The following is a 144,179-nucleotide window of genomic DNA, read 5'->3' on the forward strand; positions in this document are numbered from 1 at the left end:
GAGCCATGATGCCCTACCTTAGAAAATATGTACAAACCTAAAATGAAGAATAAAAAATCAATGCTAATCGCACGTGGATGAAACCCTCAACAAACCATATAAATCATGTCACAAGCCACTACCCACAAAATTTAGAGGACCCAAAAATCCCAATCAAATTTCTCCATAAGAGGTTTTGGAGAGTATTCTTACATTCCTAAAATTAGAAGTGTGAAGAATGAAATCAACTTAAAATTGTAAAAGAACTTCTTTTAAAGATAATTCCCCAATAGAAAAATTTAATAAACATTAAATCACATAACTCTCTTGGCATGATGGTGATGTTTAAGGTGATTATATGTATCAAAATGAATGGGTCATCATTTTAGTTTTGTCATTTTTGGCAATCATATGTTTTAGAATTGATGGATCAACTATACTAGGAGAAAAATTCGCCAAAAAGAAAAAAAAAATTATGAAGTACTCAATGTATCAATGAATACATGGTTAAATGTAGTATTTTTTATGTACGGTAATGTGATTTATGATTTTAAGTGTGAGTTGATAGGGAAGATTCATTAGAGGTATATGTACCTAATTCTAGAGTTTCATATTGTGAAATGATGTACAAATGAAGATCTAATGAGTGTAAACAATCAAAGTGTCCAGAACAAAAAAACTGACAAAGATAGTTATGTTGAATAGGTAATCTAATAATGATAAGTCAAAGGATGGATTGGTTACCTAGTAAATTATGTTGGGCCGACATTATGACATAGAATTAAAGACAATAGCACTCGCTCATGAAATTTAGATTTCATGTTAAGTTGATTCATAGTAAACCATTTTAGGGTTTTCTCACTACCTTAAGATAAGTATAAAAGAAGATGAAAGATAAAAGTGCGGCAATTGTTGGTGTGATTGTTGATGTTGTGGTGATAGTTCAGAAGTGTATGTGTGTTTAGTGCAATTTAAAGAAGAGCATTGACCAAATATGGATTGGATTTGTCATACATTGAGTGCAGTTATCATAGTAGTGTTCACTTGTTGATTCTAACAAATTGGAAAGAAAAATCTCTTAACTAGGTCACTCTTAATAGGGTGAGAAGGATCTTAATAGGTCTGAAGCACAGTGTCTAACAAGGTGACCCTCAAAAGAAGTTTGAAATCCTTTAACAAGGTGAATCCTAATAGGTATTTGTAACAACTCTTAACTGAGCTAAAATACTCTAAATCAAGTATTCCCTTAATTGGGAAGATTGAATTGCTTAGTACGGAAAACTTATTACTGCAATAGTGAGACTTGTGCATCCTAACTCCCATCTTGTCTTTTCCCTCTAGTCAAGGGTTTCCAAGTGAAAAATATTGGTGTTAATTTGTCTCGTGTGGATGGGTGATTTATTTTACTTCTATACATTACTTTTCATTGCATACTTTTATATTGACCTAGATTGAATTTGTTCCAAATCGATCAAACAGACATTCTAAGCAATGTTAGGATATTCATATTATAGAATTGAAAAATCTTGTAGTGAAATGATACTACCACTTATCATAACAAAGAGAGGTGAGCAATAATGGAAACATGAAAAATACCACCTCACTGACCAAAATCCCTATGGTGTATTATCTAGAACTTCATAAAGGATTAAAATTCTAAAGATGCTTATTTTTCACACGCACGCACACAAGTACGCGTGCTTACAAACAATCACACACAATCATTTACAAGTAATATCTTCAATCTTAGGGATTAATAATTTTCTTCCATTTTTAGTATGATGTCAACTCTTATTGATACCAAAAAAATTTGATTCGACTACAATGGAAGAACATAAATAGACTCGAGATCTAGTTATTTCATAAAGTCTAAGATTATATGCAGTTAAAGAATCCCTTAAAGAGTCAATCTTTGTCAAGGTAAAGAGTTTACAAAAAAAGTAACTTTTTTATGCTTTAGCTTCATCATTAGAATGACAAGATATTATTATAGGCCTAACTCTCCTCCACGCCCCTATACATATACCTATAGTAAAGTCATGACTCTCCTATTAATCTGCTTTTTTAGGAAGACTACACAATACTAATCATCATACAAGACTCGTTACAAAAGGCTATTAAGTCTAGAAGAAAAGGAGGTTAGATAAACCCATATGAGTCGCCTCTAACAAAATTGCTTGCAAATAAATGTTAGGAATTTTGACTTTTCACTATGCGGAACAATAGTATCTTGTTATGAGGTCTATGAAAAAGACAAGTGTTGATAAGAATGGCAAGTTCCTAAGACAAGGAAAACAGACAAAAATTATAGCTAATTTTAAAAGAAAATGAGATAATATGCAAAAACACTACAAAACTGTCCTAAGAAAATGTACCCTCTAATTTGGTAGGCAACTCTACAAGTGTAATACTTAACCCTAAGATATGCAAACTATACTTGTTTGAATTTTTTTTAATACTTAAACCTAAGATATGTAAACTATACTTGTTTGAATTTTTGTGTAATACTTAACCCTAAGATATGCAAACTATACTTGCTTAAATTTTTTGATCTACAATGAGAACTATGGATTATGTAAATGACTAAGAAAGGTTCTAAAATCTAAATGTAGGAATGTTCCTAAAATGCAAGGTATGAGTTTCTAATATGCAAGAGTATGTTGATCAAAAAAGATCTAGATGAAAGAGACGTGGTATTTTACGACCCATGTTGTTCTGTTCTTTGTGTAAGACACTATTTAGAATAAGTTTGGTGATGTAAAAACACAACAATTACACGCTCTAAATATGGCTGCAATTATGGCTTAAAAGAAATGCTCCAAGTATATTTAGTAACTTTTTAAAGTTACAAGTTTTCACGAAATCTAACATAATGAAAAATATAAGCAGTCTAACCTAAGGTCAAAATGGCTTCAATGAAATATTTTAAGCCCATTGTTTAGTAGTTTATGGGCTCACAGAACCATGTCACACTATTAGAACATGAGATTTTTACTTGTAGGTGCCTAATTTTTTTTTGTCTTTGGAGAAATATTGTGTTGGAGAAATCAGACAATGATTCAAAGGTGAACTAGATTAACCTCTAATTTAATAAGATTCATACAATCTCCCTAATTGGTTTGTACGTGTGTGAGACACTAAAGCCTTAAGATTTTAATAAAGGACTAAAAAAATTATTCTCTAATTTAAAATTCAAGTTTTCCAAACTTTGATGGTAAAATCTTGATTATCAACTAATAAAATTTCAATTTCAAAAGATTGTGTTAATTCTGTAACTTTGATTTCATACTAATTTGATTGTACATATTGTATAGATCTAATTATGCATGAAATGCCTTACTTCATGCCTTACTATTAAAGGCCTATATATAATTGTTCCTTCTTTAGGTATGATCGGCATCTCCTTTGGAATGTTGTTTGAGAATAAACTTGTCTAAACTTAGTTAGTTTAAATCACTAACAAATTATATTCCTCCATTAGACGCCGATTAGAAGAATAAAATTTTGGGTAAACCTAGAGAGAGACATGTCCCTTCTAGGGACATGCCCCATGGTTGCCATATTTATGTAGGGTATGATTGTGGATGAAGGACACACAAAAATTATATGGTTTGCTCCTTTAGCAATATTGCCCTATCTGATTTATTGCAAAGATAAGAACATTTCTAGAATAGTTATTATACTATTGATATCACTTCATACAAGTCTAATATATAGAAGGTCATCTTCAACAAGTAGATTAAAGGCATTATAAGGTTTGATTTATCAAAATTTGTCGAAACTTTACATGGTATCAGAGAGCTAGTAGTCGAACCTTGGCTCTACAAATTAACAATCAGACTTTAAATATCTAGCAACATCATTCTACCTTCAATGGAAAGCGTAATCAAATCCGATAATAGGTTTGATGGAAAAGAACACTTTTTTTCTTGGAAATTCATAATCATAATGATTCTTAAAGACAATAATGTAAACAGTTTGTTGATAAAGAATTCAAGCAACCTGATGTTGATCCTCACAAAACTATCTGGAGTAAAGGAAACAAGAAAGCCATGCAAATCATATTAGATTAAGTGAAAATGAAATAGTACCTATGCTAATGAAACATCAAACAACATTTCATATGATGAATACATTATTAAATGCATATGAGGTTAACAATGTGACTAGAACCCTTGCACTAAAAAGGCAACTAAATCATATACAAATAAAGAAGGGGGAATCTATGAATTCATACTTCCTAATGGTGGCGAGTATAAGAGATAAACTTGCAAGTATGGGGACCATAATTAACGACAAAGAGCTAACACTTATGGCTATAGATGGGTTACTAGATTCATGGGAAGCATTCTCAGAAAGAGTAAGTGCCAAAGACAATCTTCCAGACTTCAATAGACTTAAAGGAGATTGCCTTCAAGAAGAATCTAGAAAACTTAAGAAAGCAGGAAAATAAAAAATTGAAGATGAAGAACTTCATGTTCTGAACACAAATTCCTATAAAGGTAAGAAGAAACATTTCAAGAAGAAGTGTAATCAAAGAAATGACAAACCTAAGAAAGATTTATCTGAAATAAAATGCTTCAAATGTGAAAAATTTGGACACTATAGATCTAATTGCCTTGAGAATACAAAGCAACAAGTAAATTGTACCAACATTACCAGGAAAGAAGAAAACTATGATCCTAAGAATCGTGTATTGTATTTTGCACTATCAAATGAAGTATCAAGCAAAGCATAAGTAATTGATAGTGGATCATCTCGACACATTACAAGATACAAAGAAATACTAGATTCAATATCAGAAGAAGTTGATGGAGAAGTTGCCATTGGTGGTAATTCCTCTCATTTGGTCAAAGGAATTGGGAATTGCACCTTGAAATTGAAGTAAGGTATTTCTCTAATCTCAAAAAAGTACTCTATGTACCAGGAATAAAGAGGAATTTAATCTATGTTATAGCACTTGAAGATTAGGGACATAATGTTGCATTCATGGATGGTAAAGTAATGACTTGGTCTAAGAACTCTTCATTTAAAAAATCAAAGTTGATTGGTCAAAGAAAGGGATTCTTGTATGAATTAAATACTAAACCTAGTCAAACTATTCAAGCCTTAATTCATGAAGTTGTTGCTATAAATGAAATATGGCACAAAAGGTTAAGACATCTAAATTTCAAAGCCTTATCGACTATGGAGAAGATGGTTACTGGTTTACCTAAGTTGAATAAAGATCATTCAAGCATATGCAAAGGAAGAACACCAAAAGTCAATTTCATCATAGCACTAGAAAAACTAATAATGCTTTGGAATTAGTCCACTCATATTTATGTGGACCTATGTTTGTTCCTTCTCTTGGAGGATTCTGGTACTATATACCTTTTATAGATGAATTCTCTAGGAAAACTTGGATTTACTTCTTAAAATTTAAAGAATCAGAAGAAATCCTTAAGAGATTTAAAGAATTCAAAACTTTAACTAAAAACTTATTAGGACACAAAACTAAAACTCTTATGACTAATAATAAAGGGGAATCTACTTCAGATTTGTTTAAAGAGTTATGTAAAGAAGTAGGAATTAAGATAGAGTATATTGTTTCGTATAACCCATAGAAAAATGAGGTAGCAGAAAGGAAGCATAGAACAATTATAGAAGCACCAAGACCTATGATATTTGATCAAAATTTAGAATATTATCTTTGGCCATAAGCCTCTTGTACTGTTGTCTATATTGAAAACATAAGTCTTCACTCCCACCTTAGAGGTAAGACTCCTAAAGAAGTCTTTACAAAGGTTAAACCTAATATAAGCCATCTTAGGATATTTGGGTGCCTAGTATATATACATTTTCCAAAAGAAAAGAGAACTAAATTAGAACCCTCCGGGAGGAAAGGTATTTTTGTCAGGTATAGTGAAACATCTAAAGCATACAAAATTTTCATACCTGGTCAAAAAAACATTAAGCTTAGTAGGGATGTAATATTTGAAGAAGATTTAGCATTTAAAAGAGCCCTAAGTTCTAAAGATCCCACACATTTACCTAGTTTTGAAGAAAATAATAAATCTGAGTTTCAAAGGGAGAACCTTGAAAGAATTGAAGATGAAATTCAAAATCTTAATCTTGAGGAAACTCGAATCCTAAGAAAATGCCACTTTGGGCTATTAAGAATGTAGAGGAAGCACAAGACTTCATTGCACCATCTAGAACCTTCAGAAAAAGAAAAAGAAAAACTCAAAAGATTTTCTAGGTATGCAGCAAACATGAGTGATTTATCTAAATCAAAACCAACCAATGTTTTAGATGCTATTAAACATACAACTTGGAAGGATGATATGATAGAAGAACACCAATCCCTTATTAAGAATGATGTTTGGGAAATTGTTCCAAGACCTGAAGGAAAATCTATTGTTAAATAATAATAATAATAATAATCTTAATCCTGGAGCTTTCCTATGAATCCTGGAGCTTTTGTTCAAATCCTGGTTCGAATCCTGTCGCACTCTTCGCATCGAGCTTCTCAAACCCCGGGCAGATCTGGAGCAAGCTGAACGCGTAGAGCTTTATGAGTTGTTGAGCGGCTACAAGAAAATTTTCCCTAGGGTTTTATCGGCTTGTTTTGGGGAGAATATTTCTCTTGGGCGAGCCAAGGGTTTCCTCTGGTTACTTTAGGATTCACAAGAACCATCTGCGATTGCTTTTGTGAAGTTGCGGGTCACTTCATAGCTCACGAGAGTTAGTCTTCATCAGTATTTGGGTGTCTGAACTTCACGTCAGGCAAGGAGGTTACGATAGGTAAGTCTCCATCCAGTGACAGGGTCTCACGACATGTGCAAGATTGGATACGTTTTGACATAAAGTAATCATCCCCCTACAATGAACGTGCAAGTTAAGTATGGAGAAGTCGTAATCAGTCCGTACCTACACCACAAGATAGATTATGACCCACAAGATAGTTCGTACATGATTTGTCTAACAGAATGTCCAGTACCATTTCTGCTTTTTTTTATTCAATTACGACTTAGTATTGTTTTTTCATATATTGTTTAGTATTGTTTTGAATCATGGACCCCCACCCAATCCTACAACATTACAGCAGATAGTTGACCGCTTGGCATTATTAGAGAAGGATAATGCAGCTCTGAAAGTCACAACTCTTTCTCTCTCAACAGTTTTCCATGGTCTCTTAGTGTAGCTCCAGAAGTTCGAATCAGTGAATCAAACTCTCCAGGATACTATTCACTCCCTATCTCAATCATTAAATGACTTGAACTAGCAGGTTGTAGCTAATTCTTCACGCATCCAGGACCTTTCTGAAACTTTTACCACACAAACGGTAGGCATTAAAAAAGATATCAGCTCCATTATTGAAGACTTCGGAGACATTGGAAACCTCAAGGATAAGCAGACCGAGCTTGTTAAAAAAAATCATCTCTTTTGACTGAAACAGAGCAGCAAATTAAAACTTGGGCCTCTACTTGCAAAAACTCCAGCACTACGCCTCTGCCAGTGGTTGAAAAAATTGTCCAAGAGAAGTTGGCAGAAGACTGAGTTAGGTTCTTCAGAGAACTCAACCTTCAGGTTAGAGGTCTTCCTTCGTCCTCCATTGATCCTCTCCCCATAGGCTACTCATTTCTCAACGAACAACTGGGTATTTCAGATATTACATTAGACAGAGCATGGTTTGGACACGATGGCACCCTTTTTCTTAGGTTTCTCTCACTGGCTGATCAACTACAAGCTCTCAGGCCAAAGAAGAAGCTCTTCCTTCTTCCCACAAAAATATTTCTTGATGAGGACCTCACAAAATCACAAGTAGTTGAACTAAAGCACTCTAGGAGTCTTGTGGTAGAAGCAAGGAGTAACGGGAAATGAGCAGTTATAAGGAATCTAAAGGCAATTATTCGTGACTCACCTCCCAAGGGTTGGGATGAGAGACATACCCAAGCCAAATGACAGTCTCAACACCAATAGTTTGGCAAGTCTAAACCCTCCATTGGCTCTTTGCTTGTCAACTGTTGGAATGGCAATGGTTCCCTGTGGCCTTTTCCAGGCTTACTTCATGATGCAGTTGACGATGTTGATTTGTTAGTTGTTACCAAGACTCATGAGAGTCTTGCTCGATCCCTTCCAGGTTACATAGGGTATTAGTGGCTTTCAGTTTGCAGAGAGGAGGTCCGAGCTTCGGGTGGTGTGCGTGGTTCCGGTGGAGTTGCTTGTTTGATTAGAGATGATTTGTTCAGTAATACCGCATTGGTTCTTTCTGACACTTATGCCAGATTTATGTCGATTCGAGTTGGAGGTACCAATCACCGTCAGAAAGATATCTTCATTGTTGTTTGTTACTTCCCACTGACTACCTCACCTTACGCCATTCATAGTCTTGAGGATGGGAACCCTTTTTCAGACCTATTCAAGAGCATCTCCAAGTTTGGGGCTATGGGCGACATCATCATCTTAGGAGATTTTAATGCACGGACTGAAGATCTCCAGACCCCCCAATATGACCGTGGGTCCGATTTGATTTGTACTACTGAGAGGGATCTTACTAGTATGGGGCTTCAGCGTTTATCCAAGGATCACAGTGGACCTCTAACTTGTTATGGTCGCCACCTTCTCCATCTCTCTGAGTCCTCCAACTTGGTGATTCTGAATGGCCTCTCTTGTTTCTCGGGTTTTGAGCTTTTTATGTGTTGGCCTCATAATGGGGGTGCGAGCGTGGTGGATTACATCCTCGTTGTTGCTTCCTTCCTCCCCTCCATCCAAAATTTTACTTTCTCATCTTCCCTTGGCTGATCATGCCCTTCTTAGCCTTTCGGTATGTGTTTCTTCCCACCCTTTATCACCCATCTCTATTCACCCTGCCTAGTTCCGCCCCCACACTCGTTTTTGTTTCGAGGATAGTGATCAAGACCTCTTCATTTTCCATTTGAGAAGATTCCTCTGCCCAACTAGCTTCACGAATCACAGTCAGGTGTCCACCATGTTTCACTCACTAGCTACCGCGATTTGGGAGTCGACTCTCCTCTCTATCCTTCACCACTCCATTTCCAGCACTCACAGATCGGCTCGACGAAAAACTTGTCCCATGAATCAGTGGTTTGATGATGACTGTAAAACTTTCCACCGCTCCTTGCACCTAGCTTTTGATACTCATTCCCCCACTTTCACCAATTTACGGCTCTCTTAGAAATGCTTTCTTCGCCATAAGAAGCGATTATTTATTGCTTCACAGGGCAGATCCCTTTGAGACACGCTTATTCAGTATCCCAAGTTATTTTGGCGCATCATGTTCCCCAAGCGTAGCCAACCCCAATCCACCCTCGACCTTCATCTCCTTGCTTCTCATATCTCCATGTTGTATGACATCCTGAGTCAGCTCGCCCCCTTTCCTAGCCCGCTCCCCCATTGTCACTTATTCTCCACCTCCAGCATTTACGATGCCATCAAACTTTTGAGATGCAGCAGGGCAGCTGATGAGGAGGGTTTTCAGGTGAAGCTCTTCAAACTCGGTACTACGATCTTGGGCCCTTCTCTCTCTACGCTCTTCAATAGAGTGGTTTGTTTTGGTTTTCTAGACTCTTGGTCGAGACACATTATTCACCTGATCCATAAGTCTGGGTTGACCTCTGATCCCGGAAACTATAGGACCATCATGATTGGGCATACATTTGCCAAACTTTATGCTATAGCTTTGAATACTATTTTATCCAGTGAGCTTGATAGGAGGAATTGCAGGGCTAAGGGTCAATCAGGATTCAGGACAGACTACCAGACCATAGATCATATCTTTACACTACGAGCTATTATCGAGGAGGCTCGACATCACTCGAAGAAAGTCTACTGTTGTTTTGTGGATTTTCATAAGGCTTTTGATTCCATCCCTAGAGCAACCCTTTTTCAGAGATTGAGAGATATTGGTATTTCTGAGATCTTATTGACGGCTATTATGAGGTTATATGAGACTGTGATTGGTAGACTCAGGACCACAGAGAGCCTCTCTGATCCTATCCAAAGCACCATTGGGGTGAAGCAGGGCTGCCCTCTCTTGCCCACCTTGTTTGGGATCTACATTGATGAACTCGAAGCTTTTCTTAGTGACTCCTCGCTTCCAGGTGATGGTTGTCATCTACACCAAGTATTGATCTCCATCCTTCTCTTTGCTGATGATGTGGTTCTTCTTGCTTCCTCTCCTAAGGGTCTTTAGAGGCTTTTAGATAGACTTGCATCTTTTTGTGATATGAGATAGCTGGTTGTGAACCTTGAGAAGACTCAGGTTATGGTCTTCAACGGTCTGAATACTTCACATCTCTATTTTCACTTCCAGGGTCGGGAAGTTGAGATTACATCATCTTACACATACCTTGGGGTTAAGTTTTCTGGATCTCGTTTCAGCTTGAGATCAGCTATTCAGCCTCGGATCAATAAAGGGTTGGGTTCCCTTGCCATGCTCGAGAGACAGTGCTTCAGACATCACTTTCAGGGTACATCGTCTAAGCTATCCCTCCTGGATTCCTTAGTAAGACCCACAGTGCTCTATGGTTCAGTGGTTTGGGGTCCTCTTTTAGACTCGGATTGGGCCATGATCGAGCGTACCCAGATTATGCTCCTCTGTCGAATCATCAGATGTCACGGTTCTACCCCCCACAGTATTATTTTGGCCGAGTTCGGTGCTTACCCATTCAGACTTGCAGCCATTTTTGACTTGATCTAGTTTCTCCACTGTCTTCGTGGCTTTGCTGACTCGGAGGAAGGCCAACACAGATACCCTTATTTAGCCTACTGCTCCTCAGTTGTTATTGCTGACGTCGATCCTGCCACTAGAGCCCGCAGTTGGTATGCTCAGGCTACTATCCTACTGAGTTCAGTGGGGATCGACATTGATCATCTTCCTCCCTACCAGTTCTCATTGGATGCCCCTACTCATCTACTCCCTTCTCGGCAGGAGTTGAACGGGCATGTCAGACTTGACATTTACAGGAAGTATATCACACAGACTTGGGTGGATCCTCCAGGGAGACTACGTCCAAGGATGGCTTTCTACGCTGAGCATTCTTAGTTATCCAAGATGGGATTATTGTACGCCCTGAGTACTTACATAGATATTGGACTCATGCCCTACGTATCTCCCTTGGATCCTTTAGGGTGGGCTCACACAAACTTCGGATTCAGGTCGATCACCATATTGCTAGAGAGGATCGAGTGTGTACACTTTGTACCTTAGCAGAGGCAGAATCTGAGATTCGTTTTCTTTTCAGATGCCCCATATACTACGAGATTAGAGGGAGATTTTACTGTCTGTTTAGAGATTGCAGATCCCTCTCAAATTTTTTCAGGTACACTGATCAGCGTTGCATTGCACTCTATCTCCGCGAGTCCTTACAGCTTCGTGACCATACTTTACAACTTTCATTTCCCAGGAGTCAGACCCAGGCACAGCTTATTACAACCTTCTTCTCGCCCTTAACTCCAGCTCAGGGTGTGAAGCGACCGTACAGTTTCCCTAACACGGGTTGTTCCAAATCGGTGAGACCCCGTAGGAGACCTTTTTGCCAGCAACACTCCTCTCGTGGCACTCAACTTCATCACAGGGCTTCTGGTAGCCACACAGATCGGTCACTGTTGGACTTTTCCCTGTGAAGACGGATACCTAATATTTTTCATGATGTTTCCTGCTTTCTTCTTCTTTTGTTGTGCTTCTTCTTTTTTGGACACCGTTTGGTGCTCCGTTTGTCTACTTTTTCCTTGTTGTAAGCTTCCAGTCCCATAGACCCACGTTGTGGTCTTTTGTTGGACATTAATAAATTTATCTTATCTTATCTAAATGGATATTTAAAATCAAGCATGTTGCCGATGGTAGCATTGAAAAATATAAAGTCAGATTTGTAGCTAGGGGATTCTCTCAAAAAGAGGGAATTAATTATAAAGAAACTTTTGCTCATGTTGCCATATACAGATACACCTCTGTAAGGGCAATCCTAGCTATTGCAACATCAAAAGGGGGGAAAGTACATCAAATGGATATGAAAACATTTTTGAATGGAAAGATTATAGAAGAGGTATATTTGGAACAATTTGAAGGATTTGAAACTCATAACCATGAAGTCTTTGTTTACAGACTCAAGAAAGCTCTCTATGGGTTTAAACAGGCTCCAAGGGCATGATATGAAAGAATTGATAAGTATATCTCCAATTTAGGATTCTCCAAGAATAAAGTTGATCCAAATCTCTATTATAAAAAGGATAAAGATGATATGATAATTTTGACACTATATGTCAATAATTTACTAATAATAGGTGATGATCATCTTATAGATCAATGCAAGAAATATCTAATCAGAGAATTTGAAATGAAATATTTAGGACTCCTTCATTACTTCCTAGGACTGAAGCATGGCAAAATTCTAACAACATCATACTTAATCAAGGAAAGTATACATTAGACATCTTGAAGAGATTTGGAATGTGGAACTGCAGACCTATGTCTCTAATCTACACAAATTTAAGGAAGCAACAAGAGAATCACCTTCCATAAATTCTACTCTTTATAGACAGATGATCAGGTATCTTATGTACTTGGTAAATACGAGACCTAATATTTGTTATGTTGTTAATGCCTTAAGTCAATTTATGTGTGAGTCAAAGGAGATTCACCTAGTTGCAGTCAAACACATTATGAGATACTTACAGGGTACTTTTAACCTTGGGCTCAAGTATGAGAAAGTTGACTTGGACTTACATGGGTACACAGACTTGGATTGGGCTAGAAGTGTTACTAATAGGAAAAGCAATTTAGGATGTTTCCATTTAGGCTCAGCGATGATATCTTCGATATGCAGAAAACAAACATCTGTACCACAAAGTTCCACAGAAGCTTAATACATTGTTGCAGCAATGGCATCTCGTGAAGCGAATTGACTTAGAAAGTTACTTGTAGGATTATTTGGTCAACCCATGAATCTTACTATTATTCATTGTGATAATCAGAGTTCCATCAAGCTTTCTATTAATCCAATTTTTTCATGACAGGTCCAAGCATATTGAAATACCTTAAGATTATGTAAGAGATATGATAGACAAGAATACTGTAAAATTATAATACATTTGTATTGCAAATTAGACAGCAGCTATTCTTTTACCAAACCTCTCTCACGAGTGAAGATAGATCACTTCAAAAATTGGTATGGTTGAATTATAATACATTTGTATTTTTTTAATTATTAATAAAATAATTTTTATTGTCAGACTATTCACTGTTATGAACTTCACCATTTGTATTCATTATTTAAGAGTTGACAATCTCTGAGATAATGAACACTTTTATAAAAGACATTATGAGAAATGAAAATCTCCTAGATAATATACTGAACAGTATAAAACAACTGCCAAATCTGAATGAGTTCAAGAGCACATTGTAATATAGACATTTCTATGCCTACGAGTCACAACTTGGATAAAGGAAGAATTTAATCATTTTCCTCAGTTTATTTTGCGAACTGGTAGCTCTTAACTCAAGATCATATTGTGATATAAGCATGTGAGTACCTATGAGTCACAGCTTGGATAAAGGAAAAATTTAATCATTCTCCAAATTTTATCCTATATATTGCATTCCATGCAATGTTGTTATTACAAGTGAAAAGTCATATCACAGGTTAGTAATATGACATAATATCATTTGTTCAATAATACCACATGCTTAGAAGATTCAAATAGATATAGAGTATCAATCTATGGTTACTCATCTTAATTGATGATGCTAGATATGTTATTTCTTAGTATGATTATCATGTTAAGGAGTGTTAATTTTGTAACTTCGATCTTGTACTAATTTGATTGTGCAGATCTAATTGCACATGAAATGTCTTACTATTAAAGGCCTATATATAATTGTCCCTTGTTTAGGTATGATGGTGTCTCCTCTAGAATGTTGTTTGAGAATAATCTTGTCTAAACTTAGTTTATATCACTGACAAATTCTATTCCTCCATTAGACATAGATTAGAAGAATACAATTATGGGCCGACCTAGAGAGGGACATGCCCCTTGGTTGCCATATTTATGTCATGTACAATTGTGGATAAAGGACACAAAACAATTATATGGTCCTCCTTTAGCAATACTACCCTATTCAATTTATTGCAGGGACGAGAACATTTCCAGAATAGTTATTATACTATTGGTATCACTTCATACAAGTCTGATATATAGAAGATCATCTTCAGCAAGTAGACTAAATGCATTGTAAAGTTTGATTGGTCAGAATTTGCAGAAACTTTGCAGATTGCACACTTAAACTCGGAATGCATATATTTCATACTTCGAAAATATGATTTAAAAAATATATTACTTTAAAAAAAGTTATTTAGATCATGAGATTAAACCCTCTTGTTCTAATTTACTATGTTTCTTCGTTTTGCCTTTTCCTCATCCCCAACATGATACCAAATATTTTAGGTTCCGGGATAGACTATTCAAATCAACCTGCTAATCAACTTCACAAAAATGTACTCAACACTCAACAATCAATTCAAAGAGACATCAGACTAGCTCAACAATCAATTCAAAGTGACATCAGACTAACTAAATTGTAATGCCTAACCTGGTTTAAGTAGATGATATACATTTCAGTGCACAAGTCTAAGCAATCCTTAGAGTATATTGCAGAAACATCCACAATTATTCCAGCAACAGAAGTTTAAAATCCAACAATCTCAAGATCCAGGAAGCTCTTCTCTACCCTCATTTTTATGCCTCAACTCCATTAACGATGTTTTATCAGAGTACATGTAGATACTCTGATCCAAGGGCAAAAGGTATCCATACTGCCAATATATCAACAGAACCCATAGACATATAGACACTTATCATTAATGTTATCAGTTTGAAGGGTGCAACATTCAGGATTCTTCACAATGCTTTGTGTGGTGAGCTATGCAATGTCACAACCACAAACCGTTCATCAATTATCATCAGATTGTAAAGAATTTAGTGCCAAAGAGCTAAACTAACCCCTGAAGTGAGTGCAGAGGTAATTCCTGGGCAGCAAATTTAGCTATATATTTCATAGAAAACTACCAAATGTGAATGAAGGCATAGCGAAGTAGTAAAAGGCATCCTGAAAATTATTTCAAGAAAGTGTCATCCAGAATAGAGCACATTACTGGCAACTAATTCTCAACCATTAGAAAATGAGCTTGTACTTCTTTACAGTGCCGGCGCCTGTGGCATGAGCCATAATACTTTCACCATTGAGGGAACCCATATTTTCAAAAAGGTCATTCTCATACAATCATAAGTAATCCCTTTACAACTATTTACCTTATTTATTAATTTAGACAAGCAAAACATTTGCACAATTAAAGCATTGTACCAATTTTATGATAACTGATAAATAATTTCAAAAGAAGAATACAAGGGTGGTCTAAGGAATTTTTAATCACTGCATGTTTTCTACCAATTTTATAATGATTGATAAAAGGCATAAGTTATTGACAGGACAAAAAAAAATCTATATGGAACTTAAGTCAGGATAACAAATACAGGGGGACAATAAGTAAATGCTTATATGTTCACAATGGCCTGCCACTCTTGCAGAATGATAACTCTTTTTTGAAATTTTATTAATGGAACTGAAAGAATCATATAGTTTAGCAGTGCGTCAGCTTTAGATAGTGAAACAAAATGAACCAATCCACAGAAAATAAGGTAATCTATCATCCATTCTTAATTGAAACAAGTTTTTTTTTTTTTCTCTGAGCGACCTGAACTATATTAGCCAGAGTCCCCCCCACCCCCTCAAAGCATGGCAATGACATTAATCACCATATAGACTGGAGAAGCATGGTCTGAAGCAAAATCTTATCCGACTATAGAGATTTGCAGTTTCCTATCATTGGAAAGGTGGAAAGTTTTTTTCCTGCAAATTGAAATTTCAATGACAAAAGTCTCAGATCAGTAAGAATAGAATTAGCTTTCAAATTATTTATTACAAGAGCAAAATACATATCGGCACACTTACATGAACATGTTGCTTGGATCAACTTCCTTGAAGAAATTAATATAAAACCTAAGGCCATCAGGACCATCATCTCGGCACAAGAAACCTGTTAGTAAACAAATGCAATTATGTAAACATGCAAACCAGCTCAAAACATAAACCTAAAATACTAAAATAGCACAATATGGAAAACTACTTGGGAATATCAAAACAATAGACTATAAATCGAACAGCAAAACAATAGTTCAGAAACCAACTCAGGAATGCACCTTTACTCTCAGCCATTAGAAGATATTCCTTTGCAAGTGCCGGCGCAACACCCAAGGTTCTTGCTGCCTCACTTGCACCAACTCCTGTTTGAAAAGCTTCAGGCTTTACAACAAGGTCTGTTATTCTTGCAAAAACCTGAAGCAAAACAACCCATCATTAATACCATTTAATACAATGCCAGATTTTGATCAAGCATCAAAAAAAATTAGCTTCCAATGTTTTAAGGAAGAATTGGATTACAATCTATATATAATTATATTTTTCATTCCATTTCTTGTAAGAACTAACAGCACAAAAGAATTCCAGAAGAACAATTTGACAAATAAAAGTATCTGAATTTGACCAACCTCGGCATCACTCTGGGCTTTAGATTGTATAACCATTACCCCACTTTCAAACCGTCTAAGAATTACTGATCTGTCAAGAAAAAGTAAGTTACTTTGAGAAATGAGTCATACATTCCATCATCAGAAGTTTCTTCCAGTTGCTTATATACATTCACAGGAGTAAAAAGAATGGAAGAAGTTTTGATTATAATGTTTTTAGTATCAAATAGGAGTGCAGAGTGCCAATGTCCTGGTAAACATACACATTTAGCCTCTCCCAAATTGCACAAGCTCGCAGCAAATCTTCTGGTGAAATGAGCTCTGCCAAAACCAAAATATAAGGGTTAGCCTCCAAAATCATTTTGGAGAACAGTGCCTATCAATCTCCAGCATGTACTCCTGTGTTATAATTGAATTATTAGTGTCTAGTATTCCTATGAATGCACCTGTCCCTCGAGCACGATTGAACATACAATATACATCAACCAGGGCAATCATGCCTCCGGCTCTTTCCAGTGGTATCTTTACAAAATCTGCCAACTATTTCAAACGAGAAATCCTGATTAGTTACCTAAACAGCAGAAAGGCAAACAACTTCTCTTTTGATATTGCAGAGCAGTCTGCTTTCCAACAATAAATGGTAAAACAGCCAATGAGCTATGAGCAATGCATATGCAGAACATATATGTGGATTTATTAGGAGTAAAAGCATTTGAGGCATGAATTTTCGCATGAGAGTATAATAGGCCTGCATTCACTTCAGATGGTGAAAACATCTCTGATTTATGCTCAAAGCTTGATAATAACAAGTGAAATTCATACAAAACAGTTTCAAAAATGCTGAAGATTTAATCCTGTGGTCAAGGAAACAAATATGCAACTTTTCATATTATGAAACCAAGATGCTCTAATAAACAAAATAATTTTAGTTTCAATTAATCTTTAAAAAAGTGTATGCCTAAATACACCAAAGCATTTACAGTTCTTAAAGGATAAACAAACCAAAAAATTTAATCAAGAATAATCAGGATTGATTTTCTTCCACTGAAGCAAACTACATAAGCCATAATATAAACCATATTGATGATAAGAGAAATGAATCACAGAAACGTATTCCAAATATCAAGTCATTTTAAAGTTTTATGGCAAAGAAATGCTTTAATTCTACGAAGAAGGACAAAGCATTCGATTACTTAGAGAAATGGCATAGACAATTCAACAACAATTAATACAATCAGAAAACAGAAGTGTAGCCAAACTGAAGTCTAGACACTAATAATCTCCAAAAATTCTTCGATTACATGACATTTGCTTTAAAAGGCTGCTTGAAATAACTGATGTAGGAGAGAGAACCAGAACCTGGCCATGTTCTAATTGGTGTGATAGCAATTGTTAATTTAATACTCACACTTGTTGATTATTCAATATTTTTTACAACATTGTACAAAAAGTTGTGACTTTGAAGCTGGTTTTGCTAATGGTGAATACCCATAACTGAATGAAAATTTGCCCCTTATTCTAAAAAGCAAACAATTGTGTGATGCCACATCAGCTGAACAAGTATGGGTGTTCCTTGTGCACTACAATTGATCTCACTTTTGTGGGGGGTGTTTCGGACACCTTGGCAAAAACCATGCTGATGTGGCATCATATTTGATGTTCTGGTCCTGAAACCTTAGTTATAAGTAGGGAAGTTGCCAAGTAGTAAAAAATGAAAGTGAATTGAGATTTCCATGTAGGACTTGAGAAGCATAAAGTTAGGGCAGGGCGCCCAACTACTGGATCCTCTCCCCTAGCTTCAACTTTTAAATTGATTGTGTATCCCTTACCAAAATGTATTATCTAGGACCCTTTACTGAATCAGAACCCTGGGAAATAAGTAGGCAGAGACCATTTTTCAGGGCATCCTCTGATGCAGACATTATGGAAACATCTATACAGGCCTTATTGTAAGGGCCAACATGGAAATCTTCCAGGTTCTTTTCAAGGCAGAAGCACAATGAAAACTTGTCTGTTTATGTAAATCATGCCAAAAATTCAGTAAGCAAGTAAATTCAGACCGAACAGATGTGCATATTCATAGTGATCACTCCCAAATGAACGGACCACCAAAAATTAACATTTATAGTGCTAGCTAAATCTAACCGCTTTTCAGATGAATAAAATAAGTCAAACATAAGAGAAGTGATGAGCACACTTAGGGAGAGGAGGGGCTGGGAGGGAAGATGGTCAGTGTGAATCCATATAAGTCAATCTTTAACTTGAAAAATTCAACAACTACATTAGTGCAATCAAGTAAAATCTACATATTAAGAAATGGAAGACTTCCATGGAAACCATTTTGGGGAAAATCCACAAAAAGAACTGCTTTGATCTGCCATATAAATCCAGCTAAAATAAAAAATTCTTTACAAAACTTCAGAGGCACGAATCCTTTGAAGACACCAATCCCAGTAAGCACCAACTTAGCAAGGGACACCAATCTCCTCTATTGAGAGGCACAAACCTCCAAATGAACAAACATTTGTCATCTTAAATCTTCAATAGATGATGATCATTTGAACTTCATAAAATTTTCTCACAACCTCATAAAATTTCTATTAATTTCCCTCTTATTTGTAAATTTTTTATGGATAATATCAGAAGTCATTTAAATCTGCTGCTCCAACAAGTATCTGTCATGAATCATAAAGATTTTTATTTTATTGCTTACTTCCGTGCCCCTAACTAATCTTCAAGTTATACCATATTATGCATCTTGAGGAAGGGAGCCATGTTAGGCCCAAAGATGTAAATCAGTTGTATCAATTATTAGCACAAAAACTCTCAAACATAAGCAGATCTGAACAACAAACAACAAATGCAAGATCTTCAACACAACCATATTATGCTTCTTCATGAAGGAAGCCATGTTAAGGCCAAAGATGTGAATCAGCTGTATCAATTATTAGCACAAAAACTCTCAAACATAAGCAGATCTGAACAACAAACAATAAATGCAAGATCTTCAACACATAATGCAGGAACACCAGATTTGTTCAAGAAAACCTGTTAGGTAAAATCCCAGTGGGAATCTAACCTACAAGATGATGTACTTTGTTAAAAGTACTACCCAGTTAAGAGCATGAAAAATAGAGAACAAAAGGTACACATACACCCAATGACTTACAGCCAAATCAGCAAGGTGCACTGCTCAAATCAGCCCTCAGTCGGGTTCACCAATCTCATTACAATTAGATCAAGATGGACAATCAATCCATTACAACCGAATTGACAAATGGCATCTTCAATCCCTATACAATTCCAATGAAGTACAATATCTCTCTGCTCATATCATCCTCGCATACTCACGCATTCCATATCTCATACACATTCACAATTACAAAATGATCTCTTACTTATACCGATAACAAAGAATAAACATCCACTAAGTGTAATAGTCGACCTACCATAATAAAAAAAATATTGCAAATATGCCCAATCACCAATGTGATCCAAAATAAGTCAATTAGATATTAGATAGGACCAAAATCTTCAATCAAAGAACATGCCATACCAATGCCAATGCGGCACAAAGAATCGCAACACATTACTTCATCAAATCAGTCAAGACCTAAAATGAAGAAATGCCCACACGCTACGAAAATAGCAATGCAGACACCTGTACAATCATCACATGATCCAAGAACACAAACAAACAACATGAATAACATCCAGAAACTTCACAATATCTCTAGCACGAAATCCAAACTAATCTCTAGCACCAAACATCAAGAACACTAAACTGCCAAACTCAATCAAATCAAAAGATAACTTGTACTCAGAATCATGAACAATTGCAATTGCCGACACAAATATAAGGCACAATCATAATACCGACATTGCAACCTCTGAATCATCAAATCAAGTTCATACCGAACCAAACACTCAACCTCTCTGTAATCTGATAATATCAATAACCAAAACTCGTTCATACAACCATGCAAACCTCTGTAACTTGACAATCATCAACTACAGACATCCCAGAGTCACCAACAAGAACAGCATATGTAGATCTTCACTATAATAGTTGAATCATCCAAAATACCAAACCAATGCACTGTCTGCAACAGCAAATAATATGTTGACATCAATGACTATGCATTAATGTCAGCATACTTCATCAATATTTAACCAACTCCTCAGCATATAGCAGCAAGTTGCAACATCTAACAATATCCCCCTTTGGCAATGATGACAACATATGAAGTGAAAAATCAATCAATGCACAAAGTCAAAAATATATCCACCCGATCACCCTAAATAACTAGCTTAACTATCTCTCTCCCATACTCAACAATATCTCTCTCATAGCATCATGTTTTTCATACATATCTCTTCCCCTTTGACATCAATGGCGAAAGAGGCCAAGGATATCAAAAAGAAACTCTGATCTGACCTCAAAAGGATGACTCATAATCTGCATTACCAAACCACATGGGACCTTTCCCCCTATGGAGGTCCCCAACACACCAATCCAGATACAGTGTTTTGTTAATGCATTAGATTAATATCATCCCATGCATTTTATCTATGACTAGGAGGGGCTATGATCCCAAGTTTACCTCAGAGATACTCAAATGTACCTTCAGTAAGGGCTTTGTGAAAATATTTGTAATCAACTGTTTCCTAGGTACATAATCCAATCTGACTTCCTTCTCATTCACTTTGTCCCTCAAGAAATGATACTTAATAATTGACAAATGCTTTGTCCTTGAATGTTGTTGTAATATTCCTCCTTGAAAACTGAAGAAAAGAGTTAAATTTCTAACCAAGGAATTTTACCAAACAGTTGGCATGCATGAGACTGCTGCTAGTTTAAATGGCTCAATGTAACTGAGTTTAACAATCATAAACCATCACTGTCCAGCAAATTTGATTTAATGGTTACAAGGATCGTAATATTGATATGTTAGGTACATTAAAATCACAGGATAAGTCCCATTAAGGTAATGAAGCAACAAACTTTATAATGACTAAAAGACAGTCAGCTCTCTACACGCATGGAATATCATAGGAACCATCCGAACATTCAGAAGTTTATGGAAAATATAACATTCAGTCTGGTTTTACAATGAGATGCTGCTCCTTTTTGGAAAATAAATGCGCAGTATTCAAGAGCGGAAGGAATAAGGAATGAACAGACCCGTGAATGTTAATGAGAATTGATATGGAAATCTGGTAAATGCAGTGCGAACACGTCCAGTCTCCAACTCCCAACACTTAGTCAGCTTGCCATCTACCCCTGTGAGGAATGCAATATCTCAACTATTGTCCACTTCCCATTCAAAAGTCACTTGACTTCACGCAGTTGCAAACCCAACTAGTCACCCGCGGCCTAGGAATGATGAAATCAGTTTCTTCAATACATGGTGCATCTTGTGAGCCACTGCCTATATCAGACCCGCCTGAATATCACGTTACCACTGTGGTTCGTATTCCCCCGATTATCTCTGTCCTGTCCGTCTGATGATGAAGTTCCTCAGCTACTGCCCCTTTACTCCAATATGCAGATATTAACCAATCTGTGACTGTCACTCATGCCCAGTATCCAAAGTATGTACTCAGAATATGCTCAATCCCTCTGCAGAATTCACTATCAAAACCTGTTACTTGCTATATGTTCCAAAATGTATCCACTCACTGTTATCTCAGAACCTGTACGTGAATACTAGGTTTGTGTCTAGTATCACAGCTTTCTTAAGGGATTTCGTCCTTAAGAATAATCCAGTCACACTTTAAGCGACCATTAGGATTTGAAAAATTATCATATATTCATTTGTTGTGCCTTTCCCAAGATGGAGTCTCTTATTTATAACCTCAAAGTGAGGAAAAAGTGTTGGAATAAGAGACGTGGGATAAAACACCAATTTCGTCTTCTAGTCACTTAAGTCACTTTATAAAGTGAATGCCTTATTAAAACATAAAGTAACTTTATTAAAGTACTTTAATACATTAAATGACAACCTTAAGACAAATCTTCCCTTGTGACTAGCAGGCATCCTTACTGGTAATGTCGTTAATCTATCCGGATGTGGAGATAGATTAATTGGGTGCCAAAAGAACTAGTGCGAAAGAGGGGACATGACAATTGTACCAGATTATTTGAAATATCAATTCAACTTGAATTATCACAATATATCATTATAGGTTCATCAATGCATACCTTCAAATCTCTCAACATCTACTTCATCCAAATGACTTGTGTACAACCATATGCAGCAGCAACATATTCAGCTTGAGTGGTAGATTGTGAGACAATCTTGCTTCTTACAAGTCCAAGAGATTAATCTTTTTCCCAAGAAGAATGCATCTCCACTAATGCTATTTCTATCATCCACATTTCCACCCAATCGGCACCGGTATATGCACAAAGTCTAAAATCTCTCTCTCTCTCTCTCTCTCTCTCTCTCTCATACACACACACACACACCCACCATAATCCATAATCAACCATTCCTTTCAAATATCTGAAGATTCTCTTTATAGCAGAGCAACATGTGATTCTTTCAATTCAGTTTGATATCTTGCAACAATACCAACAGCATTTGCAATATCAGGTCTAGCCTGCGTCAGGTAAAGTAATCCTTCAATCATAGACATGTATCTAGTCTGATTTGTACAAGGGGCTTCATCATTTTTACTTAATTTGTAACTAGTCATAGGAGTACCAACTAGTGCATAGTCTTCCATTTCAAACTTCAACAACTCTTTGGCATATTTAAACAGTGTAAGAAAGATTCCTTTATCCAATTGAGTAATTTGCAATCCAAGAAAGAATTTAATCTCACCTATCATAGACATCCCAAACTCTTTTTGTAGTTCATTAGCAAAATCTTAACTCATCATCACCTCCAAATATAATGTCCTCAACAAATACTTCAGAGATCAAAATGATGTCATCAGTTATTATCAAATATAAATTATTCTCTATAGTATCTTTAGTAAAACCAATTCTCAGCAAATACTTGTCCAATCTAGCATATCAAGCTCTCAAAGCTTACTTCATTCCATACAAAACTTTTTGAAAATGACAAACCATATCTCCTTTATCAGTTAGAGTAAATCTATTAGATCGTTAAATCTAAACATGTTCCTCTAACTCACCATTAAAAAAAGTTAGACTTAAACATCCATTGTTACATCCCAAATTTGACCTAGTCTTAAAATTGCTCATAGCCATTAAATTTAACGGGTTTTTCTTTCATAATCATGTAAAGTAGATAGTTATTTATATCCATTGTATTAACTGTTAATGAAGATGGTCGTTAACCATTATGAGTTATGTGATGTTTAGCAGTTGCTTGATTTTAATATTATGGTTAATAATTAAAATTCTTTAAATGTTTATATGAAAATTATTATGGAACATGTTATTATGATGGAAGTGTTTCACGGGCGATTGCAGGAGAAGATGAAAGGGGGAAGCATTACTAAACGGGATCAACGGAATGGGATACTAGCTTAGTTCAGTCAATAGGAATGAGAGGTATGACCTTAAACTTCTTGGCAAGGACCTAGTGACTTGAACTTCAAGATACATCTGTAGGACCCACATGAGCTATTAAATAAATAATTTAAGAAACATAAAATAATTTAATTAAAATATAATATGTAACTCAGGATTTTAAATGATCTTTCACCATATTATTATAATATATATCTATGTATGTACACATAGATATAAAAATGAAGTGACACCATCATATTATTTTCTTATAATAAAATGATGTCACCTCACCAATATATTTGCATGTACGTATATAAATATAAATCATAATAATTTTTGAATTATAACCTTCCAACTCTTTTTCCATCTTTTATTCTTTTCCTTGTTTGAAACTGATTGAACACTTGGCGTATTTAATTGACAAATATTCTTGAAGTTACGAAAGCCAAAGAATCTTTTTAAAACCTTTTTATATCATGAGTCGGGAGAGACAAAAGACACAAGAGCAAACATTTTCGTTTTCCTTTTATTATTGCATTTTTCTTTGCTTATTCCGGCCTCCTCCACAACCGATACTCTGCTATAAATCCATTGTGTAAGAATTTGGTATAGCTCTGATACCATGTAAGAATTTGCCTAAGGCAAGAATGAAATGCCAAGATCTAGAAGCTCAAAAGATAGCACAAGAGAGACAAGATATGATCAAATGAGAATATTGGATAACAGATATCAAATGATTGGATGAATACATCATAGAAGTGCCTTGTATATAAAGACAATCAAGATGACTAGTAGTCATGCAAAGAGATAAACATCACAACTAAGCACATGTCCACCAAGAGTGGATTATCCTCCATTGAGCACAAAAGTTTGTGCGATGATGAGAGGATACGTTTACATAGGTGTATCTCATAAAGAGATGTTGTAAACACCATGTGCTCAAATAAGTTGCTAACTCCTATGTTGTCAACAAGACAACTCATATGTCTATGCATATTCCTAAATAAACTTAAGTGTAATAATAATTAATTATTTACACTAACACCCCCACTTAAGTGCAACTTAAGGGAATGCACTTAGCTCACAAAGCGAAATGCAAGATGCAATGTGGGTCTCGGCTACTAGGCCATGTTAGGTACCCATGTACAAATGCAATGCTCTACATACAATGCTATGCAATGCAATGCAATCTCTCTGAAAATGGAGAAAGAGGGAAAACCTCATGGGAAAACCTCCTCCAAAAAGAGAGATGAAGAAATATAAGATGCATGAAGGATGGAGTAATCAAGACCCCCCTAGTATGACATACATCATGCATGTACAAGCATATATCCCCCATAAGAAAAAATATATGGTGGTATCCCCCCATATTGAATAATCTCCTGTAAGGATGTCATGAAGACAAAAAAGTATCCAATGCCTACAAAAGACATTTCTCCCTTTAGGAAGAAGATACACCAAGTATAGGTGCAAGTATACTTCTCATTGTGGATAGGAAGATGGCTAAGGAATCCATATGTAGTATGCTATAGATGTTGCCTCTGAAGTCTGCTCATATGTTGACAAGTCCTTGATGAATGTAGATGCTGCAAGCCAATCTGGTGGATGCCCAAAAGGTGGCAAACAAGGTAACATGTCCATGTATAAAAGTGAATCAAACTCCAAAGACAAGGAATCATCCTTATAGGAAGATATGGGAAGAGAAGCAATGTAGCCTTCCCTCAATGATGAATGCACACCCATGAAAGAAGCTCCTTGATGACTGAAGAAGCTACACCATGAAAACTGAATGATGTTCCTCCTTGTAGGAAGACGTGGTGCCATAGGTGTAGTAGAGAATGCTCCCCAACTAGTAGGAAGAATCCTCAAAAGATATGATGTCTGAGGAAACTGGAATACGATCTCCAAAGACTGATATGTCTCCTTTGAAGTAAAAGAGTCCTCCTCCAACTGCTGAAAAGAAGTGTTCACAATCATGTCAGTCTCAAAAGAAAGATCAAGTGGTTGAGGGTTAGAGTGTTTCCTCGCTACAAGTGAAGAATTCTCCTCAACAAAGAGAAGATGGATGTCATCAATAATGTCTCCCACATCTTCAATGTAAGACTTCACAAACAACACTGCAATGTCTTGAAGGAAGTCATCCCATGAAGTTGACATAGGAAGACGTGTTGTTTCCTGTTGCACTAAATCAGGAGCATTTGTGGCTGGAACTGAATCAGTAGAAGCAACAGGAGCATCAGGAGGTATGATCTCAACTAGAGTTGTAGGTACCACAACTGGAGTGACTGGAGGTAGAATGTCCTCTGGTAATGGAGGATCTCGTGGATCTCCATATGCTTCCCAAAGACACATCCAAACATCATGGGAACTACTTGCTTTACAAAGAGGAGCAAAAGATTCCTCACTCATACTATTATACATAAAGCGAAAAAGAAGAGAAAGATGTCCCCAATTAATATTAGGTGGAAATATCTTCAAATATAGATAAGGAAACACTTCCTTATGTTCTCTTAAATGATCAATCATCAAAGCACTCCATTTCGTATAGTTCATTTTTGTCAACTTGAATCTTTAATCAAAGTGACACTTTTGACATGACTCCATGAGATCAAATAATGTATGCACCCCCAAAATGCAAAAAAAATCAAAGAAACCCCCCCAATGCATGATTTGGCACTTTATATTTAGTGCGATTACAATGGCCACTTGCCAATTTAGGGTCTAAGTGGACTTTTGATTTTGATGGTTACAACAACAAATATGAAGCTATATCAGACTCAACAAGATAAGACACAAGACCTCTCAAGGATCTAATTAATTACAAGTGCCAATAGGCCAAAATGAAACCAAAATTTGAAAGTACTATGTCTACCCAAAATTACTCCAAACTGATACCAAATCTAGAAAGTAGACCAAAAAAATGCACTCTCAAAAAAAATAGCATCTGAATATGCGTCCAGATGAGCCCGAACTAAGCCTTTGAAGTTGCAATAATCGGGATTGCGACTTGCAGAAAAATTCAGGAACAGAGATCTCAAGCATCCTGCACCAATGTGTAGATTACGAAATTCTACCCCAAAATAAAAAAAAATTGCTTGAAAAAAAGAGTCCGTGTGAGGGAGATATCACTGTTTGAAAATCACCCCTTTAATTATTTTTCCTGAATTGCCGCCGTTGCACCTCCAAAAATCAAATGACTCTAGATTTCACCTCAAATGTCCAATTTTGATGAAACAAAAGTCGACTTGGGAGTTTTTTGACCTTATGAATGTGATACCAATATTTGATTTACACCAGCAAGCTCCAATCTTGACTTGCAAAAAAAAAAAATCTCTCCAATCGCTATGCAATGAAGCTCCCTTAGCTCTGATACCATGTAAGAATTTACCTAAGGCAAGAATGAAATGCCAAAATCTAGAAGCTCAAGAGCTAGCACAAGAGAGACAAGATATGATCAAATGAGAATACTAGATATATATCAGGTGATTGGATGAATACATCATAAAAGTGTCGTGTATATAAAAGCAATCAAGATGACTAGGAGTCATGCAAAGAGATAAACATCACAACTAAGCACATGTCCACCAAGAGTGGGTTATCTTCAATTGAGCACAGGAGTTTGTGCGATGATGAGAGGATAAGTTTACATAGGTGTATCTCATAAAGAGATGTTGTAGACACCATGTGCTCAAATAAGTTGCTAACTCCTATGTTGTCAACAAGACAACTCATATGTCCATGCATATTCCTAAGTAAACTTAAGTGTAATAATAATTAATTATTTACACTAACACATTGAATTTCTGCAAGACCATTTGAACACCTTTTTCATTTCATGGCAGTGTCATTCTATTACAATCTGTCGTATATGTTCTTTTCTTTATAAGGATTTAAGTAATTATTTATACACTGTCGTTACGTCTACAAGCAACCAAAGAAGAGCTGATTACCAATCGTTTAGCAAAACTCCAAACAGTTCCAGATCTATATCAGGTCATGTGATAATCATTTCCAATTAATATTATTCCAATGTTTTTACAATTCGATTTCCATAGCTGCAAGCTGTAGATTATACTCTTTCATAACTAAATAACTCTAGGGAGTTGCTTACCAATAAGCATAGTAAAGTGTCTATAAAATGGAATCATAAGTTATTTTTGCCAATAGTCATTGGAATCGGATGATAGCTACAATTATTCTTTTAAAGAATATAATCATGTAAATCACAGATTGTGAAATGTTGGAAGTATATAATCTTCATGAATCAATAAGAGTCGTTTGCTCTGAAATTCCGAACACCTAGGACTCACCAGTTGTTTAGCCATGGAAAAGGTGAAGAGGTGAGATGGAATCTGCAAGTATAAAGAAAGTGAAATCGGACTTGATACATTAAATCTAATTAAATAATTTTACTTAATAGCTCATGCTCGTCCCTAATAATGTTTCATATTGTCAAATCGAGCAGTGGTGATCGGGTCGTTGAACCCATCAAGAAACCTTGGCTAAGGTAGTTTAAAGACGTGTTTGTCATCTATTCATCACTTGATGTTAGTGGTGCCAGTTATGCAGACATGTCCATCCATAACTGTGTGGACATTCTAAACACCAGAATGCTCAAGTGGCTGCACTAAGAATATCCCAAGCTCGATCCCGAGGTAGGGAGGACCTTTCTAATTCAATAGATTGTGTGGGGATAAGTATGGTCCGAATTTGGGAGGTTAAGCTTAAGTCAATGCTTCTCCTCTTATCGAAAGTCAAGGCTTGCACAACTAACTAAAAACCCACCAGATGATACTTGTATGTTTCTTTCTTCTTTCCATGATAAGCATTTACTTGTATATAGAAAAGATAATCGTTAATCTAGTTATTTCAGTTGATCAGTGATATAGTTATTTTCAATTAATCGTCAATCTAGTTATTTCAGTTGATCATAGATATAGTTATTTTTAGTTAATCGTTAATCTAGTTATTTCAATTGATCATAGATACAGTTATTTTCAGTTAATCGTTAATCTAGAAATGATCATGGATACTGTTATTCTCAATTAATCGTTAAACTAGTTATTTCAGTTGATCATTGATATGGTTATCTCAGTTAAACATGGTATTTCAATTAATAGTTGATAGCTAAAACAGTTAATGTCATATGAAAACGAATTCAATTACCTATTCAATGAATATTGGAAAAATCTCTTTATAAATTGTCTTTGTTTTTGTTATGAAAAACCGTTTGTTACATCCATCTACTTTTTGAAAATGACAAACCATATCTCCTTTATCAATTAGAGTAAATCTATCAGGTTGTTCTTCCCCTAACACACCATTAAAAAAGTTGACTTAACATCCATCTGATAAACTTTGAAGTTTTCGTAAGAAGCATATATAAACAATAATCTATACATTAATTCTTGCAAATAGAGCAAAACTTCCATTGAAATCAATGCCTTCCATTTGTGAATAACCTTTACATACCAGTCTTGCTTTATTCAGAACCATTTTACCAAATCCATTTAGATTGTTTCTAAATACCCATTTTGTTTTGATCACATTCTCGTTCAAGGATCTAGTAACAAGAATCCTCATATTGTTCTTTTGGATTTCATCCAATTCTTCTTTCATAGCTCTTACCCAACTTTCATCATACATGCTTCATTACTTCTTTAGGCTCAATCTCAAGTATCAAACATGTTTCATTCTTAGCAATCTTTCTTCTAGTCTAACACCTCTATTTATGTCCAATAATAGCATTCTCTGAATGATTAATACTTACATACTATGGCATCTTTGGATCAGATCTAGTAGCACTTTTCTCAGTATCAGCATTTTCCATGTTATCCTCTGTCAGCTCTACTAGACCATTTAGCAACTCAATTTGATTCTGCTTTTCCTCATCCTGATCGTCTTTTTCATGTATATCATATATGTAATCACTTCCAAATCTTTTCACTCCCATCAACTTTGACACGAGCACTTTCAACAATTTCCTTCAATCCAAAGTACTAACATTTACAAGCTTTGCTCTTTGTAGAATAACCAAGAAATATTCCTTCCTCGCTCCTAAGATCAAACTTTCCAACATCTTCATCTCTCTTAATATAGCATTTACTTCCAAAAATTTTACAATCTGAGCATTACCATACCAAAATTATAAGAAATATTACACGTTCCCAGCTTAATCTGTACTTTGTTCAATGCATACACTGTCGTGCATATTGCTTCTCTCCGGTGGATCTGCAGTACTTTTCCTTCAATCATCATGATTCTAGTTGTATCTAGAATTGATTTGTTCCTTTGCTCAGCAATACCATTCTGTTGTGGGTTTCACAAAGCAGAAGTCTATCTCTTAATCCCATGTTCTTCACAAAGAGCATAGAATTCACCAAATGTGAATTCACCTCCTCTCCCTGATCTAAAGCACAAAAATTTTCTTTTGAATTCAGTCTCAACAATCATCTTAAAGATTTAAAATTTCTGAAAAAGCTTATGGTTTTACTTTCAAAAATGTCACCCACATCATCATTCTAAAATAGGCATTAAAATATCTATCTTCATAGTAACTTCTTGTTCTTGTAGGATCACATAAATCTGTATGCACCAAAGCTAGCAAACCATTTGATGTATACATCTTATTTCTAAAAGTAGATATAGTCATCTTTCCCAATTGCCATTCTTTACACATATTATTAGGCTTCATCAATTTCGGCAAATCTCTCACAACATTACTCATAAGAACGTTTACCATATTATCAAAGTTTACATGACAAAAGCTTTTGTGCCACAACCAGCTATCATCAATCTTAGAAACCAAGTATGTATTCTCAATTTTTTGAAGTGAAATACATTACCTTTAGCTTGTTTACTGGATGCAATCAGTTCACTGCTTCCAAAAAAATCACATACCATCCATGAATTCCAGTTTGCAAACTTTTGCTGTTGAAAATCAATGATCAGATTTATTTTAATTTAAAATTGAATTCTTAAGTCCTTGAATTATATTTATATGTCAATATATAAACGGTCTCAAAATATATTGTCAATCAATATGTATATTAAATATAATTTATGTTCAAGACTTATAACACTTGTGTAATTCCACCTTACACTTTTAAATCTTTATTATATAATAATGGTAACATGTATCCTTTCTTCTAAGTCACTGATAATAATCTGTTTTTGTATATACTCCAAAGGGGAGATCTTACGTGATCTATACATGACACCTAAGAAAGGGGCGTGACCCCACAAACATCCATACTCAAATGTCCATATCAAACAATAAGATTAGCAGAAATAATCATTGATGATTTAATACTAAATCATCCTTAGTTGATGTTGGTATAACAACAATCATTCCTGGATTTGCCGTGGCATAATATGCAATTAATGTTCACCCAAATCCTAATGCGAGTAAAGACCTGACCTTTGGTAAGTTTAATATACCCTAATGATAATGTACAACGAGTGTACATCACCTCAATTTACCTTTAACTATGCATGTGATCTTGGACTCCACGTGTCTTGACTAGACATAATATTTGACGTTCAGAGATGGATCTTCCCACGTATGTAGAACCTTCACTTATCTCGCAGTGTTTGCACTTTTATTCCATGTTTATTTCTATGTGCGGGGGTCCCGGCTAAACCATGTCATCTTCGCATATATGGTATTACAATCACGTGAACATGCTTGATCACTTGGGATTTATTGAAATTCAATGAATATAAAAACTTTGATTCATAATATTTAATATAGGATAAATACAAATATCAACTATTATGAGATCATACATACATACATACATACATATATATAATCGAGTTAACTTTTATGTTTATACCTTATGTTTCATCCGAGTGAAGCTATAAAACATTAACATTAGCCAATAGCTATCCAACACTGAACAAGTTATGTTTCAATCCTTCAACATATATAACATCTTCAATATTATTCTTACCATCAGGAGAGATATATCATTTTCCTCTTATATCCAAGAAGGAGAATCATTACTAAACCTAACAACTCCATCATAATCTTTAAATTTCACAAATCTATCCTTATCACCAGTCATATGATGTGAACATTGGCTATTAAAAACCCATTTTTTTCTCTTCTCAACATGTGAGACCAAAGCTCCTTCATTAGTATCTTCCTCTTTAATAGCAATGAAAATAATCTCTTCCTCACTAGCATCAGATTCATTGCCAGTCACACCTTCATTAGCAACATCATAACTTATGTTCCTTACGTTTGTATTTCACTTTATACTTTTGATCTCCAGCAACTTTATCAAGACATCTAGATACAATACGACCAACCTTACTACAATGAAAGCATTTCAAAGGTAGTTTTCCTTCATACTTACCGGATCCTTTAGGTAGTCTTCTTGCAAATAGGACTTCTAGAACATCCAACTTCCTCTCTTCTTCTTCAATCCCTTCCCAATCTTTAGCATATCTTCCAAATCTAGCAGAACTTGGAACTTGCAAAATTTTCATACTCAACCATTCTTCTGTCATTATTTTCAGTAGAAGGGTTCTCGTACTCAATAATTCTTCTATCTTTACTAACTGTGGCTTTGAATGCAGTCTCAACTTTACGAAGTTCCTAGTCAAAGGTAGTCATCTCATATGCACAAAATCTTCCAACCAATGCTTCTCTCGAAATATTTCTAATTGTTGTCAGTTCTACAATAGTAGCAACTTTCCCACTACAACACTTTGGCAAAGATCTCAAAATCTTATCTATAACTTCATCTTCTGTCAAAGGTCCACCAACACATCTAATTGAACAAACCAAATCATTTATCCTCTGCATAAATGATATAACATTCTCATTTTCACTCATCCTCATGTCTTCATTTTTTCCTTTTAATCCCTGCAATTTAGTTTGCTCGATATATTCATCACCATCATAAGTAGTTTCCAATTTAGTCCATACCTCATAAATTGTTTTACATCCATACATATGTGAATATTTAGTATCAAATAAGACATTGATAATTGCTTCAACATTTCAGTAGCTTGGGATAAATAATTCAGTACAAAGTAACTCTTGTCAACTGTAATCTGTCAATATTTATCTCCCATGCTCATCAGGTAATTAGTCATATGATTCCATATCAGATAATTTGCACCATCAAACTTCGAACTCTTTTTCCTTGACCTTGCCATACCTGATCACCTTCAAGCTATTAAGCTCCTCCAAAGGACTTAGCTTTGATACCAATTGTTAGGCCCAATGAAGGCAAGCACAACTAAGAAGAGGGGTGGATTAGTTGTATCGATTCTAAGCACAAAACCTTTCAACCATAAACAGAGATGATTGATAAACAATAAATGCAAGATCTTCCACACATAAGAGCACTAAAGCAAAGGTATTGGCCTTTGATCTTCATCTCTTCAACTTCTTCAAAGAGTCGCACAATCTGTTTGTATTTGCCCTTAACTAGGTCCTCTTAACCCTTCAACTACAGACTTCCTTACTACATCCTTCCAACCTTCCTAATACTTCAACACGTCCAAAACTTCAGGCATTTCACTATTTTGCAGGTGTACACTTAGGATGGTTTCAAAACTGTGAAATTTCCCTATTTCACAGGTACTAAAACTTGCAAGTTGTGAAATGGCAAAATCCTGCTACTAGCCTTGCCAAACCCATTTCTCAACTTAGATTCAGAATTATTCAACAGCTCTCCAAACTATTTAGGGTTCTAGATACCCTTTAAATAGTTATACAACATACATCAAATTTGACCAAATTTTATTTGGATCACCTTGACTGTATGGGACAATCTACAATTGTCCTAGGCCTAGTTAGGCCACTTTTACAAAGCAACTGTCTTACACCTTGGACCAAAACCCCAAACCTTCTACAATATCTTGTTTTGATGCCAAACCAAGGATTTTGTGCCCTTTTGTCCAGACTCGCTATTCTTATGAGCTTCCTACCAAACTCTCCTATTTATGTTCCCAAAACCAAGGGATCCACAATCTCCCACTTCCAAACACAAACAAAGTTGATTCACCTTTCTTAGGACATGCCCTAACAACTTCCAACATAACAATTACCCTTCGTAAGACTTCTTCATTGTTATACCTATACCTTCATTTTCATGTATTTTCCTGAGCAAATCAATCAACTTATTTAGTGGCCACCCTAAAAAATCCTTGCATTATAACTTGTTAGTAGATGGTAAAATACATCGGAGAGCAGCCATTCTATAAGTTATAGCAGTTAGACATAGAGTAGAATGGTCCTATTTCATGGAAAGACTCTCAAAACCCATCCTTTCCCAACATTGCCTTCAGTACAATTAGTACAAATAGATTGGAATGAATAGGTTAAAACCTCAAAATGATTTAAGCTTGGATAAAACACTGATAGGAATTAACTTAGGACATTACTCACTTGAACCATAACAAACTATAATCTATAAGCATGAAAAGCTTGGAAAAAATGAGAAGAAATCTGGTTCGTCTTTATTGAGATCTTATTCAAACCTTACACACACATCGCATGCCTTCCTTTTCGTGTATTTAACAATCTCAAGCTATCCATGGGCTCTAAAAGCCCGTACAACTTCCTTAACCTCTTAAACTTCCATTACCCGCCAAGAAGAACTAACCATTATGATTTAAAACTCAAATTTTTAAAACTTAACAAATGACCTTTCAACTCCTAAGAACCGACACCAATGTCTTATTTTGGCCCCCATTACATTATTTATGACCCTTCATATTCCCATTGACACTCTTGACATTTTACAAATGTTGGTCCTAAGGTCCTTACCAAGATTGTTAGGACATTTACCCATTTTATTCATTTCATTAGACCCTATGGTCATTACAAGCCTTAATATATCACAATTGAGTATTGTAAACCTGTGCACATCCTTTTCATTCTTTGGTGTCTTCAAGATCTTCGTTGCCTTGTTAGATGCCCCTACATCACACTCCCCCTTAGAAAAATTCTCGCCCTAAGAGAACAGAGTGTAGTCTCCAGTGTCTCCATCTTCTAAAATGGTTCTATGTTATTCATTTCCTTAGCATGCATCTGTTTGTAATAGCAACTCATTAAGAGTGGGTCTTCCTCATGGTATTCTCCCTGCATTCACTTCACACAAAACATCAATACAAAAAGAAACCTATTTTGAATCACCTTGACAATATCTGACAATCTATTGCCTAGGCCTAATTAGGTCACCTTTACAAAGCAACTATGTCTTAAACATTACCAAAACACCAAACCCTCTATAGTATCTTGTTTTTATGTCAAACCAAGGATTTCAATGCCCTTTTTCCTAGATTCACTATTCTTATGAGCTTTCTACCAAACCCTCCTATGTATGTTCCCAAAACCAAGGCTTCCACAATCTCCCACTTCCAAACACTTCTAGAACCCAAACAGAAGTTGATTCACCTTTCTTAGGACATGCCCTAACAATTTCAAACATAAAAACTTACCCTTCTTAAGACAACTTCTTTGCTGCTATACCTATACCTTCATTATCATGTCTTTCCCAAAAGCAACTTAGTCAACTTCTCTAGTGGCCACCTTGAGACTTATCATCCCTACAAAACTTGTTAGTAGATAATAAAAATACATCAAAGAGGACCCATTCTACAAGTTACCCTAGTTAGACATAAAGTAGAATGGTCCTATTTCATGGAAAGACTCTCAAAACCCAGCTTTTCCCAACACTGCCTTGAGTACAATCACTATAAATAGATTGGAATGAACAGGTTAAAACCTCAAAATGATGTAAGCATGTATAAATTTCTGATAGGAATTAACTAAGGACATTAATCATTGCCACAAGAATGAACTCTAATCTATAAGCATCAAAAGCTTGGAAAAAATGACAAGAAATTTGGTTCCTCTTTATTGAAATCTTGTTCAAACCTTCCTTACACACACATCTCATGCCTTCCTTGGTGTATATCAGTCTGAAGCCATCCATGGGCTCTGAAAGCCCGTACAACTTCCTTAACCCTTAAACTTCCACTACCACCAAAAAGAACTAATTGTTATGATTTAAAACTGAAATTTGTTAAACTTAACAAATGACCTTTCAACTCCTAAGAACCGACAACAATGCCTTATTTTGGCCTCCCATTACATTATTTATGACCCTTCATATTCCCAAAAACCCTTTTGGCATCGTTTGTGCCATTTTACAAATGTTGGTCTTATGGTCCTTACTAGGACCATTAGGACATCTACCCATTTTATTCATTTCCTTACATCAAATGGCCATCATAGGCCTTAGTAAATCATAGTTGAGTCTTGGAGACATATGCATAGCCTTTTCATTGTGTCTTCAAAATTTCAATTCCCTTGTTAGATGCCCCTGCATCAAGCACTAGATTTGTTCTCAAAACCTATCAAGGAAAACCTCAACAAGAATCTAACCACAAGATGATGTACTTTGTTAAAAGTACTACCCAGGTAAGAGCATTAAATAAAGAACAAAAGATGTGCATATACCTAAAGGCTTACAATAGAATTAACAAGGCAGACTGCTCATATTACAATCTTAGATCTGACCCTCAGTCGAGTTCACCGATCTCATTACAATTACATCACGATGGACAAGCAATCCATTACAACCGAACTGACAAATATCATCTTTAATGCCTATATAGTTCCAATGAAGTACAATATATCTCTGCTCATATCATCCTCTCATACTCGCACATTCCATAACTCACAAACATATTCACACTTACAAAAATGATCTCCCATTTATACCAATTATAAAGAATGAACATCCACTAGGTGTAACAGCCGACCTAGTACAATAAAAGATATAATGAAAATGCTCAATCACCAATGCAATCCAAAATAAGTTGATTAGGACTTAGATAGGACCCAAATCAACAATCTATGGCCACGCTATACCAACGCCCATGCAACACAAAGAATCACAACACGTTACTTCATCAAATCGATCAAGACATAGATGACGAAACGTCCACATGCTACCAAAATAGCAATTTTGATCTCCTCGATCAATGCTGACCACCAATACAATCATCACACAATCCAAGAACACAAACAAGCTACATGAAAACTGTCCAAAACCTTCGCAACAACTCCAACACAAAATTCAAACTCATCTCTAGCACCAAACATCAAGAACACTGAACTATCGTACTCAATCAAATCAAAAGATAGCTTGTACTCAAAATCATAAACAGTTGTAAAAGCGAGCACAATGATGATACCAGCATCGCAACCTTTGAATCATCAAATCTAGTTCATACCAAACAAAATACTCAACCTCAAATCATAGGATATGAGTAATGCCATTAACCAAAAACTTGACCGAAACTTGTTCATACAAACAAGTGAACCTCTATAAGTTGTAATCATCAACTACAAACACCACAGAGTCACCAACAAGAATAGCATTTGTAGATCTTCATCCAAAACACCAAAACAATACTCTCTGCAACAATAAGTTATATGTTGACATTAATGAAGAAAACATTACTACTTGCATATCTCATCCTCGACATATAGCAGCATCATCTAACAATCTCTAACAAGGTCACCTTGTAAACTCCCTCTTTTTGGTGATTCTCCAACTAGGCCATCTGGTTTATTTTTATTCCAATTGAGCTATTGTGAGAAAACATAAGGGAATATTTAGTAAATTAATTGTTTAAATGTTGTCCCAATTAATTAAATCATAAGAATAATTAATTAATTTAATTAAAGTGACTTGAAAAAGAATAAATCAATTTATAAAATCAATTCATTAAATAAAGTGGTTATCTTGAAGCCTTGAGTAGGTTAATTTGGGTTCTTCTAGAAAACTCAACTAGGCCTTTATATGGAGATGTTGGCAAATCGTTTATCACCATTTCTTGATTTATTATAACCTTTGCTCCACGGAGTTTCTGAGATGGGGATGTTTTAGGGGGCGAGGACGTGTTTCCAGTACAAGTATGGGTTGAAGCCAAAATTTAGGGGACAGGACCTCAAGGGATGGCGACTAAAAACATAGGGGATTTTTTAATATAGAAACATAATTCAAATATGCATATCATAACATTGAGAAACCATTCACCATAGACATTTTCGAAGATCAATACAAGGAATATAATCAAATGGCAAACACTAAGTACTTCCATTATAACAATATCACATACATATATAGCAAAAATTAAAATGCCTACAGGCTCCAAGTATCATGCTGAAATCAAAATGAAATAAAGATAAGTCCAACTAAAATAGTTAGTAAATACTGAATCCAATCTTTCCTCACTAAACACAATCTTTCTCCAATGCTTCTATTGCTCTTATGTTTTTTTTCTTCCTCTTAGCAAGTATGTCAAATCTAAAAATGAGAAGAAGAGTTAGTGTTTTAATGGACCAAATATGGGTTGCATATTTTTATTATGTCTTTACGGCAACTAGGGGCCGTGCGGACAACAAAAATTAGAAAGAAAAAAAAAATTTGGGAATGTTTTCCCTTTACCAAATTAGCTGGAAAAAAGGGGATGACCAGTATTTTTGGGATAGATAGGGGATGACAAAATCGTCCCTGGTACTGATGGTTGTCCCCAAGTTTCCTACCAAAAGAAAATGGTTGTTTCGGGGACATTTATGAATTTTCCAAAAAGGAGACGACTCAGGGGATGACCAAAATCTGTCCCTGGTACAAGTACAACCCCAAAACCATAGGGGACGCGTCCCCGTGGAACATAGATTATAACCTAAGTTGTCAATTTGTGTTTAAAGACGAGTTCCAATTCATGGATTCATGAAATTTGTTTTTCATTGTGATTCGTATGGGTTCATGTGTATATGGATATATATTAAAATATTGTATGCATTATATACAAAAAAGTAAGAGAAATATAAATAATAGTAAATTTTAAAACAAAATCATTTCATAGCATAAATATATGATGCTTGATCAGTGATCAATACCAAATGTCAAAGATAGCCATTAAAATTTTAAATACTTGTCATTGGACTATGTTCACGATTCTAAAGAAAAGCATCACAATGAATTATTGAATTACAAAACGAAAATTCAAAACATAGTTCATTAAACAATCAAATCTACTTTTTGGAAGGTGTATGCTACTCCACAATCGATCCCCTTCGAATACAATCATTTCACTTTAAACTTGCAAGACAAAGAGCAAAATAAGAGAGCAAATGCGAAATGAAATTTGATTGGAGGCTCCATATAAGGGTCGTTTTAGGGTTTGAGGCAAATAAAATAATTTTTAAAAAATTAATAAACTTTGGCCCCACCTTTCTATGATTTTGCTTGTGGGTCCTGGGGATCTGTGTGGATTTACAAGGGATTCCCCCAAGGTCCGCACATGATCCTCCCAAGTCCATGGCAAATTTGGAGAAGGTTCTTGTTTGATCTAGATCCAAACAAACCCACAATGTCAAACACACCCTATCCTAATCTACCACAAACCAGTTTGTGAATCTGAACAAGATTTGGACCCAAACCTAGTACAAGGGTCCAAGGTACGACTTCGATACGTAGGTTATTCCCAAAGTTACTTAGAGAGCTTATTTTGCAGGTTCAACGTGTCCTAAGACTGAAACCCTTGGGTCAATCAGTGGATTCATACCTATCATCAATGTCTCCATGACTATACCAAACTTCTTCTGCCTCTCCATAATCAACTTGATGAAAATTGTCAACATTAGAATCAGGATCTAACTCAATAAGCTCAGAGAAAATATGTCCAGTGTGCTCCTCTTTGGTGGTTGTCTCTCTGATTAAATCACTCTCTGAATTACCAATTCTGAAATTATCACAACTATATTGCCAATCTCTGCTCCTCTTTGGTGGTTGTCTCTCTGATTAAGTCACTCTCTCAATCACCAATTCTAAAATTATCACGTTTGGGAACTCAGTTTGCTAGTACAGCAAAATTTTGAAATGAGTTTAGGTTTTGTTAGTAGAAAAACAATGTGTGTGTATCCCCCCGTTTGGAGCCCTAATTACATCATATCCTTCTAGAAATAAAGATTTAATAATAAAATAATGATAAAAATGTCAAAGTAAATAATGATAAATTAAATTATTATAATTAAAATATTATACATAATTGTAATATACATCTTATATATAATCAGAAGTTTAATATAATATCATATATCATAATAATATTGATGCAGCATATATATTAACATTATAAAAAGTCTAAAATATATAACATATTTACATATTAGATATATATAATATCGCATACAACAAACAATAAATATAATTAATATATTACTAAGACATGACCCTTAGGAGGACGATCGCTTCTTCCCTTTCTTTCCCCCATGCAAACAAAGTGGAATATAAACTACGGCAGAAGGGGGAGACTAGATAATCAGCAGTTCATATAAGAACAAGGAGAGATGGTAAGAGGCCAGTCTAGAAAAAGTCAAAAAAATAAACAAGCTTATGTGGTGGTTTGAATCTATTACGCAAACACAAGATACAATGGTTTAAGTGAGAGTGCAGCGATAATACTAAATGAATATCATAGGAGTTAATGCACTTATATAATAATAAAGATATTATCTGATTAAAAATCATTAAGGATAGTGATCACATCAGATGGGAGTCCATATTCAGTGATCAAGAGTGAGAGGATGGCATCAATCCAGTGACAATTACACATAAGTAGAAGATATAGAGACCAGAAGTCAGTCAGATCTTTATTGGGAAGAAATCATCTAAGAAATATGAAACACAGAAATTCCAGAGGTATCTCTCTCCCTCCCTCCCTCCCTCCTGCACGTTAATTTCTGTCATACAAATATGGCTGTAGATTATTAATATAGAAATATGTATGTGTGTGTGTGTATATTTCAATCACGCATACCACACACATGGGCATATATATATATATAACACATACTGATATATGCACTATATTACATGCTACCACCTTTAGTCTATTATATGAATTGTATGTGATTTATATGCATGCTCATCAGTCTAATAATTAGACATATGAATACAGAGTACTCGTTAGATTAGTACTTCACAATATAGGTAAGGCCTGCAGTGCAATGGGCATGGGCTGCAGACGCACTAATTTGTGAGGGATAATCTATATGGAAAGTAAATGTTATAAATAGGATTTCTAAAATGCATATATGCATTGATAATTGTTGTCTCACCCCTAGGTTTAGAATTTTTTCTCTTTGAATTATCAGTTTGTAAATCTGAACAACATAGTTTATATGTATATACGCATCCATCCCTTATTTGGTAATTGTAGGACCTAAATTAGGATGTACCTTGTTAAATGGCATTTTTATTGGTAGGGCTATATCTCTGACTTACAATTCTTAGTGTAATGACATTGTGATTCTAGCGGAAAAATTAGGGCAATCCCAAAAAAGGGATGTTATATATATAACACCATAAACTTGTAATCATATATCTACATTAAGTCTCCCAAAAGATCTGAAATTATATTTTATTTTTATATAATATAGTCAAATGTATTATTTATTAAAATGAAATTATATAATATTTAATTTCAAATTAATCTATATATTACACTTACTAAATTAAAATTATTTAAAATATAATTAGTTCTTTAGTATTGATTAATTGTTTACAATTTGAAAATTATAAATTTAATTGAATTTAATAGATGGCTAGAATTGGACACAAAACAAAGTAAAATTATTTATCTATAAAAAGTGAATGGGAGAATTTTTATGTACAAAGGTTCTTCAATTCATTATATGAATGTAATAAAGCTCTAGACATAACAATATATTAAAAATACTATTAACCTACACATTAAACCTACGTTCCAATTGCTAGCTTATAATAGCCTAATAATGATTTAACTTGTTAAACCTATCATACATATTAAACCTATGGTTCAAATTGCTATTTCTTTGTTAGATCATGCCAATGCCTATGCCTATGCCTTTTAGATATGGGAACAAAAGCATTTGAAATTCCATTGTTTTTAATGCATATTTTGATGTTCCTTATTATATATGAAGAATTTTGACATTAAATATGCATATATTATGCAGAATTCCTTCAAAAGTGCACCCAAGGCTCTGTCTTCATGGCCCATGTATCTACAAGTGAACCACAACCTAAACCAAAATAGGACTTAACCCAGGTGTGAATCAGATCCAAATCCAGATCCAGTCATAAACCCCATGAAACCAATAACGTAGATCATAAATATCCTTCCATAGGCTTTGTTTGGAAATCAAACCCAAGAGATCTCGTCATTTGAAAGAGATAGGGGATCATAAAAAGTTGATTTAAACACATCATCAGTTGTGCTTCACCATGCTTTTCATCTAACAATATATTGTTGATCTCGTAACAATCATCTGGCACACTAGAATTGTCAAAAATTCATTAGTCTTGCAATCATCTCTAGATGATCCCAAATTATAATCCAAGTTTTTGTCTAGTCATTCATGCACAATCTCATGATTCCCATCTATGGTAGTTGCATACACAACCAATGAAGCACCCTAAAGCTACGTAACATAGTCCTTATGGGTCAAGGAACCATCTACATCTAAATGATCTGCTATGAACTTTTCTACATCCACCTAATCCTCATATCCAATAAAGGTTCAAATTATATCACTCTATCACATAGTCCTCATGGATCAAGGCATTGTTTACAACTGAATGTTTTACTATGAACTTTTCTACATCCACCTATTCCTCATTATCCAAGAAAATTTTCAGATTATGTCAGTGTACCCTAGGGAGACGTCCCCCTATTATGGTAAATCAATGATTTGCAGCTGTATTAAACATAGGAGATGAAAACTCTTTATATAGATTTACAAAGACAATGTTTCTAAGTGAGACAATCATGAAATAAAGATGGAAATAGAAACTACATAGTTAAGACTAACTAAGATGACCATTAAAGAAACATTATTATATTCTAATACTCTCTTTTAATGGTCACTAACCATTGCCTTTTGATCACAAATTCTACAAAACATTCTACAAATGCTAAGACCCTGCTTGGATCTACAAATGTTAATGACCAAGAAGCCAAAATCTATCCAAAAAAGAATAGAGAAGGGTGCACCCTTCTTTAGAAAGCTTTGCAAAAAGAGACGAGTCTTTCATTAACTCTACCACTGAGATGAGTCTGCAACTAACACTCCTAGATCAACATAACATCTGACCAAAAGTCATCAAAACAAATCCAACCCGATGTTGGATAACGAAGCTACTCCTCCCTAGAAACAATGGAAAATAATCAGCGCACCCTCCAAACTTTGCAGATGATCATGATGCCCCAAAATAGATTGCATAAAGCTAGATTTTTTAAGGAGAAAATTTGGAAAATCTAGACATGATTTTTGAGGTGAAAAATCGATCAAAACCAGATAGCAGAATCCAAGACATGGATCAGAGAATATAAAGCTTTATTTTTGAGGAAAAGCAATAACACTTGACGCATATTTTTTAAGGTAAAAATTACAAACCCACTTTATAATTTTTTCCTAAACAATTATAAACCCACAAAGGAATCCCATGCAACTTTGCAATTACAGAATTAGAAATTTTGTGAGGGAAAAATTAATGAAAACCCATTAGATAATTTTTTAAGGGAAAAAAGTATGAAAACCCATCAGAAATTTATTAGGTAAAAAATTACAAAAACCCATCAAAGAAACCTTCATGTGACAAAACACGAGACTTCGCATGGTAAAACAGCACATGCAAGCAACATGCAAGGATATGCAACTCACACACAAATACATGCAACCTTTGAAAAGCAAAGACTTTTGCCAAACCAAGAAATCAAATGCAATCAAACCCCTCAACTAGGCTCACGATTTTCAACTAAAATCTTCAAAGACGAACCACAAATTTTTTATATAATATCTTTGACGATTTTTGTTTCAAAAAATCAAACAAAAGATTTTGCAAAAAATTTGAGATTGAAAAAGACTCAAATGTTTCTTAAAAAATCGCCAAATTTTATGAAATCCCATCGACCTGTTTTGATACCATGTTATGGTAAATCGATGTTGTATATTCATGAATCACTATCCTCTTGATTGCTATAATTTATTGATCACTAGAGTATCCATCACAACATGGTCTACTCCCTCTGAATCAATACAACCGATATCATTGAAGGTTTGACTAACCATATCCTCTATCTACTCCCTCTCTTTCAAGGTTGTCCCTAATGAAATGCCAAGCTCCCTCTTCTTGCAATAACATACTCGAAGGAAAAGATCAAGGCAAATAGCTCTTATAATAATGATAAAATCACCTTTAAAAATTATTTGATTATTATTCCATCACATTTGAAAATCAATCTCATTTAATTTTATAACTAAAAATATGCTAATAATATTATTTCATATTAATATTGTATATGCCAATAATATTTCATATTAAGGATATGACATAATATGTAAGAAATATGTAACTTACCTCATTTTCCTTTTAACATATTTTGGCAATTCTAATTGGACAATTTATTACCTTATTAACATTTATGAGAGGGGTCCAATGTCTATATCTCTTGTTTCGGGGTCTACGTCGACAAAGTCTCATCCTTCAAAATATCTTTTTTAATCAAAGGTAAAGGTTCTGCGTTTAGTGTGATGTGCACTTGGGCTGCTACCTTGGTCTCCTTAATGGGTTGGTTTGTACCACACGTGTCTAGAGCCAGATCTTCGTGTCTACCAACTGTGCAACTCCTATTGACTGGTATGCTTTTCCTAGGATCCTCCGTGATCGGTACACCTCTTTCTTATGTGATGATCTTTTCCAATCCTTGATTACCTATCAAGCATCCATGTGCCCTTCATAAATGGCACGGAATGGTATTCTCTTGTTTAAATATATGTTTCCTCCTATATATTCCCATAGTGATTTAAAACCCAATCTTGGTGGTGCACATTCCTTTTTGGTTCATGTCATATATTTAAGTTTGGCAGTTACTCCGTAGCCCAAGATTATCTCCCTTAACACATAGCAATATTTATAGACACCATTCCTTGCTTGGTCAAATCCAGATAATTTTCCCTTTCTAGAGTCTTTTTGTATTGTGCAAGTATCATTTGATATCTTCCACCGATCTCATGAACTCCATTCATTTCCTTAATGTCTGCTTGGAACCCTTGCCATGTATGCAATTGGTATTTTAAGATTATCTTTTAACTGTCAACTATGTACAATTAAGCTTCTCTACAAATAATCCACGTACAATTTGATTTGTTCCTATTCCACATTATTATGTTGATACTTTTCCTTTGTTCCATGTTATAAATGTCAATGAGCCTCTCATTCAACCCTGTTATAGATTTTGTTTTATCACATTTATTATTATTTTTTGCTCACCAAGTTTGTTCTTCTATTTGATTTGTTTATGGATGCAATTTCCTCCTTTAATGCTCAAATATCATGTTAAAGGAGGAGTGTTGCAAATTTACTACGCAATGTCCTTTTCGGAAATGTGTTTTCCAAAGGCAGCTCTCTCTCTCTTATCTAATAAGCTTAAGTCATGAAGAGACATGTCCATTCAAGGGACATGTCTACATGTTAATTTGATAATTATTATTATATTTATTGTTCTCATAAACTTATATCTCACATATATATAAATTATATATCAAATATAATTAAATATATTCTTAGGTTTATCCAATTGAAGCTACCAAACATCAACAAAAAGAAACAATCATGAACTACAAACGGATACAAAAACTACCTAATAAACTAAAGACTAACTAAGACGACCATTAAAGAACATTATTATATCTTAATACTCTCAACTAATTTTTGAGCAATCCTGAAATGGGTATGCACAAAGGATGTGGGGAGGATGTTCTTGCGTCCATAGCAGCGGTTGTTGGTTCCCAAAAACACAGATTGAAAATCCAAGAGCTTGTCCATTCTCCAATATGATTCCAAATCAGTTCTGGACAATGAACAGGAACAACTTTGATTCCCCTACACTGTAGGCTTCCTAGGCGGGTAAACCTTTACTTCAAACCTAGTCGTCTAGTTCAAAGCTCTTCTATAACAAATTTAACTTTGTGAGTTCTCTGGTTGGCAAGGTCCTCAAACCTAATCAATATGAATTTATGTGATTGCTTGAAATATTTGAATGTTTTATACAAGGTTATCAATAACTGAGTAAATGCTTGCAAGAAGTATATGGATTCCTAACTTCAATTATAAATCCAATAACTATATTCCAATGATTTTAAGAGACCAGTGCCTCTGCTTATCCGAGAAACAAAGTCAACTATTATGAAGATTATTATGCACAATCCTATGAGACAATATTTCATCAAAAATATCATCAATTACTCCTGAACTCTACAAAAGATACTTTTTATATGCAATTCTATGCTAGCCAAAAGGAATTTAACTTCTTAGGTAGGAAGTCTAGTTAGCCAAAGATGTAGAAACTTTATATGTTTCACACTATTCCCTATTGTTGAACACAAAATGCGCAAAATACCCAATGCAAAATATAAAGCCTTGTCGAAATAATCCAATAATTTCTCTATTGATCATATAAAGGAGGAATCAACATTTTAATTGCAATCTCTTCGCCTCCAATAAATAAATAAAAAGAAAAGGCCTTTATTTATTATTAAAATAAAATATTTGATTTCATAATACAAAGTGATGCTTTAAGCTCCTTATTCCTCCTTACAAATACTCTTCTTCTTGGTAATTACATTGCCTTTTTTCCCCTCCCTTTTTCAATCAAATATCTTATGTTTTAAATTTCATAGTAAAGTTGTGATATAGCTGAATAAGTATATCACCCTCTGACAATCCAAAAGAACTTGTAGTCGAAAGATCAAATCGATAGGACCATTGAGGAGAGGGCTCTGCAACCCAGCGTCCGTAAAGCCCTCTTCATCCACCCCCGTACTAGCTTTTAATGGCCTTGACCTTTCCAAGATTTGAAAAATCTGACCGTATCAAGCAATTAATCCTGGCCACCTTTAAACACAATAATGGTGCCATTTCCCTACGAAGGTTAACAAAAGTCAGTTCATTTCTCGCAGTCACACTGCCTCTCAGGCTCACTTTGACGATCGTCATGGAGAACAGGAAGAAGATTTAGGCAAACAGGAAGACAAAAGAGGAAGAAAAATCTCATTCAAACAAGCATTGCAAGGAATCCACCATGTCCCAATCGAAGCCAAGTTAATCAGGGACAGTTCATCCTCAATCACTCAACTTGTCAGAAATGGAGATGGAGGTAAGAATTCATCTTCACACTATTTCTTTATTAAGCCTAATGACCAAATGAGGTTAGAGTTAGATAAAGAAAAGAATAGGTTAAAGAACACAACAATTTTCTTTGTTGCATTGGAACCCTGTAATTTACCTTCAAGGAATTTCCTCAATGACTAGTTTCAAAGAAAATGGGGCCACAAATTAGGGCACCATTTTACCAAGTCGTATGTTGCAAAAGGGTTTTTTTATAGTGATATTTTGCAAACCTAATTCCCAAAAAGTTGTAGTTGACAAACAATTCTGGAAAGTTGGCAATGCAGAATTTAGGGTCTTGCCATGGTCTCTAGAATCGGTTAACGATGAAGTATTGGCCCTTGCCAGTCTAAGATGGATTACTATTAGCAATCTCCCCCCTTTTGTTTGGAACTTGGTTCCGCAATTGCTTGAGCCTTTTGGAAAGGTCATTAAAATCAATCGTTCCAATACCCTAATCGCCAATGTTGATATCAAAGTCCTCATTTCAATCCTCCTTGGTGGTGATTCCCCTGATAATATCTGCCTAGATGACGGCTCCTCTCCCGTTTGCTGCCTTGTAGTATACAAGGGAGGGCTTAATGCCTGTTATTTATGTAGAAGGTAAGGGCATAGAAGAAAGAACTGCCCAGTCCTTGCTGGTAAAAAACCCCTTAGTCCTTCCTCTATTCCTCCCCCACCTCCTTCAAAACTCAAGTCTATCATCTCCTCCACCTGGAAAGATTCCACACAAATCTCTGTTAACCCCTAGGCTTCTCTTTGGCTAAAGGACTCCAACAAGATCAGAGCCTCCCTAGACGCCTTGAAGGACCAATTTGTTAAGCCCCCATTTGCTCCTAAAATACCAAATATGCAAGCCTCCTTAGAAGATCTTGCTACCCTACCAAATGTTCATTCCTTAGACTTTGGTCTCGACCCAAAGCCTTATATCGTAAGCTCGCTCCCTTTGAATGCTCAACAACTGGCCTTGAGATCTCTGAAAGACAAGGCTATATTGGTTGGCAAAGGTTCATCCTCCTCGATTGTGAAGCCCTTCCCCAATCCAAGCTGGATGAGTAAAACACAAAGGGACACAGGGTCAAAGTTTTTCTTCAAATTATTGAAATTTAAGGAAGCAAAAGACAAAATTGAGTGTGTATACGAGAATGGTAACACATTCACAGATCCAGAGAGCATCCTTGTGCCTTCACCAGATTTTACAAAATATTGTTCTCCTTAGAAGATGTTGGTGATAACATGGCTAGAGCTAGGAGTAAGATCCAATCTATTATCCGTAAGAAACTGGCTGATTCAGAGTCCTCTCAGTTGGAAGCACAATCTCCCTTGTGGAGATCAAAGATGCCATTTCTACCTTGGGCAAAGAGAAAGCACCAAGACCGAATGGGCTTCCTATGGAATTCTTTAAGACCAACATAGATTGGATTAGCCCCACTCGTCAAGAATTATATCTGTTTGCTCTAGAAGAAGGCTCTTTGGGTCAAGACATCAATGCAGGCCTCATCAGATAAATTCATAAGGGAGGGGATAAAACTCTTATTAAAACTTGGAGACCAATTACTTTCTTGAATGTGTCTTATAAAATCCTTGCAAAGATCTTGGCTTCCAGGTTAATGCACATCCTCCCTAAGATAATTAGTCAAACTCAAACAGGATTTGTCAAAGGCAAATATATCTTGGAGAACCTACTTACTTGTTGGGAAACCATGGATTGGCCAGATGTTCAGAACAAGATATTGGTATGCTACTTATTGACTATGAGAAGGCATATGATAGAATTGAGTGGAATCCATTTTCTTGATGCTGAGGGACCTAGGTCTTCTAAAAATCTTTATTCACATGGTAGGTATACTCTTGAAGGATGTGAATTACAGTTGAGGTGAATGGAATCAGATCAGAAAGTTTTGCACTCTCAAGATCTATTAGGCAGGGTTGTCCCTTGGCTCCAGCATTGTTTGTGATAGCTGCAGAATCCTTGCACTACATTCTTAGAGACAATTCTCTGTCCCCCAAAGTTTCAGGTCCCTTCTTACCAAATGGGAATGAAATTTCCAATATCCAGTTTGTGTATGACAGTGCCATTTTATTTAAACTAGAAGAGACAAATATGGAGCACCTGATGGATAAATTAGATATTTTTTGTGTTGTTTCAGGGAACAAAATTTTCATCTCTAAATCCATCCTTTAGGAATGGAAAACACCAAGCCTCCTCCTTGGTGTAGCAAGTTTGGTAGCAATTGCGGTGGTTTGAATCATGTTGTTAAGTACTTTGGCATTCCCTTTGCCATCAATCCAAACATTAATGATATGTGGATTTGGGTCAGAGAGAAAATCAATGGTAAACTCAACAAATGGAACATTGTGTACTTATCATTGGCAGGGAGAATCCAAGCCTACCAGAAAATCCTTTCTTCTTACTCAATATACTTCTCCTCGGCATGGCTCTTTAATGTCAGCCAATTTGATTTTTTGCAAAAAATCATTCGAGACTTCCTTTGGTCTGATGGGAAGGTAACATGTAAAACCCATGCTGTAAGATGGGAGTGATGCACTAAAAGCAAAGAACTAGGTGGGCTAGGTTTGAAAGTTTTGAGAGCCCAAGGCATTGCCCTAGTAGTTAAATGGATTGCGAAAGCAACACAAGTGGATGAACCCTGGAAAATCCTAATAAGACGTAACTTAAGCAGGGGACACCCATGTGAAGCAAAAAGTTGGAATAACTAGAGTATTCTGGACTTCTTGGCCTTGGAATGTAAAACTGTGGTGGGAGGTTCCAATGTGTTTAAATCTCTATGGAAGAGTTGGGCAAAAGTGAATCCCTTGCTTAGTAATATTCAGAGACTAGTGACTAGTAACATCAAGTGTGGCTCAAGTTCCACTTGATGGAACTTCAAAAATAATTCGAAGTCTCTAGCCCTTGTGCAAGGATGTTCAGCGAAGAAATGGGCTAAGGCTGGTATTAAGACCTTTAATGATATTCTTAGTAATGGAAATCTAGTGGAATGACATGAGTTCAAAGCTAGATTCTCATTACAAGATTCCCATAGGAGAACATTCAAAATGATCAGGAGTGTTATTGAATCTTCTGGGCTCAGATTTGAATGTTGCTCTGCTAATTCTTGTTCCTTTCAGTTGAGGTAGCCTGACTCCTCCCCTTCTAGTATATCTACTTCATCCTCTCCTCTAGTTCTGTCATCTTTGACCATCTCAATACCTATTGGAATCTTTCCCTCCCCCATAATAACTAGAAGAAGCTTCTTAACCAACTTTGGGCCAGACCTATTGAATCGAAGATCATTTGTTTTCTCTGGAGATTGCTCCTTCACAAGCTGCCCTTCAAAAACCGTGGAGGTCACCCCAACTTCTGCTCTGTCTGCTCTCAGCCAGAATCTGTGTTCCATGTGTTGTTTCATTGCCCATTTGCCCCAAATATTTGCCAGTTGTTTGGGCTTGTTTTTTACTACAATTTTCTTGTTGAAAACATTATATATGGGAAAATCTGTCCTAAAAGCAAAGAACTTAATTTGTTCTGGTCTATTATCTCTTCATTTATTCTCTGGGCTCTTTGGAAATTAAGGAATAATAATGTTTTCAGGGTAAAGAAAGAATCCTTACTGAGTCTCTAGGGAGACTCATAGTTGTTGATATTGTTGTGTAGGTAACTGCTATATTCAAGCTGAAGGAGGAGCAGTTCAAGAAGTTTATGCAAGAAGGCAATGGATTGTTGACCAAGACAGATCTACACTACGGATTTACCTCAATGAAGAAAAAGGAAGGATGCAACCCATGGGATGATTTTAATGTTCCCCAATCATAGCTCATCAGAAGGATCAGAGAGGGAGGTACTTGGCGAACTGGACAAACATCTGAAAGGGAAGCTCCCCCATGTCCTTTATGCCTTCCCCTATGTGTTTCACCACTTAAGATTTGCAGTGGGGAAGAGGAGGATTAACTTATATGTTGAACCATGTTCCTTAAGTGATATTGTATTAACTGTCTGATAGTGATATAAACTCTCTATCTCAGTCGGGTGGTTGTGTTTTGTTTTTGTGAGTTCCAGTAGGGTGATTGGTTTTTTTGTAAAGCTTTTGTTTTTCGTGACGATAGGGTCCTTGTAAAACTCTTTTATTACTTGATATGCAATAGAAAAAAAAAGTGTATCACCATCTTCCAAAACCTGGGCAATTTTTAGAATAACAATGGGAAATAACACTCGAATGGAAGCTCTAATTTGCCCAAATTAGGGCTCCATCAGTGCCACCAAAAATTTTGACTGTTGCCGAAAATGCAGGGGCATTCTCGCATTCCCAACAATGCTACGGGGGACACAACATAACCCCTTGAGCATTTAGGGATGCCCAAGTATCCTTCGTCATGGCAAGTCAATAAAGCATGTTAAGAAAAACACATTTTTAAATTAATTCTTTGGTTCTATTCAAAACCTGGGATATGTAAGGCCCACCTATTGTCTTCTATTTCTTTTAAAGGCCTCTAAGCTTCATTTGTATTCACATTTTCATTTCTATTTGTTTACTACAACAAGAAGCAGAGCAACGAGTTGAGAAAGGATGATTAGAGGAGTAAAAAGAGAGATTGCAAGTGAGCAAGCGAAAAAGGAGTAACAAGGAGAAAGAAGAGGAGGAAGATTCTTCACCTTGTTGAAAAGAATTTTCAAGCAAAAGGTAGGGTTTTAATTGAATTTTATTTTATTTTTTAATTTTCAAATTAATGTTTATTGTTTTTTCATTTTTTGTTGTATCAATTTTTATAGTTGTTTCATTTCTAAATTTTTGTTTCATTTTGTGAATTAATTTTGATAAGTAGATTTTGTTTTACAATTTAAGATATCGAGTTTTTCTTTTTAAATTTGTAGGGCAAGGGCTGAAACTATGTTTATTGATTATCTTTTTCATTTGGTGAAATGTCGGGTCAAAATGAGCCTCCATGCCCATGAAATGAGTGAGAATGAGATGAAAACTCATTCATTGTGCAAGCCAATCAGAAAATGAACCTGATCGTGATGACAAGACCAATGAGGGGGGTGAACATAGGTCAAACTAGAAGTGTGAACTAGTTCCACAGCTTGTGCACCACTAGTTACTGGTTGCCCCTAGGGTTCTGTTAGTGAACAAATTGTCCTTCGAGAAAATGTATGCAATTCTGACCCCGAATGCCCAAATGAAAAGACAAACTAGCACCAACAGTTCGATAGGTTATCACTAGGTTGATAACCTTCCTCTGAATTTTATCGGGTACAGCTCCCCGTATGAAATATTCAATGAATTTAAATCTTCTGCACTTTTACCTGAAAGTATGAAAGGGTCTCTCACAGATTCTTAGATCGTGAGGTATAGATTATTTCTAATAACCAAAAGACATTTAACTAATCTACAAGAATGGATAACACCGTGAATTTGCAGAAAGGACAGTAACCAAATATCTCAAACTGATGAACCAAGATTCACAAAGTAATACTGATTAATCATGCCTGAACACAAAGTTTCTAAACTGTAATTCAAGATAATACATATACAGATATTAAAATTCTGTATGCACAAAGTCATGCAAAAACTAAAATACCCATATCATATCTACCAATTACTGTCATTAAAATATCTACCAATCTAAAACTCTAACCATTCTACCCTCCCCTTTGCAACAGCATAAAATCTCCTTTAAGGAAAAAGTAGAACTCTCAGCCCCAAACTCTCCTGTACTGCAGCACCAAAGTCTCCCCTACAGAAAAGAAGTGGAACCCTTTTTTGATTGATGCTTTCACCATTTATAGAATTTGGTGGCAAACTGTTCAGTTTCTATAACTGATTCTTGGAAATCTTTTTCGCTTCCTTCATTCTTTTCCCTTACCCTTTCATACGTGCATAAGGTTTAATTTATAATAAAACATTTTATTACAAATCCCTTTAGCATCGTATTGGATTATGATAGACCACACTTTTCTTGAGAAAAATTGATCTAATTTTGTCCAGCCACATGTTAGTGAATGAATCATTGTTTTTCTTTAGTCATCCCAAATTGACTGTAGGCTCCTTGCTGCCGGATACTTTCGGTTCACCCCGTACTTGGAGACACCATGTGACCAAGGATTGTAGCTCCGGCTTTGATGTGTCTCGAATTGCAAACTGTAAATACATGACTACTGCCTTCATACCTTGATACAATTCTGCTAATCCACTTGCAATGACCATCTTGTTAACATAGCCCAATTGTATTGAAGGTAGTTTATGTTCAAACTATGTAGCTTTGGGATTGAATGCATCACCTAAGGCTCTGGCTTTTGCTCACACCAAGTATTCACCACTCAGGGGTTACTTTGAATTCATAACACCTTCTCTGCAATTCACACTGGTGGATTTATCATTAAATGACATTGACATGGGTGTTTTGATGGCATGAATTTGTTGTGAATTATTCCCTTATCTGTGTGGATGTCGTGACTAGGAAACCTTCCTCAGCGGTTTTAGTGATGAAAATCACTGTCTTCATTGTGTTCACATGAAACAGCTTGTACGTGTACACGGGACTCTGGATGAATATGAAGATTTTAATCCCAAATCAAAAAAGGGATCTCAAGCTCGATATGAGGCTTGATGTGGTCCGAGATTCAATTGGCTCGCAGCTTTATGCATTTGCATTGCATATATTTCAAAGTCAATATTTCTGTTGAATCAGACATTCAAGCCGTGATCAACTTTCAATTTTTAACATGAGAAATATCTGAGTCTTTCACAGGCGAGATGAATTCAAGAAGAATAACAATCGTAAGGGTTATCCTATGTTTTATTTAAGCCGACACCATTTTCCCTAAGTGGGCTCTTAACAATTTCCATACAACTTTATTACTAAGCCCGCGAGCTTTCTTTATCAACACTGCTTTCTACTATGCGTTATCAAGCAGCGATTAACCACCACATACATGGCACTCGGGTCTACAACTTCTAACTTAAAATCTGCATGTGCACTAGTTTCTCACTACTGGTGCTCGAATTTCCTTTAGTTAATCAATCATTTCGTAGCGCAATTTATGGTTTCCCTCCATACATCCTATGCATATCACCCAACTGAGAGTGTAATAAAGTCTTCTAATTTTACTCATTGACAATGAGTGACTTTGCACATAGATTTTACCTTTCTGCTGTATATGGTGTCTGTTTGCAAACGGCTTGGTATTTATCTCCATTGCACATGAACGTGTGTTGGAGTATTGAAGAAACTCAACCATCACAAGCACGGCCAGGCCTATAAAAATATGATTCCATCTCGCATCACTGTCGCAACATTGATAGCCCATGCAAATTGAAACCTTCACATTGTTAATATTCATATCAAATTCTGAGCATTTGACGATGTGCCACTGTGAACCTTTGAACTCATCGAATTTTCTTTGAAAGAGCCTGCAAGGATTCATAATCAATTGAAATGATGTTATTTTGTTTTAGCTAAGAATTCACTGCAAAAGATTGTGCATCAGACCGAAGTAAAGGGGAATTCGGGTTTCTTGTGAGTTCCTGCATTTGGAGTCTTTAAACCTTCTTCGGCGAACAGGGTATAAATATCTACCCCTAAATCAAAGTGCTCAATATTTCAACAAAGAAAACTCTTTTTGGTACAAGCATCATATGATAAATGTTCAAAGTCCAAAAACTTATTGACCCTAAATTTTCAATTGCAAGCTCAGAATCCACATTTTTGAATATTAACTTTTTACCAACTCGCACATCATCCTGAACTTGAAATTAAAATGAATGTGATGGTGTTTTATGTAAATCAACTACATCAATTGAATCAAATGAAACCAATGATATCAGAGTAGAGTCTCTATGCTTGCCTTTAAACTCAAACTTTGAATTACCGAACCTTTGAACTATCAAATTCATTGAACCCTTCATTTCTGATAACTATTCTCTAAACACGTTTGCTATGTCACTTTAAACTGATGAAACTGTAGAGCCATTGAACCGATGAAGTCTGAACCTTTCTGAATTACAAATCTGCAATTTCGAACTGAGAGTCTGAACTTTGTTTCTATTGAACCTGTGGGACAGCTCAACTGAACCATTGAACCACTTCGAACTACTTTGAACCGAGGTTCAAAGTGATTCACAAGTTTTAAAACTGTGACCACCTTGGGTACTAACAGGGGCTCTAACTGCGGGACTGATTTTGATGCAAAATTAGAGAACTCCAGCAATCTCTGGGAAAGAACAGTGCCTTATCCATTGGGCAAATAGAGTCAGCAAGAGAAGACCGGGAGCTGCTTGCAGAGAGGGTGGAGGGGAGCAGGGCAAAACCAGCAAACAAAACCAAAAATCAACACTTAAACTACCAGCAGGCACGAGGCTTGCACATTATTCAGACTACACTACGCACAACAAAAACTTATCTACAATATTTACAAAGGTAGGAAAAGAACCTACCATAATGACCGGAAGAAATAAGAAGTTAAGTGAATCCATTTACCAGTTGAGAGAAATAGGAGCCTTTCCGAAACAGCAAAGCGTACCTCAATGGAACAGCTCCAAACCCTTGTTCGATGACGACTCCTTCAATGCCAAGCTTCAAACTAACAGCATGCATGCGTCTGCTAATCCAACATTCTTTTTCGAACAGCCACAACTTGTCATAGCACCCTCCTTCACTTAAGAATTGATTTCTCACATGGGTATGATTTGATTCCGCCTCAAGTTGAAAAACATGAAATAAACAAGCCTCATCCAAAGATGATGTGCAATCATCAAAAATATTGTCATGCAGATTCAACTCCTGTGCATGGTCATGATCAGTTTGTAGCCATGATGATGCCTTCTTCAGCATAGGCTCAGCCCTCGGATATATATCTCCTTCACCTCTTTCAAGGAACCAGCTGTCAACACATATCTCAACATTTTTCTTACAATCCAAATCAACAACGTTATGCATAGATGGATGAAAAGAAAAGTTGCCAATAGATGCTTCATCCTTAATCTGATTTGAACAAATCTCTGGTTCATCATCAGAGAAATCATCCAGTTTGAGTGATGATAGGAACGTGTCTGTGATTTCCTCTTCCTCATAGATGAGGTTTTCACATGATGTTTCAACAAAGTTTTCAACTGGTTGGGGACTAACCCCAACCTTTCCTTCTTCCATCAGAATTTCAGAATTTTTTAATATGGAAGAATTGGACAAGTTTTCATTATTTAATTGTGAATCTTGAGGCTGGAAAAGAGAATTTTCTTTAATAGCAGTATTCTCATCAAACCCCATTGGCATGAAAAGTGGATTAAGGTCACTCCAGACAATTTTACTCTCCCGATCTTCAGATTTTTCTTCACCTTTTGGATCATTGGTGCTAGGATTCTCATTTTCAGCTTTAGTATTCTCGTTCTCCCATCTTACTTCATGATTGTAAAAAGAATTTTCAGAGTAAGATAATTCTTATCAGCATGTCACCTTACTATCAGCACAAATTCCCAAAGGAGAATATGATATGGCTTCATTATCATATATGACAGATTCTTTAACTTGCTGATTACAATTTCCAAAATGCAAAGAATCATCAATATTCATTCTTTCAGTGTGACTAAACTCCTGAATACCATTCTGAAAATCTTTATCATCTGGACCATTTGAAACTAGATAACGTTCCATACCTGTGGATTTGGGAGATCTAGTCTCTGGGCTAAAGAAAGATTGCAGTGAATCCTCGTTACCTGAATTTACGAGCCTTTTAGCATTGCTTTGTTCCTCCTCATCATTTTCAAAATGGACGCAGCAGAATCCTGACATCTTTAAAGCACTATCTTCAGTCAACAAGGGTTTTTTAAAATCTCCATTATTAAAAACTGTTAGATTCTGAAAATGAGCAACCTTGGGAGTAGAATTGGCTTCTTTTAGAATGCGCTTCTTTTTTGTAGCCTTTTCATCAAGGCACTGTCGCTGTCCACAATGGTATTCTTTCGTTGGGGGAGTCCTTATAGATTTCATACCACTAAGAATTAAAGCATCATCTAATCTGGTTGCTTCTTTCTGCACATTTACCAAATTTTGCATTCCAAAGCGTTGTAACTAAAACTTGACTTCAACATCCATAGCATCAATAAAGAAGCATACCTGATTTCTTTCATTTGGTTGGTTGGCCAGAGGAATTTTACAAACAGTCTGATTAAACCTATCAATGAACTCCCTTACAGAATCATCATCTTTCATCTGAATTTGAAGAAGGTTCACCAATAATTGATGGGAATTAATTGTGGGCTGAAATCTTTCTAGAAATCTCTGCTTAAGACCATCCCAAGTTGTAATACATCCATCTTGCAAATGCTGAAACCATTCCGTTGCTTTTCCCATGAGGCTTTGAACAAATAACCTGATGAACACATCTTCATCCTGACACCAAGAATCCCGCATGCAACAATAACCGCTTTGATGTGATCTGTCGGATCTTGTGCTTTGTCTCCATCAAACTTGGGAAGATATTCCCATGACCTTTTAGGTAAGGCTGAATAACGGGCTAGGGCAAATGGTCCAATCTGAGCCCCCCATGGTTGTATTGCAACTGCCGCCATAACACACGTTGGAATTCCAACAACAAAGATTCAACAGGTTCAAAATATAGAGTCACCAATCTCCTGCACACGGAGATAATCACAAAATTGAGGAAGCCATTGTTAGGCACTTAAATCTTTGCTTCTTCCCCAGCAGAGTCGCCAAAAAACTGTTGGTGTTAGTTTGTCCTTTCACTTGGGCATTCAAGGTCAGAATTGCATACATTTTCTCGAAGGACAATCTGTTCACTAACAGGTTCCTTATGATCCAAAATCTCCTCTCAGATAGTTTGCAACAATAATAACAGTCCCAACACCATTAGGTGAAAACAAAAGAAAATGGAAATGCAACATTTGTGGTACAGAATGGTTTGGAAGTATCACTATACTTATATACACTTCCTTTTTGGTCAGGAAAAGGTGTGGGAGCATGAGACTTTGCGAAGGAGGCTATATATCTGCATTACAGAATTGAGTTCAACAAATTTTGTGGTCTTCTAGATGACTTGGGAATTGCAATGTCTACTAACTTGTCTGGTAGGCAACATATTGAGACTATTCCACAGATGCAGGAGTAGAAAATGTGGGGGCAACCACATATTTCTACATCTAGATTGCACCCAAGGGCAGCAACATTGCTAGGGTCGGCCTTGGGACATTTATCCACTTATAGTCTTATGGCTGAAACAGAACAGGGCAAGGGGAAATGCATGATGCAAACTGACAGTAACCCCATAGCTAATTTGTTTAATGTACACCTAAGAGAGCAGATAGATGATTTTGTTGGTAGGTTCTTTTTGCCAATGACTTCCAATTCATGTAGCTTGATCTCATTATAAGGAGATGATGTCAATAGTTCCGAAGGGAGGAGGACCATCATTTGTGCCATCCATTGAGCACAAATTGAGGACCACGATCTTGGATAACCAGTATGCCAAGATCAATTCATTGATGGAGACAATGAGGGCGTGTTGGGAGGATTCTAGATGCAACATAATTATAGATGGGTGGAAAGACATTAGGCATCATCCACTCATCAATATCATAGTGTTAAATGCTCAAAGGGCCCATTTTTAGCGTGGTTGATTGTTTAGCACATCGAAAGGATGTTGATTCTCAATTTGACATCCTTCAAACAGATATTGAGGAGATTGGGCCACAAAATGATGTCCAAGTAGCAACAGATGCAATACATGTGAACAAAGTTGCAGGGAAGCATATTGAGGCAACATACAGACATATTTGGTACTCCATGTTGTGTGCATGCTATGCACTCGAGGTCATGGCAAAAAATTGATTGGATTAAAGTAGTCAGCAATGTGAGAGATGGGCAGATGTATATCTGCAACCACTATACATGCACTCTTCAAGGGCTTTGCGAAGGAGTTCTTGAAACCAACCAAGTGAGTTTCAAGAGCCACTACAACCCATGGTTATGATGAATGAATAGAATTAGTGGGACGTGTCCAGGACAGAGAAGGAGATGAAGGTGAAGGAGGCAGTCAAGAGTGATGCATTTTGGAATGATGCAAAATACACAATCTCTATCATCACTCTAATTTTCCAGGTCATCCAATACAGGGATGGGGATGCACCTAACCTTGGAGAGGTGTATGGGTGCATTAATTCTATACTTGGTTAGATGAGGGCAGCTGTACAAGAGGACCCCACTTTAGCACTCTATAATGAGCACATTCCACCAATTATTCAATGCAGATGGGGCAGCCTAAATTGAATCTGAAGTGGAACATGCCTAGGCCTAGTAGAGTTCCATTGATTCAAGATGATGAGGTAAAGGAAGGGTTCTTCAAGTGCATTGATAGGATGTATGATGCTGAAACTATTACAATGTTCACACTAACTAGACGAGATCTGTTACTCTTAGGGGTTATGAGGTTACGGCAAAGGCAAGCATAAGAACTATAGAAGAGGAGAAACTGATTTTGTGGTGGAATTGTAACAGGCCGAAATCAACAACTTCCACACTAGCCATTTTGTTTGTTATCCCAGGTTTCTTGTTCTTTAACTTCTGAGAGGAACAAGTCTACGTATAGCTTTATCCACTCTCTCAAGAGGAATAGACTTACCTCTAAGAAGAGAGCATAAAGGCTAGTGGTTGTACATAGTGCCTTGTGTTTCATTGACCACAAGACATGTATGTAGAAAGAGAGCCCAGCAACATTATGGAATGAAGAGCCAAAGGAACCATCAAAGATTGATAAGGACGGAGATTTTTCCAATGTAAGGTTGGTTGGTGTTTCTTTAGTGGATCCTGACCTTGGAGAGTACAGTTCTTTTAGTTATGAGAAGTTTGTTGAGCTCACAAGGGATGATTAGATGCCTCCACTACTACATTTTGTCATTTTGACATTTTGATTTTGTACTTGTTTCGATATCATGATACTCATTGTACTCATTATTATGATCACATACTTTTGATATCATACGATAAATAGAAATCTTCCATTTGTTCATCTGAAAAATTAAAATTTTATCATTATGTAGTATTGAGTATTCTAATTTCTAATTAGTATTTCAATATTGAAAACTTCAATGTTTAATGTTTATTGTTCAATGTTCAATGTTCAATGTTCAATGTTCAAGTATTTTGTGATTTACTATTTTACATCTTTATGTCTTATACATGTTTTCAAAACTAACATTATAAGTACCATATGTATAGTATATACACACCCCCCTCCCCCACCCATCGCCCCATGCCGCCATTTAGATTTAAATAAGACAGTTCCCTTTGTCCCGTTATTTTGACATCATCTTGTCCCCAAGGGCGGTGAAACTATGGATTATATTTAACTGAAAAATTACCTTTTCAGTTAAGTTACTCTTGATTGATAAGATTCCATGATCACTTCCTCTTAGCTGATAGAATAGAAAAGAGTGACAATGGCACATCATCACTCTCAATAATACTCAAATCATAATGGTTTGCATGGCTCCAATAACTTCCTTGGCATTTTCTTTCCTAACTGTAGCAAGGAAGAGGTGAAACATTCTGCAGAACAAATCATTAATTCCCAAATCCACTTTAGTGTAGTTTGATCTGACTTCTGCAAATGTTTTTAGCACAGCAGCACTTACTGTGAGAACCTTGGTATCATCAAGATCCTGGAAACTATCCACCAACAGTTGAAATACCTCGTTCGTTGAGTTATCATCATAAGGGGCTTCGGGTGCTAAAATTTTCATGATCTTGTTCAAACATGAAGTAATGATCAGTCTTATCATCTGTGCGTCCAAACAACTGCACTGACTTAAGGAAGTCATTATAGAAACTAGAACTCAATGCAACAACTTACAGGGCAACTGCTCTACAATGACTGAACATCCTCCTAATTTGTTCAAAATGTTGAAAATAACATCCCTTGGTTGAAATTGAATACTTTGTTTACTGCATATTTCAAAGAGCAATTTGGCCTAACTTTTCCTGTCTTCTAATGCCATGCTTCAAAACTAAAAATCAATGCTCAAAAATCCCAACAGACTGACAAGATCACCAGCTTCGATGCCACTATAAGAACCCCTACTGTTTCTTGCACAAATCTCTCATATTTTCTATGAGTACTTTTCTCAAATAGTTTTCTTGCTTCTGTTGTTTGATTGTTTAAAGATTTATTCTTTGTTTTGAGTTTTTCGGTTTATCTTGGAGAGAGACCATTCAAATTGACAATGGACTGCAACAAATAGACATCACGTAGAAAATGTCTCTAAATGTTAACAAAGTATGTCAAGATTTACGCAATATTTTCTGTTATGAAAGCATTAAAATAATGGCCCAAACAAATAAAATTATGACCTTAAATTGGCTGAAATAATCATGCATGGATCTGAAATTCAATCTGAAATGTTCCCTATTACAAAAACTGGAGCAGCACATGGCCATGAACAGTAACAACTCCAAGAATAATATGCTCAACTCTATGCACAGGTCTCAAAATTTGAACAGCAGCAAATAGAAAACAAATTCCACTATCCAATCAAATGGGAAACCCATGTCCTAGCTAGAGTAATTTGACCATGCAAAATTAGTTTCCCTTTAACATGAAACTCCTATGCCCCTTCTCAGGAATTGAAAATTATAAATGTACCGAAAAATATTGTAAACTATCAAGCTCTTCAATTTTGTTCCAACATTTTTCTGATTAAATTGTGATATTCAGAAAAAGACCTTTTCTTTTGGTTTTTCAGTTTATTCCCAAGAACAGTTTTTGCTACCATGGTATGTACTTTTCACACTCACTCCTTGATTCTTGGTCCTTAAGTTTTGAGGTGTTTAAACCATTACTATTTACATGGAGATAGTTCCAGATTAATATAATTGATCTTTTCCTATAAGCTAAGTCACAGGATACACCAAATTTCATCCAGGAAGTTTGAATTTCAGCAAACCGTTACCCTTTCCGAACTTCATCCAAATTTTATGATATTTAATATAATATTGTTCTTTATAATTAATACTTTTTATTTTAAAATAATATTGAGCTATTTAGTTTAATTATTTAGCAATATCAAACTATTTTTTGACAATTTTGTGGATATATTACTTATATCTCAAAATTAACAAACTTATATAAGTTAAATTTAGTGTCATTTTTTCCCGAAATTTTACCCTTGCTGAATTTCATCCGAGTTTTATGATCGACAAACTTGAATTTGAATTCGAACCTTGTGACTTAGACTATAAGTATACCTTCAAATGCTGGTTTGAAAAGTTTTAAAAAGTTTTACGCACTCCACATTTTTGAAGTTTGAATGGTCATCCTTTAACACTTATTTCTTAGAGAAGGTTAAAATAAATTGGAGACAGCGTCTAAGAGATAGGAAAAGATTAAAAATTGTTAAAGGATGACTATTCAATCTATTTTTAAAAAATTTAAATGCTGTACTGTTATTCATCCCTATTCCATACCAGAACCAAGCTATGTTTTCTAACAAGCATTTAGTTAGGTTGGCACCAACAGGACCTAATAAATGAAACGTGCAACACAACATAGATCGGCCTCGAGTGCATTAAACATTAACAAAAATATATGGACTGCCTCAAGCTTAATTGGACGAATTAATATAACATCCAGAGATGCTAGAGGGAATCCAAAGTTCAGGGCCCATTGAGGCTAGCTCACCCCACATTAGGTCAGCCTATAATACATTAGGTTAAAAAAATTGTTAGCACCAGGTGTCAGCCCTAGCCCATTTTACAACTTTAACAGTACTGCTTCCATGTTAGTGCATGGAAAATCAAATTCTAGTCCACTTGACTGCGCAATGAAACTCCTTGTGTAGAAATGATGCACTGAAGACTGGTGGTGACACTCAAGAACCCTCCCCAGAAACACTCAGATTACAGAAGCTTGGGTTCTAGAGCCTGAATCCCCTGCACAAAGGAAACCCTGTATGTAAAACACAGGATTTTTCTTGTCTTGTTTCTTCTCTTTCTTCACACTGTAAGTTTTATTTAAGCCTTGCTATTTCATGGAAAGAATAAATAATCAACATCAATGGTGCCAAGTTTATTTTTCGAATATGAAGCAAAAAATTATAAGAGATTCAGGCACAGCCAACACATACCTTACAACACCAACATTGGCTCTTGATCAGCATTGTTTTATTTTATTATTAAAATATTAGATTATAAATTAATCAATTTGTAAATATTATTAACATGATATACTATTATATTATATATTACCTTGCACTTAAATTTTAATATTTTAAATTCATCTAAGTTTTAATATTTATTTGAATTTTTTGTATTTATAAGTTTATTCACATTCTCATAATCTTAAGTTTTATGTTGTTCAAAATTTTGCTTTTTATATGTTATTATGTTTAATCTGAGTTAATTACTGCTTCAGTCTTTTAGACTAAAATATGTCTAAATTTAGTATTTATATGTTTTTTAACTTTTTTGTACGGACACACTCAACCCTAGGCATGTTTCAGCATACCGAAGTACTGAACCCCCATATCCAAACCCAAACCACCAAACAAAACTTGGAAAATTATAACTATACAAAAACAGAATTAAAAAAACGATCCATTGGCAGATGGGTGAGAAAGGGGGAGATGCAAATTTCAAGCTTCAAATTTTTAATTATTTTAATTTTCGATACCAAACAAAAGCTGAAGAGCACAAATTCAGTTCTCTTAATTGAACGGGTGGGAGTCAATTGATTTCTTAATTACTCAATTTGAAATTAATAATTACAAGAGTTCCTGCTAAAGCCTGTCAAAAATAAGAACATTTATCTCCAGATTACAAAAGGTTCTGAGGGCACAAAAACCATTTAACAGTATTTATGTACACTAATCTCCAGATTATTAAGTGGTTCTGAGGGCACAAGAAAACATTTAACAGCATTTTTGTAGACTAACTCTATTAACAGTCTAAGCCAACACAATAACAGAAAATGCAACAAAGTAGAAAAAGAACTAAGCCAAGATGGTGATTACAGAAAACCATAAATCATCACCTGTTGATCCAAGAAAACCATGAACCAAAACTTAGATCACAGAAAAACAATCACAAAATAAAAGAAATCTTCTGTCAAAAAATAAACCACACCCAATAATTGATAAGCATTCCATTCAAGCTTTCCTGGGTCCACAAAGCTTTCCTTCATGTTTCTGTCTTTCACAGTTTAAAGAGCCATCAAAAATAGTTTCCCACATGATTTGTTCGGGCCTAGATTTCATGTAACACTTTTCAAACCTTGAAACACTAACTCATAATTTTCTCTCCACTTCCACAAACCTTAAGCTGTGCATCTTATGAGATGCATTACTATATATCTTGTTCAGCACTGTGAGTTTAGGGATGTACAATTTTGAAATACTCAAATACTATGGGAAATCAAATGTTTGAAAGACTATTCAACATTGTTAGAACTATATTGTAAGTTCCTTTGTTCATACATAAACATTCCCTGGCCCTTACCTGTGTTTTTTGCTACTGCTGTAAACCCTAAAAACAATTCACTCATAACGGAAAAATTTACATTTCAAATGGATTGTGGAAATCTGATAAGATTAATGGTAAAATCTGTTTTTGCGCCCTTCACGACACATTAAACAAATGCTCACATATCAAGGAGTTATTTGGCAAAGATTATTCCTGACTGCAACAAGGGAGAGGACCCAGTAGTTGAGCACCCTAACTTTGCGCTTTTCAAAATCCTATGTGGAATTTCAAATCACTCCTATTTTTTTACAGCAGCTTACTTGTCAAGACCCCTATTTATAACTAAGGTTTGAGAGCCACATCATCAAATATGATGCCACATCAGCATGCATTTTGCCAAGGTGTCCAAAACAGCCCCAAAAAAAAGTGAGACCAATCGCAGTGCATTAGAGACCCCCATACTTGTGGAGCTGATGTGGCATCACACTACTGGTTGCTTTTTGGGGAAAAGGGACACATTTCATTCAATTATGGGTAGTCATCATTAGCGAAAACAACTTTATTAAAGTCACAATTATCGGTACAATCTTGTCAAAAATGTTGGATATTGAAGCAGCAAATGTGGGTATTAAGTTAACAAATCCTATCACAACCATTGGAACGTGTTCAGGTACTGGGTCCTCTCCCCTATACGAGGCTCCATTTTCACAAAACTTCAAAACCTTAAATAAACAGGTAATGTGGTTCTTTTTCACAAAAACCTTTTAACACCAGTTTGAACTTTGAACACTTCATTATATTCTTGTATTAGTTAACCCGTTCTGTATGTGTGTGTTAATTGACCTGCTCTCTCTCTCTCTCTCTCTCTCTCTCTCTCTCTCTCACACACATGGGCTTGCAAATCCTGCTGTACCAAACCCGGGACTTGGCATACCAGCATGCTTGAATCAGCAACTAAGGGTTCCATCAATCACAGAGAATTACAAACATAAAACCCATGCAATGTACTCCCCAGCTAAAACAGAGAACATAACACATTCCTAAAACATTGTCCATCTAATCAGAGACCAATCTCTAAGAAAATAATTTTAGAATTTTCTGGAATAAAATACCCTACAAAAATACTATGACAGATGATCAGTCACACCTTTGCAAACTATTGTTGTATGCCGGCTAGGACAGCTCTAAGAGAGGCACCTGACGGGACAGCTGCTGATGGTAAAGAGCACCAGAAGTCTCTTTTGTGACTGGAGATGCAATGCCGACACTGAGAAGCCAATCTTGCATCTCTTGTTTGATTCCCATCTCATCATCATTACCTGCACTGGATTGCCCAGTTGATCCCGCTAACAGTTTTGTCCGCATCTTTTCAGCAAGCATCACCATATCTTTAGCTTTACTCTGCAGATTAGCACAGATATTTAGGACGCATTTAGAAAATCGACCACCATAGGAGCAAACTGACAAAATGAGTTCATAATATTTGCTCAAATAATATATTTATCCATATTAAACGAAGAATTAAACTTAAGAACACAAACAAATCAATTAAATACAACTGCTATATTATATATTTAAAAACAAATACACAAGCAACACACAACGCTAACATCTTAAAAGAATTGTTTAATTCTTTAAACACATCAAACTTTGGCCAGAGTTTTAAATTTTCTACCTTTTTATGGTTTTTTGACAAAACAAGAGGCAGGAACAAATTCCAAATAGAGCTGGTGCAAACAAATTTTTTTATGTTTCCATTTTCACTGCATAAACTAAACAGTTCAGGGAAACGATCTATTCCAACAATCTACAAACAGGAGATGAGAGGATCAGAAATATAAAATGACTGAATGCATGATCTCATGGATTCCCTTACAGTCAGCTGTATCTTGCTCTTAACACAAACATTCCTACATCTACCACATAAGGCAGAGCCACCAATTTTCAATTCAATAACAATGTTGCAAAAACAACTTTTCAAGACTTCAAAATAGTTGTCAAACAAAAAATCAAATGTACATGATATAAGTCACAGGTTTTTCATTTGTCAAACCTTGAGATAGTCAATGGCTGAACCGATGTGCAATATATCTCTCTGAAAAACTAGCATGGACATCTCATATACATCTATTTAAGACTATGCCAAGAGATATCAGAAAAGGTACATATCTAAACCTGCCTTGTATATTCAATATACAACCCTCAAGAATTATCTCTCAGCATCTTTTACCTAGATGCTTTTAAAATATCTATCCTAGTTTACTTTCACAATTACTTCAAGAGCTTATTTATTACTCTATATGGATATTAAATTTTAATAGTTATTTTTTCAACTACTACATATACAAATGAATTATATTATTTTACTCTCTTTATTTTAAAATCTAAACAATATTTACTATATTTTGACTTGAAGTTTTTTTTAATTTTTCTACAATTTTCAAAATGAATGTTAAATTGAGATCTAGTTTATAATCTATATCTATCAAAATACAAGTTAGATCTACATGGATTAAGTATAATGTGTAGTTTAAATTTATGTCACAAGGTTCAAGTTTGAGTTCATGCTTGGCAACAATTTGGATGGAATTCAATAAGGGAAAAAATTTGGAAAAAAATTTGTAATTAAATTTGAATTATTTTGAAAATGTAAGTAATAAATAAGAATATATAATTAATTTTTAAATAACTTATATACATTTAATTAATTTTTTTATTTAAATACTTTAATATATTAGTCCAGTTTTATGGAGAGACACATCCCCCCCACCCCCGAAGACTTTTGCGCTTAGTTACCGGATTCGTGCCCTAGAGGCCGGATCCGGATTCGGGTCCGATCCGGATCCGGATTCGTGCCTGGATTCGTGCAGATCCGGGCAAGATCCTTGTTTTACACAGTGGATTCGTCCGGATTCATGGCCCACGAATCCTGACGAATCCACTGTGTAAAACAAGGATCCTGCCCGGATCTGCACGAATCCTCAAGGATCCAGCGTGAATCCTCAAGGATCGACAGGTTTAAGTGAGTCTAAGTTATTTAATATGACTTTTTTAACTATATTTTTTTGCTTTCTAGTGCTAAAATGACCTTTTTATGCATTATATATACTAATAAATGAGAGAAATATATATATATATATATATATATATATATATATATATATATATTCATGAATCCCCCACGAATCCTAATTGGGGAAAAAAAAAATTTACGAATCCACGGATCCGATTCACGTGCCCGAATCAGATTCGTATCCTGAATCGGTAACTAAGCTTTTGCGTCTCCGGAGACCTCAAGAAAGGTTGGAGACGTCATGATGGATTCTCCTGAAGACTCCAAGTCTCCAAATCCAAAAAGTGAAGTCTCCCTAGAGTCTCCCAACTAAAAGAAAAGAAAAATTAAAAATATTAAATTAAATTATGAATTTTGGCCCGCATGTAATGTTTTTAATGCAAAACCAATGGCAATTTATATGATTTAACCATTTAGGTCATTTTAATATTTTATTAGTTCCTGCCAACAGCCAGGAAACTATAGCATCTGCTAGATGTTTTTGTGTAACTTTTATTCAACCAATCAAATTTCTGAATTTTTATATGTTCCTATTCACGTACAATGTTTGTTTATATAAAAAAATTATAAAAAGCTATTTATCTGTAATTGTATAAGTTCGTACCTGAACAGTCATGGTTCACTTTTTCTTTTAACTTTTGATTGGTTGGACAATGAAATAATTATTTTTAACTTTAGTGTGCCCACGTATAGCACACTGCATTATGGGGACACATATTATTGTCAAATATAAAAGCGTTTGGAAAGATCTGTACTGAAGATTTGTTGCTTCCGTCAATGTGACTTGACAGGAAAATATTTGCTACTTTGTGCAGTGATTAGTGTTAAAATTTAAAGTAGGGTTCTACAAAAATCTATCCACATTGAATGTGCACCAGTTGTTGGAATTGGAGATTACAAAAACTCCACAATCTTGAACATTCATTCATGTACTGCATTCAGTCTTCAACTATCAGCATGTGTTTTTGATTTTGAATAGAGGGTTGTAAATCTTCAAACAGAAAACAAATTTAAACTCCCTTCTGAACACAGACAACATACAAAAATCACATTTGTCTCGTATTCCTGCCACGGAAAACAAAATCCCGCCTACCTACGATTTGCTGAGAAGATTTCCAGTCACTGAAAAAATCACAATTAATAGAAAGACGGAAAGATTGAAAAGGCCAATCATCAGACATAATGGCATCTACAACAATCTTTCGAGATCACCTTTCTGTACTGCTGAAATTAGGCGTCTCCAGGATTCGATCACAGCCCTATCTATCTACAAGAAACATTTTCAGTTGGTTAGTTTTTCTTCATCTCTCTCTCTCTCTCTCTCTCTCTCTCTCTCTCTCTCTCTCTCTCGCGTTTATTTTTGATACAGGCTATTATAGACCTGAACATCTCACAAAAAATTATTTCCTTCTGACACCCAAATAGTTTTCTTTAAGAATGGAGACTTTTCTGCAGATGTGAAATGCTTTGAGACTTTTAAGCACACTGTTCTGCAGTAGAGATGACTACGGTGGTCACAATTGTGGTGCACTTTGAAAACAGTAAAAGCAGCACAAGAAAACATGGTCATCGTCATTCCCATGTTTTCTGATTTGCATGGGAAAAATAGCCAGCAACATGTTTTACCTTCATCTTATATCATTATCATTGAATTGATTTGCAATGGCCACAAATGCTTTCAATTTTCCAGAGGCCATTTCTTGGTTAGTCTGTTCAATGGAACACTTGCAACATTTGCAATCATTGAGAGGCATACATTTGTTCACAGTGACTTTTTCATTTCCAGTTTCAGGTCCATCAATTTGTTTTAAATTTAAAAGAGGAAATCTCTAATATTGAAGTTCTCCATTTTTAGGTAAACTGCCTGTATTTCTGAATTTATAATTGTACCTGCCACTCCTTTCAGTATGTTTATTGCTAGTGTGGATGAGCCTCATATCAAATAATTGTTTATTTTTATTAATGCTTTTAAAGGATTTTAATGTTTTTCAATGCATTCTCAGACAATTTATAGAGAAACATATTGCTCAGACATTTTTTATAGGCTAAAATTAAATAATTCAAAAGTTCAAACCACAAATTAAGGCGTTAACTTAATTCTATAAATTATTCCCTACGAAAGTCACCATTTACCTAACAATTGGAAGCAAAAAATAAACATAAATGATTGTTTGGAAAATGACAAAAATGAAGAAGAAGCTGCTAAGTGATTCCAAAGAATATAATGATAAAAGAAATGAGATACAATTATAAGGCATGAAAGCAAGCTGTGACTAATACAGAAATCAATAAAGAACATTTACATTCATTCTTTATATTTTTTATTATTTTGACCAAAACAATGTGTAGTTTCTATTTATTTTTTTCCTAAAATGAAAATTTCATTATTAATTATTATTTTTTAAATAGACTTTTAATTTTAAATACTAAAGTAAGAATTCTTAATGTTTATAATTGAATTACATAACTATTATTAATATTTATGTATTGAAGTTTAATTATTAATATAATAAGTTTATATTTATGATTGATCCTAAAACAAATATATTATATCTTTTATAAGATAGGATTATTGTTTGAGGACATTTTTTAATATTGTATTCAATGTTTAAATTACATAGATACTTAGCACTTTAAATAAATAGTTTTTAACTTAAACTCTAAAATGCAACCCAACCAGCGATCATTAACAATATTTTATTTTAATAACTTAAAGAACATTAGAAATATTTTATTTTATAAACATCACTCTTTTATTCATTTTTATTTTATTCCCAACCCTACCAGTGACACACATTTGTGAAAATTTGTTGAAACTTGAAATTTGTGGATCAAAACCTTGTGGAGTAGATGATAGTAACATCATCATACTAGATACTAGATAGATTTCTGATTTTTGTTTGCATATCAGTGATTTAGGATCACACTATATATTTTTTAATTTACAATTTGACTATATAATAATAATATCAGCAATTATTAATCTGGATTATGATATGATGATGATCATATGCGATATTCAGAAATCAAATATGACTATGAGCTATGTAATGTGACTTGAACTATTTGACTTTATATTAATGTGGCATTACTATTAGTATTTACTTTAGTCTTCTAGTTTTACAGTTTTACTATTTTGTATTTACTATTTAGTATTAGACTCTTTAAACTACTAAAAAAATTGTCATCTTCAAGTACCCCCGTCTCCTATTTTTGAAAAATAGTCGTCCCAGTAGCAAAGACCTCCAAGTCTCCCCTCCTCATCTCCCGATAACCTTTGAAATTAAATGTAATTTGTGTTTCATGGGGATGTGTCCCCTGGGGAATTTTCCCCTCTCTTGTCCTAAGGATGGAAATTTCTCATCCCCGAATTTGTTCTCTTTTTCGCCAAAAAATAAACAATCCAGAGAGAACATTTTGGACAAATTAGGAAAATTGGTGATGTTGTTAGGTACCGAGAATGGTGTAATCGTATCCTAACCGTCCCCACTACATAACATTGTCCCCTTTTTCCTAGCCATGAAAAACATCCACCATTTTTTTTTAAGTGACAATTAAAAAGTATTAAATTCTATTTGGAAGCTAAAAAGGTGAAGTATCAATTAAATATTATTAACCCCTATTTGGAAGCTAAAAGGTGAAGTCTTAATCATTTCTTCATTTCAAACATTCTTGGTGAGAAGAAAAAGAAATAGAAGCACAAAGAAAATTTTCATTTTTGAGTTGCAAGAGGGTTTGGCATAAAATCTTCTTCATTCCAGGTATGTGTTGCATCTTCCATTTGCTTATGGTCATTTGTTTTCATTTTATATTTGTTTTGCATTGTGCAACATATAGAGAGGGCATTTTGAGTGACTTTTTTTTCTTCTCAACTTGCAGCAGTGTTATATATTTCATAATGATGAGCAGAACCAATGAGAGTGAGGGAAGTGGTAGTAGTGATAGCATTGAAGTGGATATTCAACAAACTCAACCTAAAAGAAAAAACATAGTACTAGGGAAGACATGGGGGATCTTCAACTACTGTAAATGCAGCAGGGCCAACATCCTCTACCACATTTGATGGCCCTTCTCAAGCCCTCAAAAAGTATGCAAAAGGCCCATTTAACCCCAAGAAACCTCTTCCTCAATTTTCCAAAAGAAAAACAAAGATAATAATTATATTCCACCGAAAGTAGGGAATCAGAGTATAATTTGAGCAATAAACATTATTTTGGCATCCATAGTAGAGTTTATTGCCATCTTTTTGGATAGGTGGTCAAGGGGTCAAAGGTTACAAAGCTATAGCAGAAGTACAAAACTTGAGACAACTTGATTGCACATAAAGAGGGAGGCATTAAAACCAGGGACTTTAGTAGGGAATGTGAAAGGCAGTTTGCAAGTTTTGAGTAACAAAGAAACCAATGTTACTGATTTATTTAATTTGCAAGCAAAAGAGAAGGCTGACGAATCTATTGGTAGGTTTCTTTTTGCTCATAGCATACCATTCCATATGTCATGTTCCTCATATTATTAACAAATGTGCAAAGATATCTACGTTGTCAATCCCTCATTTGCACCAATTGGAGAGGCAAAACTAAGCACCACTATTCTTGACAAAATAGTATTCAAAAGTGAGCATTTTGATGGAGGATATGAGACAGGCATGGTTGAATGAGGGATGTTCCATCATCGTGGATGAGTGGACCGATATCAAACATCGGCCACTCATCAATCTCATTGTCACTAGCACAACGGGCTCTTATTTTCTTAGAGCTACAGATCGTTTAGAGAAAAGGAAGGATGCAGCTTTCTAGCTTCAGATTTTACAAGATGTTATAGAAGAGGTTGGTCCTTCAAATATTGTGCAAGTAGTCACTGATTCAGCTCAGGTGTATAAGTTAGTTGGATTAATATAGATTGTTCAGAGAAAAGGAAGGATGAAGCTTTCCAATTTCAGATTTTAAAAGATGTTATAGAAGAGGTTGGTCCTTCAAATATTGTTCAAATCGTCACTAATTCAGCTCAGGTATGTAAGTTAGCTGAATTAATGATAGAAAGTTCTTGTAAGCACATTTTTTGGACCCCATGTGTACATGCATTGAACAACACCTTGAAGGACACTGAAAAAATTGATTGCATAAAGGCCATGGTGTTTGAGGCTAGAGATATGCCAATGTTTATTTGTAATCATCACACATCTCTTGCATTATAGGACATTTTCAAAGAGAAATTTCCTCAAACCTAGGGAGACTAGATATGCTAACTACTTTATTTTGTTAGAAAGGATGCTTGAAGCCCAAGAGGCCTTACAATCCATGGCAGTCAATGCAAAGTGGAATAAATGGCGTGAATCTAGCACACCAAATGGAAGAAGTGTGAAACAAAGAATTCCTTTTGTATCAATAATAGGCAGCCATATTCAAGACTGCTGAAACACTCCAATCATTCAAATACGCAAGCACAACCCAGCATAGGCACAAGCCTGAGAGCACATTGGCCGAGCGGGAATTTGAACCCTAGTGGCAGCCTCCCCAGTGAAGTGTTTTAACCGCTTCTCTAAATGGGTCACCCCTAAAAACAAAGAGTCCTTACTGATAATTGGTAGTCCACAATTATGTAAGAAAATTGAAAAATTATTGCTGATTTCGTAGAATTATTTCTGATTTTAGCATTTGCTGATTTTATTATTTAGGAATTAAGAATTTTAAAATTTATGATGTTTCTAACTTAAAACTTGTTTGCATATGCAGAAACATTTGGTCCTTTATTAAGACTATTATGTGGGTCACTAGATATGTTAAAACTGACTCTCCTAGATTTGAAGAGATTTATGAGACCTTTGATAGCATGCTTGGGCAGATCAAGCATGCTATTCATGTCAAAGACCCTACATTGGAGTTTTATAAGGAGCATCTTAGGCCCGTTGTGACGTGATGGTGGAACATTATGAACACTCCGCTTCATATGGCAATCTATGCTATCAATCCTAAATAGTATGCACCAAGACCTCCAAGAATGGCTCCAACCATGGATGAGGTGAGTCTCAATTCTGAAATCTGAAATTTTAAATAGCAAGCTACAAAGTAGATCCCTTGTGATTATATCTTCAATCTTCAATGTTCAATGTTCATTGTTCATTGTTCATTGTTCATGATTCATTATTTAAAATGTTTTTTATTTATTCAACAAAGGTGAAGGAGGCTTAAAGCTCTTTCAATAATGTACAGCGGAGATGATGCTGGTAGACTTGGGGACAATGGCTTGACTTTGCCAATGTTCGTGGTCCAACCTTTGGTAGACTAGAGGCAAGGATAGATAGATCTAAATTAGCTCAAAGGGACCCAATTGGATGGTGGACATGACAAGGTAGAGATGCACCTAAGTTGAAAACTCTTTCCATCCATCTTCTTTCACAAGTTGTGAGTTTCAATGTTGTAGGGAGGAATTGGTCCACATATAGCTATTTCCAATCAATCAAGAGGAACAACCGTACCTCTAGACGATTGGAGAAGTCAATGGTTGTTTCACTATGCATTGCAGCTACAGAATGGGCAAAGTGTTCAATATCATTAGATTTCCGCATGACATTGGGATGTTAGTACCAAGGATGCAATGCAAATTGACGAGAATGACACAACTCCAAGATGGCTTGGGGTTCCATTGGATGAGGACCCTAAACCTACCCCTACCAATGACCCAAAAGGTTGAATCTGATTTTGACATAAAGTGCCAAAAGACAGCAATATATTTGGCATATATTATTTGCAGATACATTATTGATTTTGATTGTTATGGACATATGATTATGGAGTTGAACTTCTGTGTTTTTGAACATTTTAGTTGGACTTCTCTTTATGTCATCTCATGCATGAAACTTGGAGTCTTTGGGTGTTTTTGTTATATGTACACCATATTTTTACAATGGAAGTATTTGAATTTTCTTAATTTGCTATGTATTCATTGTGTTGGGCTTCTAAAATTTCTACAGTGAATGGTTTATCAATGTTATAATATGCACATTTGAATTCTCTCTATATATTTAAAAATTTCCCTATTTTTAAAAAGCAGTCCCCTATCATCCCCTAAAAATTGGCTCTGAACCATACCTATACCAAAAACAAGTCCTTGTCCTATAAAATGTTTGCAACCCAAAAACTCTATGGAGCATAGAATGTAATATAAAATCTATTGCATTGGTGATATCACAAGCTTGGTGTGAGGTCAACATATGTATACTTGGGTACCAATGTGAAGGGGTGATTGTGTGGATAAGGTATGTGCGAGTGCCGCAGTTGCATATTCTATGCAAATTTGTAGTAGTAGTATGTGTAAGTTGTAATTTGTAAGGAGACATACTTGAATATCAAAGGTAAGCTTATATGCAAATAGTAGTGGATCAACTAGTGGACACAAAGATCATGTCCTTCTGATTTACTGGTGGTGGAAGTAGCAGAGCTTTATTAGATAATCATTCATGCATATTCATATGCAATTCAATCAGTTCATGTTCCTATTGTATATATTTTGATATATATTTTGATATCTATTTTGTTTTAGCAATGAGCCTTGATTGTATTCCTGGGTAGTCAGCCACATTAGTAGTGAGCCTACTTGCAATGACCCAAATCGCAGTGAGCCTCTTGCAAAATTACCTTAACCAGTATCACCCTAATAGGTGTTCATTTCATTAGAATTAGCTTCTCCGTAATTTTTCTCAGATTGGGTTTTTACATAAATCTTGGTGTCCTTTATGTTAGTGTTCTTGTGCTTTTGATGCTTACATTTTTTGAGGTTGTTTAATGTTCTTAACTAATAAATCAAAAATTGTTATTGCTATTGTTTATAAGTCTATCGACAAAGAAATAGTTCTATAATTTGCGTGGGAATAATTGACTCACCCCCCTCTTAGTTATTAGACATGTTCAACAAGTACACCACCCTTGCTTGAATAAAATTGTCTTGGTTGGATGTTCCTACCACTTGTAGGCCAAGTCATATCTTGGTTGGATGCTTTGCACTCTGGGACTTAGTTGTAGATGACCTCAAGTAACCTTTGTGTTATCCTTTCCAACCCTCATGATGATTGGTTGTGGGAAGTGATATAAACAACCATATAAGGAAAGGAAAAATATATATGAGGGAATGGAAGGAAATATGTTAGGTAGAGGTGGTAGACATGGTTTTCCTGAATTAAATAGTCCACCATAGGGGATGGAATCATTGAGGGATGTCTGTGTCGTTTGTGAGGGGCAAGTTGTCTTGGTGAGGCGCTATGCACTCTTGGGCTTGATTGGGACGAAGAATTTTCCTCCATGACCTAGGTTCTCTTAAGTAATCCACACCAACATATGCAACCATCATGGGATGTTCTGCCATTTGTGGGAGAAAAGGTGAGTTGCAATGGCTAGGTGTTGAACACTCTTTAGCTTAAATGGGTCGAACAACAACCAAGCACCCTTATAGATTGCCTCTCATTATGGGAAATGGAACCATTGATAGTTATTGAATGATTTATCTAATCGGAATAAGATGATATTGCATTCCTTATTCCAATTGAATTTGTGATTTTAAAGCAAGATCCAAGATCATCCAAGGGGCATCACATCGACTACATCAAGGACTGAACACTCAACCTTGCTTGTGATACGTCTCCCATTAGTTGTCAATTGTACTGAAAGTAGAAAAGCAGCCCAGATTACGCCCCCCATTGCAGATCGATCGGGTTTGATGCATGCATTGGATCTAAACCAGCCAATAACACAAGGACCTAGCTTAGGAATTGATAAGAAAAGAGGGCCCAAATCAGAAACTGAAAATTGCTGGAATGCAGAAAAACAAATGTGTCTAATTGCAATGCAACTGAAATTTGAGCTTTTACTGTATTGCCAAAGGACTCTTCTTTTGGATCCTTTGGCACAAGTGCCTTTACAAAGATAACATGATGATTATGTATTGTCAAAAAAGATTATAACAAGGTTGCTTCGCTCAGGTTACCAACACACCAACAATCTGCAACGAAGGAGAATTCTTTAAATTAACTTTAATATTTGTTAGAATTTTGCATGAGTTTTCTCATGGATTGAATTACAAATCAACGTAAGAAAAGTCTAACACAATGTAATCTTTACAACTCACTTATAAGAAACGGGAAATTTAATCTTATGAACTTGTTCGTTGAGTAAACTAAACACTTGATCAGAATTTTTAGATTGGATACACAAAGTATCTAAAATATAATCTCTATTATAATTGGACATAGAATTTATCTAGGTGGACCTTTACATTAATCTAATACAGAATCATCACTCCGTTGCAATTAAAATAGTTTTGCAAAGTTTCAATGAGGGACACAAGTAAAGGTTCTAGGGACAGGAAACCAAGGGCTTAAACTTGAGGATGACAAGGGCAGGAGGGGTAAGGCATTAAAATACATATAGTACTTACTAATAATAGTTATAATAAGATCTATCAGAGTTATAAATGAAAGTTTAGCAAACTAGAACTTTAAAACTACAAAACTTTGAAGTGAACATTTAAAAATAACAAGTTCACATTGAATAATGAAAATACTGAATTAAAAGTTTATAAATTATATTCATGTTTTGACAAAAAAGATTATAATGAATAAAAAAAATAGAGTATAGTGAGGCACCTAATCATCTCAAACTTCTCATCACTGGAATTGTTGACCACACATGGTCAAGCTTCTCCAAACTAATACCAACCAGTAAAGTCTACATAGTATCTTCATTAATTTGTGTTAGCTCCTCTAGCTCCACATCCCACCACAATGCTTAATGCTCCTTGTACAAAAGTGTGATGTCATCAATGAGATGTAAAGCACTTTGTGCAACTACAAGCTTCTCCACTCTCCTAGAGGTAAGTGTGTTCCTCTTGTGGGATTGGATGAAGCTATGAGTAGAATAGTTCCTCTCAACAATAGAAGAACTAGAAACCTAAGATAGCAAATGAATGGCTAAGTATGTTTCTCTCAAAGGAATGGATGAATCTATGAGTAGAATAGTTTCACTCGACAATAGAAGGACTAGAAACCTAAAATAGAAAATGAATGGCTGGAGAGATAGCCGAGGAGTCGGTCCTTGCATAGTCCACCACAAAAGTCGGTCCTCATGTGCCATAATTGCCCTATCCATCTTGGCCTCCTCAAAACAACCCTAAGAGTGATGAATTTTCGCTACTCCATATGAATGAGGTCAACCTCTATAGGATCATACATCTTTTTGATGGTCCTCATGAGCACTACCTTCACCTCAACATCTAAAACGTGTGTAACTCTACCAAGCCTTTGCACATACCACTTGGGGTTTAATGCGTTGTCAACCATGTGTAAGTGAGTGTTGAGCTTTTCCCATCTATAATGATGGATTGGTGGAATGTGCTCATCATAAAATGCTATTATGGATTCTTCTCATGTGTAACAACCTTCATTTTGTCTAGCATAGAATCGATGCACTCATACAACTCTCTAACACTAGAAGCATTACCATCCCCATATCTAGTCACTTAGAAGATTAGAATAACGATAGAGAAATATATTTTGCATACCCCAAAAAAAAAATCACTACATCCTTTACCTTTTCCCTTTCTTTGTCTTGGATCCTACACCCATTCTATTATCTTGTCATAATCATTAATTGTAATGTCTCTTGCAATTCAAGCATTGCCTCCAACAAAATGAAAGAGGATGCATACCTAGTCTTCGCGAGTTTTAAGATTTCCTCGTAGAGAAGATAATGAATAGTGCATCTAAAATGCAATTCTTCAAAAACAACATTTGCATATATCTCTGGCATCATTGACCACTACTTGATCCAATCAATCTTTCCCATACACTTAAGTGTGCTATTCATGGCAAGTACACAACAAGGAGTCCACCAAATATATCTAAAACTGCCTCAACCAACTTCCCTACTACTTTGCACCCATGGCCCACATCTATCACTACTTGGACCATATTTGTTGCCAAGCCTCCTCAAAAGCATCCCTTGAGGATTTAAAACTAAAAGTTGACATCCTTGATGGCCTTTAACAACCAAGTGCCTTATAAAAATATGGGCTATTTGAATGTAACCATATTATTGATGATCAGACGATACCTCATGTCTGTAAACACATCCATGACTATATTGCATCCACTGGTCACCAACATTCCATTTTCTCCATTAACACTTTTATCTTCCCCTAGTGGCACATATAAGTGTTCTACCCTTACTACTTGTGTCATCGTCTCCTTGTAATAATGAGATCAAGCCACACGGAATGGAATGTCATTGGCAAATAAGAACTAAGCTAATGTCATCATTTGCCTCATCTTTCATTTCCACAAATAAAAATTTTAGCTAGTGAGTGAGAAGCATCACTTGTCAACTTGTGTTTCCCCATTTTCTCTATTGCATGGACCCTATAGTAGAGGAAATAGCATATGAACAACTTGCCTTTAGTGAAACTAGATATAAAATTGTGTGGCTAGCTCTCATGACCCATCAACTCTTGAGAAAAAGAAGTTGTAATGTCCCTTGTCAAGAACTTAATTTATCTTTCTTTTTCAATTAGGGTTTGGTTTGTAATGTTCCCTGATAGGATTAGTTGTCCATCTTATTAGATTTAAGTTATCTTTAACACTCATATCCAACCTTATTACTAATTCAGCTCAAAGACGTTGTTCATCTTATCAGATTTAACTTATCGTTAACAATTATATCTAACCTTATTACTAATTCAACTCAAAAACAGGACCTTATTACTAATTCAACTCAAAAAGAGGAGGAGTATATGTTATCGAAGCTGCCTTGACACCAATTTGTAATGGATCCCCTCAAATTTTACAAATCTTAAGCCTTTCTTGGGTCAATGCCACAACGTTGATCCCTATTCTATCTTGGGACAAATATCCAGTGCTTGGAATTTAAACAAGGCCCTCCTTGGAAACATTACAACTACTCTATAACTCACACAGTAATAGTTTTTGTATATGAATATATTTATATTTGTAGGAACATATATATTAATTATGAGTTTATAATTCTGATTTATGAATTTATATTATAATTATCAGTTTATCATTATATATGTATATATATGACCATACAATGACCTTTCATCCTCAATATCAGATATACAAATAAAACTCTATAATTTAACATCTAATTCAGATTCTTTACCATCTTATTGCTAAAATATAATGCTTACAGCATAGTAAATAACTTTATAAGTTTATATCCTTACTGAAGAGTATTCTCCATATTTTATATTATTACCTCCTTCTTTCTTACCCTTATCTTATTCTTCTTAACTCTTCCTTGAGAAGAGTAACATTTATATTTTATTAATCTTCATTCTTGTGTTTTTTCCCTATCCAATGCCTGTTGAATATACGTTGAGAGTCTTCCTATATGAACTGAGAAGTCACATCTTAAGAGTCATGTCTTATGGCTATTCATATTACAATAATAGATAGTGTCTATTATCTTTGTTTAGTATCTAATGATAATCTCTTGTAAATATTAGAATGTTTCTAATATTTAAGTTAGTTGTAGATAACTCTTAGCTAGAATAGAATGTTTCTATTCTTTACAATCGTTTCCTAAGCAAACATCGTTCCATTCATTCATATATAATGACCTCATCTCTATTAATAACAAGCAAATATTTACCAATTACTTTGTAATATGGTATCAGAGCAAGGGTTTTTTAATTTTTTTGAAAATAATAATTTCATTTCCGAAATTATCAAAAGTTATTTTTGAAATTATTTGTCTGGAATATTTGCTTCGAACTAGGGTTTGTCTGGTCTTGTTTTCGAAACACAAATCACGCCTATACACAGCAAAGGTTGTCATTTTTTCATGGTCATTTTTCATGCTCGCGATTGGAAAAATCACGACTTTTTTTTTTTGTTGAAACACAATTCTGTATCCGGCTCGCATCAAGGTCATTGAAGGCGTAATTGCATCTAGTTATTGAGGGCATGCTCGTGATCTGAAGCAAACTCCTACATTTTTTACAGCCTCGTTTTTTTGTCATTTTTCTTCAAAAACATGCTTGTAACACCACTTTTTGGTGTCGATTTCTTCATCATATGTGATGTTTTGACAGGAAACCACTCTTTGTATAAGAAATCGGCCATTTTTCTGCCTGAAATCATCTTTTTCTGCAATTTTTTTGCCTCCATTGCTGCCGACTAGGGTTTCTTTTTAAACCCTAAATTTTGAGCTCAGAAAAGTTTTCTAACTTCACATACTTGGTGGATTTTTCAAGAGCTCAACTAGGTTGTCGTCCATTTTTCTAGGTGCCTTGATTTTTTAGCCAGCAAATCCAAAAACCAACAATATGTTCTTTCTGGTTTTTTTAGCTCTCTTCTGGTCATCCTTCAAATTTTTTGGGTCTTCCATTTTTTGCCTCGAAGAATGCACCTTCACAAATTTCATGTTTTCCAATGAAAAACGTGTCATGGCATCTCTGACAAACATTTTGCTTGAGCACAGGTCGAAAACATGGCACTTGGAAGCAACGTATCATAGCAATCTTTGAATATCAGAATACCGATCAAATTGTTCTGGGGTTACAACGCGTCTAATTGCTCCTGGTACTAATCAAGATACATGGGATTTGAATAATCGAGAGGCACTGATGCTTCTCAAATTATCCGTGGTTGATGATTAGCTCTCTCAGATTCCATCCGGCAAGATAGCTGTCGAGATATGGACACATCTCAAAGGTCTTCATGAGACTTCTAACAAAAGCTGAGCTTTCTTCTTGAAGAACACTCTATTTTCTATTATCATGGATGAGCGAACCTCACTCTAGGCTCACTTGAATAGGATTCAAGAAATCTGTGATCAATTGCTTGCCATTGGTAGCAAGATGGAGGAGGACATTGTAATTATCACTCTTCAAAGTATTATTAGCATTTTATCGAGACTCTCAACATCACGTCTTCTGGTTTTGATCTTAAGTTCACTGTTCTCTACACACTTTTGCTTCAGCAAGATCAATGGAAACAACAGTTTGATAGCAGCTCCAACTCCACCTCCACAGAGCAAGCCTTTGCTACTAAATCCTTTCAAAAGAATAAAAGCAAGTTTCAGCAGTCGCCTCAACAGAACTCTTCTACTCCAGCTTCAGACCGCTCTCGGAAGAAAAACATTCAATACAACTATTGCCACAAGTTTGGGCACATGAAGGTTGAATGTTGGAAACGCTTAGCTGCACAATCTAAGCAATCTAGTTCGCAGCCCACAGCGAACAATGCAGAGCACTCTAACCAAACAGAATCTGCCTTCTACACTTTTTGACAGTTTTCGTGCTTTGAATAGATTAACCTTTAAGTGAGGGTATACAATAATAGATAGTTTCTATTATCTCTGTTTAGTATCTAATGGTAATCTATTGTAAATATTAAAATGTTTCTAATATTTAAGTTAGTTGTAGATAACTCTTGGCTAGAATAGAATGTTTCTACTATTTACAATCGTTTCCTAGGAAACATCGTTCCATTCATTTGTATATGACCTCTTGGTCTCTGTAAATAACAAGCAAATATTTACCAAATACTTTGTAATAATTAATTAATGCCTCCCTTCTTCACTAATCGTATCCCTTAACTTAATCACATCTATTTATGTAGATGTTGATGATTGACTTGTCATTGTATCCCTTTACAATTAATTTTCTGTTTATTGGTGCTTATTGGTAATCTTAATAAGCACCTTATATAATTGCTGATGGTGATTATCATTGGTTAGGCACTATATCAAGGACTCTAGGTTGTAAGGATGCAATGCTGATAGGTCCAATAACTGTGTGCCTTCCATCTAGACAAAGTTGATGCTCTCATGCTCATTCTATATTGACATTGCAAACTGTTGGAATCAAATCAGCTTAATGACTATATTGACACTGATGGTCTCTGTTATGACTGACCCCTGGTATTAGTTGTTGTAGTCTCGGCTACTATCTTCAACACCTCTGTCTAATCTGTTTAAGATTTTGGTCACAGGGCATGACATTATGGGGCATTAAACACTACATGTCTCAACTGTAAATTGAGTACTATGTCTTGTAGAACGTAGAAAGAGTTTCTAAAGCACATCTATATAATGGTATGTTTCCATGGCTATTTTGAGTGATTTAGGGGATTATTGTAATCGTGGTGCTTGCTACTTTGCCAGCATGAATGTAATGAGGGTTTGGTGCCAATGTGAAGGCAACTAATGTATTATAAATGCTTTGTAATATATAATTGACTAACAAGATTGATATAGTATTTGATCAATCTATAAATGCTTTGTAATATATAATTGGCTATCAAGATTAATGTAGCATTTGATCAATCTATATATTGATTGATGAAATATTATATTTTCAAAAATTGCATTATTGTAATATTATTTTATTCATTACTACATATTTATTCACTGATTGTTTATTGACATTATGAATGTATTTATTAATATTGTTTATTGTATTATAATTTAGAATTTAAATATTCTTATTATTAATTTATTTTATATTTCAATTCTATTGTGATTTAATATTAAATTTCATTACTAGAGAGGGACATTACAGGCGCAGATGTAAGTACGATTGTTTTGTCTTAACCACCACATAGCCTGCATATCTTAGCTCAAAATAAGGTTTTCCCCAAGTTCTCACATACATCTACAATTCTTCCTCAAATATGAAGGAATTGAACATTTACTCTAGTATTATTGCCCTAAAATTCAAGTTACAAAGGTGGCACTTGCACAACCTTCTGCACCTTAATGCCAAAGGCGTGCTCCAAAAATTTGTTGCCTTTTGTTTCAAAGGGGACTTGGGATCAAAGGGACCCTTAGCCAAATCAACCACAACTGTGAAGAGGCAATTGATATTTTGCAGTTGAACTCAACATGGAACTTATGGTTTGGGTTTCATGGTCACCCCTCTCTACTAGTGCATTTTCATCAACCTCACGTGCCTAATCAGATTCAATTTCACTTTAAGTGCCAATCCCATCATCACTCGTGCCATGATAAAACATAGTGACACTGTCATAAAATTTACAAGTTTATGATTTTATAATTAAAACTCAAACTATGCATAATGAAAAGAATTAAGTCAAAGATTTTTGTTTTTTTCTTTTTCTTAATTCAAGTCACACAACACATAAAAGCAGAGGATATCCAAATAAAAACAATTGTTTAGCTCTGTCAACCAAGGATTTCACTTTTGTTTTCCTTACTTCAGGTCACACAAAGTGCAAAAGAAGAGCATATACAGAAAATAATCCTACACTAAAAAAATAAAATTTGAATACACAAACTAATAGAACTAATTTGTAAAACTTTAAAAGAAATATGATGACAACTCTTATATAATTTCAATTTCAGTTTTTTCACAAAATGGAAAATCCAAAACTAAACTAGTAGCTGTTGAATTTAAAATTTAAATATTAAAATTGAAATTTGCAATTAGTATATGTTTTTTTAATGTTGAAACTTGATGGCAATATGAATATGCAGCCATATGTATGGATTATATCAACATAAATGGTTATGGAATATAACAACATAATGACAACATACAGCATGTCTATGGATTGAAATTTGGGTTTCTTTCAACATAAGTCAGCAAAGGCAATTAATAAAAATTAAAAACAATCATGGAATCCTATTTAATGCTTGAGAAATTTTTGCAAACTGGTGTAGATCCTCTTCTTGATCGTCATCAATCAGCTCTCCCCCCCCTCACACTCACCCCCATAATATCAACTTGATGTTGATTTGTTACTGAGTTAAAATGAGGATTTCAGGGTGATTCTAGAGTTTGCGGGACTTAGGTGATGCCCATAGGCCATTAAGCTAGGATGCAAGAACTGAGAATACATTTTAGGGTTTTTTTTTTAGGGTTGGGGGGGAGGTGTTTGGGTGGGGGTGGGTGCAGACGCCTAGGCAAAGAGGATTTTTAGCGAGAACGACATTGAAGGAAGTAAGGTGTGTATAACAACTTCGTACACCGATCAATGAGGAAAGATTGTATGGTTTTTTTTAACTTTAATCCCTTTGCAATTACAATAAGAAGATGTACATTATAGGAAATACAAAGTAGTAGAAGTAAATATTGGTAATTACCATGAGTGCATTCAAATCTTGAAATGCCTCGTGCAAGCTCTTATCAGTCTCCTCCCACTGCTCCTGCTCCTTCCGAAGAATACCACTGACTCCAGCCATGGACGCTCTCATTTTGGTTGAGCCCCCATCACCCTCAGCATCCGCCCGCTTGTCCACATTTTCCACCAAATTTATATCCTTCTCCCATGCACTAGACCTCAGAAGCTCCCATAACCTCCCCACGAAAGCATCAGGGACCACTTGCCCTCTCAAAACCAATGTTACCCCGACAGATCTCGCAGCCTTGGAGGGACCGGCAGATGAAGTTCTCCCGTCCGATGACACCCATATGAGGAGCCTCAGCCTGGGTTTTGAGAACATGTTTTTTAGTGATTTCTTTGGAGGGAATACCTGTGCTATGGAAGGCAAGGGAATTGAACCTGCAATTCTGGAATTCTCGTCCATCCATATGAGCCTGTGGGTTGTTAGCATTAACAGGCCTGACTTTAGAATTGGGTATGCTTGATTGCCTTCTATTTCCATATCGACTGCATCGAGAATTGAACACTCAACCTCGCCTGTCTGGAATATAGGTCTTCCGCTGGTTGTTAATTGTACTGAAAGTAGCAGATTTGCCCAGGTTGTGCCCTCCATTGCCGGTCAGGATTGATGCATGTTATGAATCACCGACTCGCCAACAAGCTGCAATGGGGTAAAGAGTATTCACTTATGGGGTACGAATTTAAATTTGGAAGGATCTCTATAAAAATTTCAACGTCCAAGCGGTGAAGTTCCTTCCCAAGTTTAGTATTTGCATGTGACAATGGTAAGGATGCCTTTTGTACACCAAATATATAATAGAATTGATTTTAATTTGGTGGCATTACATATTGTATTTTAATAAACTAGCACTTGCACTCAAGGGAGGTGTGAGAGGTATATCAATAGGGGAAAAAGTGCACAAACATTCCAAGGCATTGAAATGATTGAAATCATGTAGGCTATAATTTATCCTACTCGTAAATGGATGCAAATGAAGAATGATAGTTGATTAAGTAAATCATTCAAATAAAAGTGGGAAAAGAGAGTCATTTTGATTGACTTATAGTTAATAATAAAATGTCTTCTCCAAATATAATTAGTCCTCCAAAATAAATCAATCCAAAAGAAAAGAAATGAATTACTACCTGAACCCTTATTTCATCTAAATTACCTTGTATTATATGATGAAAATGTAATTTCTAATCTTACTAGGTAGAAAATAGATTTAAAAATTCTTAAAAAGTCATTCAAACTACTATTCAATGTTGTATAAAAAAGTATAAAATAAAAACTTCATGTCATAGACATGATAAGATTGTGCATTCCTTGTTGTTTGCAATTTTGATGAAGCAACATACTCTTCAAACTTTGTGGTCTTCGTAAAATTTTATACTAGACATAAAAAGATGGACTTTTCATTGATTGTGAGGAACATATGCAGATTTATTTATCTCTCTAAGATATGTGGGGAAGCCACAAGAGGAGCTTCGTGAAATCTTCTCCAGAAATATTTGTCACTATCAAGACCAACACAATCACGCTTAGAATGATATCTTGACTTTTTACCAATGAGGTGTGTGGTAAGATAGCGTTTGGGATAGACCATGTTTCCACAGTAGGAGATATTTTCCACATCAAGCCAAATTGTGATATTGTCATCATTATTTAACTTTCTAGTTTTTTAAGTCAAACTTATTGGCCCATTTTTCATGAGAATCAGTTCACATGAACCCATATTTCATGAAAATGACACTTAGCACTCATTGGATCTAGGTGATGCTCACATAGGTGAAGCGAAGCGTTGGGACTTCCCAAGAGGTCACCCATTCCAGTATTGCCCTAGATCAAGCACAATTAACAATGGAATTTCCTCCATGGTTACTCTACTTGCAACCCCATTTGCAAAAATTTCACCAAGTGGTGTTCCTTGTGAACCAATATTGTTTAAAAAACCCTTAAGCTCATCAATTGATGTGTGGGAGGTATTTTCCAAAAGTCAAATTTTGATTGTTATCATGATTCATTTTTGTAGTTTTTTTAGTCAAACTCATTGGCCTATGTTTCATGGGTACTTGTTAAGACAAACCCATCTCTAATGAAAATGAATGGACTACTTAGCACTCATTAGATCTAGGTAATAAGGAAGACTTCCCTATTGCCTCTTCTTTGTTTTCTATGGTTGTAGATGATTACAAAACAAATAAATAAATAAAATATTTGAATATTCAAATTGGTGCACGATTTTTTTACGTAAGTCTCCAAACTTGGCTGACAAATAGAGATGATTTGGTTTCACTAAATAAGTTTATCGAGATATTTGGACAACACTTACTGATTCATTGGCAGGTTTAAGTCTCTTTTGAGTGAAAGAAGGTTAGGATGACAATCTTGACTATCCACAATTTATTTCTATTTCAAACATTGTGAAACTGTTCATTTTAAAAATTTGTTGTACGTTTGAGGGATGGTGATTTATCATTGCTTTGTTAGACTTGACTTATTAGTGTTGACATTAATTGTTGATGTCAAAACATCCATATTAATACATTGTTGTACCATTTGATTTTGGAAATGAGAGCTACATTATGGCCATTACTAGGAAACATGAAATTGGTATTGTGTTGAATGATGAATCAAAGCACATACAAGGAAATTGAACTATTTAAAAGAATGTCTCTTCGATATCTTCAATTCTTTGTTTTGGTTATAATATGAAAATAGACTCAAATCTCAAAACCCCCAATTGAGCTTCATTTTTTTACCTATCATTACTCAGAGGTAATGTAACTATATTCTCCATTTTGCACTAAAGTTTTACAAATTGATCTCTCAAGATTTAAACTCATGTTGAACTATAGATCTCAATCTATGGGTCTCAAAGTAAGTTGTTGCAATAAAATGAAAGGCTCTTAAATTTAGTACTTTTAAGTTTGGTTGGGTGTTTCATATTAAATGATGTTATTTTATTCAAGGGATCATGTATCTCGTGCCCACAATGGTTTCACATGGTCTCTTCTTCTTCTTTTTTCAAATTCATAAAGAGGTAAGGATGGCTTTGTTGTCTAAGAATAAAGATTTGTTATCGTCTTTGACTATATAACTTTTACATCTCTCATCTTGGATTTTTTGAACATTCAGGATTAGTTATTAAAGTAATTTGATTTGGTGTGCTAAAATGAATTAAAATCTACATAATCATCATCTAAGACTTTTACAAAATTGCTTGATTGTTTAATAACCCTTTACATGACAATAAAGGTAATATTTACAAGAGGTTGACCTAGAGACGACATCTACCTCGACATTAACAATTCTTTATGAATATTCTTAAATAGTGGTAGTCTTAAGGGTAGGAAAAATGATATTGAATTTGAAAAGCCAAAAAGCAACATGCATAAGAAATATAATCAAATATATGCAATAAGTGATAAATCCATAGAAAACAATAGGCAAGAAGAAACTTGACCTAAAACACACACAAAAATATACCAGATCAACAACATCATGCACAAACTACATGTAAACCATGGATAATTCAAATTGACAATAGTAGATATGCCAAATGGTTACAAATGAATATTACATTGGCATCTTTCAATTAGAACTATCTAATAGCTCACATATTAAGTATAATACTCCATTATGGAAAAGAAAACTCATGTGCATCCAATCCATTGTCACAAGTCTCCACTCCTCAAACATAGCGACTAAATTTGGGAATTTACATTAGTGGGTTCAAATCCAAATATAACTATCACTATAGTGTTTCATGTCCCTTGATTGTATATAAACATTATTAGTTAGATTACTAATTATAAATAATCTCTCTAATTACATCTTGGGCATCTGTTTACACCTTCCAAGAGTCTATTGAATACACAAAAATATACATAATATTTTCAAGACTAATGAAATACTTGTTTTAATATTCTTCTTCTTAACATTTTACATCATAAATACATCTAGGAATCAGAAATGAATATTTATGATAATTAAATCTCATGATCATAATGCACCACGATACCAACTCTATTCTTATTTGCTTCATCCAAAAATTTGAGTGTCAACCTTTGATAAAAATACCTCACCACTTTCTACCATATCATATATAGCTTACTATTGCACATCAATATGCATAGTATGACCATTGCATATGACACTATTGGTAAAAAAGGTATCATTTTGACCATCAAATTTTAGTTTTATTCATTTCACAAGGGTGTGATCTTGTAGTACTGGGTTGTATTTTTTGGTCAACTTTTACTTAGAAGCAGTTCTTAGTGTATGATGTTTAAGCTTGTTGAAATTATTGTTATACAGAAAGTCTATCTAAAAATGTACACAATTATTCCAGAAAGTCAAGCACACATCTCATTTCTAATAGAATTTATTGTGTGTTCTAAACCAATTTATTTTCTTTCTATAATCATTTTTCTTTATTGAATTTGAGGTCCAATCAATTTTATTTATTTATTTTTAACAAACAAGAACTTCAAAATCATTAAATTGGTACCATTTTGATATAGGTTGAAATTAAGAGAATTTCACATCAACATAATGTAATTTCCTTTTAAGGCTATCATTTTACAAAATAATTATTATGCCCTTCAAAAAATACGGACAAGATTGTATCAGATGCTTCCCACGCAGATCCTATCGATGAATTCCCCAAATGATATCTGACCTTCATAATCGACCATAATCTCTAGTATACATTCATCAAATTTAGAGGGCTCGAGCTTCTCTCCAATGCTGATGAGGATATAATGAAGCTCAGTGAGGGAAAGCATCCAGATGCCCTCTTTGTCAAGCACCTTAAAAGCGCCTCTGAACTGTGTGTGAAAGTTACCCCCTTTCATGTTGCATCGCATCACATCTACAAAATAAGGAAATCAATGGTGCTGCCAATTTGTTCGCGCTAATTATATCCCATAGATCTGCCTGCGTTGGATTTTTACAAGGGAGCGCATCATGGTGCCCAACTCAGCTATGGTGGTGCAGTCGTCCCGATCAGTGTGAAACAGGTTGAATGCCCCATGCATTGAAGTTGTTTGCTCATCATTTAGATCCTACAACAAATGACTTTTCTTTTCTAATTGATCTAAGTTCTACCAATACATTTTATTTGGTTAGAAATTTGGCAAATATTTCTATTTTCGTTGTAACAAATCTATGCTTCAATGTCAAGCTATTTGAGAGTTCACAGATAAAAAATGTGACACCAACAAAAGACTCGTGGCCAATCTGATATCATTTAAATCATTTCCACCATCTTTAGAAAAACCTTCGTGCCTACTAATTTATGAAATATTGTTCTTATGTTCAACAAAGACATTCCAAGGGTGGAGCTCCCCTACCATATTGTGAAAAAAGCGGGGAAAAAATTGAAGTTTCATACACTGCACAATATTAATTTTGATCTCAGGACAAACCACTTGACAAAGAAACCATTTTATTTGAATTTAGTATAGATTCAAAGAATTTGATCCCTCTTGTGGGGTTTTATGGAGAAGGATATCAAGACTACAAATTCGATAGTTCTTCCTAGGTACTTTTTCATGCATCATCTTTGTTGTACACTTCACCAAGACAAAAAGCTGTAAGAAGAGATTATTATCTTTCACAAAGTGATAAGAAAGGAGGACTACATTAATCTTAGTGTCTCGCAGACTACGCTGAAATCCCTACATGCAGCCATTGCTTGCCTATAGAGATTGACATCTCTTAACATTTGGAAGATTTCCACTACCTCAAGTTGAGGTATTGGGTTAAGTTGAGCTTCCTTCCATTCCAAATAGCAAAAACCATTTCACTCTAGTGCCTGATTATGGACAGATGCAACGACTTATAGTGAAATCTTCAAAGTTCCCATCCGAAAAGTACTCTGCAAAGTTCCCATCTGGAGTATCTTCAATCACTCAAGCATCTAAGGTATATGTGCTTGGCCTTAAGACCAAAATTTTGATGAGCACCCCTCTGTGAAAGCTGCGACCCTCTCAAAACTCAATGGATGGTTTCAAGGTCTTCTCATGCTTAATGTCAGAATTAACATATTTCATCATACAAATTTGATAAACAAATATTGAGACTGATGTAGATTTAGGAGAAAGGTCACTATGGGAATAAGCCTCTGCTCGAGCTTGATCGTCAAGAGTTTCACAAAATGTTCCATTCAAATGTTGGAATCTTATTTTCTCTATCTATGACCTGTACCTGCTACCTGCTATGAAAGCAGATAAAAGCAATATAGAATTCAGTGTGATCTTGAGAGGTAACTAGCATTCATAGCTTGGGAGACTATGAGCATGTATTTATGGCTTTTTGACTCTTTTTCCAACTTTCAACCCAATTTTTTTATACTTGCACTGAATTCGTTGCACTTTAATTGATAGGAATATGAATAGGAATAACAAAGCACTTAGACATATTACTTTGGTTGTAAAGTTGTGGATGAGACAGACGTCGTCCCAATTCAAAGAGAGCAATCAATGTTCACTACCTTATCCATGGTCACATCAATAGAGAGTATGGGTCACTCGTTTGTATTTGATATTAGACATTACTGTGGTTTTTAGTGTATGAAATTGTCAAATGACGTGAGGCTAGACCCATGGGACACATGCTGAAGTTGATGTAGAATATGGTTGCCTCTTTTATATTGGAAAACAAATTAGGACCATTTTTATTATTTATTTTTTAGCTGTAGTGGTTACCTATGACCAGAATTTATTTGTTAGCAGAGAAAGGTGGTTGAGACCATTGCATAAACTTATCATTGTTATTGCTTAATAATGGGCAAGATGCAGTCATGTGAGACGGTGAGATGTTAAATCATATGTTATATCCCATAGATCCGCCTGCGTTGGATTTTTCCAAGGTAGTGCATCATTGTGCCCAACTCAGCTATGGTGATGCAATCGTCCCGATCAGTGTGAAACAGGTTGAATGCCCCATGCATTGAAGTTTTTTGCTCATCATTTAGATCCTACAACAAATGACTTTTCTTTTCTAATTGATCTAAGTTCTACCAATACATTTTATTTGGTTAGAAATTTGGCAAATATTTCTATTTTCGTTGTCACAAATCTATGCTTCAATGTTAAGCTATTTGAGAGTTCACAGATAAAAAATGTGACGCGAACAAAAGACTCGTAGCCAATCTGATATAATTTAAATCATTTCCACCATCTTTAGAAAAACCTTCGTGCCTACTAATTTATGAAATATTGTTCTTATGTTCAACAAAGACATTCCAAGGGTGGAGCTCCCCTACCATATTGTGAAAAAAGCGGGGAAAAAATTGAAGTTTCATACACTGCACAATATTAATTTTGATCTCAGGACAAACCAATTGACAAAGAAACCATTTTATTTGAATTTAGTATATATTCAGAGAATTTGATCCCTCTTGTGGGGTTTTATGGAGAAGGATATCAAGACTACAAATTCGATAGTTCTTCCTAGGTACTTTTTCATGCATCATCTTTGTTGTAAACTTCACCAAGACAAAAAGCAGTAAGAAGAGATTATTATCTTTCACAAAGTGATAAGAAAGGAGGACTACATTAATCTTAGTGTCTCGCAGACTACGCTGAAATCCCTACATGCAACCATTGCTTGCCTATAGAGATTGACATCTCTTAACATTTGGAAGATTTACACTACCTCAAGTTGAGGTATTGGGTTAAGTTGAGCTTCCTTCCATTCCAAATAGCAAAAACCATTTCACTCTAGTGCCTGATTATGGACAGATGCAACGACTTATAGTGAAATCTTCAAAGTTCCCATCCGAAAAGTACTCTGCAAAGTTCCCATCCGGAGTATCTTCAATCACTCAAGCATCTAAGGTATATGTGCTTGGCCTTAAGACCAAAATTTTGATGAGCACCCCTCTGTGAAAGTTGCAACCCTCTCAAAACTCAATGGATGGTTTCAAGGTCTTCTCATGCTTAATGTCAGAATTAACATATTTCATCATACAAATTTGATAAACAAATATTGAGACTGATGTAGATTTAGGAGAAAGGTCACTATGGGAATAAGCCTCTGCTCGAGGTTGATCGTCAAGAGTTTCACAAAATGTTCCATTCAAATGTTGGAATCTTATTTTCTCTTGCTTCAAGTCGTTTTCTTCTAAGATGCCAACAAATTTCTCAACATTATCAAGCTTTTGGAGCCTCTGCAACCACAGGGTTGTTTTGAACATCCTCACGATTAGCACAAAAGAGATAGAGGGTGTAGGCATCTATAAATCTATTCATTGATGTAGATACCCACTTAATCCATCAAAAATGTCTTCCTAAAACACAATCCATCTAAATGTTTTATCGAAACGCAGTCTATCTAAAGACTTTATCGATCATGAAAAGATTAGTTCAAATCTATCCAGCTAACATAGATTCAATCAATGTGTATAAGATTTCACAAAGATCTACACTTATTGCTCGATGAGTAGTTTCTAGCAGTGATCAAAACAATGAATGGTATGTTGTTTGAATAGACAAGTTTAGGCTGAAATACCAACCTATAATAGCCCATTGGCTAATTAAAAAATTGATGAATAATCTAATTTCTATTTATTAAATATAAAGTTACATATTCACAACAAAAGGGTCACAAGATATAAGATCACTATATGAGAGTTCACACATTAGAGAGTTGGAAATCAAACAACTATTCATCAAAAAAAGAATTATAAATTGCCCTCAAGTGGCTAAAGTAGTGCCAGCCGAGTGAGGTGAGTCATGATGATCATGAAAACCCCATACATCAGTGGAGTTGGAGGGTGGTTCAGGAGGAGCCCATTTGTCATCAGCAACAACATCTTTCTCTTTATCTTCTTCTCTCTCCACCCTAGGAGACGAAATATCCAAATCCAATTGGGGGAATGACCACCTAGGATCAGTACTAGAGGCAGCAAGAGCAGTAGGAGGAGGAGCTAGGGACCAACTAGAACCCCACTACGGGGAGGTAGAGTCGTGGCAGCAAACATTCCAACCACCACTAGGAGATTGACAGGGAGGCTAGAAATGCGGTGTCCACGAGAGGCAAGTCGAGGAGCTATGGCCCTAGCGGCGACCACGAGGTGGATTTTGATCTACTGAAGTGAAATCTAATGGCATTCAGGTGACTATACAAGGCACATTTCCCTAGTGATTGAGGAGCTCTTGCAAGTGGGCCACCTTGTTGAGTTGTACTTAAATCTGCATCATCACATTATTACATATGCAAGCTTTAGTGTACATAGATACATTTATATAAAGAAAGTTGCAAGCAAATAACAATGCATTCCTATCCTTCCAAAGAGTGGATAGAAACTCCATCCTTAAAGCATGCCAAATATGGGTATACTTAAAAGGGATTATGGGGGAATCACCCAATAGAACCATATGCCAAGAAAAGGGCTCTAGCCAAACAAGCTTGAAAAAGTCATGTATCCAGAGCCAATACTGTTGAGCTCTGTGACAAAACCAAAAGATGTGTAGGAAAGACTTTCTTTGCCCACAAAAAAGACAATGCAAGTCAGGAACACTCAAATGCTTGAGCCAAGGACCCAAAGGCAATCCCTAAAAAAGGACACACATGCAAAGTGTGCAATCTTTAGCTCAGTGATGACATTCCAAATAGTGTTAAACCTACATCTCCTATTATGCTATGAGGACTGGAGGTGCTAAACATTGGTTGAGGGAATCAATCATAATTTCAATCATATTTTACATATAGGAAAACATGTTGCATATATAATTAACATTGTCCTAATAATATTGTGTCGCTGGAGCTAGAGAGTAACACATAGTATATAGTATTGTGACATAGTGAATTGACTTGGATCTAGTATTAATGCAATACATTATTAAATTACACATCTTGTTTGAAAGAGACATATATCTATTACAACTAGCATGACTTGCAATTTTATATACTATTATAGCTATCCATAATACTTGTAAATTTCATGTTGTGAATGTTACTATATTGTAATTAGGTTTGACAATAAATTACTTTGAATTTTTTAAATAAAAAATAATTTTTAATGAGTCATATTTACCTTTTGGTGTGAGCCACTATCCAATCTTCATTTGTCATGCCAATTCAAGGAATTGAGCAAATCAAAGTTGCAGATCAGAGATCAGCCACTGATTCATCCTAATAGGTGCATTAGTCAAATTCTTTAACCAGATGGACTTAATAGTCTTTTGCTAAGTCTCCTAACAGAGTGCATACTTCACTATATGTTTGTAAATCCTTTAACAAGGTGGACCTAATAGTCCTTATTACTCCTAATAGGGAAAATCACCAGAAGTGGTCAATTATAAGCCTTAATAGGCCAACTTTATACTACAATACCAAAGTTTGTGGGTATCATGCCCACCCCAGTTTTACTTTCTATTTGGAAGGTTTTTGGGTCACTATATCTTGTGTCAAAGTGTTATGAATGTTATTGCTTTCATTCTTTCATGCATGCAATTAGATCAAAATAATATATGAAGGATTAATTGGTGAATTGAGTTTAAAGTTTCATTGGTTCCTAATTCACCCCTCCCCTCTCAGCTACCTAGCCTACCTTATATTTCCAACAAGAACTAGGTGTACAATAATGTAACAAACAGTTTTTCATAATAAAATAAGGATGATCGATAAAGAGTTTTCCCCAACAAATTATTGAACAATAACTGAATTCCTTTTCATGGGACATTAACTGCTTTTAACTACCAACAATTAACTGAAATAACCAAGCTCAACTAAGATAACTATATTAATGATCAATTGTAATAAGTATAATAACAATTAATTGAAAATAATTGTAACAATGATCAATTAAAATGACTATAATAACGATTAACTAAGATAACTGTAACAATGATCAACTGAAAATAACTATAATAATGATTAACTGAAATAATTGTATTAATGATCAACTATAATAACTATAATAATGATTAACTAAAATAATTGTATCAATGATTAACTGGAACAACTAGAATAATGATTTACTATCTTGCCCTACATACAAGTAAAGTAAATGCTTAACATGAAAAGAAGAAGAACATACAAGTAATATCTGGTGAGTCTTTAGTTGGTTGTGCAAGCCCCGACTTTCAATAAGAGGAAAAGCATTGACTTAGGCTTAACCTCCCAACCTTAGATCATACTTATCCACATGCAATCTATTCAATTAGAAAGGCCCTCCCTACCCCAGGATCAGGCTTGGGATACTTTTAGTCTAGCCACCTAAGCATTTTGGTGTTTAGAATGTTTGCACAATTATGGATGGACATGTCTGAATAACTGGCTCCACTGAAATCAAGTGATCATAGATGGCAAACATGTTTTTAAACAACCTTGGCCAAGGTTTTCTGATGGGTTCATTAACCCGATCACCACCGCTCGACTTGACAACAAGGGAAAAATAATATGGACAAGCATGAGCTATTAAATAAAATTATTTTAGATTATTGCATCATGTCTAACTTTTGTTTCTATGTCATTGTAGATTTTATCTCACCTCTTCACCTTTTCCATGGCTATATAAGCGATAGTCCTATGTGCTCAAATTTCAGAGCAATCGGCTCTATCCATTGATTCTCAACTAATTCATGAATAGCATATGTTTGCAGAAAATTTCATTTGGTTCTGACTATCAATGGCATAAATAAATTACAATTCCATGTCATTGACACGTTACTATTATTTATGATAAACAACTCCTTCTTAAGAGGGTCTAATTGATGATACTTAAGCATGATGAATATATAACTCTAGCTTACTGCTATAGAAATCAGAATACAGTAGCAACTGATAATGAAATTTGTAACATTACTTGGAATTTGATGAACCGCATAACCTAGTATAATCTAGAAATGTTTGGAGCCCTACCAAACGCTAATGATTTAGCTCTTCCTCTAAATGATCTCTAGGTGCATTCACAGTGTGAATTATAATCACGTCTCCAGCAAAGAAGAATAATACAAGGCAGAAAAGAGATTGGCAATGTTATAAATGCTAAGGTTTCATATGTATTTGCAGAGGTATCGGGTGGTAGAAAGAAAGTCAAAAATGAGAAGGAAGTCAGAAAAAATGAATTGCATGTCCTCTGTCTCTCTCAACCTCATGATATATAAAGGTTAAATGGCTCTTTGGCTTCTAGGAAGCCATAACATAAGAAGAAGAGTCTTGGTTCTTGGACGCCAATTAAATATGCCAAGTGTCATTCGATTTTCTAGCAAAAAGAATGAATAAAGATGGAAAAATATCTAAAGGTTATAAATAAAAAATAATTATGGTTTATATCTATCTACATGCACGTACATGTAATTATGAGGTGAAATCATACTATTATAAAAGAAATAATAATATTATGGTGTCACTTTATTCTTATATCTATGTGTATGTACATAGGTATTTATTATAATTATGTGGTGGAAAGACCAATCAAAATCCTATGAGGTGCATATTATATTTCAATTAAATTATTTTATGTTTTAAAATGTTTACTTAATAGCTCATGCGGGTCCTTCAATTGTATCTTGAAGTTCAAGTCGCTAATTTCTTACCAAGGCAATTTAAGGTCATACCTATCAACCTGATGATTGGACTAAGCTAGTATCCCATTCCGTTGATCTCGTTTAGCAATGCTTCCCCTCTTCATCTTCTCCCACAATCACTCATGCAATATTTTCACAATAATAATAGGTTCCATAATAATTTTCATGTTAGCATTTAAAAGAGTTTAATTATTGACCATAATTCCCAAATCAAGCAATTGTTAAACAGCACATGATAAATAATGGATAATGACCATCTTTGTTAAATAGTTAATACAACAGATATAAATAACTACCTACTTCACATGATTATGAAAGAAAAATCTGTTCAGTCTAACGACCATGAATAAATTTAAAATTAGGTCAAAATTTGGGATGTAACAAATAATAATATAATTATTACAAATGATGTACAAAAGGAATGACCATTCAATATTATTGTTACTAGTACTTTGTCCTCATCTTTTATGTCAACTACATATTGGGAACTTGATTGTCATCCTACATCTGCTAGTGCACCTATTGTGCCAATGGCATAGTTACTTGTATTCATGAGCAGTTGTTTGATTGTGGTGCTTGGTATAAATGTATATTCTTGATAGAGTTGTGGTATAGGTATGCTTGACATCATGAAAATGTCATATATCATAACAAATCATATGAGGAGAAGGGGGTTTTGACCATTTACCAAGAACACCAATAGTGCACAATTCTAGTTCATTATCATCAAGAGATGTTGGCCTACTCATCAAACATCTAAGTAATATTCCATAGCATCAAATGCATAATATTAATCTATATTATCTCATGCAATGCATAATCACTATCCATGGTCATATGGTAATATACACGGTCATTTTATAAATGATGACCCATACAAGCAAAGTATGAAAGCTATAATAAGAATGACATGTTCTTCACAATTTACTCCCTTGTACATTTTATCAACATTCCACATTGAACATGATAAGAAACATCATTTCACACCATAGGACTAGTAATATGGAATACACACACCATGGCTGCCTTAAGATAATAAGAAATATCAAAATTAAAGGTTTGCAAATTAAAAGTCAAAATCTCAAAGGTGGTGAACAAAATCAAAAAATATGAAAAAGAAACACCTTTCATAAAAGGATGAGAAATTTGGTGGCTCAATGGTCACAAGTAAATAACCAAAAGAAAATAAAGTTATCCCTTCATCATTTATGAATTCATCAAATATTAAACATCAAAACAAATTAAAAGTCAAAGCATATATGTACATAATGGCTAACACCAGTCACAAGGAGGGAGTAGATGTTGTGCAACACCTTGCATCTAAGGTGCGCTAAAGAATATGTCCAAAATTTTAGCAATATAATTTGATAGTCATATTAAAAAAGATCTTTTGTAATCTCATGCATCCATATCATGCAATTTACATTTTGAAACTTCCACCACTTTCCCTACATATCATGTTAGGCTATTTTCCAAGAATCTCATGAAGATAGTCGTGCAATATAATTTGACAATCATATTAAAAAAAATCTTTTGTAATCTCATGCATCCATATCATGCAATTTACATTTTGAAACTTCCACCACTTTCCCTACATATCATGTTAGGCTGTTTTCCAAGAATCTCATGAAGATAGTAATAAAATTCTTGCACTACTCATACAAAATGCTTCACTTGTATAATATGGTAAATATTTTTCATTGTTATCACAAGCCAAGTCTAAACTTTCGGAAGACACTCATAGCCTAGTGCAAAAGTCAGCCATCAATTAATTGCCTCAATAAATAATAAAAATTCACATCTCTCTTGCCTCAAACATGCAAAGAAACAAGTACCAAATTTAGAAGTGCACTACAAACAATAGATACAGTTATGAAATTTTAGGCAAAATACAAACACACCAATATGAGGTACTCAATTGGCTAATCATTTCAGAACTATTTGTATTCCAAAGAAAAATTGAAAATAAATAAATGTCAACCAAAAAGCATCACATAAGAAAGGAGTAAGGTTTGATAGACTCTTTGACTCATATAATTCAAAACAATAGACATCCTTATTTGTCAAGAGTAACCTAATGCAAGAGCATTCTAGGCTTGTTAGCAATCTTGCACGTTGGAGGGATTTTGGCTTTGGAGTTGAGGACTCAATCACCAAAGGACTGGTGCTCAGTCGTTATTGGGTGTAGAGTTGGCCGAGGTGCTCAATCGTTAAAGGGGCTCAATCACTGAAAGCTCGTTCAAAATCTACACTATGTTGCTCAGCATATACATGTTGCTCGACAATGCTTGTGGGAGCTCAGTGATGCTTGTGGTTTTGCTGACACTCAGCAGTGTGGCTAGTGGGATGGAGTTCTCATGGATTTGTTTCGATGATTTGGTGCATTTATTCAATGAGGATTAAGATTGTGATGTGGATTAATCATTGTAGTTTGTGAGGACCTATTTTGGTCTTGATTAATTGTTCTTGATGTATTTAATAAGTGTTGTAAGTGTTTTAAGGCATTTGGTATTTAATATCTGTTGGAGGTCAACTTGTGGCTTAACATGTATTTAATGTAACGGTTAATTTATTTTGTAGCTTACTAGGCTGACTTGTGGCTTAGTTGGGTACAATTAGGGGGTCTTGTGGAGTCTTAAGTGATATTCATCTAGCTTGGAGAAGAGGATGTGATAGAGAAGCAAAATTTGAAGACCTAGTAGCTGTGGCTTGGAAAATAAGGAGATTGCTTGGTGGGCTTGCGAGCACAAGTTTACATCTTCCTTGGAGGTTTCTACCAGAAGTGTGAATCTAGACTAGCTGGGATTTGGATTGGATCTTGAGGGATCTTGTGTAATTATTAATTTATTTGTAATTGGTCATAATCGGGAAGGCCTTACAGCCCAACACATTGCATGTAATCAGTTATTTTATGAATAAAAGTTGTGATTTGGTATCATAACTTGCGTTGTTGTTGTGTTTTCCATTGTGTGGGTATTTGTAGGGATCTAAATTACCTCCAATAGGGGTACCTTCAAATTATCACTACATCAGGTGGTATTAGGACATAGTTGTTCCTAAGTGTGTAGACTGAGTGCCAAAGTTGAGGTTGTCTGCACCAGGACTTGTCGTGAAGATTATTTGATTGAAGGTTGGATCTAGTTGATTTGTTGCATAGGGTTTTTAAAGATCTTGGAATATGCCTCTAAGAAGATTGGACCCTAGGGCGATTGACGATCTCTGTAATGTTATGGAAGCAAGGTTCTTAAAGAAGATGGCATTGATGAAGAGTGATATAATCACTGAGATCATAAGTGCTATAGGTGGTGTACCTCAACATGTGGGTACCAAAGATGGTTATGAGGAAGTTGTTGAAGATTTTGAAGTTGTTGGATCGAGTGGTGAGGACATAACTGATCGTATGGAGAGACCTATAGGACACAGGGTTGGTCAGTTTGCTAGGCCTGAATCTCAGTTGAAGTTGAAGCATAAGATGGAGGTTTCTAATTTCTCGAGTACTTTGAATCCGAAAGCCTTGAATAATTGGATTGGTGAATTGGAAAACTACTTTGAGCTTCAGGATATTAAGGATTGACTTAGAGTAAGGTTGGCACAAACTAAATTGAAAGGACATGCTACTATTTGGTGAAAAAAACTACAAAAAGATAGAGAAGAGGAAGGTGAAATGAAGATCACTAGATGAAGATTGATGGTGATTAAGTTGAAGGCTAAGTTCATTATTGCTAATTATGAACTTGATTTGTTCAAGAGCCTGCAGAATTTAAAGCAAAAGGATAAGTCTATGAAAGATTATATTGAGGAGTTCTACAAGTTGATTATTCAGTTTGGGCATAGAGAATTGTCAAAGGAGAAGGTAGTTTGATACATGAATGGTTTGAGATTTAATATCCAATATGAGGTTGGTATGTTTGATATTGATTTGGTTGAGGATGCTTATCAGTATGCTTTGAGAGAAGAAGAAAAGTTGAAGAGGAAGAATCAAGGTAGTTCCCAAGGGAAGGAGAAGAAGGATTACTCAGCAAAGGCTAAACCAAGTGTAGAAGATGAATCAAGACCTATTGATTAGAAGAGAAGGACAGGTAGAGGTGAGTTTAAGGGTACTTGTTTTAGATTTCATGAAGAAGGACACATAGCTTATGAGTGTCTCCGAAAGGCTGGTGAAAAAAGAGTTGTTGTTGTGATTGAGGTTAAAGATCATGTCAGTGAACTTGAGCAAGGAGAGAATTTATTGGCTCGAAGAGTATTGGTTGGTCAGAGGACACTAGAATCTTGTTAGAGGAGCAATTTGTTCAGGACTCATAAGTTTGGTGGTATAGTCTGCAAGGTGATTGTGGATGGTGGTAGTACTGATAACCATGTTGTTGATGAGATGGTTCAGAAACTTGGTTTGAAGAGAATAAGACATCCTTGTCCTTATAGGATTGGTTGGTTGGAAGATGAGCATGCTTTGTAAGTGTGGGAGCAATGTCTTGTTGATTTCTAGATTGGGTAGTATAAGGAACAAGTGTTGTGTGATATTGTGGACTGATTATTTGTCACTTATTACTTGGTAGACCTTGGTAGTATGATTTTAGAGTTGTGCATGATTGTGTCAAGAATGTGATTACAATTATGAAATGTGGCAGGAAGCATTCCCTGATTCCTTTACAGAATGAAGAACTCAGTAGGAGGAACCTGAGTATTGGCAGTCGAGTGGAGTCGAAGGATTCTGAGAAGGTTAGAGATTAGTGTGGAAAGAAAACCTATGGGACACTGATGATGGATGTGAAGAAGAAGAAGTGGAACAAGGGAAAGAGTGTACAAGTTGAAGACTTTGAGGACATGTATGTGAATAACTAGCTTGGGATTTGTGTGTTGAATCCCACAAGAGGTTCTTCTAGCTACTGATAACATCTTTTCAAACCTGGGGTGTTTGATGTAGGAGCATCCTAGGCTTATTAGCAATCCTGCATCTTGGAGGGATTTTGGCTTTGGAGTTGAGGACTCAGTCACCAAAGGATTGGTACCCAATCAGTGAAGGGGCTTGGTCGCTGAAGGCCTACTCAAAATCTACACTGTGTTTCTCAGCAATGCTTGTGGAAGCTCAACAATACTTGTGGTTTTGCTGACGCTCAGTAGTGTGGCTTGCATGATGGAGTTCTCATAGATCTGTTTAGATGATTTGGTGCATTTATTGCATGAGGATTAAGATCATGATGTGGATCGATCATTGGAGTTTGTGTGGACCCCTTTTGGTCTTGGTTAATTGTTCTTGATGTATTTAATAAGTGTTGTAAGCGTTTTAAGGCATTTTGTATTTAATATCTGTTGGAGGTCGACTTGTGGCTCAACATGTATTTGATGTAAGGGTTAATTTATTTTGTAGCTTACTAGGTTGACTTGTGGCTTAGTTGGGTATAAGTAGGTGGTCTTGTGGAGTCTTAAGTGATATTCATCTAGCTTGGAGAAGAGGATGTAGTAGTGGAGCAAACTTTGAAGAGCTAGCAGTTGCAACTTGGAAGACAAGGAGATTGCTTAGTGGGCTTACGAGCATAATTTTAGATCTTCCTTGGAGGTTTCTACCAAAAGTATGGATCTAAATTAGCTAGGGTTTACATTGGATCTTGAGGGATCTTGCAAAACCATTACTTGCTTTGTAACTAGGAAGGCCTTACAACCTGACACATTGCATGTAATCAATTATTTTATGAATAAAAATTGTGATTTGGTATTAGAACTTGCATTGTTGTTATGTTTTTCACTATGTGGTTATTTATAAGGATTTGAATTACCTCCAATAGGGTACCTTCAGATTCTCACTACACCATAACCATACTAGGAGACTCAATAATCAATTGATGAAACCATCTCGTACAAACATACTGAAGGTAATAGACTTTTAGTTTGTACAACCTATGGTCATGACTAAGCATGGTGAACTCAAGGCCTCGATGTGGAACCTATAGTTTTGATACCATGTGTAAGAATTGCCCCTACAAAATACGAGTCATGTTAGTGTTCTCTGTAAAAAGCAAAAAAATCAACAAGAGTGAAGGTCAATATGCTTTGACCAATCCAAATTTAAAATATCAAATTTACTTTAAAGAATACATAAATATAAGAAGATAAACCAGCATGTTTAAATTTGAAAAATGATAGTTTTAACAAAGATAAAATTATTGACTAGCCGATATATTGAAGAGGTCATTTGTTGGTTGCAAGAATACCAAAATGTCCTAAACATGAATATCCTTATGACATGAGCTCCAAAACCTATTCAAGATACAAAAAGGGATAGAATATTGTAGGAGTGCTTTACCACCCTATCACAAAGTTATTAAGCTTCTCCATAACCTTTCTTGACATGAAAGATACCCAACCAGAAATGACAAAGTCTAAATAGACAAAACTAAGGGAAGTAACTAAATTTGTGTGCTACAAAATATCTCTTCCAAATAAGAACAATTCATATCTTTGAAACATATCTCAATCAATAAGTATTTAATCTACATGCACATATGCCTGTGTAGAAACTAAACACAGTTGTGACATGAAGGTTAAACATGACCATGCATAGATAAAAACATTATATATTGCCTCACGGTTGCCATCAAAAATCTTGACAAACAAAGGTCTCTATGAGCTGGATCCAACAAGCTCAACCTCACGATGATCCCATGCCTGTAGCTCCTATAGTGAACATAATAGTAAATCCTTTAGGCCCCATTTGGTTTCAGGAAGATGAGGGGCAAAATAGGGTTTTGAGGGCCAAAACTTGGTTACGAAGGAAAAAAGGGGCCTTTGGATCATCAAATGCAAAACCTGATTTTTGGTTTCTTCTTCCAATTTTGCTCCAAAAATGGAAGAAACATCTTCCAACAAATAGGTGGAAGTTGAAATGAAAACCCAAATTTTGGCTTTTATGAATGGGTTTGAATTAAATTGTTGGGTCCATAGAATCTACCTTAGGTTTTTGGAAGATCAAAAATGCATTTGGGAAGATGAGGGTTTTTGGCACTGATGTTGTTGTTGTGGAGGGTTTATGGTGAGTTTGTTGCAGCTGTTGTTGTGGTGAGTTTGTTGTGGCTGTTGTTGTGGTAGGTTTATCATGGTTGTGGTTGTGGCTAGGGTTTCTCCACTTTGGACGACAGTGACAACTTTGAACACAACTCTCTTCTCCCACCAATCTCTACACACACGATTCTCTTCTCCCACCCACATTTGCATTTTGGGTTTTTTTTGTTCATTCAATCTAAGGCTGACTATGCATTTTTGGTATTTTTTGCAAGTCTACTTAGAAAAATAGTTAATATATGCTCAGTAATGAGTTCCAGTATGTGCTCATGCCATTACCTCTGATTACCTATGTATATCATAGTTAAAGCTCTAATTATCTAGACCAATAGCAATAAATGTACGAGTATATCAATAGCTTTTATCTATACATAATTTATCATTGTTCTATTTCTATCTGCTATCTTCTTAGCAAAATAGTCAATATATGTTGCAATTGCTTGTTTTGAATATGTTTAGCAAAATAGTCAATATCTGTTCATTAATGAGTTCTAGTATAGTGTTGTGAGAGATCAATACAATACCATTAATCAAAGTGAATCATGCCAATGAAATGAAAAACTAAACTATGGATATATCAAGTATGTATAGATCCATGCAAAACCATTAAAAATAGGAAACTCATAAACTGGAATTACTTCAAATGTCAATCATGCCAATGCCAATGAAATTAACAACTAAACTATGTAACAGTTTCTTGCCAGTAATGAGTTCTAGTATAATGTTGTAAGAGATCAATGCAATACCATTAAATAGAGCCAAGTCGTAAACTCTATATGGATCAACTATGTATAAATCAATGGATGGCAATTAAGGCTTTTATCTATACATAGTTTATGATGTCGTAAACTATGTATAGATCAATGCCAATCTTGGCTCTAATCTACACATAATTTATGAGGTCATAAACTATGTATAGATCATTGCAATTCCATTAAACACACCCAAATCATAAACTATGTATAGATCATTGCAAATCCATTAAACACAACCTAGTCATAAACTATGTATCGATGTACCTAACTATAAGTGTTTATGCCTATGGCCCTATTCACATGTTTCAGTTTTGCATTGGGAAAGGGTGGATACTAAATCCATCCTATATTTATGTAGTATACTATATACATGGCAGATCAATGACAATCATAGCTTTTATCTATACATAGTTGACCTTTACATAGTTTATAATGGTTTTGTTTGTATCTACTATCTACTTAGCAAAACAATCAATATATGTTGTAATAGTTTGTTTTGAATCTGCTTAGGAAAATAGTAAATATGTGCTCAATAATGAGATCAATGCAAATCATGCCAATGAAATGAGCAACTAAAATATGTATACATCAAGTATACATAGTTTATGAGGTCATAAACTATGTATAGATCAATATAGAATATAGTTTATAATGGTTTTGTTTGTATCTACTATCTACTTAGCAAAACAATCAATATATGTTGTAATAGTTTGTTTTGAATCTGCTTAGGAAAATAGTAAATATGTGCTCAATAATGAGATCAATGCAAATCATGCCAATGAAATGAGCAACTAAAATATGTATACATCAAGTATACATAGTTTATGAGATCATAAACTATGTATAGATCAATATAGAATGAGACCCTATTCCCGCATGCCAACAATGCTTCTTTTCATCTTTTAAAAGATAAGCCTCAATTTCGGTGGACCCAATGGTTTATTAAAACATATTCATAAAAACCCAAATTTAGGTTATAATTTGTACACGTGTATGTGTACATACAGACATACATGTCTGTACATACATACATATGTGTCTCTACATTTATACATGTGCATACGTATGTACATACATACATGTGTGTGTACGTACATACATGTGTGTGTACGTACATACATGTGTGTGTACGTACATACATGTGTGTGTACGTACATACATACATACATGTGTGTGTACGTACATGCATTTATACACGTGTGTGCACATACATACATACATACACACATACATGTGTGTATATATATAGACAAATGGAATCAATATTATGCTTTCATTGGTACAGACAAATTACATGGAGTAGAATGACACATTATTGTAATTTGTTAATTATGGGCTGATGATCCTTAGTAGTTGGTACTCCTTGTTGTATTTGAATAAATAATTGTCTTCTTAATGCAATGAGGCTAGAAAATAATCATGTTGTATCTCGATAGGTGATAGTTGACATCTCATAACTGATAGTGTTTAAATTGTCCATGTTTCAAGCCATTGATGGATCCTATGGACATTATAGAGTTTCAAGGACACATAGTTAGGAAGACCACATACACCCGCATTCTCACAATTATTTTTTCTTTTGTTGGCATAGCCAAAGTACTAGTAGCCTGAGAGGCAGTCAAATGGGTAAACAAATAAGAAAAGGAAATTCCTTTTGTAGAGACATCGTTCATTCCAATGAGGTGGATTGTCATGATCAAATTTGGATGAATAGGGCAGCCTTCTTTTCTCTAGCTCGTATTCTCAGGCTGAAAGGAAGCTTGAGAAATCGATCCACTTGAAGTTAGAGGAACCACTAGTTCCTCCACACCCTTGGGCACAATCTAACAAACCACAAGATTGCCCATAACTTTGGGCATTCATGAGAGATAGTCAGTTGGTACTTGCAAAAGGTGTTGAAGACTATCTTAGCCCTTTACAAGGATTACTTCATACCACCTAGTCTAGGCATTCCTCCCAAAATTAGTGGGAAGGATTGTTTTGAACCGTTCTTCAAGGTAAATCATACATTTTTACAAGTTTATTGTTTGGATTATTGTCCTTATCTTATTATTATTGGAGCATACATTTGATCAGTATATCATATCCCATAGGATTGCATTGGAGCTATCGACAAAATCCATATTCCAGTGCGAGTTGATGTCGACATTTAGGATAAATATTGTGATAAAAAAGGGAACCTATCACAAAATGTTATGGGCGTCTACTCCTTTGATTGTAAGTTTTAGTACTACCTTGCTGGTTGCAAAGGCTCTACTGCAGATAGTCGTGTTCTAGCCTTAGCTCTGTCTAGGTCAGATCCACTTGTAGTTCCCTCTGGTAAGCCAAATCACATTTTAATATACTCAAGGGTATGCTAAATGTTTCAAGTATTGACAATATACTTTCTTTATGTAGGAAAATATTTTCTAGTGGATGTTGGACATCCAAATGCACCTGGATTTCTCACTTCTTATCAATGTACACACTACCAATTGAAAGACTGGTCAAGAGATAACCCAATAAACTCTGCACATGAATTGTTCAACCATCGAAATTTCTCTCTTAGAAATGTAGTAGAATGTATGTTTGGTATTCTGAAGTAGCAGTTTCCAATCTTAAGACATGCAACATCTTATGATATCATGATAGAATCCTATATTGTTTTAACATGTTGCATACTTCACAATTTCATTATGATAAAGGATGGCCTTCCATTGGAAGTAGCTATTAAAGAGGAATATAATCATGATGGGATAGAGGTACCACTACTTGAGACATATGGGTTGTCTCAGGAGGGTAGAAATGAGTGAGCCCAATTTCAAGAAGATATAGCAAGTAGGATGTGGGAAGATTACAGATCCTGAGAATAAATGATTTATTAGAAGGCAATGTGCTTTATATGATTAAATTGATGTATGTATATATAATGATAGTGTGTGATTTCATTATTCTGATATCAATCCTTGCTACATTCCAATTAAATAAAAACAACATTAACTTTCAATTTCATGCCTACTTTATGTACAAAAACTCTTGATCATATCTGTTATACATAATCAAACTTGAAATGTAGATTACATTGTTTTAAATGTAAGAAAGCACAATTATTATACATCTTTGCATTAAAAAAGTACAATAACATGCTTCATAATGGGGCTCATGACTATTTATCTACCATTGATATCACCATTTTGTCTCGCTAGCAATTTTGTTAATGCTGATGTGTTATCATCAATTATTGCAACTTGTACACCAAGCCTCTGTAAATGATATTTTATGCACAAATCTTCCATCCACCACCACAGTTCTCATACCCTTAAAAGTGTACCAGTGAAGTGAAAGTGCTTCCAACACTTGGCTTACTAACTAAACTGATCTCACCATTCATGAGCTCCACCAAATATTTGCATAAATGGTGTAAAGATACATCCCTGAGCATGTAATGCAATTCCAACCCCATGTCCTTCACACTTACAATTAAATTTATAGTATTTGATGATTTGGAAAAGTTTGAATTGATAGGTACAATAGGTTGATGATGTGTATCATCTGATAGGTGTAGCTTAAATGTCTCCCAACTATTCCTCCTATCTGTTGCCTCAAAACCACTCAAACTGTAACATGTTGTAGTTGAATAATATTTATCATCTTCAGTTAAATCCTTTCAAGTTTATTAAATGTTAGCCTCATTGCATTAGGATGTATTAAAAAATGATATTTAAAGTTTATTGTCTTCAATTTTAAATGAAATACAGCAAGGAGTACCAAATGATGAAGATCATAAGCCCACTAGTAACAAGAGAATAGCAAATTTACTAAAAATCCTATTTTTCTAATGTTACTCCTTGCTACATTCCATTTAAATTTAAGGAGCAGTAACTTTCAATTTTAATTGTATGATTACTTTAAATTGTAATGCATTTACCTATTCAATGTGTTAGCCTCGTTCAATTATGATGGATTACAAATTGATATTTAAAGTTTATCACCTTCAAATTTAAATGAAATACATGAAGGAGTACACAATGCCATTTACTAAGCTCATGATGAGCATGGACAAATCTGATCATGTGAACCAAATGTGTTCTCCCATTACTTTGAGTGATATAGATGGATCCCTCACTGCAAGCAACAAATCTTCTTCTTCAAAGAAGAAAATGTGGACAAAATTGATGAAACACAAGTTTCTAGACTTGCACCTCGAACAAGTTCATCTTGGACGAAAAGGTGAAGGTGGTTCATGGACTACCATAGAAAGGACATTCAATCATGAGATCATTTTAAGAATAAGCTAAACACATCAAAAGTAGGATATAGAGTAATGAAAGACTTGAAAAATACAAGTGGTTTAGTTTGGAATGAAGAAACTCAAACTGTGGATGCTGAGGATTCTGTGTGGGATGAGCTTTTGAAGGTAGGATGATCTTTGTACTCTTTTGATTGAAGAAATTTTCCCTTCTTATTTTAGTAATGAAAAACTAACAACCTAATCCATTTATTAATGCTTACATGTAGAGGAGAGAATTAAAAAATGCAAAAATGTATAAGGGGTCACCTTTCGAATATTTCAATGAGTTGGCTATAATTGTCAACAATGACATTGCTAAAGGGTTCACAGCTACAACACCTCTTGATGCTGAAGAAGGGCATCCTATGAATGATGCATTCCATGTGCTTGATGAGGATGATACCAATTGTTGTACACCTCTTGATAGCCAACCAGATTTTGATGAAGTGTTATATCATTCCAATCAGTCGAGTGCAAGTGGTAGAGGGACTCCTCCACCATCATCATCAAGGAGGGGAAAGAGGAAGAATATAACTTTGGCTACATCATTGAATGTGATATGCAAAACTAGAAAAGAAATTGAAAGATGGCCTCGGTAAGCCTTAGATTGTAAAAGTGGATAAATCTGAAGAGGATAATGTTTTGAGTGCCATATATACCGCTCTCAAAGCTGTCCCTGAACTGAGTCAAGTAGTTTTCCTAAAAGCACATAATACCTTCGTGCTTCAACATGAAAGAGCCAAAGGGTTCTTGATGAAGGATGAGGCAGAGAGAGTGGACTAGATTGCAATGATATTTGGTACAATTTAGCTATTTTAGCTACTGACTGGATTGCAATGACATATGTTGCATGATTGCTTTGTTCAATGATTTTTGCATTGATCTCTAATAGCACTAAACTAGAACTACATTGATCTCACAACACTATATTGGAACTCATTACTGAGCACATTTTGACTATTTCATTGGCATTGGTATGATTGGTCTCTTAAGTAATTCTAGTTTATGAGTTGCCTCTATTTAATTGTTTTGCATGGATTAGTTTATGAGTTGCCTCTGTTTAATGTTTGGCACTGATCAATACATAGTTTTGTTGTTCATCTCATTGGCATGATTGGCAATGATCAATGCATAGTTTAGTTGTTCATTTTATTGCCATTGGATCTCTCACAACACTATACTGGAACTCATTGCTGAGCACATTTTGTCTATTTTTCTAAGTAAACTGGCGAGAAACTGTTACATAGTTTAGTTATTCATTTCATTGGCATTGGTATGATTGACATCTGAAGCAATTCCAGTTTATGAGTTTCCTATGTTGAATGGTTTTGCATGGATCTATACATACTTGATTTATCCATAGTTTAGTTGTTCAAACTATTACAACATATATTGACATTTTTGCTAAGCAGATAGTAGATAGAAATATAACCATGATAAACTATGTATATGTCAACTATGTATAGATAAAAGTGATGATTGCCATTGATCTATACATATTTGATCTATACATAGTTTACCACTTGGCTTTATTTAATGGTGTTGCATTGATCTCTCACACCACTAAAATGGAACTAATTACTGGCAATAAATTGTTACATAGTTTAGTTGTTCATGACATTGGCATTGGCATGATTGGCATTGATCAATATGTAGTTTAGTTGTTCATTTCATTGGCATGGCATGATTGACATTGATGACTACATCGTTTAGTTGTTCATTTCATTGGCATTGGTATGATTGGCATCTAAAGTAATTCTAGTTTATGAGTTTCCTATGTTGAATGATTTTGCATGGATCTATACATACTTGATATATCCATAGTTTAGTTGTGTATTTCATTGGCATGATTCACTTTGATTAATGGTATGGCATTGATCTCTCACAACACTATATTGGAACTCATTAGTGAGCACATATTGACTATTTTGCTAAACAAATTCTAAACAAACTGTTACAACATATATTGACTATTTTGCTAAACAGATTCGAAACAAATAGTTACAACATATATTGACTATTTTGCTAAGCAGATAGCAGATAGAAATAGAACCATGATAAACTATGTATAGGTCAACTATGTATAGATAAAAGCCATGATTGTCATTGATCTATACATATTTGATCCATACATAGTTTACCACTTGGTTTTATTTAATGGTATTACATTTATCTCTCACAACACTATACTGGAACTTATTACTGAGTACATTTTGACTATTTCATTGGCATTGGTATGATTGGCATATGAAGTAATTCTATTTTATGAGTTACCTTTGGTACAAATTTTATGATTGGCATCTGAAGTAATTCTACTTTATGATTGGTATTATGATATATATAGGTAATAAGAGGTAATCACATGAGTACATACTATAACTCATTATTGAGCACATATTGACTATGTATAGATAAAAGCCATGATTGTCGTTGATCTATACATAGTTGATCCATACATAGTTTATGAGTTGGCTCTATTTAATGGTATTGCATTGATCTCTCGCAGTACTAAACTGGAACTAATTACTTGATCTATGCATAGTTTAGTTGTTCATTTCATTGGCAAGATTGAAATTGGTCAATACATAGTTTAGTTGTTCATTTCATTAGCATGATTGGTATTGGTCAAAACATAGTTTAGTCATTCATTTCAGTGACATTGGCATGATTTTCATCTAAACTAATTCCAGTTTTTGACTTGGCTCTGTTTAGTGGTATTGCATTGATGTATATATGTACAAAAACATGTATGTATGTATGTATGTATGTGTGTATGTATGTATGTATGTACACACATGTATATACATATGTGCATTTGCATGTATGTATGTATGTGTGTATGTATGTACACACATGTATGTATGTAAGTATACATACTTGATCTATGCATAATTTAGTTGTCCATTTCATTGGCATGATTGGCATTGGTTAATACATAGTTTAGTTGTTCATTTCATTGGCATTCACATGATTGGCATGTGAAGTAATTCCCAATGGTTAGTTGGCTTTGTTTAATGGTATTGCATTGATCTCTCACAACACTATACTAGAACTCATTACTGAGCACATTTTTACTATTTTTGCTAAGCATACTTGATGTATACATACCTAGTCTATACGTAGTTTATGATCTTGTAAATGTTCGGTATAGTTGTTCATTGCACTGTTAATTAGAGCTATAATTGAACCATACATGCGTGGAATACATGAGGAGTGGCAAATGATGAATGCTTAATTATAGAACTTGAGAGCATATGCTAATAGAAATGTGATTTGGTAGATGATTGTACAGTTCATGATTCTATCCTATGTTATATCTACAGTCCTAATTTGCTTGCATATGTTTTTATTTCTTGTCTTTTTGTCCCTATTTGATTTCCTATGTATGTTCTCGCTGACAAGATTATCAAAAGTATTGAGGATTTCTGGTAGATGATTGTGCAATTCATGATTTTGTCCCATGTTATATGTATATTCCTAATTTCCTTAGATATATATATTTTTATTTCTTGTATTTTTTCTACAATTTGGTTTCCTATGTATGTGCTTCCTGACAAGATTTTCAATGGTATTGAAAAAGTGTCTTTCTTTTGTATTTTTTATTGCTCTTGATTTGTTGATATTGCGAGACCACACATGTAGATAAAAAAATGAGCTATCTGATGATTATTTACTGTGCATGTTTGTAAATAATCAATATTTATGATGCTACTCCTTGGTGTATTCCATTAAAAAATAATTAGGTTTTATTTTTTCAAGCATGTTTAGTTCGTATATGCAGGATTGACCATCTAACAATACAAATAGCAATGGTAAGATTGAGCAGCATGAGAGGGTTGCTCACCGAATGTGGGGCATAAGGGTATAGAGCATGAAATTTCTAGTGTTTTTGTATTTAACGGTGTTTCACACCACCATTCAGATCATGGATATTGTTCTTTCTCATCAATTCATGGATATTGTTTTTCTATCTTCTATCTTATGCTACATATGTAACATTAAATTATCGATCACATACCTAATTTAAACATATTTGGATCACATTAATAATTTGAACATATTTTGATGACATTGTTATTTGAATGTTGGTATCAGTTTGATCTATACATAGTTTATATATGTAGGATTGACCATCTAACAATACAAATAGTAATGGGAAGAATGAGTAGCATGAGAGGGTTGCTTGTCGAATGTGCGGCATAATGGTTTAGAGCGTGGATTTCCTAGTGTTCTCATATTTAACAGCTAACTCACAAGGTTTGAGTTCAAGTTTGACAACTATGAAGGTTGGATGAAGTTCGACAAGGAAAAAGATTGAAAATAAATTTGATGATAAATTCATCTTATATAATTTTTCAAAAATATATAAATATATATGATCACAAATCCCAACCATGGGACAGTTTATAACTTTATACAACTGATTGCAAGTATGATCATTTTTTACTTTTCTTTGCTAATAAATAGAATTAAAATAAATAATAATAATAATTTTATTTATTCTTTCCTAATAAAATAAAACTATGAATATTCAAGAATTAAAAATAATAATATGTAGTCTAATTATAAATAAATTAGTAATCATAAATATTAAATTAAATATTAATACTTTACTTGTTATAATACTTGTGTTCTACTAATTAAATAAGATTTTAAAAAATTACTTCAAATTTCAATTCCAATTTGAAAATGAACAACCAAACGCAAGAAAAAGATATTCCCAATCATATTCCATTCCAATTCCAATTTCTAAATTGGCAACCAAATCTAAAACATGGATTTGTATATTCATCTTTTGGGGTCAACCAAACAGTCAAACTTTCTTCCTAAAATGCATAACTAGGTTTTCAAAAACTTGGTTATGAGATAACCTAGTTATGAGACAAATTCATCTTCCCCAACCAAACAGGGCCTTAGAGAGGGTTTTGGAATTTGCTCTCCAAATTCCTATTTCCCAAGTGAGAAGTGAGGAAGTAATTCCATTTTGGGATATATATTCACTTTTAAAGTGGAATATAATATTTAAGAAATTAACTGACCTACTAAACAACCCCTTTTAACCTAGACAAAATTGGGCAATTCCAATTAAATGGAATTCAACTATGAAAAAGTTGTCGGGAATTAAACTAATTAAATCAAATATAAAATTCCCTTAAACTATTAAACCACAAAATTCCTTAATAACTTTTGTGACACATGCAAACCTCTAAATTCATAGACATGCTTATGGGTCTAATCACATAATGCAAATGAGTCTAGATTTATTAAATCACTGGAGGGTTTAATTAGTCATTTAAATAAGATACATCGACCATACAAGGATGACATTGGCTAGGTAAGACCAATTGAATCACTAACTCCATGTGCCACTGTTGGGCATATAAATCCTACACACTGAACAACACGATCAAGTGCAATTGCATATAATAATATAGTTGAAAATGCATTTAATCACATTAAATAATCATTTATTTAATCACATTAAAATCATCTATTTAAATTACTCATTTGCATCATAAAATATCACAAAGCAAGAATGAAGTAAATAACCATAGCATCAAATCCAAGTATCTAGAATCCAATAAGTCCATCATATAATCATAAACAAAGTATATGTCTGAATACAAAATAATAGGATATCATCACAAAGCATCATGTTACATCAATAAGCATCATCATGAAAATATGATCAAACTGAACAGCATAGCATCTAACATCTATGATACTGGTAATCAAAATATAGTATCTGACTATTGGTACTAGCAATCAAAATACAATATCTAGCATCCCAATTAAGTATATGGGTCACATCGGGAATATACTGCCTCAAAATAGAAACATGGAAAACATCATGGATGTGTGATAGGCTAGGTGGCAATGCTAGTTGATGAGAAATAAAACTGATCCTCTGAAGGATCTCAAATGGTCTGACAAAATGTGGCACCAACCTAGAGCCTTTCCCATAATGGATAGGGCTTTTCCATGGACACATTCTAAAAAACACTCGGTCGCCAACTGAAAAGTGACAATGTAACCTATGGGCATCTACATACTTCTTCTGCCTATCCTAAACAATAACCAAATGCTCTCTAATATGAACAACCTGCTTCTCCATATCCTGAAGCATCTTTGGACCTAAAATCATGCAATCCTCTAAATAATCCCAACTCAAAAGGGTACGACATTGTCTACGGTACAAGGCCTAAAGAGGTGACATGCCAAGAGATCTATGGTATCGATTGTATAAGAAAACTCAACAAGGTACATGTAGTCCTCCCACTTCATAGGTCTGTCCATCAAATACATGTGAAGCACGTCTTCCAAAACCTAGTTCACTCTCTTTGTCTAACTATTGATCTCTAGGTGGTAAGCCAAAATAAAATTGAGTTGTGCACCCAAAGCATGCTGGAGAGATGTCCATAGTGATAGGTAAACACTAGATCTCTATCTGATATAATCTAAGGAGGGATTCCATGCAATTAAACAATGTCTTCCAAGAAAAAATGCACTACACAAGAAGTTGTGTAGGATGTTCTCATGGGTGAAAAATATGCTACCTTGGACAACTTGTTCACTGTCACCATGATACAATCAAGTCATCGTGATGACATAGGTAACCCTATGATAAAATCAATAGATATAGTGTCCCACTTCCACTTAAGATTGGTATTTAGCTGCAAAAGGCTTGTTGAATGTTGATGCTCTACCTTCACTCTCTGCCACTCAAGACATCAAGCAACAAAATCAACAACATCACACCTCATCCCTACCCAAAAGTACAACTATATAAGGTCAACATGCATCTTCTTGATACCGAGATGTGCAGAATATGGTGCACGATGTGTTTCTGATAAAATCAAGGTACGAAGATCCCTAGATGCTGGCACATAAATGTGCCCCAAATGTTGTAGCAGTCCATCTGACTCTAGTGAATAACTTGAAAATGTCCCCTCAGGTAAGTCCAGAATCAATCTTTGCCCTTACCTCCTAATACCATGTGTCACTAGGAAAGGCCTCCAAGATATGGCCCCACAAATCCACTCCCAGTAACAAAATTGAATTCTCATGTCACCTCCTACTCAAGGCATCTGTAACAAAATTTTCTTTCCCTTTGATGTAGTGAATGTCAAAATCATATTCACATAGGAACTCCATCTAGCAACGTTGTTGTGCATTTAGATTTGGCTGAGTAAAGATATACTACATGCTACAATGATTGCTATACAACTCAAACCTGTGTCCCAAAAGGAAATGTCTCTAGCACACAAGCACATGCACAGTGGTTGCAAGTTACAAATCATGGGTGGAGTAGTTAAGCTCATGAACCTTGAGTTTTCTAGACTCGTATGTAATCACACATCCATCCTACATCAACATTGTACCCACACCTTCCAACGAAGCATCTGTGCAAACCATAAAATCACCTACAGGGTTAGGCACCACAAGGACTGATGCACTGGTCAATTGCTCCTTAAGAGCCTCAAACGCTAACTCACACTGGTCTGACCAAACATACTTCTTCCCTTTCCTCTGAAGAGAAGTGATAGAATGAGCCACTAGTGAGAAGTCCTTCATGAATCAATGGTAGTAACCTACCAATCTCATGAAACTATGAACCTTAGAAACATTAGTGGGCACCGACCAATCCATAATAGCTTAGATTTTCTTTGGATCCACTACAATACCATCACCTGTGATGATATGCCCCAAATACTTCACCTCAGATTGGAAAAATCTACATTTACCCAAGTTACCATATAAGTAATTCTCTCATAAACATTGCAACACCTTGCATAAATGGACCTCATGCTCCTCAATAGTCTTAGAATATATCAATATGTCATCCAAGAAAATAAGGACACATCGATCGAGGTATCTGCAAAATACTCCATTCATCAAACTCATAAACACTAATGGTGCATTGGTTAACCCAAAGGGTATAAATGTAAACTCATAATGCCCATAGTGTGTACGAAAAGTTTTCTGATGAATGTCATCCTCATGAATCCAAAGCTGCTAGTATCTTGATTTAAGATCAATCTTCAAGAACACTCTTGCTCCCTTTGTCTGATCAAACAAGTCATCTATTCTCGGTGAAGGATATCAGTTCTTCACTATCACCTTATTCAACTTTAGGTAGTCAATGCACAACCACAATGGTCCATATTTCTTCTTTACAAAGATGACTGGTGCACCCCATAGGGATACACTAGGAAGAATATAGCCTTTGGCCAACAATTCCTCCAACTACAATCTAAGCTCACTCAACTCTTGAGTAGTCATATGATAAGGAGCTTGTGAGATAGGCTCCGCTCCTGGAATAAGATCAATATGAAAGTCAATGTCACATTTCAACAACATTCATGGTACCTGATCAAGGAATACATCTTCATACTCATGAAGGAGTGGGTGATTGTCTAGGATCACCTCATGAATCTTAGCCTCTTCAAGGTCACTAACAGAGACCATAAACATATGATATCCATGTCGCACACTCTATTTCAATTGAGATCATCTGAAGTGAGATTGGCCTTTGGACCCCTACAAGGTCCACCTACCCACCTGTGTCATCAACACACTGTACCAATTTATGTCAACAATCTATACTTTTCTGATGGGCAACTAACTAATCCTTACCCAGTACAATTTCATAAGATCCTAAGGGTAGGATACGAAGATCCACTATGGTGGTGAGGGTACTCAAGTCCAAAACACAACCCCTAACTATAGAATACACAATCACCTTGGAACCTATAGCTAACTCATCTTTCCACCTATCAATCTATCATACAACCACTAGCCCACATCACTAAATAAGGAATGGTGAAATAAAAGAATTAGAAGCACCTGAATTAATTAATATTGTAGAAGAAATACCATACAACATACCTATAGCCTCGACTATGGTTCCCTGCTGCTCAGCTTGATAATTATCAACCTCCGCAAAAATCTTATGGGCTCTACCTACATCTCCCATGGTAGGCTCTGACATGGTTGCACCTCTACTAGGCCTTGAAGATGTCTTTGAAGGACACCTCACTACTCTATGGGTGATCTGACCGCAAGAAAAATATGCTCCTCTAATACTGAAACCCTGTCCACATCCACCCTGGGAATCATTAGAATAATGTGCACTTCCCTTGCTAGAGTTCTCCTGACTACTCTGAGATGGGCAATTATGTTGGGAGTGTTGAACTCTACTCTAGTCACGCCCCTTTTCTCCTATGAAACCTAAGCTCTATCCACCCTTAGGCCAATACTAACAGTTATATCACTTCTGGTGACCACGACTACCTTGAGAGGGTGCTAATTGGGTTTGATCCTTTCCTGAGAACTACATTTGAGGGGATTGTACATCATGCCCTGAAGGTCATGTACTATGGCCTTGAGAATTTGATTTTCCATTGAACCCCTTCACCACATTTCTCTCCACAATCCTTGCCTTTTTGAAAGCAAAGGAAAGTGTTCTAGTTTGATGCATCTCGACATCTCTAACAATAGAGTCCTTAAGACCTCGAATAAAATGTTGAGTGAGGAGTACCTCATCATAGTTATAGCATGAATAATACCTAAGCTCAAAGAATCTCATCTTGTACTATCCACCAACATGTTCCCTTGTTTAATCTCATGGAACTCATCAGCCTGAGCCTCCTTGAACTAAGGGGATAGGAACCTCTCTCTGAATCTCTCCTCAAAGATCTCCTAGGTGAGATCTACTATACTGATCTGGAGCTTTTTCCCCTCAATGTTCTACCAAATAGATGTATGGTCTCTTAGCTGCATGACATCAGAACAGGCTCTCAAGTTCCTTGGATATGGATACATGGAAAAGCAATGTCACATATGAAGTAACCAACTATTATCCCTGAGGCCACCTCCCTTACCATGAAAGTATGGTGATTCAAACTGCTAAAAGGATTTCATCATGTCCATATAGATGGAATCCTCACCATCATGGTCTTGACCTCTTTGATGGTACCCTCTGCCACCAGGTGGTATGTGAGAACACTCACACTCATGTTCCTCTTCCTCTCTATGCTCTTGCATATGGGAATCTCCATGGTGAGATCCCTCTTCCCGGCCATGATCATGTTGGTTTTCCTCAACTTGAGGTCCCAATCAAGCTATAATGTCTTGTAATAAAGGCAACAGTGCCCTAACATCACCCTGATAGTTATCATCTTGTCCTCCCCCAACTTCCTGACGTTCTTTCTCATGGTGCTCTTCTTCATTATTATTGCATCAAGTGTTACCCTAACCACCAAGTCTACATGTAGGAGGCATCACTAAAGCAACAACAAGATAAGGGTCAGAGTTGTATGCAACAACATAAGTATCATAAGCATAAGCTAAAATAAGATACCATTATACACAATCAAAACAATACCATAGTGGGAGCATAACACATAGCTCCCATTGTTACAACATGGGCTCTGATACTAGATGTAATGCTCCACCCAGAAATCCTTGGAACAAGGAATACAATTTTGTTTTTAGAGGACAAGCATGGAACCTAACAACATCAACATGCCCTCGATAAAAACATCTCAATGGAAGACTTAACCAAACAACCCAAACATCCAATGATCTCCAAGTGTCACTACTTATTGACAATTCAATTGACTATGAAAGTTAAATAGTTAGAAAACATAGACTCTTAATTTTGTCAAAACCTAGAAATGTGTGTAATCCTAAAGGATACTCAAAACACCAATTTACGTTTCTTGAAGGTCAGTGAAGATACTTTGTATTTTTTGCGTGAGGAAATATAAACCTTTAGGCTCGCACAAGAGAATACCTCTTCACATGAGGATGTACCTAGGTGCATGTGAGAAATTGCTTTCTTGTGCTAGAGAATACAATTCCCACACGAGGGAATGCTAAAATTTGCTAGCAAACTCTTAGCAACTAAGACAAAAGGCTCACACAAGAGAATGCTTAGCCTCGCACGAAAGAGTACAATCTCACGCGAGCATTCACTATGCTCTGCGCAAGATAAGGGTTTTCTTGTGTGAGAGAACACATTCTCACATGAGGAATCCCCTCTTTAACATGAGGCTCGACAACAACAAAAAGGAAATGCATAACAAGAAATGTAAAGTAGAATAATTCCTCCACACTGGGGAGTACCAGATCCACAAATATTAAGGCTTGAACACTCAAAAGAATGCAAAACAACTAAGCATTCTAGAAAGGATGAATCAACCATCTAATCATCTAATCTATAACATCTAGTAAACATTCAGAAAAGTAACATCACAATGAACATACATGAGCATAAATCAACTATCTTTATAAACTAAAACAACATAAATCATAGGAAAACATACTTGAAAAGATATAGAGAACCATGTGAGCATCTAGCTCCAAAACTAAATAGGGAGAAAGGCCAACTCTATACATCAGTCCCCAACAATGGTAAATGTAGCTATGCCTCCCAAAGATGTGGAACCCACAGGCCCCCTCTCATTGTTTTGATGGAGATAGTGATCTGAGCTCAAACATTCATTAGATAATCATCCATGGCTAACACTCATGTGAAAGAGTACAGAGGACTAAAACTGAGATCATGAGACAATACAATACAATAGGTCATGGTCAAACGCTCTATGGGACTACTATGCAAGGACTCTAGTGGAGAGTAGATCCCTTAGCATCATGGAGCCCAAGGTAAATATCATGTGAAAACTCTCCCACAAGAGGCCATCACACTATGTCCTTGGAAGGTAACTGTATAGACACCCACCCTCTGATATACCATCAGGCCCATACTTGTACTCACATTTTAATTATCTTATTTTTATTACTAAGTAGTTGATTTAGATATCAATTATTTAGAAAAATTCTTCACATTACCTTGTTGGAATGTAAATGGGATAACGAGGGAATCCCCTCCACACATTTACCCTACATACCCATGCCCATCACATGATGAGTGCTCGTAGGCAATGTAGTTTCCCAACCCAACCCCAATGAATCACAACTCCACCAATATCAATCAAGAGTTCGAGCCTCACAAGAACCTATCAAATGCACATACATGTGCTCATGTGTGGGCACACCAACAACACAAAGATCATAAACAATAAGGGTCAGATGAGAAATAGAAAAAATGACAAGTATAACAAAATCACTCAACCGACCTATATCCAGGAGTACAGATTTGGCATGAATCCCAAAGCAATAAAATATGTCTAGGGTCAGATAGATATCCCTATAGATAATTAGATCCACAACCCACTTCAGTGCCAAGAAAACTTGAGAAAATCGGGTGACACACAAATCAAGGCAAAAACTCAAAATGCCTGAAAACCTCAAAAATTAAAACCCATTATGCCATTTGGTACAAAATCTCAATTATCAAAGAAAGTTTGGATTCAGAGTTTGTATGCAAAAATGACCAGCAGTACGGCCTGAAACCCCAAACCCCCAAGTCCAAAAAGCTACAAATGCTCATACCCATCCAACCGGGTAGAGCTAGCATGCAGAAACGGAGGGGAGCACTAGTTCTTTGCCTCAAAACAATTTACTACTAGAAATAGAATTTCAAACGAAGTGAAAAATATAAAATGAGAGATCCCTACCTTGTAGTCAAAAGGGCTAAAACTAGAATGCGTGCGATAAAATAATTGCCGTGCGATCACCGCCAAAATTTTTGGCAAATGAAGGTCTCCTCGACCTGGATCCGATGAGCTCAACCTTACGATGATTTGAATGATAAATCCTTTAGAGAGGATTTTGGAATTTTCTCTCCAAATTCTTATTTCACAAGTGAGAAGTGAGGAAATAATTCCCTTTTGGGATATATGTTCACTTTTAAAGTGGAATGTAATATTTAGGAAATTAACTGACCCACTAAAACAACCCCTTTTCAACCTAGAAAAAATTAGGAAATTCCAATTAAATGAAATTCAACTACGACAAAGCTATTGAGAATTAAAATAATTAAATCAAATTAAATCACAAAGTTCCATAATAACTTTTGTGACAAATACAAACCTCTAATGTACAAACACACCCATGGGTCTAATCACATAATGGAAATGAGTCTAGATTCATTAAATCACCAGAGGGTTTAATTAATTATTTAAATAAGATACGTCAACCATATAATAATGACATTGGCTAGGTAAGAACAATAGAATCACTAACTCTATGTGCCACTGTTGGGGATATAAAAACTACACACTGAACAACACAATCAAGTGCAATTGCATATAATAATATAGCTGAAGTAATAAATGCATTTAATCACATTAAATAACCATTTATTTAATCAATTAAAATCATCTATTTAAATCACTCACTGCATCATAAAAAATCACAAAGAAAGAATGAAGTAAATAATCATAGCATCAAGTCCAAGTATTCAGAATCTAATAAGTCCATCATATAATCATAAACAGAATATATGTCCTAATACAAAATAACCAGATATCATCATAAAGCATCATGTCACATCAATAAGCATCATTATGCAGATATGATCAAACTGAACAACATAGCATCTAACATCTATGAGATTGGCAATAAAAATATAGTATCCAACCATAACGTCATCTCAAATGTCATCTAACATGAGTATAAAAGTATCTCTCAAAACCAAAATATAACAAGGTACAGAATGCAAACACGAGAGACACTATAGTTAGTGTGTGAATTAAAACAAGTAGTATGGATTATAACTAATTTCAAGATTCAAGTTGTAGTGTCTTTTAGTTAATTATTAACAAATATTGTAAGATTAGTTCAACACAATCTACAATTCTTAATTATGATAATAATATTGCGCTAAATTTTATTTTTCTCTTTTGAGATAGAATTTTTGTAACCCTCTTGATTTCTCAAGTAAGTAAAACTTACTAACAACTTCCATCTAGACATTGTGGTTTTGTTTTCTTGAAATTTTATTTAATTGATTAAAAAATTTATTATATAAGTATTCTATAATAGTGAAATTTCCATTAGATCATATTTCATTGATAAATCATGCTTTATAACTCCTAATATAGTAAGTATCATTGTATTTTTATTTTTTGTACAGATTTATAATCAACACATAATTGTTATAAAATTGAGTATTTATATAATTTGATAATCCTTTAACTTTTACTACAAGTGTAATTTGAAGTATTAAATAACAATAAATATTAAATGCACTTCTTGAAATTTTGGAGGAAAAAATAATTGACATTTAAAAATAATAATACAAGGAAAGGAAATTTACTGAATGTAGATTGAAGGTGACTCTTAGGTAATCATTAATGCCTGCATTAAAAGATAGACATATACCTGTTAGCTTAAGTATATCCTCCATCAGATTTGGAATCTATTAGACTAGTGTCAGGATATATGTATTTCTCAAGCTCTATAGGAGGGAAACAAAGTTGCGGATTACCTTTCTAATTTATGGTGTGATGGCATCATGATTTCAACTCTTTAGCCAATTTCACTTATTGATCAATACAAGGAGCTACAATTATTGATCAAGTCAGACATTGACGAGTTTCAGTGTTAACTGTCTTTCGTTTGGGCTCATATGTCATGATTGCATTGGTAATGTATGCAATAAATATTGGTCATATTCATTTAGTTTAAGCCACCAAGTTTTATGTTGAATGGGCGTCATATTTGTACTTCATGTGCTCTTAAAGGATGTGTGTTATAGATCACATGCTGTGAGGCTATTTTGGTGTCTGCTCAAGCACTATATTCACATGGCCATTTTTCCTTCAAATCCTTCGTGTGTGTTGCCAACTAATAGAAATTTATTCTCATATGATTGTTCTTTTAACTATCATTGTCTGATTGATTTATACCTTTCGTTACAAAGTTTCTCACCTAAGGATGTTGATTTCTATGGAGGTTTGTGTTAAATGTGATTCTTGTTCTCGGTTCCGTAGGATAATTCTACCCAAAAATTATAGGATTTGGCTCCAACCAACTGTGGATGAAAATGTTTTTCCACTGCACGTTGATGACTCTACCATGGATGTAATGTTCTATGTACATTCTCCTTTTATTCGGTGAGCTATCAGACACATAATTAGGGATGGCATTCTTTCCCCCTCTTCCAGGCATTTTCTTTTTCCATCCAATTTGGTGTTGATTTTCTTTTCCAACACAATGGATTTAATACAATCAATTTCACTTTTGGAGATTCTTGTAGCTAAAGTCATTCACTAGCAATTTTGGAGTGAAAACAAGCTAAAAAGTGTAATACAACATTAAGATTTTTGGGCGGGTCATGCTTTGGTGGGAGGTTTGTTCCTGTGGCCTCAACTTCTTCATAAGCATGATTTCATCGCAACTTATGATGCACTCCAAAAACCTTTCAAAACATAGAGCCCTCGATTCATGAAATCCACCCTACTAGTCATGGTGAGGGCTTTGGGTTTTCAATTTGTAAAGTGCATAAAGCATATATGGTTTGCACTAATGGACCTTCTCGAGCTTCCAAATAAACACTTTTTGTTGTAGTCTGGTCACAGGTTTTCATCTCGGTCAACCCCTGGATTGCAGGTTGGATTGGATGGTTCATAAGATGTGAATACAATAGCCTTGTAGGGCCAACACATCGAGACCATGGGTGTCCATGATGGAAGCTCTCCCAAAGATGGTTAGTGTTCATAGTGGCCACAATCATTACATGGGGCTCAAGAGTATGGATGGAATGTGGTTTCTGTTGCCATGCCTAACTACACATGGGGTGTGATTTGTGGGTTAGGATGGGATTCTTCACCTTAGCCTCTACCTTACTATGATTGGGGTATTGATGTTCGTGCTTCAGATTCCTCAGTTTCATGTGATAGGTCTAAATGTGCAAAAATGGTGGAGTGAGACTTCTTGGCTACTAAAAGTTAATTAGTTTTTGAAATTTTGATAATTAGTCGTTTAAAGCTTGATTATGTAATTGGAGGAAGTATTGTCTCTAAAATGTAAACATGGTATTTCTCCTCCATCGATATGGTAATTTTGTAAATATCCATGTTTAAATCATTTGTATTTAGTGACGATTTTGGGTTTTCTTACTGATTCTTTCCTAGTTGAGCTTTTGAATTAGTTTTATATAATAAATATATTCAATGGCTAGCCCACTTTTGCCAAAAAAAAATAAAAAAATAAAAAAGTCATTATACTATGAAATCACTTGATAATCAAATTACATAAAATTTAATCAACATTACATTTCTCATTTGAAAATATAATTAATCATATATATATATATTTTTTAAAAGTCATTTGATTGTCAATAACGAAATTATTTTAATAACACTATAAATTATTTGGTGGATGTATAACATTTTTTCGTTAAACATTCTAATAAACATAAAAAAATTCTTTAAAAGTAATGCCTAATCAACAAAATCAAACCTTTTGCAAAAGATATAATACACCTAAGATATTTGCTATGTGATTGTTTGGAAAACTAGTTATATATATATATATATATATATATATATATATATATATATATATATATATATATATATATATATATAGAGAGAGAGAGAGAGAGAGAGAGAGAGAGAGAGAGAGAGATGTAAAACATTTTTAAAAGTAAATTAAAGCCTCAATATCTTTAGAGTTTCTCTATATATCAGGATGAGTGAGTTCCAAAACTTAAAATTTATAATTTGTTATATTATATAACATGGGTATCTCAAATATCGATCAATTAAAATTCATGTTCAAGTTAAGATAAGATTTGATTTATTGTTAGGGTAAAATATGGTGTTTTTTAATGTTATATTTGGGTTGATGGTTAGACTTAGGTTATAGTTAGTATTAACTTTCAATTATAAAAAGGTTTAGACTTCATTTTCATTTACTTCATGTAGGATTATGTTGAATTAAATTATGAATTAGAGTATAATTGGATTTAGGGCTAGATTTCAAGTTTATTTAATGTTGTGGGCTCTTATTGATTTTGGTCTAGTATTAATGTTAATACAAATAGTTTTATTTAGATATTTTGACTTTATATGGTCTATGAATAGGGTTTAATTTTTGTTTGTGTTATGATTTAAATTTTTAAGTTTTCATTAGGGTTTGCATTGAATAGAGTTTAGTTTAAGGTTATGCTTAATTTTTAGATTGTCTAGAGAAAAGTTTCATTTTAGTACAAAAGAGTAATTCAATTTGTACATATGGGTGAATTGGATTCAATTTGTTTCAGTATTATGATCAACAGTAAGCTTTGGTTATTATATATTTTTCCCCTATTAAGGTTTGGGTCCTTTTTGGATTGAATGCATGGTTAGAATATGACAACCATAGCAGATAGCATACCCTCACACCATCTCTTGGCCTCTATTTACCCTCTATCTCTACCTCACGTGTCTTACTTTCTCACTATTTTCCTACTATACCTCACATGTCCCCCAAGTAATTACTCTCTCTCTCTCTCTCTCTCTCTCTCTCCACCCTACTCAACTTTCAAGTATAATAATAATGACAATTCAACCTATAGATATTATAGCTTGTTCCCTTAGTAATTTAATATAAGAGTCTTAAAATTAAATTTAAAATTTTTAATATTATAATCTAATATATAAAATTAAATTGATCAATACTTATATTACTAAATTAGGAAAAGTTAGTTTAGAAGGAAGAAGAGTTGAAAACAATGTAAAATCATATTTAGTGTTGGAAGTTTATTGGGAAGGTGAAATACTGAGAGGGGGGTGAATCAGGATCACTTAAACTTTTATCCTTCACTTTATTCACCACTTAATCCATTTCATATCTAGATCACAAATAATATAAATCTAAACTTGAAATGCTAAAATAAATCTAACTATTCATCCCATCCATAAACACATAACACAAAAGATTTTGGTTACCTAGAAACCCTCCAAGGTGAAAGTAAAAATGGGGTGGGGATGACACCCACAAATCTTCACTGCTGCAGTAAAAAAGTTTGTCTATTAGGGCTACAAATGTGATCACTTCTGATGATCTACCTTGTGAGGGGTTTTTCTTGTTAAGAGCTTTACAGTACTATTAGGTCTACCTTGATTAAAGGATTTACAACTTACAATGAAGTAAGCACTTTGTTAGGATATTTACTTAGGCCTATTAGGACCACTCTATTAAGAGATTTACCCTGATTCACTTAATAAAATATTTTTGTACCTGATCCTTCGGTCTGTACTCATAATGCTAATTATGGATCTTCTCTTTCCACTTTATGATCTAATCTCTTATCTGATATATCTTTACTCTTCTCTTCACTACTTCACTCGGTTGCTATACTCAATTACTTCAAAACTTCGCTTGCAGCCTCCAACATACAACATTTTTGCATGTGCATTCACAACACTTCGCATCCTTTTGGAATAGGGTTTGGATTTTCCCTTAAATAGACATTTGTAGAGTCTTCTAGAATAAATTTAATGATCTAGATGCTTCCCTTTTTGCCTCTTAATCTAATTGGCTAACTTTCCTTCATAAGGATCAATGATCCATGTTAAAACACATAAAAAATTTGTAACAAACTCTATGACCATTAAATGTCATTTAAATGTTGACTCAAAATAGTTTACCTCAAAGTTTGCGCCATTCCAAACATTCTTGTTCAAACAATGTTGCTTGAAATAGACTATTTTTGATGCTCAGTCATAACTGTTCTACCTATTGACACTCAACCTCAACTAGCTTGACTCCTTCTATATGACTTGACATCAACTTACTCTACTTTACTCAGCATTCACTAAACTCGGCTTGCATTGGGATACTCAACAACCATAGAATTGCTCAACTCCTATAGAGCTCGACATATACATGATTGTTTACAAGTTTAAACAAATATAACTTAGCCTATATAGAGTGACTTGGTCATAGTGACGACTGACCGAATATGCCTTCTATATGTTAGGAATAAGGTGTCTCAACCTTGTATAATTCCTATTCTTATTATTATTTGTTTTGTAAAATGTATTTTTGCAAATAATATGTAAATGTGAGTGTACATGTCTAGTTGGCATGTCGATCACTTACATGTGTCGGCATCTTGAAGTGTGTGAAGGAGATCATGGCTGAAATGGTTATGGCAAATTCCTATGACACATAAGAGCTATTTAAGGAATGAGCTATGACAGGTGTAAGAGCATCTTATGACATGAGGCCTATTTGGGCACCCAAGAATGAGTGGTTGGTGTGTGTAAGAGAATATGCCAAAAATAGGTTGGTATGACAGATTCCCTTACACTTCTCTTGTGACCACTATTTTTGGCAGATTCTATGACAAGCTGTCATTGTCTATTCAAGGGATGGATGCCCTTTTCTTGGTATTGGATGTACATGTGGCATTGTGCATATTTCTTGGTGGTTGAGCCATGAAAAATTCCCAACTCCATTATGGGCATTTTGTTGGGTCTTAAGATGTTCATAAAATGAGTATTGCATGTTGTAATGCAATAGTGTGATAGATGAAAGTTTGCAGGTACTGAGGTGCTGCTGCAATCTTCTATCATTGATGTTGAACTTGCATTGCAAGTGTATTGTAATCTTGTGTTGAAGATAATACATTGTGCAGGTTCTGGAGGGGTGGGGTTGTTTTACCGAAAGGTTTTTCCCCACCGAAAAATCTTTGTGTTTTGTGTTTCTCTCTCTGTCTATTTTCTGTATGCATGGTTGGCTGCTATATTGGTGTTTACATGATATTGAATCTATAAGTGTAGAAGATTTTAAAAGGATTTGCACCATACTTTCCTTATGAGATTAGTGTAGGAAGTTGTTTTCGCACCTGAGTTTCCTTACAAGTGGTATCAGAGCTTGATCAACTTTTGATCCTAGTTGTTGGGTAGGGTTTTTTGAGCTAATCTCAAGTTGAGTGGGAGTCTTGTGTAGAGCATCCTGAATCTTATTTGCAGATTGAGATGTCGAGTTGATCATATGGAAGAATGGAGGTGGATAAATTTAATGGCACTAATTTTGAGTTGTGGAAACTCAAGATGGAATACATGTTGGAAGATCGTGACCTATGGGAAGCGACTACAAGCGCTACAAGACCAGCAACTATAACTCAAGCAGATTGGGATATCAAAGATCGTAAAGCTAAGGGTCTCATAAGACTCTGTTTAACCAATGCAGTCCATTTGAATGTTCTAGATGAGAAAACCGCATATAGTTTGTGGGAGAGACTTGGGGCCGTGTATCAGGCCAAATCTCTGGTGAACAAGTTGTTCCTAAGGAAGAAGTTGTATTCTCTGTGAATGGAGGAAGGTGGATCCTTAACGGATCATTTAAATGCATTTAATCTGCTGGCTGCACAGTTGACATCAGCTGGTGTCAAGTTAGAGGAGGAGGATCGTTGCTACACACTTTTGTGTTCTTTACCAGATTCATGGGACCATCTTGTGATGGCTCTCGAAAGCACATTAGTCACCTTCAAAATGGATGATGTGGTGTCTTCACTGCTATCAGAGGAGATGCAGAGAAAGGCTTACGTTTCGAAAAAAGAAGCCCTTGCTGTTCATGGGAGATCCACGGAAAGAGGAAAGAAAAATGAAAATAAGTCTGACAATAAGGGTAGATCCAAATCCTATGGGAAGTCAAAGACTTCCAATAAGTCCAAGGCAAAATGTTGGAACTGTGAAAAGACTGGGCACTTTCGTAAAGACTGTAAAGAGCCTAAGAAGAAGAAGAAAGCCTCAAATTCTGGTTCTGAAAAATCTCAAGAAGATGGCGATGCATTCATCATAGCTTTGGCAGCCCATGCATCTGATGATGTGTGGTTGGTTGAATCAGGTGCATCTTTTCACATGACCTCTCATCGAAATTGGTTCTCAAGATATGAAGAGTTCGATGGTGGAAAGGTGTACTTGGGTGATGATTCTCACCTGAAGATAGTTGGACGCGGAAGGGTCACTATCAAATTTCCTGATGGATGAGTAAAGGGAATCAATGGAGTTATGCACATTCCAAGCTTGGCACGAAACCTATTATCTGTAAGTATGTTGAATGATGTAGGTGTGCAAGTTGTTTTTTCAAAAGAAGGATGTAAGATGATTAGAGGATTGATGGTGCTTGCTAAGGGTACTAGGAGAGGTACTTTGTTTCAGCTAGATGCATGTATTCCTCTATGTAATAGTTCTTCATCCTCACCATCTGAAAGAGCAGTGAAGAATTCTGTGGTTATTGGTTCCAATGGCAATGCAAACACTTTGGAAGAAAAGCTTCCTGCAGAAAAGACAATGTTGTGGCATATGAGATTTGGCCACATTGGTGAGAAGGGTCTCAGAACCCTGAAAAACAAAAATCTCGTTGAGGGGTTAAATGATTGCAATCTCGAGTTTGACTTCTGTGAACACTGTGTATATGGTAAATAAAATCATGTTCAGTTTTACTCTAGTTCTCACAAATCTTCTGATGTTTTGGATCTTAATCATTCTGATGTATTTGGTCCTGTAAAAGTTCCTTCGATCTCCAAGTCTGTATTTTTTGTATCTTTCATAGATGATTATAGTAGAAGGACATGGATTTATTTCCTTAAAAGTAAGACACAAGTCTTTCGTCGATTCAAGGAATTTAAAGCCCTTGTAGAGAATCAGACTAGTAAGAAGATTAAGTGTGTGAGAACTGACAATGGTGGTGAGTTTTGCTTAGCAGAGTTTGAACAGTTCTATAAAGAACAAGGTATTGAGAGGCATAAGACAACTCCTTATATCTTAGAGCAAAATGGAGTTGCAGAGAGAATGAACAGGACAATGATGGAGAAGGCTAGGAGTATGCTTAGTGGAGCTGGTTTAGAACAAAGGTTTTGGACCGAAGTTGTGGCCACTACTTGCTATCTAGTTAACAGATCTCCTACATCAACCCTTGTTGGTAAGACACCCATGGAGGTGTGGTCTGGTAAGAAGCCTTCAATTAGACATCTTCGTGTTTTTGGTTGTGAAGCTTATGCATATGTTCCAAAGGAGAAAAGATCTAAGTTGGAAAACAAATTTGTTAAATGTATTTTCATCGGGTACAGTGCTGGTGTGAAAGGATACAAGCTTTGGGATCTTGTGACTAGTAAGGTGTTGTATAGTAGAAATGTTATTTTTAGAGAGCTAACATCTTCTCCTATTGTGCTACAACCAGATGAAAAAGAAAAGAAAAAAGATGTTGTTCAGTTGCCTCCTACCCCTGAGAAGACTAAATAGAGAGACCATGTTGGGTCTAATGATGAGGAGAGCTCTAGCAGCTCTGATAGTTCAGAAGAAGAAGAAGAACAACCTCAACCTTAGCCCTTGAGGAGATCCATGAGAGAAAGAAAGCAACCAGAAAGGTTTGGTTATTCTATGTTAGATTCCAGTTGTGCTTTTTCTTTGATTACTAACACTGATGAGCCTAGATCTGTGAAAGAGGCTTTGGGCATGGAAGATGCAGGTTCCTGGATTGAGGCTATGGATGATGAGATGGCTTCATTAGAGAAAAAAAAAACTTGGGACCTTGTACCTTTTCCTAAAGGGAGAAAACCTATTGGCTGTAAATGGGTGTTCAAGAAGAAATTCTGTGCAGATGGCAGTGTTGAAAGGTACAAAGCTAGATTGGTTGCAAAGGGGTATTCATAGGTAGAGGGAATAGATTATGGTGAAATATTCTCTCCTGTTGCAAAGTTGACATCCATTAGATTTTTATTATCTCTTGCTGCATCATATGATTTAGAGATAGAACAGATGGATGTGAAGACAACTTTTCTTCATGGTGATTTGGAGGAAGAGATTTATATGTCACAGCCTGAGCACTACATTGTTAAAGGTAAAGAATCCTTTGTTTGTAGATTGAAGAAATCTCTATATGGTTTGAAGCAATCTCCTAGGATGTGGTACCTTAAGTTTGATGCCTTTGTGTTGTCAATTGGATTTGTAAGATCAAAATCAGATCATTGTGTTTATTTCAGAGTTGAAAATGATCGCCTTCTTATTGTTGCATTATATGTTGATGATATGTTGCTGTTTGGGAAGGGTAAGGGTATGATTTCTAATTTTAAATCTCAGTTGTCAACACAGTTTGAGATGAAAGATATTGGGGCAGCTAGGTACATCTTGGGTATGGAAATTAGTAGAGACAGGTCTAACAGAAAACTTTGGTTGAGTCAGAGTAAGTATGTGAAGTTTGTGTTGGATAGGTTCAGCATGGCAGATTGTAGACCACTATGTGTTCCTATCTTAGTGGGAACAAAGTTATCAATAGATGATTGTCCAAAATCTCCTAGTGAGGTGGAGGACATGAGTAGAGTACCTTATGCTAGTGCAGTTGGCAGTCTTATGTATGCTATGGTCTATACTAGACCAGACATTGCCCAAGCAGTGGGAGTCCTAAGTCGGTTTATGGCTAATCCTGGACAGATACATTGGGATGCAGTTAAGTGAGTATTCAGATATTTGAGGGGTACATCAGATTACTCCATATGTTATCATGGTAACTCTTCTGGATCTCCGCATTCAGTTTGTATTCATGGGTTTGTGGATTCAGATTGGGCAGGTGATATTGATCGCAGGAGATCCACCAGTGGTTATGTGTTCACTATGTTTGGTGTTGCCATCAGTTGGATGAGTAAGCGACAACCTGTGGTTGCTTTGTCCACTACAAAAGCTGAGTACATGGCTGCTACTCATGCTTGTAAGGAAGCCATTTGGCTTAAGAGATTATGTTCTGATGTTGGTGTTGATGCAAAACATATTACTATTTGGTGTGACAGTCAGAGTGCTATTTTCCTTGCGAAGAATCCAACTTTCCATGCTAGAACGAAGCACATTGATGTGCAGTTTCACTTTGTGAGAGATATGGTGGAAGATGGAAAGGTTAATTTGGAGAAGGTAGATACTGTGAAGAATGTTGCAGATGCATTAACAAAACCAGTAGGCATTGAGAAATTCAGATGGTGTTCAGAGTCTATGGGCCTTCTAGCCTATAGCGGTTAGTTCCTGTTATGTTCCTATTGCTCTTACAAGGTGTTCGACAAGTGGGAGAATGTTAGGAATAAGGTGTCTCAACCTTGTATAATTCCTATTCTTATTATTATTTGTTTTGTAAAATTTATTTTTGCAAATAATATGTAAATGTGAGTGTACATGTCTAGTTGGCATGTTGATCACTTACATCTTGAAGTGTGTGAAGGAGATCATGGCTGAAATGGTTATGACAGATTCCTATGATGCGTAAGAGCTATTTAAGGAATGAGCTATGACAGGTGTAAGAGCATCTTATGACATGAGGCCTATTTGGGCACCCAAGAATGAGTGGTTGGTGTGTGTAAGAGAATATGCCAAAAATAGGTTGGTATGACGGATTCCCTTACACTTCTCTTGTGACCGCTATTTTTGGCAGATTCTATGACAAGCTATCATTGTCTATTCAAGGGATGGATGCCCTTTTCTTGGTATTGGATGTACATGTGGCATTGTGCATGTTTCTTGGTGGTTGAGCCATGAAAAATGCCCAACTCCATTATGGGCATTTTGTTGGGTCTTAAGATGTTCATAAAATGAGTATTGCATGTTGTAATGCAATAGTGTGATAGATGGAAGTTTGCAGGTACTGAGGTGCTGTTGGAATCTTCTATCGTTGATGTTGAACTTGCATTGCAAGTGTATTGTAATCTTGTGTTGAAGATAATACATTGTGCAGGTTCTGGAGGGGTGGGGTTGTTTTACCGAAAGGTTTTTCCCCACTGAAAAATCTTTGTGTTGTGTGTTTCTTTCTCTGTCTATTTTCTGTATGCACGGTTGGCTGCTATATTGGTGTTTACATGATATTGAATCTGTAAGTGTAGAAGATTTTAAAAGGATTTGCACCATACTTTCCTTATGAGATTAGTGTAGGAAGCTGTTTCCGCACTTGAGTTTCCTTACACTATATGACTATGTATTTGCCACTAATAGATAACAAAACTAGAGAGATCAAAAATCTCCCCCTTTGACATTAGTGACAAAAACACTCTGTTTTGATTACATCATTGCAATACAATCAAAAAATGATTAGTACTCCCCCTATGTTTATGAATCGGTTCATATAGGACTACAAAAACTATAACATCAAACTCATATACATATTACATATATTATATGACTCAAATAGTCTGGTGTAGCTTTGTCATACCTTTGATCTTTCCTTTGTTGTCTATGTATTCTTTGAATGTTATCATTTTTTTTGTTCCTTCTTTCAAATCTTCTTCTGTCCCCCTTGATTTTACCACTCATGTCTTATGCTGGGGTTGGGAGGATGAAATCAAACCATACTTATAAATAAATGGCTTGTGAGTTTGTATGATCATGGCAAGAGCATGATCCCATGTGGTTCAAACTAATTCTAAGACTTGAGTCTTGATCTCCAAATTGGCAACAAAGTTAATCAAGGTATCAATAGTATAAAGATTATGATATGATTATACTAGATCTTTTGTTGAAGCTAAATCACATTGTATTAAGTCCAAATGAGGTATTAATATGGACTATATGGAGACAAGTTTAGCCCTCATTCAACTATCTATTGTGTGTAGTTCAACTAGCCTCCCTTGTGCAAATAATTTTCTATTGTAATGCATTGAACTTGATTTAGTTAATTGAAAGGTAGAGTTCCCTGTGTTGGAAACTTACAATTGGAATAATTGTTGTTTTGTCATTGATGTCAAATCTATTGATAAGAAATATTTCTAACTAATCTAAATGTCATATCAAGGATTTGAGAAATTTCTCATAACAATAACATGTAGAGGAAAGGTTGAGTTATGGAAAGGAAGTTACAATGGACATTTGATTAGATAGACTTTTATAAAGCAAAGTGATTTTTTATATCAAGAAAGTCAAGATAAGTTGAGCAATAGAGTAAAAATACAAGGAATGATGAGTGATTTTAGTGTCAACTGAGCCACAGTCAGTTCCAAGAAAATCTAGTGTTGACCAAGCATTAGTATTGCCCGATAAGATGGTTGATGCCAAGCTAGAAGTTTTACAACAACTAAGTAATTCATTGATGACTGAGTGTCAGAATTTAGAGATTGTTGAGTAATAGTATAAGAATGAATTTGAGGAAATCATGAGATCTAACCTACTCAATTGATTTCTTGGGAGATGTAAACTATGTTGAAGATAAGATTGATGAGTTGGATCATTAAATTCAAGGTGAGGATTAGGTAAAGACCTAATAGATAGATTCTAGAGAAGTTTCTAGAGGAAGATCAAGAAGATGGATAGATACAATGAATCGTGTTGAACTTGATTGTAAACCCTAAGTTCTATGGTGATGATGGAAAATGGTAAAGCAAAAAATACCTATTTAAAGAGGTACATAACTGAGCAAACACAAGAGAGTGGATACGAGTGTATGTAAGAGACACACACAAAAGAAGGTTGATCAGAGATGCACAAGTGTGAGAGTCAATGCAAAGCTAAAAGAGTTTTCTTACACAGATGCTGATGTTGATAAGTGATTTTGAGTAGAAGGCTTACGTGTTGTTAAGAAGAGAAGGTTGATTGCTTGAAGGGTTTCTAAGTGAATAAAAACAAAGGTCACAATGGGAAGCTTATTCGTACGTCAAAACATGAACCAAATAGAGATCTAAAATTGCAAAGTGAGTTGTAATCATACAGATCCCTACTATTTTATTTCTTACCACTGTAAATAGTTTGTATTGAAATCCTTTTAATAGAGGTTGACCTAACAATCATTTGGAAGATTTAACAGTCTATGTAAATACTTTAACTAGGTGGCATTCTAAATGAAATGATCAAATTCCTCTAACAAGATCACTCCTAATAGGGTGATTAAATCTTCTAACTAGGTCACATTTAACAATGTATTTTGTAAACCTTTAACAGGGTTGGCTCCTAATAGGGCTCACTTCAAAAGAGTGAAAAGTAGTGACATGTTGCTAGTGGTTTTTCCCAAATTGGGTTTCCACATAAAATCCTAGTGTGAAATCTATGTTGAATACTTTATATGTTTTACATTTGATAATATTTTCATTCAAAAAAGCATGTTATGTTTGAGAAACTAATTTTATCATTACACCAGATATCGAGAAACAACATGATAGGCAACACAATGAGTGTTTATGTTTAAAAGTTCAAATGGTACTTAAGGACCTTGAGTAACTGATTCACCCCCCCTTCTTGTTGACATTTCAGTCAAGTTTTTTTATTAGTGACACACATACTTATTCAGATGGTCAGTATTTATTGAGCTTATTGTATAGTTAATAGTGTTAACTAAGTAATTTAGGCTCTACTAAGTTCTACAGTTGCTACCAAATACTAGGAGCAACATTCTACAGTTGCTACCGAATACTAGGAACAACATTCAGTTTACACCGAGTAGTTTCTACTAGCTTGTTGATTATTACTGTAAACCAAGCTTCCTAGTGTCTACCAAGTTTCTCAGTGCAAACTGAGTTCTACATTGGTTACCAAGTTTTTAGTTTTAGTGATGTGAATCCAATATTGATTGAGCCACTTAGTATCAACCAAGTGATTCAGTTTATACCAAGTTTGCAGTAATAAAGTTGACTGAGCTATGCAGTGTGAATCAAGTGATTCAGTTTACATGCCAAGTTTTGTAGTACTAAGTCACCAGTGTAGACTGAGTTTAGACTACTTGGAAGTGATCAGTATGAACTAAGCTTCTTTGTCTACTGAGTGCATGATGATGTCGAGCATTGACAATGATTTTTGAGTATCAAGAACCTCACCGAGTTAGTCTTCAAAACCTGAGTTCCTACAGTTGGACTGACTTTGTGTATTTTGGAGAAATTTGTATTGTAGATGACCTTGATAAATTGTAATTTGGATTGGTATATATGTAATGTATTGTATCAAATTCAAATATATGAAAATAAGAATAAAGATGTGATATAAAAGGAGCAGAAGTGCAAAGTAAAAGGCTACAACAGTATAAGGAGCAACAAAGATTTATCTATCACAACAAGGTGATCATTACACTCAAAGGTATCTCATTCAAAAAATCAAGTTACAAATTAGAGATCAACCACTTGTTCATCCTAATAGGTGGAATAGTTTAATCCTTTTACAAGGTAGACTTAACAATCTTTTGTAAATCTCTTTATCGATTGCATACCTCATTGTATGTTTGTAAAACCTTTTGCAAGGTGGACCTAGCAGTCCTTATTGGTCCTAATAGGGTAGATCATTAGAAGTGATCATTGTAAGCCTTAATAGGCCAACTTTATACTGCAATACTAAAGCTTGTGGGTATCATCCCCACCCAAATTTTACTTTCTATTTAAAAGGTTTCTAGGTCACCATATTGTGTGTCAAAGTGTTATGAATGTTTTAATGCTTTTAATTTTTCATTCCTGTAATTAGATCAAAATACTCATGAAGGATTAATTGGTAAATAAAGATTAAAGTTTTATTGGTTACTGATTCACCCCTCCCCTCTCAGTAACTTAGCCTATCATATATTTTCAAAAATTGGTATTAGAGCTTTGTGGTTCTCAGAAAATGTTTAATAGCTTGAGCAAAGATCAAAGGCTATGGAGGTATTCAGACTTGATAAGGCTATTGATAATGAAAAGCTAGATTTGGAATTGGCAAGTGGGCAATTTAAGAAAACAAAGGAGCAACTCTTTTAGTCCTTGAAAAGAAGAAAAGATTTTGTAGTACAGATGAATGAAAAACTCTACATTGAAGAAAGAATTGAGGACATCCATTTAGAAAGTAATTCAGATGAAGCTAATAAGGCAATCAAAGAACTATTAGAAAAAAATGGTACACTTCAAGAAGAAGTTAGAAATCTGAAAAGAGAACAAGAAATTTAGTCAGTAAGATTGTGTGAAGTCATGGAAGAGAAAAATAAAATAAAGGAAGAGTTGGAAGGTAAGAGTAATGAAATTCAACATCTATCCCTTCAACAGATAGACTTCATTGATCAACATACCAATGCAAATGAAGAAATCATGAATTTAAGATCAGAGAATGAAAGATTGCATAATGATCTAAACATTGAAAAACAAACCAATGAGAGGATGATGAAATATCAAACAAACATGGATCAACTAAATGAGAAAATCCAATACAGACAAAAGGGAAAAGCAGGAATTGGAAATAAAAAAGAAGATGAATCATCCAAGCAAGGAGCTCAAAAGAATCAAAGACCTACTTGCAATCACTGTGGTAATATATGTCATGCATCAAACAAATGTTGGAGCAATGATAAAGCTAAATTCAATGGAAAATGTTATAATTGTAATCAAAATGGTCATAGAGCTAATGAATGCAAAGAGAAACCTAAGTTTGAAGGAAAATGTCACAAATGCAAGAAACATGGGCACAAATCTTCTAAATGTAGAACTAAGATATTGAATCCAACTGAACAGATTGTAAAAGTTATATTTGGTTGGGACTACAAAACTTGGTGCAGATGTCACTATTGTGGAGAATTTGGACACATTGGAATGAATTTGTAAAACATCACATGAGGACAAGAGACACCACTAGAAGATGTCTCATTTGTACAAAACTTGGTCATCTTGCCAAGAACTATATGAATACTGGAAGAATTAAAGATAAAAAGAAAGACAAGGCTAACAACATTAGAAAATAGATGAGAGAATAATGGATTCTAAAATCTTCTGAGAATGCAAGTCTAAGTAATGAAGTACATGTCACTCAAGAAATTAGTGACTCAAGCATTTCTACTTGATCTCCCACAAGGAGAACTGGGACTAGGATTATGAAGCAGACATCTTACATTAGTTCTAGTTAGCCAGCATGAAAGATCCATATTAGCATTCAAGATGGAAAGGGATCACTATGTATCTAAAGGAAATCTAATGATTACCGAGCGAGGTTGGGTTACAAGACCCTACTGAGTAAGGTCAGGAGTAACTAAGTTGTTGTGTGGACACTGAGTCATGGATGAATCTGTTAAGCAATTAATGCAAGCTAAGTGGAAGATAATTTGTCATTAAGAAAGTGATCATACCAGGAATTTATGGTAATTAAAAGGAAAAATTTGATAAAAATGATGAAATCAAATTCATTTCTCATTGCAAATTTTCAAGAGCTATTTGTGAAGAGCAATCTCTATGCATCTGAGTGATCTATGTGAATTATTGTTGAAGTTTTCCATATTTTTAGAAACCATAACGAGTGATGAAATCCTCCAATAGCAAGACAAAGAAAGGGTATGAGATGCTAGTTCAAGGATTCGAATGGAAAGCACCTGATTTCAAGCTTAATCTAGCTATTGTAGAAACCCTTGATCTATCCAGAGCTCATTCGCAAATTCCATCTAAGGTACTTCTGATAAATTATATTTGCTTGCATTTTTTTTTGTACAATTCAAGATATAGGAACTCTAAAAATGGATGAAACATTGGAAAAGTTGCGTGTGAATGGTGCATTAAAACTAGAACACCAACACCTGGAAGCGAAGGGTTTGACTCAGATTCCACACATGCCCCAAGATTTTCAAATAAAGTGGATAATATTTATCATTAGATGTGTGCATAACAGGCAGTTATGGTTGGATCAACCTATTATGATAATATAAAAAATGATCCATCAGATTATAGGGCTTCCAATGCTAGCAAAGGTGAAAACCACCAAAACCCTAAGTTAGGTGGAACTGGAGAAGAAAACCCTTGCTAAATGGGATGGAAGGGGTATGAAGATCAGTTGTGTTGTTGATATGGAGCTAAAATTTGGTATTCATATAATTACACATAAGATATACCACTCCAGTCATCTCAACAATTTTTCCTATGAAGCTGTGGATCTCGCTTTTAAAGTGGTCAAGAACAATATGTCCTTCGACCTTGCCGAGCTGATGTTGAATCAATTTAACAAAAATATGGAAAGCATCATAAATTCAAATAATAACCCTTGTAAGTTCAATTTACTCTTAACCTATTTATTTTTCTTTGTGCAAAAGTTCTTCCCATCAAAAGGTATAGTTGTATGAAGAAAAGATGTACCTATTCTTTATCAAATCAATGAGTATATAATAGAAATGGGAGAAAATTATGTTAGTATCATGGACAACTATTTTGATGCATTTAAGGATAAGATGAATAAAAAATTTAGGATACCTAAGAAACTTGTAGAAGACTACAAGGATGACATTTTTTTAATGGTTGATTGTGATAAAGTGTATATTCAAGCAGTCAGACCAAGAAATGTATGGGTCAAGCCTCTAGGTTATGAGGCTAATATAGATGAAACCAAGGACATCATTGAAGAATTGATTAATGAACCAATGGATCCAAAGGCTACATACTTTGGAACATATGAGGAAGCCAAAGCAAGAATTGAATTAGAGATAAAACTCCCTCGGGCGGTCAACAAAGGGAAGAAAAGAATAGCAAAATTGAAACAAACTAGTTCTACTCTTCTGTTGATAGAAGGTAAAGGAGATTACATAGAATAAGATGATGTAGAAGATGAAGAAAAATTAGAAGAAGAACAACCAGTCAAGAAAAAAGGTAAGATTATTATAACCAAACCTGCCAAGACATCTACTACAGTGTTTACAAGAAGGACATCTAGGAAGAAATTGAAATTGGGTGAAGAAGCAGGAGATGTGATTTTCAAATGACCTCCACCCACATTTCAAGAAAGATTAAAATAAATTTATTCTGGTGCCGACATAAAAAATTTAAAATCATTGAAATATGAAACCAGAAATGTAGAGGAGAAACAAAAAATTAAAGACATGGTCATAGCAAAGCTAGGAAAATGGAAATACTCTCCAGACCAACTTGTTCAATAGATTCCCAATGAATTAATGGAGAAAGTTAAGCCAAGATGGGAGCATACAAAGAAAACTACAAAGGACATATATGAGCAGACCTTGAGGCAACTCATGTCAAGCTTGAGTGATAAAGAAATTAAAGAATCCATCAAGAAGAATGAAGAAAAACTTACCTTGAAGTTTAACATTCACTTGATATTGATCAATGACATTGAACATGTGGTAAGGAATGCCACCAACATATGAGAAAATATCTATAATATTCATAAGAAAAGTGATTTTTTTGTTAATTTTAGTGATAAGGAAGATGATGGTGAACATGACAAGGAAGAGGAAATTGATGATGAAGAAGCAACAAATTATGACAATATAGATGATGAGGAACAAGAATAGGAAGCTACTGAAGAGAATCTCTTTGAGATTTAGAACATTGAGGAGATTGACCCTGAGAAGACTGTAGTAGCAGTAATAACCTCACTTCCTCACTCTTTGAGTGAAACATTAAAGAAATCAAGCTCAAAGAAAGCTACTGTAGAGTTGGTTGTGCCAAACATAGAAAATCCAAGCACTCAACCAATATTTGCACCTGTTTAGCTCAATATTTCATTGATAGAAGTGACCAACACTTCATCTACCGAGTAGTCAATAATTCTTCCTCCATCAATTTTGGTCACTCAGCCACAAGGTATTTCTTCAATAAGTGATATATATACTTTTGTTGCCAGTCCTTCTATTTCTACCATTATCTCTATTCCAAGCATACAAATAATAAGTACGAAGACAATTGAGAGCAAGCCTCCACTGAGTACAAAAGTGTCTAGCAAAGGAAAAAATAGGGAAGAAGACATTGATCTTGATTAGGATATAGTTATCCTGAATTGGGATATCTCTAACCTAAACCCTAATCAAATGCATATAATAGGAGAGCTACTATAGAAGAAAGCTAAGCAATAGAGGCTTAGAAAAGAAAGAAACAAAGAATTTCAAGTGCTTGAAGATGAAAATAACATTCTTGCAGATGCACTTAGCATTGAGGTTGATACTTCTCAATCTTTTTTGGCTTAGTTAGTAGAATTGGTCCAAAAATTGAATGAAGATTTGAATGGACAAGAAAAATTATTGCAGAGAGCAGAGAAGAAATTTGAAAATAAAGTGTTGGAACTAGTTGCACAAAAGATTGCAATACATCAAGTAGACTTGTCTACCATTCTATGCTCATTGGAAACCTCTTGCAACAATTTGACTTCTCTATTCAGTAAACTCTATGAAACATCCATTTTCACACAAGAAATTAAAGGTAAACTCTCAAAGATTGATGAAGATTTGAAGGCAAGTGCACATCAATTGTCACTTGACCAGAGCTACAATTCTACTCATTATACAAAGATTAGATTTCTAATTGATATGCAAGTAGAATTGCTAAGGGAAGAAGCCAAGATAAGGGCTACACTTGTTGATATATAAGGAATACATCTTCCTAACATGGATGCATGGTAGAAACATATTGCACATGCTAAAACCCTCATCCATGATAACAACTTCTCCATTGCTGATCACATGATAGAATTATCGACATAAGTTCAGATTGCATTGCATATGAGCAAAGTGTTACAAGAAAACTGGGACAACATAATGTCATTAATTCTTAAGGTACATTTTGATTTCTTGTCACATTTTGGCATAACTATATAGTATACATCTTTGGCATTTATGTCAAAAAGGGGGAGACGATGTATATAACATATTGTAAAAAGGGAGAAGATACAATATAAGATGTGATATATAAAGGGGGAGAAGATGAGAAGATGCATATAATGTAAAGTATATTTAATATATATGTATGGGGGAGCACCATCATATTATGTATATGTACAGATATTTAGATAAACTTCTCTTACAAATTCAAGTTTGAAAAATCTCAAAAACAAAGTATGGCACCAAGTTGAACACACAAGATGAAGATTTAAGATCAATCGAAACTTTTTGAGAATTTAGTTTTGACTGATAAGTGTTTTTGTCACTAATGCCAAAGGGGGATATTGTTGAAATTTCAAGTCAAGTTTGTTTGTTAGTGACACACACACACACTTATTCATATGGTTAGTATCTACCAATCTTATTGTACAATTAATAGCATTAATCAAGTAATTCAGGCTTTACCAATTTTTACAGTTGCTACCAAATACCAAGAACAACATTTAGTTTGCACCAAGAAGTTTCTACCAAGTTGGTGATTATTAGTGTAAACCAAGCTTCTTAGTGTTTATTGAGTTTCTCAACACAAACCGACTTCTATAGTGGTTACTGAGTTCACAGTTTTAGTGATGTGAATCCAGTGTTGACCAAGCCACTTAGTGTCAACCAAGTGATTTAGTTTATACCGAGCTCACAATAATAGCATTGATCGAGCTATGTAGTGTAAATCAAGTGAATCAGTTTATATGTCAAGTTTTACAGTATTCACCAAGTCACCAATGTAGATCGAGTTTAGACTATTTTGAAGTGATCAGTATGAATCGAGCTTCTACATCTACCAAGTGCATGGTGATGACAAGCATTGACAATGGTTTTCAAGTATCAAAACCTCACCAAGTTAGTCTTCAGAACCCATGTTCCTATAGTTGGGCCAACTTTGTGTATTTTGGTGAAATTTTTATTTTAGCTAACCTTGATGAATTATAATTTGGATTGGTATGTATGTAATGTATTATATCACATCCAAATATATGAAAAAATGAATAAAGATCTGATATAAAAGGAGCAAAAGTGTGAAGTAAAAGGCTACAATAGTATAAGGAGCAACAAAGATTTATCTATCATAGCAAGGTGATCATTACACTCAAAGTTATCTCATTCAAAAAATCAAGTTGTAGA

General features: G+C 35.0%; 1 protein-coding gene across 2 annotated transcripts; it reads right to left on the reverse strand.

The window, feature by feature from the left end:
- Positions 1-15,561: 15,561 nt before the first annotated feature.
- On the reverse strand, positions 15,562-85,650 carry LOC149559249 (EAP30/Vps36 family protein). 2 transcript variants are annotated; one of them, XM_089833176.1, is made up of 8 exons: positions 84,958-85,650; positions 65,968-66,171; positions 17,013-17,106; positions 16,830-16,887; positions 16,588-16,657; positions 16,240-16,375; positions 15,992-16,076; positions 15,562-15,889 (listed from the first exon to the last, which is right to left on the reverse strand). In XM_089833176.1, exons 1-8 carry the CDS (start codon positions 85,588-85,590, stop codon positions 15,832-15,834), a joined length of 1,338 nt encoding a protein of 445 aa, XP_089689302.1. In that variant the 5' UTR covers positions 85,591-85,650; the 3' UTR covers positions 15,562-15,831. The 2 variants fall into 2 exon arrangements, with proteins under 2 accessions (XP_089689302.1, XP_089689303.1); XM_089833177.1 differs by lacking the exon at positions 15,562-15,889 and having other exon boundaries at positions 15,988-16,076.
- Between the last annotated feature and the right edge of the window lie 58,529 nt (positions 85,651-144,179).

This window comes from Cupressus sempervirens, chromosome 5, assembly GCF_028749045.1.
Source record: "Cupressus sempervirens isolate cs-2001-9-10 chromosome 5, ASM2874904v1, whole genome shotgun sequence".
Taxonomy (NCBI): Eukaryota; Viridiplantae; Streptophyta; class Pinopsida; order Cupressales; family Cupressaceae; genus Cupressus; species Cupressus sempervirens.

Coding starts and splice junctions, on each gene's coding strand:
- LOC149559249 (XM_089833176.1), bottom strand. CDS start 85,590: ATGGAGGGCACAACCTGGGCAAATCTGCTACTTTCAGTACAATTAACA. Junction 17,107..65,967: donor ATCAGCAGCTGTCCCGTCAG/GTGCCTCTCTTA, acceptor CGTTTGAAATAG/TTGGCAGATTTTGTAAAGAT. Junction 16,888..17,012: donor CAATCGTGCTCGAGGGACAG/GTGCATTCATAG, acceptor TGGTTTTGGCAG/AGCTCATTTCACCAGAAGAT.